This window comes from Balaenoptera borealis, assembly GCF_965194805.1.
Source record: "Balaenoptera borealis genome assembly, chromosome: 3".
Taxonomy (NCBI): Eukaryota; Metazoa; Chordata; class Mammalia; order Artiodactyla; family Balaenopteridae; genus Balaenoptera; species Balaenoptera borealis.
The window spans coordinates 43,173,549-43,312,316 of record NC_138866.1 but is presented as its reverse complement, the minus strand read 5'-3'; the positions used below and the strand labels follow the sequence as shown (position 1 = coordinate 43,312,316).

Here is a 138,768-nt window from a genome sequence, read left to right as displayed (position 1 = left end):
TAATTTAAAGCTGCCTCGGGATTTCTAGGGCTTGGACTGCTCACCAAATCCCAGCTCTGAAAACATTCCACTTTGAAGTCCCAGACAATCTATCTATATCTCCTCCATCTACAAAATGGAAAAATTCCACCAGAGATTAATTCTTGCCTGCATAGCACTTTAAAGATTAAAATGCACTTCATAAAAAAAGCAAAGCATTAACCATAGGGCAGGATAGGAAAATTACCAAGGGAAGAGGTAATGGCAAGTGAATCAACCAGAAGGTAAGCCTTTGCTAAGAATGAGCTACACAATTGATATAAACTTAAACTTCCTGTCTTGATCCCTGCAGTATCTGTAGTTTGCCTGATTGAAACTTAACTAAAATCAAATTCAAACTTCCAGGCCAGGCTGTTGTGCTTATATAAAGGGCAAACCCATTTTTTAAATTAGAAAAATGCAGGGTAACTTAATTCTTAATTCTTAGGTGAACATTGGAGCACTTTTTCTCTTTCTCTCCATCTCTCTCTCTCTCTCTCTCTCTCTCTCATGTGTTGATCTTTACATTCAAACATGTCATGGCTGATGGTGTTTTAAGTAATGCATTAGTACAGCTAAATATCTATCTGTGAAAAAGGCCCTTTTCTCTAGTGCCAAAAGTGCTTAGGGGCGGGAATTCCCTGGCAGTCCAGTGGTTAGGACTCCGTGCTTCCACTGCAGTGGGCACGGGTTCAATCCCTGGTGGGGAACTAAGATCCCACAGGCTGTGCGTGTGGCCAAAAAAAAAAAAAAAAAAAAAAAAGTGCTTAGGGGCCATCAAATATTTCGAAAACAGCAAGCACCATCAGGTACCAATACAGACTCTCGTCCCTTACTATCACCCAGAAGATCCCAAAGTTCCCAAAATGTATCTTATTTGGTCAAATACATTCTAAATCAGGTACATGTTTTCCAGAAAACTGCAAAATCAGCTAGGAGAATATTTTTTACTTGATATTGTAAATTTTGTCTTTCCCGACTAACTATATTTCACATTTCCACAAAAGGTGCAAGCCTAACTTCTTTCAAGAAACCTTTGCTGCTACAACATACATTGGAATAACTACTCTCCAAGTTTGTGAAATAAAAAAATAACAAAAAATTTTAAAGAACAGTAAAAGGGGGCTTCCCTGGTGGCGCAGTGGTTGAGAATCTGCCTGCCAAGGCAGGGGACACGGGTTCGAGCCCTGGTCTGGGAAGATCCCACATGCTGCAGAGCAACTAAGCCCGTGAGCCACAATTACTGAGCCTGCGCGTCTGGAGCCTGTGCTCCGCAACAAGAGAGGCCGCGATAGTGAGAGGCCCGCGCGCCGCGATGAAGAGTGGCCCCCGCTTGCCACAACTGGAGGAAGCCCTCGCACAGAAATGAAGACCCAACACAGCCATAAATAAATAAATTAAAAAAAAAAAAAAAGAACAGTAAAAGGTCAATTTGAATATGACAAAAGTAATGATTGGCTGCCGTTGCCTGCCTAGCCCTGTTCTCAAAGATGCTGGAGGGCGGGAAGACAGGCTGCTTGGAAGGAAAAGAGGAACTCTGCAGGTAACCCCATCAGGAAGCAGGGAAGCCAAGGTGGTCACCACGTCCCCAGTTTCCCTGGATTGAGCTAATGAAACGGATGCCAACTTTCTGGGAGATTCCTGGAATTGCTGCCTCTTTCCTGGAAGTCCCATCAACCACAGGGCTCAGAATCATTCCAGGTATATTTAAGCTGGAGTGGACAACTGCCACCAGGTGGCACCAAACTGCGGCCAGGACCAGGGCGGATTTAGATGGCAAAGACCCCTGTTAACTCCCAGATGGCTAGTTGGGCAACCTCACTCTGGTCATTTCATTAATCTTGCAATATGACACCAGGTTTTAAGCAAATGAATTTGTTGGAACATGCTTCTCTCATCATGAAGAGAGTTTTACTCTACTTATTATTGTACTCAATTTTATTATCCAGTTATCTTTGAGTTTGTGTATTTGAACCCCCAGCCAAATTGCAAGCTCACTGAGAAAAGGAATCATGTTTTCTATCACTCTTATATACGCCACAAGTTCTAGTGTGGTACAGATGAGGGTTAGATATTGAACAACTGCCAGTTTTACTGCATTGCTGAAGCTTTAGTATAGTATGAACTGTCTCAATATAGATTTCTTACTTGTCTACCATAGATACTCTTCCTGCAAATACATCCCTACACACATAGGAGGCCCTGGCACTTGACTCTATCATTGGCCAGACTTTCAGGATACAAGCAGCTCATTCCTTTATCAGAGAAGTAAACAAAGGAATGAAGTATCTTTATTCAAAATATCTTTGGATTCCAGTGTTCAGTTATAAACACAACTTTCTACTTTTTCTGGTTTTGCACATAGCTACTTTTCAAATGGCTATTTATTTTTTCCTATTTTTGCTTAGTGATCAAGGAAAATAGAAAACACACAAACACAGACACACATAGTGTCCTTCTCGGAAGGAGTCACCAGCACAAAAGTCTGGAATGTGCTTGGCTTTGCACCCATCACAGCAAGGCATTAGAAATATTGGATTTAGTGTTGTGTATCCACAGATATAAAATTAGGCCGACAGTTGTCTGGATCTGGGCCTCACTCCATACTGCTAACTTGTAGAGCACTGGTAGCCAAAAGGGTTTGGAACGGTTGTCTCTCTACAGATGCTGCCATTCATTTCTGTGGGAACAGGACCACTTACATCTAATTACAGTTTCTGCTTAAATTAACAGGACAGATATGACAGCAAAAACTTCTTCAGACTAACTGGTAGGGAGACCTTTAGCTGACACAGCTTATGAAGTATTTGGCTTGCAGCAAAGTAATGTCAATTTTAAAAAGTAATTTAGAATTCATATGATTCCATCCAACAATTTGCAGCAGCCCGAGAAAAATATGGGGGGTGGGCAGCTGAGGAAGCAGGCAGGAGCTCCCACCATTTCAGAAAGAAAAATAGATTATCTTACAGAGTCAACAATTTTAGACAGATTAGGTTATTTTACACAGCACCATTATCAGCTAATAAGCGGTGAAGCTGATGTTGAAACCTGACAGTTGAACTTCAGAGCCCTTGTTTTTAACCTTGACTGCCTCCAAGGATATCTAAAGCCCTAACTCATGTTGAAAATGCCACTAACAATGAAAGGGGATTCTGTGTCTAATACTGGTTTGATGACAGTTTTACTGGTCTTCTTTCTGACTAGTCAACTTTATGCTGTGGGATCCAAGATGAATTGACCCTTCAGAACTCCACAAATCCCTAGAATGGGTCACTAAGTAGCCTACAGAGTTCATTCACTGTTAAAATTGGCCTCCAGCCAACAAAAGGTGCCAGGCTGCCCTTGAGAAGGGACATCCCAGCAGATGCCCAGGGTTCATAGAATTTGCCTCCAAAGTGCCTTCTTGCCTGTTTTACACCATCTCTTTCAGTGCTCTAAACCTATCCTATCTACCTAACCTGCCAATTCCAACTTTTGTCTTTGCAACCTGGGCTCTGATTATCATCTCTCTTTACCTTGATCAAACAACCTGGCAAACAGCGACTTTGGCACAGGGCAGCCCGAAGCCATACACTGCCCCGTGGACGGCTCTCACCTGGAACAGACCAACCCTGCAATTACTAACAGACATATGGTGGATTGGGATGCTTGTTTCACTTGGAGTCTAGAGAATGACAAGGAGGGACCCAGTCTTGTTCTTTGTGAAAGTAGCTACTAAAAATAGAGTTTGAAAAAGGTGTTGTAGGGTTTCACAGCATGCTAGATATAAGTATAGATATATCAGATACGTAGATGCAATATATGGATATATATGCAAACATGCACATATATATTTCCATGAGAAATATACCTCATTTAAAAGTTGTATTTTAAAATGAAGCAATTAAATTAAGTTCTCTTAATTGCTCAGCCTAATTCCTGATGTGAGGACAGGAAGTCCCTCATTTAAAGGTATAATTCTGGAGCCTAAATCATAGGAGTCAGAATCATAAAGCTTCTTGTCTACAACTAACTGATCTTTTTATTTTTTATCTGATATAATCTTCTACAGTTCAGAATAACAAATTTATTCCAAGAAGCCTCTAGATCAGAGGTCAGCAAACCACAGCCCATGGGCCAAATTCTGGCCCATTGCCTGTCTTTGTAAATAAAGTTTTATTGGAACACAGCCACACTTATTTGTTTACATACTGTCTACAGCTACTTTCACTCTACAATGGCTGAGTTAAGTACTTGTGACAGAAATTACACGACCCGCTAAGGGAAAAACTCTGTTTCCCTTTTCTACTCATAACACTTCTGACACCACTTCCCCACACCAACCAGTTCTCCAACTCTCCAAACACCAACTGGGTGTACCACAATTCAGTTCTATCACTAACTACCCAGAGTTAGTGCAGACCCCCGGGTTAAGGGCTCAGTCTCAGGAGACTTCCATCACTTCAGATGCCAATCACAAGTCTCAGGTTGTTACCTATGCTTCTGACCGACAGGTTGTAAATTGGGGGTTCCTGCAAACCCTTCCTCAGGTTCAACAACTTGCTATAATGGCTCATAGAACTCAGAGAAACACTTAGATCTACTAGTTTATTATATAATAAAGGATACAGATGAACACCTAGATAAAGAGGTACATAGGGTGAGGTCTGAAAGGTCTCAGGCGCAGGAGCTTCTGTCCTCATGAAGTTGAGGTGTACCACCCTCCCGGCTTGTGGGTGTGTTCACCAACACGGAAACTCTCCAAACCCTGTAGTTTAGAGATTTTTATGGAGTTTTCATCATTTAGGTGTGATAGAGTATTAACTCCATTTCCAGCCCCAGAGGATGGAGGGTGGGGCTGAAAGTTCCAAGCTTCTAATCATGGCTTGGTCTTTCTGGTGATCAGCCCCTATCCTGAAGCTATCTAGAGGCCCCCAGCCACCGGCCATCTCATTAGCATACAAAAAGACACTCATACCACTCCAGGGATTCCAAGGATCTTAGAAGCTCTTGTATCAGGAACTTGAGTCAAAGACCAAATATTAGAACAAAGGATGCTCCTAGCACCCCTATCATTCAGGAAGTTACAAAGGTTGTAGGAGCTCTCTGCCAGGAACTGGTACAAAGACCAAATATATTTCTTATCACACCACGCCCGCAAGACCTGAGATATATGCTTTATGACCCTTCTGACCCTTTACAGAAAGAGTTTGATGACCCCCTGGCCTAGATGAATAACACAGGACAGCTTATATGAATAGCTCTGCAACAACAAAAACGTAGCCTCTTGATAGGTCCACTCTAAGACTAACAATAACACCACATCTGATATCTGAATTCAGGACAGACGGTTCCAAAGAGCTAATTTTTTAATTCATACACTTCACACTCAAATCATTAAAAACTCAACCTTGAACTTAAATACCAAGACATTTTTGCCAGTTACTTTCTCCAGGGGGTACTCAAGTTATAAAATAAAATCATCATTCTTTATTCACACAATCTCAGACTAGAATGAGTACATATTTGCCTGGTTGACTTAAACAATGAAGAATAACTGAAAAAAGCACAACTCATAGGGTTAATATAAGATCTCCATTTCTTTGGAGGTAAAGAAAAAAGAGTTGGGGAAACAGTGACAAAGTTTTATTTCTCGTTAGAGGGAAAAAAATACTGCTCCCATCTAATTTAAATAATTATTCAAATAGCATTTGACTGTGTAATAATGAGATAGGTCTGGAAGTTAGTGGTTTCTAACCTTCTAAAATCTCTTCTAAACACAAAAAATAATTGTAAAACACGCACAATGAACCAAATAAACACACTTTTACCTGTGAACTTAAGGAGGACGTAAAGGGAGCTTCCCAGGCTCACACTGTACCAGAGGTGAAGAAGCAGAGCATGGGAAGTTAATAAAGTATGTGCTGGATTCATGACTATATATAAAACCATCTCCAAAACCTTTGGCACATGTATTAAAACTGTTCTCTTTTGAGGAAAAAAAAACCAAAAAACAGTTGTCCTTTTTGAGTCTGGTTCTCATTTTGTTCATTTTAGTCACTTTTCAAAAGGTGTTTGTTTTATTGATGCTAGACTATTGTTTGGATTACTCTTTTGGTTGAGGGGTAGGAGAACAAAGTTTGCAGCATCTCAGGTATATAACTGCCACACTAACACTCATTGCTTCAAGGGTTTGGGCTGGACATCACAAGAACTGATTTGAGTCTCATCCCCATTTCTGTCAAAGCTGTGTGATTTTAGACCTGCCTACTCTGTGCCTCAGGCTCCTCATCTGAAAAACGTAGATCATGAAAGAAGTCCCAACCTATCAGAATGCAAAACTGCAGGAATAAAATGAGGTAGAAGATAAAGAATAACTCTTAAAACATTAAAGATTTAATAAAGATTAAATTTTTCTCCCAGGGGTATGCTACCTGTATATTCAACTCAAGTCATCAAACATAAATTGAACATCTTCTTACCTCAAGTGTGCTGACAATCTTAATACAGAAAGCCCCAATTAGTTTGGATGTATCAAGATTTGCAATTGACCCCTGTTTTCTCCCAGTCCTCATTCTCAAACGGGGCTGGTTAAAGTTCTAACCTTTTGTGGGGAGAGGCTGAGGCTTCAGGGGAAAACACTGGGAAGCTGGGAAGCAGAGAGTGGGACCTCATAACCGTATATCCTCCCAGCCCAATCTCCCACCATTGGGTCAATGCAAGGAAAGGTAATTATCTGGAAAATTTTTGGAATTGTTATCATAGTCTTGTTAGTCCCAGAGAGCTACAAGACCCAGAATTATCCCCATTGATATATAAGCCAGAGCGAAATATTGCCACAGGTGGTGCCAACCAAAGTTGGGAAAGGGATGGATTTGGATGGTTCATTTTTACCCAGAACCCAGCAGCTAGTTGAACAAGCTTGCCCTGGCCATTTCCTTGGAACACTGTGACTCACAACTCAGCCAGTTTATTTTTTCAGTCATCATTTGTCACCTTATGATGAGTAATGATGACAAAAATTAGCTTAATAAAATGGGAGTGAAAGTCAAAGATCACTGGCTCTCCCCTGAAGTATTTGGTGGTGAGAAAATGAAAGAATCTAGCATATTGGCTTTAATGGTAAAGCTTTGGTGAAGGGCTCATTGTTACACATTAGAATCTTGAATTTGTGACCACATGAAGAGGGGATCTTATTTAATATGGACCTATCTCAGTGAATCCTAGAGTTGAATAACAGAAACCACCATTAAATTTGTAGGTCCTGAATGGGCCTTTTCAATTAGAACCTTCTGAGAAACAAACTTTTAGGGCTCAAGACCAAAAACAAGATAAGGAAAATATTTTTCCCATGTCTCCCTAATGTTACTACTCAAATATTAAAACCATAGTGGTGATCATATGCAAAACAAGAAAATATACGATACTGGATAGTGGTAAAAAATTTACTCAGATCTCCAGCACATTTTGAAAGCAGAAACTGACACAAAACCCTACTTAGAGAGTGAGTATGACCAACAGTCCCTCAGATAGCCACTCCGGTAGGTAAAGAAAAAACGATAGAAATGGAAATTTCAGCCTTCAGCGCACTGGTACTATCCCCCTTCAGGCCACCAATATGTGTTATGATCAAAGGAAAGGCAATTTAAATTTGTTGGGCAGAATTTTTTTCCCCAGCCTATGGGCAAGGATGTTTTATTTCCTTGACCCTCTCTAGTCCTAAAACTATTTATGGTCAGATATCACCAAACGTGTGAAGAGCCACAGAACAAAATTACATTTCTTTTAACCAAGGGTAGGGGAAATAAGCTAATTTCATGCTATTTCTTGAGGTCAGATAACAAAATGCACATTTACCCAGGAAGAGAAATCATACACTTTTCTTCCTAAAATTGTTCGGCCTGAAAGTAAAGGCAGCTGAATCCAGGAAGTTGATGAAGCAAAGCGCTGAGAGAGCAGTTAGCTGGATGGAGAACCCAATGTCAGCCAGTCAGGCTGCTTTCAGAGCACAGGGCCATTGATAATGGCTCTTTCACTGGGTGACTACAATAAGGTACCTAAGAGAAGTGCCTGAAGATGGTCATTTCTACTTCCAATGAAGTAGAACCCAGGAGAGAACACAGGTGGTCACAGCTTCCTAGGTAGCTGCCTTCTACATCAGTGGTTCTCAAACTTTAGTGAATCAGAATCACCTGGAGGGCTTCTTATAACACAGATTGCTGGATCTCACCCCCAGAGTTTCTAATTCAGAAGATCTGGGGTGGAGCTGATGATTTATCTGCATTTTTAACAAGTTCCCCTGGTGATGCTGCTGCTGGTGGTCTGGGGATCACACATTGAGAACCACTGTCCTAGATCAAAACAAGGATAGCCTAGAACAGGAAAGGATAAACAAGCCCCAATATTTCCTATTGAATTGTATTTGCATAGCAGATTCCATCATACGACACTGATGAACAGCCACAAGTCCTATCAATAAAGTTCTTAGAGAGTGTCTTGGATTGATGTTATAGGAGATTCTCACAACCCCAAGGAATTACAGACCACAAAGGGGCCCTCTAAGGGCTTAGAGATTGGTGGACCCAAAGCTAAAATGATAATCTTGAGAGGAAACTCTGGTCTTGTACCTTCAAAGCCACGTGGCTCACTCTGATTATCACAAACTGAAGAGCCCTACCCAAGGTCAAATCCACCAACCCAACAGTCCATACAAATCTCTCTGATGTCAGATTCTGGGGCAGAGCACCCAATGAGTGATGTGCCCAGAGGCTGATGATGATGACTCTTGAGCCGTGGCTTCAGGAAGGCCAGAGGATAATCTCAGCACATTTGTTCTGAAATGATCCATAGACCAAGAGCAGATGTCTGAAAAATATCCCCGGGCTTCCCTGGTGGCGCAGTGGTTGACAGTCTGCCTGCCAATGCAGGGGACGCGGGTTCGAGCCCTGGTCTGGGAAGATCCCACATGCCGCGGAGCGACTAGGCCCGTGAGCCACAACTACTGAGCCTGCGCGTCTGGAGCCTGTGCTCCGCAGCAAGAGAGGCCGCGATAGTGAGAGGCCCGCGCACCGCGATGAAGAGTGGCCCCCCACTTGCCACAACTAGAGAAAGCCCTTGCACAGAAACGAAGACCCAGCACAGCCAAAGATAAATAAATAAATAAATTAATTAATTAAAAAAAAAATCCCCCAATAATCCATCCCCTTTCATCCTATCCTGAAGAGCTTTAACAGGCCTTCCCTGTGAGAGGGCCATGGAAGGGGAAAAAATCCTTTACACAGCATGTTATATAGTTTATAAAGCAATTTTCACATATATTGTCACTCAATGCTCATAATTCTGCCAGTGTATTAGCATCGTCCCCATTTTACAGATGAGGAAAAGGAAATCAACAAGATTTGCCCAAGGTCAAAGACTTGAGATTCAAACCCAGGATGCACAAGTTCAGTGCATGATGCCACACTGCCTCTCAGAGGCTGTGGATTAGAGGTAACGTAGCAGCCCTGGAAAATGTTCTAAACAAAAGTCAGGAGGACAACCAACAAAACTAATTAAAATTCTTCATGCCAAGTAAAGTGACAAGTGAACGGGTCAAGGGGCAAGCTATTTGGCTAGCAAATGATGGAGAAGCAAACTAAAGCAAGATAAAATTGGATTGGTGTTTTATAAAAGGATATTTACACAGTGATTTTACAATAACAAAATATGACTTATTTCTCTGAGGGCACACTTCAAGGTTCTTATATAAACTGTCTTGAGGGATCCTTAAGCAAACACCTCACTTACCACTACTCCCATAGATATTTTAATACTCAATTTTGTGCTAGTTTTTATTTTAGGATTTTCCAGGTAGAATCAGTACTACAGGAATTAAAAGTGCTTTGTTAGATGTGGTCAATTTCCGAAACCCAGTGATGTTGAGAATGCTTGTTAAGAGAGTTTTAAAATATGTATTCATGAAGATGCATTTTTCTTATAAACTCACTCTCCTCCTCGCTTCTTATCTCTATGTCCTGGGTCAGAGCCAGCCCTAGGCAAAATTGACAAATAGAAGTTTATTTTCAGCACCACCTCCTCATTCCTAATCTCCATTCTCCCCATCTTCCTGTAAAAACCCCAGGTACTTCTTCCTACTTCCCTTTGCCCAAGGATTCAGTTTTCTTTCCTTCCCAATCAAAATCTGCCCTCCAGAAAGGATATGATCAAATTTTTCACACTCTAGACCAGTGATTGCCAACTTTGGCTGCACATTAAAATTACCTTTCATTTTTAAAAAACATATACTAATGCCTAGGCCCTACCCTAGACCAACTGAATCAGAATCTCTGACAATGAAGCCCTGGCTTCAGTATTTAAAAAACAAAACTAAAAAACCCTCCAAGTGATTCTAACATGTAGCAAGGGTTGAGAATCACTGTATAGACATTAATGGGGAGGCTTATTGCACTTTCTGGAGATAGTTGTATTTTATACCAAATAACAAAGCCTAAACGGTGAGATTTTCAGGCAGGCCACAAGACTGATGCAGAATAGAGGGAGAATTGGAAAGAGAGAAGAGCCCTGTGTTGAAATTGCCCCCAGCCTCCTATGGTTCTCATCTCCACTAGTGAGTTTCATGGAACTGGACATTGGAGGGTCCTTCGAACATGTGTATTTGGCTTAGGATTGTTCTATCTCATGGTCTACTTCTCAGAGACACTGCCCTTTGACTGGTGTTCATGCCTGCACTTAGACCCTTCAGTTATCTCTATTTTGTCTCCAAGCTGTCAGATTATTTTTCTTCTTAGACCCAAGTCAAATACCTGCCCATGATTTCCAGCACTCAGCTAAGGGAGTAAGAGGCCCCATTTTATTCAACATGGTAAATGCTGTGGGATGGTTCCTGGGTCTTCCTGTAAAGAGACAGACTTAAAATGAAAGAGACGTCTCTTTCTGCGCAAGTCTCATGGGGTGGCAATTTGGTAGGATCATCAAGAAAGCTGGGTCTGGTTCTCAGCTTGGTGGGCTCTGCACCACAGTTTTATCATTGTACCTGAGAGTGATCAGGCCTTCATGAGGTGGCTCATACACAAATCGTAACGCCAACATATTCATTTTTATTGAGATCTTTGATTGCCAGATGGACTACTCCTGTTGGCTAGCTTATACCTTAGCTTAGGAAATTTAATTAAAGTCAAGAACTTTCTTACTGAGAATAAAGATAGAGCAAAGGTACATAACAAAAAAGTGCCTCCATAATATGTTTCCTGAGACCCTACCTAGAAACTCTAGAAAACCAGAGATTCCTATGTTTTAGCCATACTCACTGCCTCTCCTTCTCCTTTCCTTTGAAACAGAGACCTGCTTTCTGTGCATTAGATTTGAGGAGTGGCAGAAGGATCAATCCAAGAGAATACCCTTGTTGAGGAGATATTGCAAAGAGTCAATTACCTGACATCTGATGTAGTTTCCTCAACTAGACCAGTGGTTCTCAAACACTTCTGCACATTAGAATCACCTGCTAGCTTTAAAAACTCCTGAGACCTAGGTCAAACCTAGATCAGTGCCCCTAGGGGTGGGAGCCCATGGCATCAATATATTAGCTCTAAAAATACCACAGAAATGTGTTGCCAGTGAACTCAGGTTATTTTTTAAAACTGCCCCGGGGTGAGTGCAAAGAAAAGTCAACTTTGTGAACCACTGAACTGTATCTGTTAATCCAATTAGCACATCCACGTCAGAGTCCCTTCCTCCTCAGACCTGGCTGGAAATAAATCCTTATTCCCTTTTTGTCTGCCATCCTGCTTAGGAGGGTTCAGGGTAAGGAACGTTTATATTTATATGTCAAAGTCTTTACATACTTTGTTTCATCAGTTCTGGACATGGGCTGCACATCCCAATCCACAGTGCTGAGCTTCCTAAAAATACATATGTCAACTACAACTCTCCTTGGGTCTCCTTAATCAGAAACTCTGAGATTGGGTGCTAGGAATCTGAAGACTTTAAAAACTCTTCAAATGCGTTGATTCAAAACTAACTAGGGTTGAGAATCGCTGAGCCATGGAGATCAACCTGGAACTTGTGACATCTTTTGGCACTTTTCATAATAATATCCCTCTTTATACAGAGTCAGATTATGGAGTGGACCAACCAGACCAATGTCTGTGGTACCAATATATTAGAAGTGCTAAAAATACCACAAAATGTGTTGCCAGTGAACTGGGGTCTCTATACATGCCTCCTAACATAAAGGGCAAAATGTAACATGGTCCCATTTCTACTGAAATACATAAGCTTTTAGAGGAAATTGAAAGGGGGAAAAGGAAGCATTCTTGCCAGTGTTGACCCCTCCCCACTAAACAAATCTTGAACAAGTATATTCGACATCCACGGTGCTCACATAAATCAATCCAGCCTTAATTTCAAGTCAGATTTTCACTGATGCTATTTGGGTGGTTTGCTTCCACATAGAACATATGACAAAATAAAGTCAATGGCACTGCCATTTCTTGAGCACTTACTACACACCTGATGCTAAGTCTCACTTCAACTTCTTACTTGCTTCTCAGCAAAACTTCTCACTTGTAAGGAGAGTACCCGTTCATTTATTCATTGATTCATTCGACAAGTATTGACTACCTGCTGCAGAAAAAGGTAATATTTGATATTGGTAAGTACACAGGCTTTGGAATGAGACAGCATGAATTTGAGTCCCGTCCCCATGAGATATTGGCTGTATGCCTTTGGATAAGTGATTTATTCCTTCTAAGCCTCAGAGTTTCTTCCTCTGTAGAATAAGGATAATAATATCACCATAAAAGAGTAGTTCATTAAAGGACTGAACACAAAATCTGATAACTATTCAGTAAGAGCCATAGCATCAGAAACTATTATCACTACTATGCACGCTAACTGTGCTGCTAGGCTGGGTGCTAGACACCTTTATCTTATGAGTCAATTCACCCATCCATTTGTTTATTCATCTATTTAGTAAGTCAATGCATCAACAAATCATTTTTTAATGCTGTGCTAGGCTGTGGGAGCTCACAGGTAAGGAGGAGACAGATAGTAAATAAATGGTGGAAACCGGAGGTGATGAGAGCTGCAGTGGAGGTTTGTGTGTGTGTGAAGGGCCCTCTCAGTGTGGAGGGAGGTGCCAGGGACCTTGCCAGGGGCAGGAGACAAAGGTTTCATGGCACAGGAGACATCAGAGCAGCATCTCCAAGGAAGAGTGCAGCCAGTAATGTGAGGGTGTGAGGGAGCGGAGGGAATAGCATGCCGGGGAGAGGGAAAACCACGTGACAGGATAGGTTGCTGGGATGATGGCCATCGCTGACTGGAGAGGAAGGTCCTTGACTTTTCCCCAGATTTGGCATTCTGAGGGGTTGGGATTTAACTTTTGAGCCTGTAGACTTAGGTCTACCTATTATACTTCTCAGAAAATCCTCATTAAGATTTGATGAGTTAACCTATGCAATTCTTATGAATAAATTGAGCAAAGGCAAGTAGTGTTTTCATTTTCGCAATCACTCAATCATTTACTGGCAAGAAACTGAAGGTCCAAAGGCAAAAAGGAAATTTGGGTTTAATAACTGTTTGCAATGGATACTCTAATATGATTTTCATACTATTTTTCTATTACTTGGATTTATTTTATTAGCCTTTAAATATCAAACACATGATTCTGCAGCAAAAATAGGCTTTTGAAATGTTAACAGAAAGAAGTATTATCAACATTCACTTATTAGGTTAGAATATATATATTCTAAACACAAAGGTTCCCATCACTGGGGTTTCTATAGGAAGAAAGCACTGCTAGCGCAGCTACAAAACACAGACCAAACCTGTAGCCCTTTGTGTCACTTATCCCAGATCCAGAAGCTGCAAGGGACCCTTTCTGAACACTTCTGCACGCTCCCAGCAGCCAGAATGTCTCCTGGGAGGTATATTTTATACTTAAATCTGGATTAAACCAAGATAGGGGGAAAAAACTGACTTTACAAGACAGTGATTGTCTCTGAAAATTGGAGTTGAGGGTAATATTTATTTTCTTTTTGTACTTTTCTGTATTTTCCAATTTTCTGTAATGAACGTGTTTTACTTCTTAAAAATTTCTCCCAAATTACATAATTAAAAACATCATAGTGAGAACACAGGTCAAACACTAAATCACTTGGGCTTCACATATAGCTCTCTCTCTCTTCCCTTAAGCCCATTTTGCTTTGTTTAATTCAATTGTGACGGAGACATTAACATTAGTGATTCCCTCAATAAAAACCACATTTATTGTTACTGTTGTCAAATTCATCTGTTAAATTTCATTTCTGTTCATTTCCTTTTCTTAGCTGTATCATGTTTTGGAATTTATAACTTAATTATATTTTAGTAATGTGTGTTTTTAAATCAATTTATTGTCATAAATGATAAAACAATAGGAATACAATGGCTGAACACAGATCTTTTGCTCACGAAAGCTTCCCTAGAAACCTTGTAATAGGCGCAGTAGACTTGGAGGTAATTCACTAAAATTTCTCCCAAGAACTTAAAACAAACCACACAAAGCCAGTAATGACAACATTTTAATCATCTGGAAATACCAATGGCTAATATTATACTTTAAGAATCAAATCAGGATTATAATATAATCTTATACACTGCTTCTTTTCTCAAGAAATTAAATTATAGGGAAAAAACGTCATCTCCTGGTCATAGCCTTACACAGCAAGAAACATTTTAATTGTAAATGTCTCTTTTAGAGCCTTTAAATTTCAAAAAGATGATGAAGAGGATGGATCCTGTGTACTTACTAATCTGTAAATAGAGTACCAGGCCAGGAATCAATTCTGAAATGCAGCATCAATTGCATAGGCTTCCACTTAGTTTTAGTTGAATAAAAGCCCTACTAGATACGCAAATAACATCAAACTTGCCAGATTAAAGAGAGGCCCCTCATACTCTAAATCATGATTGTCAATCATCACCCAGGATTAAGGGATATATTTTAAAAACCTAAAAGCAAGCGCTTCCTTTTAACTTCTGCCTACTGCGCATTTTGGATTATCGCCCAGAAATAGTATTACTTGAAACAAGACTGCCTCCCTCCTACCATCTATGAGAAGTGCATTGTTACCATCTGCTGTTGTCTATTTGGAATAAAACTCAGCGAGGCATGCAGCTTAATGTTCAGAGCCCTTCAGCAGACTCTGCTTGTGTTTAGAACGCAGCTTCACATTTAAATGGAGCTGATTTTCGGTTTAGTCAGTGTTTTCTCCACATTGCTAGCCTCCCCACCATAAAGAAGCAAATTAGTCTAAGGACTAAGACGACCACAACATATTCACATTGTAAAGCGGAAACTTCCTTTAAACCCTGCAGTGGCCAGTGAAGCCTTACTTGTAAACTCTCCAGGTTTATTCAGGTGAATAAGTTTTCCCATTTTGTATTTTCTCATTAGCATTATGCTCTCCAGACATATTACTTTCATTATTAGAAAATATTTTCTTTTAAAAGGCATGTGTTTTTAGAAAATAATACCCCAAAGATGTGATCATCAAAGGGCCTTGAATATAAATATAATAGGGAACTTTTAAAAAGAGTTATAATAGGTCTAACAAACAACAGATTTTGTGAATTTGTATGAAAGAGATGTGCAAATAATATCTCTAAAGTATACACAAGAAACTAATAACAGGTTTCTTTAGTTAGGGGTAGCAGGGAGACAGTCTGAAGTGGGAAAGACATTTACTTGTCTATACTATTTTGTGCTTTTTATTTTTAACATAGAAATGTATTAAATATTTTTATAAATAACCAATAATGCGGTTATTTAAATTGTGAAAAAGAAAAAATATATACTGGTTCTTTAAATTTAAAACAAAACCACATTCCAGGACTAACCTTATCAAGAAACAACCTTTTAATAAGATTATTAAAACAAAGTGTTAATTTATGAAAAGTTCAACATTCTATTAAATTGCTAACAAAACACTGAATTACAACCCAACAGGTTGCTTCATTGAATTCATTCATCTACTCCTGGCAAAGACATTCCAAATTTGAACTTAATTAATATTCCTTCTTCTGGTTTCCATAGTTTCTTTTTAAACATGAGTACCAGTAGAAACTGGCAGTAACTTCACCCATGTTCTCAATAATAACCCCCTCTGGCTGTCAATATGTATGAAAAGGAAATTTTTTTCCATACCGAGAAGAGCCGGCATTTTCATGTCTATTGTTTAAAAATATGCTGGTAACATTTCTTTCTCTCTTTTTTATCTTGTGTATGCAGTTTGACATACTTAACTCTTTCCCTGCCTGTGGTTCTCACAATGCTCAGCTGAAAAATGAATGTTCAAGAGTAGTGTTGCCATACTGGATCCTAATAAGAGCCTCCCATTCTGCCTTCTAGGAATCTCAAAAGAGCAGTGGTCGATGAAACTGGGGCCTGACAATTAACTGTTCTGGCAGAAACCAATATCATGGCTTATTGGTTTCTAAATGTAGCTGGGTGCAAAAGACTCTTGTTTCTGTTCTAACACCTAAATGAAGATCTCTCTTGGCCACTGTAAATGGCCTTTATCCTAAGGCCAGGTATTTTCCTACAGCCCAAAGCAAACAGAAGCTGTCTCAGACATAGTCTGGTACCTCTTCTCTCTGCCTCATTTCCTCTTGGGCCCATGCTTGTCCTTGCTGGGCTGATTGCCCTCTATGAGTCACAATGTCTCCAGCAGTATGCTGCTGGGTTCTGGCTGCATACCAAAACATCTCTGTGTCCACTTAATTTTAGTCTAGAATGTTCACCTCTTTCTGCCATGGTGTTGTTGCTACTTTTAAGATTTTCCTCTTATTTTTCATCTAGCTGCTCCATCTCTGTGCATTTGCACATCCTACACTGCTGGTGAAAATATTTCTGCTGACTAAATGGGTCCGTTGAGGCTTATAATAACATTTACAGTCTTCTTGGTCTGGGATGAGCTTCATTTTCCTTGGTTTGCACAGATCAGGCCTGGCCACACATCACATCAGCCCCCGTGGTCCCTGCTTGTGCTGCTCTTTGCATTTAGTCCTCAGTGGCCGGGGTGTCAAAGGTACATATGTAGACCCCACCCAAGAGGCCATGGGGTCACTGACCTCTCTGGCTACTTCTCTTTGGTCTTGCTGACAGCCATGGTTATCCCAACAAGTAACCACACAGAGCAGTCTGTTCTCATGGCCAGTACAGGCTTTGTCTTATCCACTACTACTCTAACTTTGAGACTCACTGATCCCTGTATTTCCCCCCAAAAAGGATTATTTATCCAATTTCAATGGGTCTGAAGGAGAACTTGCAAGCAAAGGATGGCCAGAAATACAACATGCCAAGAAACAAAAAGACTATTTTGTTCCTAGTTGTGTGTTTCTCCGGAACTTTCTCCCTTCTCCTATGACTTTAAGTCAAAAGACAAAATGCTGATTTTTAATATGAAAAAAATGTGCCTTGCATCAAAACTGCTGTCCCCCCAGAAAAGGCCTAGGAATAAATTAAAATAGAATTTAAATAAAAAAGAAATGTGCTGGCCCTAAATAGAAAATATCTATATAATATCACCAGAGGACATAAAAACAGATAGAAAAGCATACCGTCTTCTTAAATGGAAAGAACTTAATAACCTAAAAATGCCAAATTAATACACCAATGTAATGCAGTTTTCAATTAGAATCTCAACACACATGGCAGACATGCAAATTGTGCATACCTCCTCTGCTTATACACATACTCCATTGTCCCATCAGACTTCACTTAAAAAACATAAGTTCAGGGGCTTTCCTGGTGACGCAGTGGTTAGGAATCTGCCTGCCAATGCAGGGGACACGGGTTTGAGCCCTGGACAGGCAAGATCCCACATGCTGTGAAGAAACTAAGCCCATGCACCACAACTACTGAGCCTGCACTCTAGAGCCTGTGAGCCACAACTACTGAGCCCGTGTGCCACAACTACTGAAGCCCATGCGCCTAGAGCCCGTGCTCTGAAACAAAGAGAAGCCACCACAACGAGAAGCCTGCATACCTCAACAAAGAGTAGCCCCCTCTCACCGCACTAGAGAAAGCCCAAGCACAGCAAGGAAGATCCAATGTAGCCAAAAGTAAATAAATTTATTTAAAAAAACCCAACACATAAGTTCAAGGACAAAATTATTAAGAATTTCAAGATGATGTCAGCAGAGCATTAAACCAAGTGCAATCCCTTCTGAGTATGGGCCTTGTGTAACTGCACAGACTGCACACATATAAAGCTGATCCTACCATATTGAAAAGAGAAGCTCTTCCCTGCCAACTCTTTTTCTTTATAACCTGATCTGTTTTTTTTCCCCCCAAAGCACTTATCGCTTTCTAATGTACTGCAGAATTTACTTATTAATTGTATTGATTCACTTCTGCTGCTAAAAGGTAAGCTCAACAACGTCTGGGACTTTGTTCACTGATGTATCCCATGTGCCTAGACCAATGCCTAGCACATAGGTGTTCAGTAAATATTGAATTGAGTGAATGATAAACCCTTGAGTGCTGATAGGGCCTTTATCCTAGGCTAATAAGACTCTGTGAGGTACAGTTGGGCAGTGATTCATTACTGAAAACATGCCACGTTGACTTCTGAACTTTGGGCACCCTTCCATAAGAGCAAAGGAGACACTGAGGCCTCTCCACTCACACACTTGTATTGCTGCTCTTTTGCAGGTTTGTAAATTGGGTCAGAGTAATCTTAAAATGAGTTCAAGTCGTTTTTATTGCCCATCTTTGAACGTGGATCAGGCTTTGGGTCTGGCCTAGCCCAACACTTAGGCAACATTATTACTAACTGGCCTATGAATTCTCACCCACTGGCTCTAAATAACAAAGGAAAGGCTTACTCCCTAAACTCTTCATGTTGGTTCAGGTATTTTCATCCTCTGCTCATGCTATGAAGGGTCACATCAATGTTCAACTTGCTGCATATTTAAATGTGAAAGGTATGGATTTCTTTAAGAGTAAGAACAAGTTTGAGAAGCTACCCAAATCAAAATTCATAACATGTCTACTAACAGAGTTGAACACTGAGCAGGATTACTGCGATTTTCCACTTTTTAAATGTACTGGTTTGTTTTGTGAAATGATCTGGCTTTGGGGAGTTGCTGGATAGTTTGGGTTCCTGGTAGTAGATAAATCCATTATATTCTGAGATGTACCCTTTGTTTGGGGAAAATTATTCAGGATAGTCTCTTGTTACATGAAAGTAATAGTTCATCAGTTAATCTTGGAGAAACATGTGAAGTCGTCAGAAGTCCAAAGTCAGATGTTATCATCTGAGCAGCTTATTTTCCAAGAAATGTAACATGGTGGTGGTTAGGAGTACAGGTACCAATTGCTGACTGCCCATGTTCAATCCTGGTTCTAACTTCCCCTACCTGGGTGAACTTGCTTTAGGTTTCTCCACGCCTCCACTCTTTTAACCATAAAATAATGACAATATTAGTATCTACCTCATAGAGTTTTTGTGTAGATTGACTATATAGTCATTAAAATAACATCTGACATAAACGTTCCATTGAGTGTTAGCTATCATCATGAGGAGTTCTGTTTAGCAACCAGATGTGGTGTTGGCTGTGCTGGGCTCTTGAAGCACTGGAGAAATGCTTTCCTATATGTATATTTAGATAGGACTCTAAGTGTTCCTCTGTGGTGTTATTAAAATGAACTTGGGCTTTGAGAAATCCACTCTACTGTGACTTACCATCTAGTCCCTCTCTCAATCATTTTAAAGCAGAAAAATGAATGGGCCTTGGAAACAGGAGTGTGGGCATGGGACAGACAGAGCCTCTTTGAGTCTGGATTTGGCACATGAAAGTTCTTGGAGAGTTTTGTTGATGGGCGTTAAATTAGCCTCAACATCTGGGAGCCTGATAGAAAGTCCATGGGGTCCCTGATATTGAATTCAGGGCACATGAAACTGAGAAAAATCACTGCCAATGGCAGAGTAAATCACTTTTGCTGCTGTTCTTTGGTTATCCCCCAAGCATGCAGTAAAGCTTTATTATCCTCTACAACCTTAGGTTTGGGGGAATTCAAGGTGTTGGATTGGAATTCTTAGAATTTTAGTATTTTTAAAAAAACTGACCTTTTGTAGACCAAGCCAATAAAGCAGGGGTACACTACGTACATATTTCTGGTTATACTGCATTGTATATTTCTGTAATGTCTGGAGTATTTAGAGTATGTATATATTACTTTAGAATGAGAAAAGAGAAAAAATATATATACACACATGGGTTTTAATCCACCTACACAGGAATTACTCTAGTAGGTCTTATCCTCTGCGGTCATATGATATAAATTATTCAACAAACAGCACAAGCCAGGAGGCATATTATATCCAGAAAGTTCTAGAAAATGTGCCTCTAGATTTTACATTATTTTTAATAGCATCATTAATGGCTATGAATGCAAAACCAAAGTAGTTCTGTTTCAATTACTTTAACCTCTTAACTAGAATATAACTTAAATTCAGAAAAGTGCACAAACTGTAAATGTACTTTTCTATGAATTATTACAAAGTGAACACACTCATGTAACTGTCCCCTGATCAAGAAATAAAAAAATACCCCAGGACCTAAGCTCTTGAGCTACCTCCTCAGACACTACCTTTCCTTCCCTTCAAAGGAAAGAGTGGAATTGCTGGGTATGCATATGCAGTAGAAAATAGCAAATAGTTATCCAAGTAGCAATATATCTGTTCCTACCAGAAATGTATACAAATCCCACGTGCTTCACATTTGCCAATACATGGAATTGTCAAGGCTTCTTAATTTTTGCCATTCTGTGGAATGTGTAATAGTATCTCATTGTGGTTTTAATTTGCAATTCCCTGATAACCAATGAGGTTGAGCATCTTTATATCTATTGGGTGCTGGATATCCTCTTTTGTGTACTGTGATTCAAATCTTTTGCCAATTTTTCTATTGAAATGTCCTTTTCTTAATGATTTATAGAAGTTATTCATACGTTTTGGACACTAATCTTTTGTCAATTATGCATATTGTAAATATTTTCCCTACTCTCTTTGGTCTTTTCAACTTAACTCCCACCAACAAATTTCTTCAAGAATCTTCATGCTTTTAAATCCAGTTCCCCAATCTCTAGCCTCCAGAGATTCAGAGGCTCTTTCTGTCCTGACCTTCTCACTCCTGATTGCAAAGTCTACTCATTTTCTGCCTTAGCATGACTGGGAGTTCCTAATTTATATGTAATTCAAGTTAGAGTTAATTCTTTCTGTCACTTGCAAAGATAGTTTTTCCTATTCTATTACAAATATATTTGCCTGTTATTTTTCAGAAGCTTTATTGTTTTATCTTTCACACTTCGGTGCATAAACCACCAAGAATTTGTGTATGGTATTAAGCAGGGAGGAGGGATCGAGATTCATAAATATACTACTCCTCAGCACCAATTTTATCATAAATCAAGTATTCATGTATGTGTCAGTCTATTTCTGGACCCTTTATTCTGCTCTATTGGTCTATTTTTCTATTCTTTTGTCAATATCACAGTCTTAATTACTGTAACTTTTTAATAAGTGTTGGTATCTAGTGGTGAAAGTTCTCCAAATTTTTCTTCCCTAAGAATATCTTGGCTATTGTTGGATCTTTGCATTTTCATATGAATTTCAGTCAGTCTGTCAATTTCCACAACAAATGAGCTGGGATTTTGATTAGGATTTTATTAAGTCTATAGATCACTTTGTGGAGAACTGATTTATAATGTTGAGTTCTGATCAATAAACATGGCCTTTCACTCCCTTTAATTTCTCTCTATGTTTTTGTAACAGATAACATTTCAAAATTATCTTCAAATTGTTTATTGGCATAAAGAATAATTTCTATAGTTAATCTGTAGTATATAGATTTTGTAACCTTGTTAAATTCACTTATGATAACTTATCTGTACTCTTTGACTTTCTATGTACATAATCACAATATCGGCCAATAATGAGTTTTATTTCTTCCCTTCTGCCTTATACATATATATATATATAATTATTTTTTTGCATTACTGTATTGGCTAGGATCTCCATTATGATGTTAAACAGAAGTGGTGACAGCAAGCATTTACTGATCTCAGGAAGATAGCTTTCAAAACTATGTTACCATTACTAATCAAGGAAGTCATCTAAGCCTGCTTTCTTCACAGGAAAGTCTTTAATTACAGAATAACTATTTTTAATAGATATAGAATTGTTAATATTTTCTATTTTATCTTGTATCAGTGCTAAGTTTTTAAATTTTTTTGAAGGATAACATTAATCTATTTTTTAAAGTTTATTAGCAAAGAGTTGGTATTATTTTTTTTTAAGTTTTTTTGGCTGCGTTGGGTCTCCGTTGCTGCACGCGGGATCTTTGTTGCAGTACGTGGGCTTCTTTCTAGCTGCAGCGTGACGGTTTTCTCTCTCTAGTTGTGGCGTGTGGGCTCCAGGGCGTGTGGGCTCTCTAGTTGTGGCACGCAAGCTCAGTAGTTGTGGCACATAGGCTTAGTTGCCCCGCGGCATGTGGGATCTTAGTTCCCAGACCAGGGATCGAACCCGCATCCCCTGCATTGGAAGGCGGATTCTTTACCACAGGACCACCGGGGAAGTCCCGCTTTAGTTTTCTTTTTAATGTCTGCAGAATATGTACAGAAGATTCCCTCTTATTTCCTGAGATAATATTCGTGCTCTTTTTTTACTTGATCAGTCTTGCAGAGGTTTATGTTTCATTAGTCTTTACAATAAAGCCAATTTTTGTTTTTATTTATCCTCTGTTTTATATTTTATTTTCTGTTATTTTCCTTCCTTCTTTCCTATGTGTTTAATTTGATGCTTTATTCTAACTTTTTCAAATAGATTTAAATAGTTGTTTTCTGCTTTTTTTCTTTTAAATACATTCACATTTAAGGCTTTAAATGTTTCTCTATGAACTGCTTTGGCTGCATCTCACAAGTTTTGATAAGTTGTATTTTTACCAGTCAGTTCAAATATTTTCTAATTTCCAGTGTAATTTTTTTTGACTCCTGAGTTATTTAGAAATTGTTTATTTTCCAAGTGTATGAAAATTTAGTAAACTTTTATTTCTAACTTTATTCCACTACAGTCACAAAACATACTCTGAATAATTTCAAATTTTTGAAAATTGTTAGGACATTATAGACCTAGCACATAGTCCATTTTGTAAATTTCCATGTGTACTTGAAATGAATATGTATTCTGTGGTTATGTATGACTATCATTTGCTTTTTTATAATCTCCTTTATAGAAAAATCAAAATATTACAATCTTTTAAAAACACATTTCTCTGTACTGATGAAAGTTAAATGTGTATTAAAATTAAAATATTTACTAAATATAATCACAAAATTTTAATGAAATTTGTATCCACTATTTTCTTAGTTAACAAAAATATTCAATATTCTGTAAATGATCTCTTTTGATCAAAGCCATTAGTAATCACAATGAAAATAATTTTATTTCATTGTGTTAAAAAATTGCTAAAGCAGAGTAAAAGGCATCTGATAAAAGGATGACAATGTGTGAGTTTTGGGTTTTTTAAAAATCAGATTCAGAAATAAATTACCTCTAAAGGATTTTGCTAATCCTTTGGTTAACTATTAGCCTGCTTAAGACAACTCAGTTATGTCAAACTTCCAAAAGATCCAAAAATATGCCTTCAAAACATGTCTGAAATCCATCAAATACAATTAATTTGTGGTATATCCATAATTTGTAATTATACTTTCCACATACTATTGCCAAGGAGCCATTTGTTAACCTTAATGAGGTAAACATGCTTTCTTTGGGATTACAGTTAAATATGATGGCTGAGAACTGTGTTATAGATCTGCAGTGTCTTCCCATAAGAAGATACTTGACATCCTCAAGGTTAAAGGTTAAAATTCTGGTTCAGAATCTGGAAGCATTCCCAGCATATAAACAGTCCAACTATAGGAAGTCATACTTCCCAGCTTAAATTTTCTAGAGGACTGGTGTCATTCCATTTGAGTCTACCCATTATATCCATACATTAAAATGCTAGAAAGCTTTCTTTTTTGCTTTAAGTAAAAAACAAAAACTCAACAACTATACATTATCAAAGCATTATTCAAATTTCAAAATCATTCCTGTTTCAAAGCCATAGAGAAAGAAGGGATGTTTTTCTTCTCCCACCATTTCTAGTATTTCTGAAAAAATGATGATTAAAAAGTTTAAAAAATTTTACATGACCTTAACCAAGTTCTCTTGGTGAGAAAATAGATGTTCTTCCAGCACTCATTGACATTCCCCCTAAACCTACTTTTGCTAATGTATATAATGTAAGTAAGTAATGTTGGTATTCAACAAGATATGTAAGCTAAGAATCTTGGAATCATTTTTGATCCCCTCTCTTCCTTGCCCTCCACATCCAATAATCAACAATAGATAAGTCCCATTGGTTTAATCTTCCAAGTGTTTCCTGAGTCCATCACTTCCTCTTCATTCCTGTGCTACTCCCCCAGTTCAGGCCCTCAGCATCCAGATTAATGCAGTAGCCTAGCTTCTGCTCTCTTCTGCCCTCTCACCCACGGCACACATTCCTATCAGCCGCCTTTTTAAAGAGTTGTTCATGTCATTCACCTACTTAATCATTAATGGTTGGTTCTCTATTATTTTTATGATAAAGCCTAAACAATTAGCATAGCATTTAAAACTCTTAATAAACTAACCCTGACCCAAATATTCCAGGCTTTACTTGCCTTTCTGACAGACCACATACCCTAAGCTCTACTCACATTCAGTGAATACACCAGTGATTCATGCACCACACCTTTGCAAGTGTGAGTCACATCTACCTGGAATGCCCCTCTACCTGTTCCATTTCCTGAAATGCTCCTTGACTTTTAAAAGTCTAGTGTGAAATCTTCTTGGAGGTAACAGAACAAAGTGGTTAAAGCACTGGCTCTGGAAGCCTGTGGTTATAGTTTGAATTCTGACTCTACTATTTCTTATATATTTAACCTCTGTCAAGTTATCTAACTTCTCTGTGCCTCAGTTCCCTCATTTGTAAAATGGGGATAAAAACAGTACCTACCTCCCACTGTATTAAGCACAATAACAAATGTATTATTAGCAAGGTGTCTGACACATAATAGGTGTTTAATAAAAGGTAATTTTAATAGTTTTAATTACCCACCCTCCCCAGCAGCCCACAAATTTAGTAACAGCTCCCTGTGGACTCTCACAGTACTTGGTTCCATGCTACTGTTATAGCACTTATTATACAATACTATCATTGGTTGCATACATTAACTTTCTCACTAGGCTACACTCTTGAGGGCAGGATCTTATTACTTAATCTTAATATCCCTAACTTCTAATACAGTACCGGACAAAGGACAACATTTCAATAAATGTTGGTCAGATGAAAAATGAGCCAATGAGGTGATCCCACATAGGACTGGAAATACTTCAAAAAGCTGACAGAAGTGGTGAGGATGAAAACCACAAATGTTTTTTCTCCCCACTTTACAACACTCGCACAAGGTCACATAATTAGCAAGTGACAAAGCCAAGATGCACATCTGCCTTTTGTCTGATTCAAGAGCCTTAGCTCTTAACCAAAGTGGTGTACGGTCACTGCAAGCTGGCAGCACTGGAGGAGGATCTAGCTCTCAGATACTCTCAGTTGGGCTCAGACATGACTTCTTAAGCTAATCTATTTCTGACATCACTATACACTCTCAACAGAATGCCTGCATTTGGAATTACAGAATTTTAGCCTTAGCAGTGATCATACAGCACTAACAAGGAAACTGAGGATTAAGTACTTTGCCCATATATAGACTCCTATTTCAAACGAAGTTTATTTTAAGATGTATTAAATCCAGTCTAGATACAGACTCCTTTCTCATATAAAGTTGATCTTACTTAAATATATTTTTATTTGCTGGCCTACAAAACAATTTTATGATCATTTTTCCTTTGAATTTTATTAGTAATAAAATACCAATATCCTATTGGTATTTAGTCCTTAATGGTCAGATTTCCTTTCTCAGAATCAGTTTCTCTGATGTACTTTATCATTAATTAACAACTACTCATAGTAGCAAGGACACGTATTATAGAAAAACATATGATATGATTTCAAATTTAATTCCTTAAAATATAAGCCTCGTGTTTTTGGCATAAACACTTTACCCTTCTCGATTCAGCTTTATTAATTTGATCACTACAATAAAAGAAAATACACCAAAAAAAAATAGTTGTTTCTGAATGATGAAATTATGAGTAATTTTTATTTAGAATTTTTAAATCTTTACATGTTTTCTGTAATGACTGTTTTCATTCCCCCAACCTGTCCTAAAGCCAAAGCCTCAGAGGCTGAGTGGAGTGAGGAAGTCCCCCTCCTGCATGGGGGAAGAGAGAAATACAATATGGGGTACTGGAGCTCAAGTGAGGTGAAAAGGGTGCCACACAGTAAAGTGTATGTGCATGTAAATTTAAAACATATACATATATATACACACATAAAGCCCTAGAGCACCATCCACTGAGAAGGAGTGTGGCACCGATATCTCAATTATAAGCACATCTCATGCACAAATTGTTGTTTCTAAATACCAATTTCCACTAAAAGGCAGAGAAACAGCTGATTCCAAAGATGGGGCAGGTAAGTACAAGGTAAGTTTGGACAAACCTGTGTGCCCAAATGTAAGAAAGTACTTAAAAAATGATGGCAACTTGTCAAAGGACACAGGAGCCAACTTGAAAGGGCTCCCATTGACCAAATGTGGGATGATTTGAGATTCAAAATAAATAACAGATTATAATCCATTGACTAGAAAACCGTGAATTCATACTGATATTAATAACCTGAAATTTTGATTAGGAGCAGGATATATAAATAGCTTCAAACTACCTCCTCACAAAATACTTACAAAGGGAGGAAGTAACTTTACAGTGAAGAACCCTGATAGATAGTACCTTAAGCAAGTGATCAAAATGAGTATCATCAGAAACAGTGCACTGAAATTGTGCACTACCTCATAGGATGCAATGAGAACACAGAATTGCTTTTATAATACCCCTGCCAAAAAAGCACAACTGGAATCTATTCACAAGGAAACAGATAAATCCAAATTTAGGGACATTTTATGTAATAACTGGCTTATAATCTACAAACGTGCCAAGGGCAGTAAAAGTCAAGGAAAGACTGAGGAACCACTCCAGAGTGAAAGAAACTAGAGACACTACAATCTAAGATAACACATGATTTTGAAGTGGATCCTTATAAAACATTATTGGGACAACTGGTGAAACCTGAATGGGGTCTTAGGATTAGATGGGAGTAATATATCAATGTTAATTTCCTGATTTTGATGGTTGTATTGTGGCTATATAGGAGAATTTATTCTCTTTGGAAATACAAAAGTATTGCAGGGTGATGGGCATCACGACAGCAACTTACTCTCAAAGTGGAAAAATTTTATTTGTACAATATTTACAACCTTTCTGTAAGTTAGAGATTGTTTCGAAAATTTTTCTTTAAAAAGCAGAAAGCAAAAAAATGAATCAATAGATTCTTATTATTCTTAAAGAGCTGATAAAAGAATTCAATGATTAAAAAAACAATTTTAATGACGAAGTCTGTCCAGTTCCTGGGTCCACTGTGCACATATATGTTCTTCAAAACTGTTTTAGTTTTGTGTCATTAATTCACCCAGAAATTCTTCTCACACATGACTTTCAGAATCTTAAACACACACACATACTCACACACTCTTCCTGTTAGTTAGGACAGCGACATGTTCATAGGTGCTGTTCAGTAGAGAGAAGCTATGTGAGTTCTATTTTTATCAAACAAAAATGTTTGTAAGTATTACTATAACTTCTCCCCCTTGTGGCAAAAATTGAAAATACATTCTACTGAAGAATCCTAATATAGAGGCACTTAGTATTATTCCTTATAAAGTATTTTCACATAATTTTATGTGAATCCTCTAGCACACAGCATTTGCAAACAATATACTTAAGACGTAGTTTCACAGTTTTCTTTAGTTCAGCATTGTCCAGATTCTATTTGGATAATATTCTCTATAGCAAAAAGCTGCAGGTTTGATAGACAGCCACAACAAAATGCCAGAGTTCAAAGAAACCAAATTTACCCACAGTATAAAGATTAAAATGACAGGCAGGTAAAAAGGGATGGCCCCATTCCAAGGCACCTGCCTATTTAAGATTACAGGGGCATCAAGAAGGCTTCCTACCTCTCAAAGTTTAATCTAAAAAATCTGAAAGTCCACCACTGGAGATTAATTCCTTGGAGTTGGTTCCATCCAATCTTCAAACTTAGTTTATTAATATGAAGATACTCTGGAAGAAAGACATTTTCCTTCATTTAAGATTGCCAATGGTGAAAACAAAAGGAAGTCACTCATCTGAGTATAAATGAAACTTAATTTAACTCATTCCAGATTCTTATCCCTATTCTTAACCCTCCATACTTCTTCCTATTAAGTGACCAGTCACTGATAATTCTATGTTTTATTGACTTTCCAGTGATTATAAAGTAATTTAAGTGGTTTTTGAAAGTAAACTTAATTCCAGTTTCAGATTTTTAAATTAAAAGTGGCTCAGTTGGATACTGTCTCTTCAACACAGTAATATAAATATTAGTATCTCGGCTAAAATGAATTATTGACAATTTTAATACATGTTGCACAGTACATATTAATATAGGAAAATACATGTTAGCAGCAGCATAATGTTGACCATGTTCTAATCCATTCCACCTGCTCAAATATTAGTGAAAATAATTATATATTTGTAATGCATCACTGCTGTCTAGCGCAAATCTATGCCTTCTGAATAGATGACTTTCCTCTGAGCTTGTCTGCTGTTTGAAGTATGATTGTTATATATTCATATTTAAATTAGCTTTGTATGGTGAGGCAGACTGCAACCTTCTAAACCACTTAGAAAATGAGCAAGTATGGTTAATTACTTGTCTCTCCCCCACAAAAGTGTTATTAATCACAAGAACTGAAGTTTAGTGTTACCTCCCAGATAACTATGTTAAAGTATACAGGGCCTAGTTTAAAAATATCAATCTTGTTAAGCCCAGGGTTATCAACCCAGCTGCTTCAAAACACCAATTAAAATTCTTACTCTCTAATGTGTCAGGTTTCTCTCCTATATACACTTGAGGGTTGTTTCTCCCCTAAATTTGGAAAGAGAAAGATTGATCAGTGGTAAGAATAAAAGTTAAGAGTTAAGGCAATTTTAAAAATATTAAATATGCAATATTTGATTACATAAAAATGACTGCCTATTGCTAATACACTGAGTACATTTTTCTCCATGTTTTCACTCCAGCATTAGCCATTTAAAAACTACCAATGCACTAAATAAACAACAGAATTGGCAAACTTGTGACACTAAAATAGTCTGTTTTTGAAGGTAGAAATACTGCTTTCTTCATATCTTTCAAGGTAGAGTTGTCATTCACTCCCATGTTACAAAATATTGTACAAAATACCTGAAGTCTTTCTGTTGCAAAAATTATTACTCAAACAGTATTATGATTATGCAAAATAACTCACTGAAGAACTTTTTGATGGAAAGATTTCTAGTAGGTACACATTTAATATTCAATTAAAATTTCATGACCACTTATAAAATTTTAAAAACCAAATTTTATAAAAGTATGACCACACACCGGAGACACTACGAAAAAGTCTAACAGTAAATTAGATATTAGCCCTGTATCTCAACTTCATAATCTAAACAGTACAACGAGAACCAAATATTGGATGAAAAGAAAATTAGACTCAGCAAAACTAAGGAGCCTATCAAACAATATTTTATGTTGCATAAGGAGAATAGTGTATAGAAGATAAAGTGTGAGAAACATTCAGGTTTCTATCTGAGTCTTTTACTTAGCTGTAGAACTTGAGCAGATCTACTTAAAACTTTCTGTGCACGGGGTCTGTCAAATGGAGATAACAGTACCCTACTCCTAGGGCTCCTTTGAAACCAAATGAGATAATATATGTAAAGGGCTTAGCACAGTGCATGGAACTAAAGTCAATAAATATAGCTACACTTTATTATGCATCAAAAATTTTTAAATGCTATTTTTACTTTATGTAGAATTATTTACAGTAACAATATGGACTGGTCTTTTCCTCCAAAGTACACGACGTATTTCAGGACAGACTTCTTCAAGCAGAGAGAAGTACTACAGGGACTGAATATAGTTAAACTAATTGGATGAAAGCTCAGAATGCTTCATATGTCAAATTCTCCACTAGAAATCACTATGCTTCTAGAAAATATGTCATACTTCTGAGTCAATGGGCAATAAATGGTAATACATAGAATATTTTTGTATTAAAAAAAAAAAGTTAAACTCCCAGATCAATTCCTCATAAGAAGTATTCAGCTACTTTGGTTAGCTGTCATTTTTAATATCATAACTTATAGAAGCTAGACTTCCTTCTTAAACCTGTGTTCTGTATTTCACTTTCTGTGTTATGAAAACATAATACACTTAAGCTTTTTATCAAGTGTTTCTGCATTTCCTAAAAATGCAGTGTTTAAGAGTCTATTATCGATTTCAAAACATTATCTAAACATTGCATGTTAGCTCATGTGAAACTACGGAAAATTATAAAGATTCTCCTTATTCAAATGTTGACTAAAGTTACTGATATACAAAGTTCCATTGTCGCTACCTAAAATTTTACCATGTGCGTATGAAAAACATTTTACTTATTGACCATCTCTTTTGAGCCATATATTTTGAGCAGAATTTTGTAGTGCCCATTAATATGAAAAATACTTTCAAAATGAAATACAATGAATGCAAAGAATGCATACTGCTTTATACAACAAATTATTTTTTCTTAGAGAAAGATGATCTGTTTCTAATTTTGATTATCTAATCAAGTATTTTTCTGCTTAAAAAGGAAGATCTATGCTATGAAAAATAAGAAATCTTAAAAATTTAAATAAAAAATAATTTATAAAATTCAGTATGAGTGTCCTCAAAATGTAAAAATGGAGTGAAATAAAAAAAAAAACAATTGCAGGGAATTTGTTTATTGAGCATTAATGTTAACACTTCTAAATTAAGTAGTCACTTATGAGTTTTCTTTGTTACTGTCCTGTCAATGGACATAATGGAAAATATTGCACAGAATTCAAACATGGAAATAATAATTAACAAAATATCTAAGCAACAAATATATGTTTTACATTTAAAAAATTAATCCAAACAAAATAATTTGAAGCACTTTTCTGATTTGGAAGTCTTAAAGTGTTCTCTCATGTTTTATTTGATATTTTTTTCCCGTTTTTATTTTTTTACAAATTGACACTGTGTACAAAGAGTTCAAGTGGCCAGTAAAACTACTGCTTTAAAATTGTTGGCTTTAAGTAACAGAGGTATAATTTGAATTCACATCAGAGCTTTCTAAAACGGCAATAGTACAAGCATATGACTTTCTCTAGTATCCAAAACCTGTTCTGGCTTTCCTTTGGCTAAGAAATAGAAAACTAGACAGCCTTCTAAAGCTGCCACAATTTCCTAAAATGCTTTGATAAAAGTTGGCATACTTCATTTCTCTTGCTTACCCTGATAACACTGGGCTAAACAGAAAATGAAGAAAATTCAGTCAATAGTAACTTAAACAGTAGCTAGCTCGCTCTGGACCTGGAAGTTTTGGTAAAGTTGATGAACATTCAGAAACATATTCTTAAAATTAGTTTTCCAAAATTAGGCCAAAAAGCCTACATTAAAAGAAAAAGAAAAGTCAAGAATGAGTTGAACATTAAAGTTTACCTGTTCCTGAAGACTATGAAAAACACAATGAAAGCTGAAACACTACATATAGCTAAGAATGCATTCTCACAGAGCAAGTTTATAGCTTTTAGAGTAAAGATCTTTCTAAATTTCTGCTTGATGTTTAAAATTTTATAAGTGATTTATTATGCCACCATATTAAGCCAATTCAATTAACTACATTCAGTAGGAATCGCTTCAGAAATGCCTTGAAAAAGGTAATGACAGAAACTATAGATTTAAAAAGCAACTAGTCCTTGCAAAGTTTATCTCGAGACTTAGAATATAATGCTATCAATTCCCAATTCCTCTTAAAATAGAAGACTACCTGCATGTTTAGCCATTCCATCTTATTCCAGTTTTGCATAAAGGTAGAAATCTTAAAGGACTGTATTGTTGCTAAACACTGTCAATACTTCTCATATGTACCATTTAGACTATACCTCATTTTTTTACTTCCCTTATAATATTAAAATAATGAATAAATATGGTCCTTTAGTTAAGATCCTCCACCTTATCTTAAGCAAAATATAAAATAATTTTATTAATTTCTTGCTAGCATTGGCTTAAAAATCTGTTTACCAAATAAGAAATTGTAAACTTTTAAGTTTTTTTTTTTTACCCAGAAAGCAGATGTATTCTGATCCACTGCTAATACCTACATAAAACATTTCATCATTTTAGTTTTGTTTATAACATTTTTCTTGGAATAGTATTATTGTTGTACCTCAGAAAAATCCAATCAACCAACTACAAAAATTATGCCCAATTGTTAATTAACCTTCTGAAAGAAGCAAAAAGTTCTCTAGAAAAACCTAAAATAAACTGATTCACAATTACCAGTGCTGAAAATTGATAAATAATAATGTAGTTTTGCTGGATTTTACCCATCTTTAGTGCAAAATAGGATGGTGAAATTTCCCAATGGACTATGTTAAAGAACATGAACCAGAACACTGGTAACATCTCATTTGCCTTCTGACACCAACATTTTCCAGGATGAAAACAATGACATATAGCTTTACAGAGTTTGAAATTTATAAGTTCAAAAACGGAATTAAAATTCAACTTAAGGGAAAAGAGCAAAATATGCTTAGTAGTGTCCAAATTTCAAAAAAATCTCAAGGGTAAGTATGGCTGCTGTTTTTCTAAACAGTCATCATTTTTCAATAAAATGTTGGCTGTATCATAAGAAACCGCCTGTGCTTTCTATCAACCAAGGCCTGCTGAAGTACAACACACTGCCCTTGTAAATTCAACCTCAGCTGAAATGTCGAGCAAGGCGGGCAGATCTATAGTCAGCACGAAGTTGTACGAAGGAGTGAAGAATGTTCTTGTCCAGATTAGCAAGTTGTTCTCCTGAGCAGACTTGCTTTAAATTATCTGGGTTTACTACCAGAAGATTGCAAAGTGCATGCAGAGTATCAAAAAGCTGTAATACCAGAGGAATCTGAATTGAGATAAGAGAAGGAAAAAAATAACATTGAAACAAAATAATGTTTAGTTTTACAATCAGTTTGTAAATTCTTCTCACTTACGTACTGTTATTCAGGACTTAACTAATGTTGGAGAGTTCAACGTTAGAATTTTTTAAAGTTCCTTAGGTGTTAAAACTCAAATATTTCACACATTATAAAACTCACTATAATCTTTTTGAAAAGATTCATATTATGCCAATTTTCTTAAATAGTAATAATCATTTATACTTTTGTAAACTAGAATTAGTTATCATTGATTTACCAGGTTTCTTAAATAATTTAAACATTACGGGAAACTGATTTCAGAGAGATGTACATGAAGAAAGAACATATTTTCCTGATATCTGATATATGCAGCATTAGTCATGCGCGTTATTTAATAAGGTCATTCGGACTATGGAATTGAAATACGGCCTTGTCTAAAATAAAGCTCAAAGCAAAAATATGTTAATATTGAGAATATGACTGCAACAATACTTTTTCAGTTAGGAAATGTTATATCTGTCTCACTACAATGTCAACAAAAGTTATAAACTTTTCACTAATGATTATAAGTCAGTACACATTTTTTATGATCTGACTTATGTTCTTGAACCTATTTACAAGTTTGATATTTGTGAATACATACCTTGAAGTCTTTGGCACACTTCCTATATTCAGCAACATCACAAATTGCTAACATGCCACCCATACAACTATAGGAATATTGTTGAAGATGCTCATAAATAAGTCGATGAAAACGTACTCCAAGTTCCATCAAAACTGTATCCACATTCTTCCCATCCATGGAATTTTTAATCTTCTCTACTTGTTTTCTTACATAAGCACAGACTTTAACACAGGCCTGTAAAAATTTTTTCTATACTTATTACATAGAAATGTGTATCAGCTTAGCTAAGGAGAAAATACATATAGTTTCTTATTAATCTCTAAGTATAAAAGAAAAAAACTTGGAGCATAATAACATACATCAATGAAATGTTAACAAAAGTACAAACAAAGCAGATATTCTTACTAGCATACTGAATCATTTTACTCACATTAGTATACTGAATCAAAACATTGTTTTCATCTTCTGGCTTAAAATCTGTTTTCTTTTGTTCTGCAGCCAAGATATGCTTCATTTGTCCAATCATACAATTTAATGTCCTAGAGAATTGAGAACACCATGTATTTGATCCATTTAATTTACTTTATATTTACTTTTATTTATATTATTTATAACAAATTAAATTTAAATTATTTAATTTCATGTCACCATGAGACTATTTTACTATGGGTATACTTTAGATTTTAAAAAAGTAAATTCTAGGTCTTGACATCAAAGACCTCTTAGTTTTATTAGCTTCCTGCTCAAAACACAGGGCAAAGATTCATTTGCCCATTACTCTATTTAAGGAAATCTTAAAGATCTTAGAAGACTGTCACTAATTTGTTTCCTTAACAACTATATTTGGAGAATGCTTAGGAAGGCAGTAAGATAGAGGGGCTTATGAGGAATGGCCAAAGTTTAGAAGAACAGGTGAGAAGAACCCGAGTTTCGCAGTCTAAGGACAAGCAGGAGGCTGAACAAGTGGTACTGAAGACCCAGTTGAGAAATGAGAGTATGTGTTTGTAATGGCACGAATAATGTTTGAGTTACGTGGTATTCTCCAACAGCAATCAGCCATACGGTTATGGGAATAAAAGAGTCTGCATTAATCCAGATTTTAGGATCTGTAAGATAATTATGGTTAAAGGAAATAAATTTTAGGGTAATTACGAGGGAGTAACTAAAGAGATGGACCAAGCAATCTAAGCACAACAATGAATAAAATAAAGCTGGGAAAGGATAATAGATTGGCAAAAGACAAAGATATTAAGGGCTAGAGTTCCTGTAACTAACTTATATTCAAATATGTTTTCTTGAATAGAAGAGAAAGGAGTAGAATTACAGTAAATAAAAATATGCCCAAACCTAGTAGCATGGGCTTTAGAATTTGAGTCCCAAATATCCAGCATTAGATCTTGAGCAAACTACCTCATTTCTTTAAGCTTTCATTTCCTCACCTGTAAAATGGGAATAGTATTTCCTACTTAAATAAACGAAATTATACAGGTAAAGATCCTTGTACTGTGCCCGGCACATAGCAAATTCTTGATAAATATTGAGTTGGCCAAAAAGTTCGTTCGGGTTTTTCATGTTACAAAAACCCGAACGAACTTTCTGGCCAAACCAAATAGTAGCTATTGTCATCATCAATAAATAAATGCCCACCATCATCTCAAAAGACAGAGATCCACTGCTCCATATTATGAACAGGTAATTAACTACAATACACATTACAAAAATTTTTTGAATGTAGAGTCTGCATTCACTTAATGGAAGTTACTTTTAGAAAATCAGTATATTTATTTAAAGCATTTCAGATATTAGCGTGACAGTTCTAACTGAAAATAAAATCCTCTATGTTACATACCATTTTTAAGGAGTTTGGAGAGAGAGAGAGGGAGAGCGAGAGGGTGAGTGCACACACGCATGTGTGTGTGTGTGTAGGAGGGGGCATTTACAAAAAAAGATTTTAAATAGAATCTGCTTTAAAAGTAAGTCTAAACATACTGACTTCCATAAATAATAAACCTGGAAGCCAATAAAAACAACATTCTAATAAAGATGAAAGCAATACGTAAAAATAAAATCAAATGTTATAGCAGGATGGTGGAATTAAAATAGACTTTTTTCTTCTCTGAAAATCATTTTCATGTTGTTACAATGGTGTTTTTACAATTTAAAAAAAATGCAAGAGATAGCACAGGGAGATCAGCTCGGTGCTTTGTGACCACCTAGAGGGGTGGGATAGGGAGGGTGGGAGCAAGATGCAAGAGGGAGAGGATATGGGGATATAAGTATACATAGAACTGATTTACTTTGTTATACAGTAGAAACTAACACAACACTGTAAAGCAATTATACTCCAATAAAGATGTTAAAAAAATTTAAAAATAAAAAAACACAACAAAAAAAATGCAAGAGAAATAGTAAAACTAACAACTTGCCTGTCAATGCCAGTATCTAATTTCATCTCCATCTGTTCAATTATTTCTTTTTTCTTCTGAAGGCATTCAGATAACTTAGGAGAAGAGCTATTGAACGTTTAAAGGGGGAAAAAGATCACATTAGTAGCCTTACAATTCTAACAGTTTTTCATAGGCATATGTGTATTGCTATATACCTACACACACACACACATTATTTTAATTTGCTCACCAATCCAAGAAGCATATAAATAGTAAAGTAATTATTTAGTATTCACTATGCCCAATTCATTACAATACTCACGCTAGGAAAAATTAACCAGTTAAAAGAGAAGGAAGAGGAGGATTTAGATTTATTACTTTCATCTGTGAGGAGACATCCCTTTAGAATATAAACATGTGATTTAGAAATTCTGAAATTATTTGGTTTCCTTTTTAATTAAATTTCTGGTATATCAGTAAGAAAAATCACAAAGTCTTGAGAATACAGCAAATTATAATAATTAAAATTTGGAGACTAACACCCAATTCAATTGTATTTAGCTTTCCTATATTAAAAAAAACGAAAAACAAAACCAACTTGGTAGCCATATTTACCTTCTGAATATTACCTAAATGTCAAAAAACACCCAAAATATTAAAGAATATGCAACCCTAATAATTACGTGAATTCTTTGTTATGTGACATTAGAGCTCTTTAAAAAGTAAATTTCCTTTCAAAATGTGATTCAGGGATCACAAGTAATCTTTATCTTTGAGATCGTTTCTAGACTAATTATTTCTTGGCATATCAACGTTTATACAAAATGTCTAGAATTGTATCTTCTATATGAATATTCTTCCTCTTTAATTATAGTACTACACATACAATTTTAAAAAGCATGTTCACATATACACTACCTTATTTAATCCTCACATGCTTTAAAAGTTCACATAAATTGATAGGAAGATATAAACTAAACCTTATTTAATGCCTCATCAAAACCTGTCCTATTGATCTCACAAAATTGTTATTGTACATCTTTTTATTATAATAAGTGGGAACAAGCTAGAAGTTGTCTTTCATATCAGATTTAGGTTTCTGACACATTCAGTAAACTAAAATTAATACCACAGAAGGAAAACAGGAAGGCAAGGAAGAGGAAAAGGGCTTTTACTTATTTCACACCCTCCTGTTCCTGTTTGATGTTTTAACGAACATCTATTACTTTTAAATTTTAACAAGAAGTAGAGTATTATAATATTCATTGAAACACCAATGAAAATCAGACAATTTGACTAACCTTATTAGTGGCATAAGGTGATCATTAAACTGCTTGTCAAAAAGATGAAAAACAGTATTGGCCTGGTGCACAACATCCAAAAAATAGAGATTTGCATTCCTAGAATCCGAAGAAGGAATTCCTAAAGTTGGAAGGCATGTATATGTTAGAATCATATTAAAGAAATTCATGTAAGCAACAGAAAAAAGAATGTGGTTTTATATATACAACATGCATAAAAGTAACTGCTGTTTCATTAAATCAGCAATAATTTTTGTGGACAGAAGAGTAAAATTAAACTTGTTAATAATTTGATAAAATTCATCCAACGTTTTTACGTCCAAATTTTCACTATCTACTCAAGTCTTCATTATTTGCGGAGATAAATAAAAAATAAATAAATCAATAAATGAATCGTCTTGGACTATACCTTCTCCTTCCCTTTCCTGCCCTCCTATGCCCAATGATTCACATGAGCCATGAATACACTTCTACCATTTTTCTTATAACCAGGCCTCATTACCTTTGATAACAGTTAAAATAATTTTCTTATTAGTATCCTGGTTCAAATCTCCTTATCTTTGATGCTATATATTGTTGCCATAATAATGTATTTAACATATTTCACTCACCATGTTCTCTACTATTTCCTCAAAAATAATTCAAAGTCTCCTCACTGTCAACATAATAAATTCCAGATTTTCAGCACTGTATTCAAGCCACTTCACACTCTGACCCCAAAACAGACAGCTGATCTCTCCAGATTTCAGTTTCCTCTTTTGTTAAGAGAGTAATAGTTAAACTCTAAAAGTCCCTACTAACCACAGACATTTATGTTTCTAGCTAAAGTTCAAAGACATAAGGGGCTAGGAAAAATACTCACAGAAAATGAGAAAACAGAAGTTTAATACCTAGAGTTCTTTACAGGAGGAGGATTTTTTTTCAAAGTTTTAAAAATGGAAAACAAAGGTGTTTTATTTTCCCATAAACGACAAAATCACCAATTGATAAGAAAATTAAAGGCTCCAACACAAATTTACAAGAGAAAAAAATAAAGTCAATACACATGTAGAAAATACTAATCCTTGCTATTAATGAAAGACATGAAAAGGCAATAGTGATGTGTGTTTTTAACCACTAAATTATTAAAGTGTTTAAAGAATATTCAGTGGTGTGCAGAAAAGCTGGTATAATCATACATGCCAATAGCAGTATAGATTAGTGGGAAAAAACCACTTAGGAAAATAGTTTATACGTATAAAAAAAAAGACTCTGACAAGTACAGGTTTCTGGTAACTGACTGTACTGCTGAACTGAATGATTAAGCATTTTCAGAACTCTGATGAAAAACTGATGAACTCATAAAAGTGCTAACAAAAGATCAAGATGAAAAAAAACAATTCATTACATGGGACTGAGTGAACTGATGAGGATGAGTATAATTTTTGTGACTTTCTGTCTGAATTTAAAAAAAAAAAAATCCCACAAGGACTCAGAGGCAAAGAATATACAAATCAATTTTCACTGCAAAGTAAAGGACCTGTTACAGTGGAGGATTACTGGGCTGAATGTCAATATTATGACATAGTATGAGTGTGTTTCATGTTTGGTAATTGCAATCATTGTTGCTTTTGTTGTGGTCATCCATGTACAATGCTTGTTGTCAGTCTATTTATCTCTTGTAAAAATAAAATACAGTGTGTGTGTGTGTGAAAAAAAAAAAAAATTTTTTTAATTTGCAATATGCTTTGATCTGGTAATTTCACTTCCAGAATTTTATCCAAAGAAAATAATTCAAAATAAGGAAAACACTTTAAGCTCTACAATGTTCATTGTAGCATTATTTATACTACTAAATTGCTGAAAAGATCCAAGATGTCTAATAATAGGGAGTGGTTAACTTTATAATATATATGCATGACAGAATTTTATAAAATCATTAGAAATAATAGCAGTATGTACTAACTAAATAGCTGCATGGAAAATGTTTATGAGTATAAGGGACATTCTCATCCTACCAGGAAATTTTCTAAGCCCTTCCAAATTATGAATACTGCTATTAAAATGAAGAAGCTAGGCTTCCATACTAGCTAAAGAACAACTCTTTCATACCATATAGAATCAAATTCATGTTACTTTTTTATTATCTTCTTTAATCTTCACATCTTTGAGGTGGATATTATTATCCCAATAAAAATTACCACATTAGCTTATTTGTAAATGGCAAATGTTAAATACTTGATGTCAAGTTTCTGCTGTATGGGGTGGAGGTGGGGGGGGGAAGCAGGCTACAAATGCTTATCTACGTCCTGCAGGTTAAAAAAAAAAAAAAAAGGGTAAGAATAAACCACAAGGTTACTGAATTATGGGTAATTTTGCTTCAACCTTAGAAAATTTATGGAATGATGTTATATACAGTCAAACATTTTTGAGCATGTGCTATGTGCTTTCTAGGTGCTAGCCTATAATGGCAATTAGGACAGATAAGATTCCTAAGACAGGTAAGATTCCCGTGAAGTTCACTATTCAAGAGAACTTACATGCTGTTCTACTTAAAATACTCTTTCTCCAAATACTCAATTTACTCCTTCACTTCATTCAGCTCTCTGGTTCATGTCTCCTCAGAGAGGCCTTTTCTGACCAGCCTTTCTAAAAAAACCCTCTGCCCCTGAATTCCCTATCCTACCTCCCATTACTATTCTCTATTCCTTACTCAATTTTATTTTTATTCATTGCACTTACTAGTCATTTGTCTATCTTTTCCACAAGAATGTAAGCTGCATGAGTACAAGGGTAAGGACTTAAGCATGTGTCCAATGAATGAATTCTGGTGAGTGAGGCAGATATTAACAAATGAAAATTTCATTGTAACAAGTGCTATGAAAAAAGTTAATTCAATGATGAAATAATGCATAACTAGGCTGGGAAAGGGGTGTCACTTTTTAGCTAAGTCGATCAGCAAAGGCCTAAGAAGGTAGCACTTTAGCTAAGATCAGACGGGTGAAAAGCCAGACATGAGAAGAGTGAAGGAAAAGGATTGGGGGGTAGGGAGATACCAAGTGCAAAGAACCTGAGTGAGGAAAATGAATGAAGGCCAAAGGGGCTGGGGTAGTAAGGGGAAATGCAACATGAGATGAAGATGAATATATAAGAGGAGGCCAGATCAAAAGCTATACTTTCATGAAGAGTTTCTTGTTGTTTTTCCCCTAAGAGTAACAGGAAACCACTAAAGGGTCTTAACCAAGAAATTTTAAGACCCTTGAATTTATAACATAACTGTTACATGGAGTCAGTTATTTGGAAAGGTAAGAATGTACACAAAGAGACCAGTTAGGAATGGATAGAGATGATGATCTTTAAATCAGGGTGGCATCAGCGGAAATGGAGAAAAGGAGACGAATTTGAGTTATGTTTGGCAGTATACAGACAGGATTTGCTGATAGACTGGCTATCAGGTTTGATGAAAAGGAGAATTATGATAACTCCGGGGTTTGGGCCTTGAGCAAACAGTAAATAGTAATGCCTTTTAAAGACATGAAAAGAAGGGGAAAGGAAGAAGTTTAGGTGGAAGATAAAGAGTTTCATTTGGCATATATTAAATTTGAGATGCACACAGAACAGGTGAGAGAGGTCAAGGAGGCAACTGAATTAATGGGACTGTAATTTAGGGAAGAAGTCATTATTATCGTATTAATACCAGTAAACCCAGAAGACCAAAAATAAAAGAAAAAATTTTATATGAATCTACTCCTCTCCAGGCTTATTTTGAAAAGGCTTACTTTCCTTTCTAAATCTTACTTTACTCAACTGTCTCAACCAGAATTGCTGTCACTTCCATTTCTGCTCCTTTGGCATTTCATAGCTTACAGCACTGTGTTACATTCTTCCATACACTGTAGTGACTTATGTAGCCCTGGTCAATGTAAGCAATATGAGAACTGTGTCTTTCTATAGCTTCTAGTATCTGACAAATCCTTGTTACAGAAGCTCAAAAAGCATTTCATTGCACTGAACTGCTTTTGACAGATAGAGTTGAATATATATAAAACAACATTATGCATAAAGTTTAACCGAATAGGATCAAAGGAATTTAACACGAAGTATAACACAAATAAATATACTTACCAGCAAGTCCTGTTTCCAAGGCATAATCAATATGTTCAATACATAAAAATTCCACAAGAATGGTAAAAATTCTAAAGGCATTCCTTGGTAAATCAGAAGGATCAGAGAGCTTTAAAAACAAAAACCAAATATATCACTCCTCAAGTTTACCTTTTAAAAAAGGCAATACTTTTTTTTTTTTTTAGCAATCAACTTTGTATAAGACATAGTCAGTATTCAGGTATCAAAATGATAACTTAAAACTCTTCCTGCCCACCCAAAATGCCTTTCTCATGTACATACAGTTACAATGCTCCGTGTTTGTCTACAACTCTCCTGGCTTAGACTAGATCAATGTTTTTCTGACCTGGATTGTAACCTATTAGTGGATTGTGACAAGAAAGAAAGAGAGAAAAGAAGAGAGAACCAATAGAAAATAATGTCTAAAGTACACATTAAAACCAAATATGTTTTAATGAAATAAACACTTACAAACATAACATACACACACACATAAATACATATAAAAAATGTACACTCAACTGCCATGTAAAGTGCCTTTCTTATTGTGAGTCACAGTAAAAGAATTCTGAGAGCCACCAAATGAACAAATGCTATTCTAGTAAAACTCAGAACAAAAAGGATTCTTTATTTTATTGGAGGGTAGGGATGGGAAGTCAATAACAGACACACTATAAAATACGACAGGCTCAAATCCCACCTTCATCACTTCTTGGTTGAGTGAACCCTTGAGATGTTATTTAACCCCACCAAGCCTCAATTTCTTCATCTGTAAGGTAGGAATAATATTAATAGTACTTATATCCTAGCCTTGAGGTGAAAATAAAGTATGAAAATGCATGTAAGGTATTTTTAGCTCAGTGTTTGGCATATAATAAGTTCACAATAATAAATTTTCATTTTGATGTTGAGGTTGCTGCTGCTGATTAACTACTTAGTAAAGGAATTATTAGTAATTATGCTGAGAAAATTAAATCCCTCTTTAAAAGTTAGAAAATTACCTCTCAACTTCTTATAACTGCTTCCTATATTATTTATCAATTGATTGTTGCCTATTTGTAGTCTCCATCTGTGATCCACTCTCAGAGTAATGGGCACTGAAGTGCATAACCCACTTTAAATTCCCTAAATCTCTACTGATTATAAATACTAATTTGGTATTACTCAATTCCCTTCCTGGTCTTCTTAATACAACCCTAACCTTTACCCTTCTCATCAGTCTCTCTACCACAACCCTCACCTCCCTTCTTTGCTCACTGATGCTTAACAAATGCCCTTAGCAAGTCACAAAGAATAAATTTAATTTTTCACATTCCTCCTCTCTACATCTGTACATTCATGCATAACTCATTGAAGAGGTAGACTGAAAATGTGTAAGGATATGGAAGACATAAACAACACTGTTAATCAACTGGACCTAACTGACATTCATAGAATACTCTATCCAACAACATCAGGATATACATTTTCTTTAAGTATTCATAAAACACTTACCAAGATGGATCATATTCTGGGCTAAAAAACAAGTCTCGATAAATTTAAAATGGATTCATATCACACAAAGTATGTCCTCTAACCACAACGAAATCAAATTTAAATCAATAACAGAAAGACATCTAAAAAATCCCCTAATATCTGGAAATGAAATAACATACTTCTAAGCCACTCTTGGGCCAAAAGAAATCAAAAGGGAAATTTAAAAGTATTTGAACTGAATGAAAATAAATACAACAAATTAAAATTTGTGGTATGCAGCTAAAGCAGTACCTTAAAGGGAAATTTATAAGACTAAATGTCTATATTAGAAAATAAGAAAGGTCTCTAATCAATGTCTCACCTCCACCTTAAAAAACTAGAAAAAGAAGGGCAAATGAAACCCAAGTAAGCAGAAGGAAAAGAAGTAATAAAGAGTGGAAATCAATGAAATACAAAACAGAAAACAGAAAAATCAATGATACCAAAAGCTGATTCTCTGGGGAAACCAATAAAACTGATAAACCTCCAGCCAGAATGATCACACACAAAAAAATACCAATCATCAAAAATGAATAGGAGACGTCACTATAGATACTACAAACGTTAAAAAGATAATAAGCTACTATATATAAACAACAAGGTCCTACTGTAAAGCAGAGGGAACTATATTCAATATCTTATAATAACCTATATTGAAAAAGAATATATATATTATATATATTATGTATATATAACTGAATCACTTTGCTATACACCAGAAACTAACACAACATTGTAAACAAATTATACTTCAATTAAAAATCACACACACGGACACACACACAAAATCAATTGACCATAAAAAAAAGGATAATAAGGCAACACCATGAACATCTTAATCCCAATAAATTCAACAATTTGTGTGAAATATACAAATCTTAAAAGACACAAACCACCAAAGCTCACTTAAAAAGAAACAAGTAACTAAAATAGCTCCATATCTACTAGAGAAGTTAATTTGTAGTTTAAAACCCTCACAAAGTTAAAAACTGCAGGCCCAAATGACTTCACTGGTGAGTTCTACCAAATATTTAAGGAAAATATAACACCAATTTTCATAAACTCTTCCAGAATATTGAAGAGGAAGGAACACTTTCCAACTTATTCTATGAGGCAAACATTACCCTGATACCAAAACTACACAAAGACGTTACGAGAAAAAAAATATGTATACGTCAATATCCCTCTTGAAGGCAAACACAAAAATTCTTAACAAAAGTTTAGCAAACCTAATCCAACCATACATAAATAGGATAATACATTATGACCAATGGGGTTTATCAAAGGAATGCAAGGTTAACATTTGGAAATCAATCAATGTAATCCACCACATTAACAGAACAACAACAAAAAAAGCATTTGACAAAGTCTAACATCTAATCCTTATAAAAACACCCAGAAAACTAGGAATAAAAGAATTTCATCAATCTGATAAACAGCACCTATGAAAAACAAATGGGACCTAATTAAACTTAAAAGATTTTGCACAGCAAAGGAAACCATAAACAAAACTAAAAGACAACCTACAGAATGGGAGAAAATATTTACAAATGATTCGACTGCCAAGGGATTAATTTCCAAAATATACAAACAGCTCATAAAGCTCAATATCAAAAAAACAAACAACCTAATCAAAACATGGGCAGATGACCTAAATAGACATTTCTCCAAAGAAGACATACAGATGGCCAAGAGGCACATGAAAAGATCCTCGACATCGCTAATTATTAGAGAAAGGCAAATCAAAACTACAATGAGGTATCACCTCACACCAGTCAGAATGGCCATCATCAGTCTATACATAATGCTGGAGAGGGTGTGGAGAAAAGGAAACCCTCCTACACTGTCGGTGGGAATGTAAATTGGTAAATGTAAATTGCAGCCACTATGGAGAACAGTATGGAGGTTCCTTAAAAAAACTAAAAATAGAATTACCATATGATCCAGCAATCCCACTACTGGGCATATATCCAGATAAAACTATAATTCAAAAAGTTACATGCACCCCTATGTACATAGCAGCACTATTTACAATAGCAAGACATGGAAACAACCTAAATGTCCATTGACAGATAAATGGATAAAGATGTGGTGTGTGTGTGTGTGTGTGTGTGTGTATAAATTTATATATACAGGGGCTTCCCTGGTGGCACAGTGGTTGAGAATCTGCCTGCTAATTCAGGGGACACGGGTTTGAGCCCTGGGCTGGGAAGATCCCACGTGCCGCGGAACAACTAGGCCTGTGAGCCACAACTACTGAGCCTGTGCGTCTGGAGCCTGTGCTCCACAACAAAAGAGGCCACGACAGTGAGAGGCCTGCGCACCACGATGAAGAGTGGCCCCTGCTTGCCGCAACTAGAGAAAGCCCTTGCACAGAAACGAAGACCCAACATAGCCAAAAATAAATAATTAATTAATTAATTAAAAAAATTATATATACATATATATATAATGGAATATTACTTAGCCATAAAAAAGAAGGAAATAATGCCATTTGCAACATGTATGGACCTAGAGACTATCATAGTAAGTGAAGTAAGCCAGACAAAGACAAATCTCATATGATATACCTTATATATGGAATCTAAAAGAAAAAGAAACGACACAAATGAACTTATTTCCAAAACAGAAAGAGACTCACAGACACAGAAAACAAACTTATGGTTACGCAAAGGGGAAAGCGGGATGCGAGAGGGATAAATCAGGAGGCTGGGATTAACATATACACACTACTATGTATAAAACAGATAACCAACAAGGACCTGCTGTATAGCACAGGGAACTATACTCAATATTATGTGATAACCTATAAGGTTACATATTTATATGTATACATATGTATGTATACATATTGCTTTGCTGTACACCTGAAAGTTACATGATATTGTAAATCAACTATATGTCAATAGGGGCTTCCGTGGTGGTGCAGTGGTCAAGAATCCACCTGCCAGTGCAAGGGACATGGGTTCAAGCCCTGGTCTGGGAAGATCCCACATGCCACGGAGCAACCAAGCCCATGCGCCACAACTACTGAGCCTGAGCTCTAGAGCCCTCGAGCCACAACTACTGAAGCCCGCGCACCTAGAGCTCATGCTCCACAACAAGAGAAGCCACCACAATGAGAAGCCTGTGCACCTCAACGAAGAGTAGCCCCTGCTTGCCACAACTAGAGAAAGCTCATGCACAGCAACGAAGACCCAACACAGCCATAAATAAATAAATAAATAAATAAATAAATAAATAAATAAAACCTATACGTCAATAAAAAAAATTTAAAAAAAAGAAAAACCTACAGTTAGCATCATATTAATGATAAAGACAAGAATAATGCAGGGTATAGGGAGAGTGGGAGGGAAATGCAAGAGGGAGGGGATATGCAGATATATGTATATGTATAGCTGATTCACTTTATTATACAGCTGAAACTAACACAACAGTGTAAAGCAATTATACTCCAATAAAGATGTTTAAAAAAAATTTTAAAAACAAACAAACAAACAAAAAGAATAATGCAAGGTGTATGCTCTCGCCATTTATAGTCAGCATTGTATTGGAGGTTCTCACCAGGGCAATAAGGCAAGAGACAAAACAACAGGCATCTATATTGAAAGGAATAAGTAAAACTGACTTTATTGGCAGAAAACATGATATTCTATACAGAAAATCCTGAGGAATCTACAAAAAATGCTATTAGAATAAGTGAGTTTAGTCAGGTTGCAGGTACAAAATCAACATATAAAAATCAACTGTATTTGAGAACTCAATATTGCTAAGATGTCAATTCTCCACAAACAGAACTATATAGATTCAAAGCAATCCCAGTCAAAATCCCAAACTATTTTTTTCCCCAGAAACTGACAAATTATTAGACTTACATGAAAACGCTTTCTATGGTAATGTTAGAGGACTCACACTACCTGATTAAAGATTTACAGTTACAGTGATCAAAACAGTGTAATATTAAACTTCCAGAAGAAAACATAGGCAGTACGCTCTTTTCCAGAAGAAAACATAGGCAGTACGTAGGTCTTAGCAATATTTTTTTGGATCCGTCTCCTCAGGAAAGGGAAACAAAAGCAAAAATAAACAAACGGGACACAATCCAACTTAAAAGCTTTTGCACAACGAAGGAAACCATCAACAAAACAAAAAGGCAACATACTGAATGGGAAAAGATATTTGCAAATGATATGCAAGATAATGGGTTAATATCCAAGATATATAAAAAACTCATACAACTCAATATCAAAAACAAAAAACCTGATTAAAAAATGGGCAGAGAATCTGAACAGACATTTTTCCAAAGGAGACAAACAGATGGCCAACAGGCAGATGAAAAGATGCTCAACATCACTGATCATCAGAGAAATGCAAATCAAAACCACAATGAGATACCACATCACACCTCATACAGAAAGGCTATCAAGTCTACAAACAACAAATGTTGGCAAGGATGTGGAGAAAAAGAACCCTGTACAATGTTAGTAGGAATGTAAACATTCCTAGTGGCACAGCCACTATGAAAAACAGTATGGAGGTTCCTCAAAAAACTGAAAATAGAACTACCATATGACCCAGCAATTCCATACCTGGGTATATATCCGAAAAAAAACAAAAACACTAATTCCAAAAGATACATGCACCCCAATATTCAGAGCAGCATTATTTACAATTGCCAAGATATAGAAGCAACCTAAGTGTCCATCAGCAGATGAAGGGATAAAGAAGATGTGGTATATATATACAATGGAATACTACTCAGCCATAAAAACAAAAAGAAATTTTGCCATTTGCAGCAACATGGATGGACTTGGAGGGCATTATGCTAAGTGAAATAAGTCATACAGAAAAAGACAAATACTGTATGATATCACTTATATGTGGAATCTAAAAAAATGCAACAAACTAGTGAATACAACAAAAAATAAGCAGACTCACAGATGCAGAGAACAAACTAGTGGTTACAGAGCAGGGGGGCAGGGGGCAATGTAAGGGTTGGGGAGTGGCAGGTAGAAACCACTGGGTGTAAGATAGGCTCGAGGTATTGTACAATGTGGGGAATATAGCCAGTATTTTGTAATAACTGTAAATGGAAAGTAACCTTTCAAAATTGTTGAAAAATTTTTTTAAAAATTTTTTTTAAAAAGAAAGAAAACTTAAAGGAAACAAAAGAAAGAAAATATAAGAGGAAATCTTTGTGACCTTAGGTTAGGCAAAGATTCCTTAAATATGATACCAAAAATACCTTCAATAACAGAAAAGTGTTAAATTGGATATCATCAAAATTAATAACTTCTATTCTTTGAAATACTCTTTAGATATGAAAAAGACAAGCCACAGACTGAAAGAAAACATTTGTAAATCATATATCGAATAAATGAATTTTAACCAGATATACAACTGTCAAAAAATAAGAAAACAGACAACCCAATTTTAAAAAACGCACGCAAAATACACCAAATAATATACATGAATGGCAAATAAATGCAAGAAAAGATGCTCATCTTCAGTCATTAGGAAAATGCAAACTAAAACCATAATAAGGTATCATTACATACCTTATTAGACTCTAAAATAAAGACTGATCATACCAAATGTTGGAAATCATGTGGAACAAATGCAACTCTCTCATATACTGCTGGTAAGAATGTCACATGAAACAACTTTGAAAAACAGTTTGGCAGTTTCGTAAAAAGAATTACCATATCACATCATATAGCTACTCAGGAGAAATGAAAGCATATGTCTGCATAAAGACATATGCATGAATATTCATAGCAACTTCATTTGTAATAGTCAAACAATGGAGCCAATCTAAACTGCCATCAATAGGTAAATGGATAAACAAATTGTGGCGTATTCATTAAATAAAATACTACTCAGCAATAAAAGAACATACTAATTAATACACACAACAACATGAATGAATTTCAAAACATTTATGCTGAGTTAAAGAATCCAGAAACATGTATACAGTATAATACACTATACTCCCATTTATTAAAAATTCTAGAAAATTAATCAACTTCTTGAAAATTCCTATTTAGCTTTCAAGACTCAGTTCTGAAGCATCCCCTTCTTTTTGAAAACTAATCTACAGTGAAGCAGATCAGCAGTTGCCCAAGGACAGAAATGGAGGCGAAAGGGAGATTTTAAAAGGGCAGAAGGAAACTTTTGGAGGTGATGGATCTGTTCATTATCTTGACTGCGTTATAGTTTCACAAATGTACACATAATTTACCAAAGTTATCAAATTGTACAGTTCAAATACATGCAGTTTATTGAAGGTCAATTATATCTCAAAGTTACTAAGTTTTTTAAAAAGAAAGGAAAAAAACACCAATCTGCTCATTACACTGCCCTTTTTAATATCCTTTAAAGTTTCCATCATCACTTAACATGGTCAAGTCCAAATTTCTAAGTATGGTATACAAAGAGTTTTTGTCTACATTTTCAACCTCCTGACTTATTACTCTCCCCACATCCTTTTTTAGTTCAAGCATTTCATACTCCCTGATTGATATTTGTATATGTCTTTGTGCACGTAATTTTCTCTATTCCTGAAACAGCTTGCCAGAATCATCCTCTTGAAGATATCCTATTTAGCTTTCAAGATCCAGACCTCAAATGTCTCCTCCTTTTTGAAATCTTTCCTGATACTCTTTCTCAATTCCTTAACCAGGCAAAGCTGGTTGTTTCCTCTTTGGTCCCAGCAGTGTTTACCTACCTTGCACTAATTCTTTTTATGTCTACCTCTTTTCTCCACACTAATCAAAAGTAATGTAAATGTCTTGTATTTATAACCTCAATGCCTAACATGGCAGATGGTACAAAGTAAACACAAAATAATGTTTGTTGGATCAGACTGCAATGAATTAAACTGATTTTCAATCTCATGACTCTCCAGACAGAAGGTCATGATTTAGACCTAGTTGCTGTGATTCAAATAAATATGTTGACAGCTTCATGTTTGATGATCCGATGCTTTAGAAACATTTTAATATATTTCCAGTATTCAGAAAAGTACAGATATTACTGTACCAAATATACCCATCACCTACCCAGATGTGTCATATCTTAACATTTCTCCAAATGTACTTCAGATTTTCTTCCTTTTGGGGGGCAGGAGTTGTCCAACATTATACATATAGATAACGTCCCTTGGGTATTCCTCCCAAGGCAACCACTACTCTGAAGTTGTTTATCACACCCATGCTTGTGTATGCTCCTTAATAATATAAAGTATTGTTTTACTTTTTAAAATTTTATGTTGTGGTATACTGAATATATCTTTTCCCCATTTTGCTCTTTTCACTGAACATTGCATTTTTGAGATTTATTCATGCTGATGATACATGTAACTCAAGTTTAGTCATTTAAATTGGTATATAGTTTTCTAGTATATGAACAATGTCAGTTTATCAATTCTCTTTATGGCACACTTTGTTTGTTTCTAATTTTTCACCATGACAAACAACATAGCTTATGATGTTAGACATGTCATGTGCACCTACAAATTTCTCTTAAGGAAATAACAAACTACTCTCCAAAGTATACCAATTTTTACTTCCATTGGCAGTGTATGAGAACTTCTATTGCTCCACACCCTTACCAATACTTAGTATCAACAGACTTCTTAATTTTTGCCAACCTATTGAGAATGACATAGTATTTTCCGTTTTAAGTTTCATTTCCCCACTAGTGAGACTGAATATCTTATTGATAATTTATATTTTCTGTATTTATGTGTAGCCTTTGACTTGTTTTCTATTGATTTATATGTATAATTTATATTGATTTACTATCTATCAATATAAGTATACAGATGATATACATCAATACAAATAAAAAATTAAGACTGCTTCAACTCTCAACTTCGTACTTAAGAAGTATATACCTCAGTTTCTTCCTCTGTAAAACAGGAATAATAACCACACAGAAATGTTACAATGATTAAATGAGTTAATAACATACCTAAAGTGCTTGGAATAGTGCCTGGAACATAGTATGTGGTATACAATTATTAACCACTACTATTTGTTTTATAAATCTTCTGTTAGTAATATTGGTTACAAATACCTTCTCAGAGGCTGTGACTTATCTGTTACTTTGTTAAAGTATGTTTGTGGAAGAAATTCTAAATTTTAATGGAGTCAACTTTTCCTTTCCTTTGATATCTGTGTTCTTAAACATCCTTCTCTCCCTAATACTCTATTTCTTTATAAGATAGGTCTAACTTTCCCTTTCATATCTTGCTTTAATATCTCACTAAAGAAAATTTGATATGCTCAACTTTAAAATTATGTTAAAATATACTTCTAAATAATTTAAAAATAATTCTGTTCCCCAAGCAAAAATCCTATTTTTTATTACAATAAACAATTGTTCCTAACCAGAGAAAAATTAAAATACACAACTATATACAAATAAAATAAATCTACAATTACTCTTACCCTATGACATCTTTCAAAGGCTTGCTTGGTTTCTTGTAAAAGATTAACCACCACTTCTTGGGATAGGAAAGTCTCTCCATGAGTATCGATACTTGGCCCCAGTGGTAAGTTGGTACGCTGTCTAATTCTCTCTTTCAAATCTTGAATACTAGTGCATAATACCAACAAATGAAAAAAGAACACTACTATACATAGATTTCAATTTCAAATACTCTCAAACTTAGTATACATGAACTAAGAAAAAGAAAGAAGAAGAAACAAGGACCAACAGCCAGGAGACCTAAAACTTCTAATTTCAGTAAGTAGTTCTGTAAAGTGAAGCAAGCATTAATCTCTAAACAGAAGACGTTCGTCTGAAAAATGAGTAGATTTGGAGTTATTATCTCTAAAGTCTCTTTCAACTCTACAATTCTGACTCAGTAGCCCAAAACTCCTTGTCTGGTTTCCTTAGGAAGTGGGCTTTTCCAAATAAGTTAATATTCCAGGTAACTAAATGGTCCTGCTTAAAACAAACTTTAAAATTTTAAAGATTTTTAAACACATTAACCATTTAAACATATTGTACATTTCATTATTATTAAACATAATTTAGCTTTTCTCAATGACTGAGGGTCATTAAGAACATTTATTACATGAGAGTATCTTTAGAAAATTACATTTTTTTTGGTCCTAGAATATACAGCTCCAGACTGTGAACTAATTTTTCAAAAAATTCTTATGATTGTTTTTTAGTTTTTCTCTTTTACTTGCTACTGCCTTTCAGATGTCACTTCTTATTGCTAATTATAATCTCTCCATGATCATTATTTAATATATGACAAACTGGGAAACAAGAAAATGATTTGGGTGTGCATTATGTGAACTGTCAACTCTGATTATATGGCTCCACAGAGGTCATTCTGATTCATCCTAAAATCAACTCAATTCCAGATAGTTGAGATCTAGATAACTGAGTTGCCACCAATTCTTACAGCAAATAAATTAATTTTATTCTAGTAGGTAAGTACATTCACGTTTTAATGTATTACTTAAATAATTTTATGCCCAAGTCATGAAAAAGCTCAGGGTACAAAACTGTGAACTATCTGCATTTTTCTTTTTAACCACACCTGCAATAGCAGCAATAAAACAATGTGCTTCCTAGTTAATAACCTGGAATAATTTACTCAGTCTAAAAAAAGGAAGGAAGGAAGGCAGGCAGGAAGGGAGCGAGGGAGGGAGGAACTCTTTATGGTACTAGTATTCTGCTTTACATTTTAATAATGTTATGTAGGAACATTTCAACATGTGGCTCGAGAGAAAGGATTTGATGAATGGTGTAAACAAACTGTATTAAAAAAATTCTTCACAGAAAATTCTAATGACTATCAATATTTCACAAGTTTGTCCAAATATAATAGCTTTTAGTATCTTTAGTTTTAACTATAACATTTAACAAAAACACTTACCCTCCTGTGCCAATGGATCTCTTTTGATGGTTTTTTGAATCATAATAGCGCTGTAGGATCATAGCACTTCTGCTTTTCAAATATCCAGTCTCCACTTCAATATAGTTCTCCAAATAGGAAATGAAAATGGACTTGATAAGCTTAGACAAGAAAGTCTGTTTATCAGTACCTAAGTTAAACTCCATCAACTTGCTGGAAAGATTTGTGGTTCTTTTCATGCAAAAGGGAGAGAAAAGATTAATGTATATTTTAGGTATAGTAACAATATTTAAGAAATACATATTTTTATAACGTGACTTTTTAATAACTTATGTTACACCACCATTTCTTAAACCCTGGGAAGTTACTTAGGATGCAGACAGCAACTGTATAGGGTTATATATATTAAGTAGAATGAATATTACAGACAACATCGTGGTTTTGAAAACTACCATAAACTCCTAGAGATGACTCAGGAGAGGAAACTGAGGCAACCAACCAGACTAGAAATGGCAACAGTGGCAGAATGGCTTCAAGTATGCCATTCATGACATGGTACACAAGTCAAAATACTGAGAAGTCTATGCACTGTTCATTCTCTTCAGTCTTTGTCCCTGGACTTTCCTCTAATTTTCTGTTTCTCACTGTTCAAGATAGGCTCACAATAGTGCGGTTGTTGAGATGGACTTCCTGATTATAGTTACTTTTGAAAACCCTCTTCTCAAAGTGATGACAATAAAGGAAAGCAATAGAGTTGGAAAAAAACTCCACATGAAGCTTCTACAAAGTATAACACTGCCATTTACAAAAGCACAAGACAAATTTTCACATCAGACTTAAGTCTGAAATTGTCATATAAGAGTTTGTCACTCTGGGGGCTTCCCTGGTGGCGCAGTGGTTAAGAATCCGCCTGCCAACGCAGGGGACACGCGTTTGAGCCCTGGTCCGGAAAGATCCCACATGCCGCAAAGCAACTAAGCCCATGCACCACAACTACTGAGCCTGCGCTCTAGAGCCCATGCTCCACAAGAGAAGCCACTGCAACGAGAAGCCCGGGCACCACAACAAAGAATAGCCCCCGTTCGCCGCAACTAGAGAAAGCCTGCACGCAGCAACAAAGACCCAACAAAGCCAAAAATAAATAAAAATAAAATAAATTTAAAAAAGAGTTTGTCACTCCCTTTCTCAACTTTTAAAGTTTTAACTGCAGATAAATGTAATTATACTAGTTCTTAAAGAAAAAAGTTAAAGAATAATGCACTAGCTTACAATTAAAATCGGAAACAAAATTCTCAAGTCTTAAACAAGGTTTTTATATTTCATTAAAGTACATTAATATAAAGCATAATATCCGATTCCTTAAGTTAACATGTTAAGAATGCTGCTCTTGTACAATACTAGTCTATACAGTCAAGTATTTAATGCTAAAAGGTATATTGTTATCTGACAAACTGTTATTCAAAAATACCTGAATACTTCCCCATTTTCTATTTGAAAAAAAGAAAATGTGAGATATTACCATTTTCTAATAATTAAAAATATACCTTGTATATAAATCGTAGAGACTTTTGAGATACTGCTCTGCATCGGACTTCCTACATTCTTCTAACTGGTCTTTCACAAAGCTCTAAAAAAAAAGTCAACATTCTGTCAATTAAGTAAATATTAAATTATATAGCCAATTTTTTTTTCTCTAGAATTACTCCACATTCTTGAACTGTTCTGAAATAAAATCCAGTGGAAAAGGCAATGCATAGAAAAGAGACCAATATAAAAAAAAAATAGGTTTTTAATTTTTACTGCTTCTCATATTTACTCATACATCTTATCAGTGTTGGGAATAAGCATTAAGAATCTCAAATACCTTGTCTTTTGAAATCTGCCTATCCTGCCTCATGAAGTACATTGGGAGAAAAAATTAAAAATCCCAAAAAACAAAACCTGAAGCTATATCAATATGGTCAATTCCTTAAAGCAGCTTTTCCAAAACTGTAGTCAAAGTAACACTAGTGCCCTTTGAGACATTACTATAAAATTGGGAAATGCTGTACATTACATCTCCACTTCTAGAGAATCACAATACATATTAGTATCTTTAAAGGCTATTAAAAGTCCTGAATTGTGTTTTAAAGACAACACTTATTTAATGTTGCTCAATCCATTGGTAAACATAGTTTAGGAAATGTTGCCTTAAAGTATAGAGGTATGGAAGCCAAGGTTGTAAATGAAATTCCTGTGTGTTTTCTTTTAATCTTAGTACCATATTATAAAAAATTCTACAGATTGAGCTTGTAATTCTTGTTCAATTTCAAAAATGCCATCTATTGGTCGAGGTAAGAAACCAATAAAAATTAAAACTGAGGCTAACCTACCACAACCTGATACACATGTAATTTCAAACAAATGCTCTGATGACACTGAGTGATGAGCACCTTTTTTCTTGGTGAAGAATAAAACATTTTTTTTTTTAAAAGCATGACACTGTCACTCCTTTCTCCTACACTTAATAAGTGGATTACTATGCCTAAGGATATTACACAAATAAACTAAATTTTAAAAACTTTTAAAACACAGAGGAAAAAAATCACATATTGCCTTAAGTACTTAATCATCGTTTAAAATTACCTGTAGTTTGATTTCAAATACATTTTGAATAAGTTTAGCCAGTACTGTTTCTGGATTACTAAAGATATCTCCAACTTGTTTGTTCACCCGTTGACAGAGTATTGCTGCATCTTCAAATATATCATTTCTCAAGTAAGCACCCTAAACAGCAGAGGAAATTTCATTGAATATATAATTTTAAAATGCTTTTTTAAAACACAAATTAGCATAAAATAAAATAAAATCCAATAAAGTGTACTGTTATGTTACCTCCTGGCACTGCTTTATATAAACATCAACACAATGGGAATAACCCTAGGAAGAAGAAAGAAATACACATCACTGTTGTGGTTCAATTATAACAATAATAACAACAATGTCAATAAAAGAGGTATTATATGTAATAAAGCTATGTCTATGCCTCAATAAATGGCCAACGGTAATAGCTACTCTCTGGTTCCTATATTCCAAACTTAAGGTCAAGCTTTCTGGCTTTTGAATTATTTCATCAAGTGTTTGACTGGAAAAAAAAAATACATTAAACACTCTGAAGGCAGACAATATGATTTTCTATATCAAACTATATAAAAATTCAGTGAAAAAATATTAATATTATTGAATATAAGATCCTTATTTAAATAATATTAACTACCTAAAATTTAATATCATTTCTGGAGAAAGATACAAATGTACATTCAAATTATTCCAAATAATGAAAATTATCACTGACTCATACAACCAGGGAAAAACAGAGACTATAATACATAGAATTCATATAATCTCCGCACCCTTTAAGACTAATCTGCATTTTAAATTTTTACTATTTACCTTAAAATGGAGTAAAACAGCTGCTACTTCCCTCATTCTGGTGATTTCACCTCTTCTTTGAGCACCAGTAAACTCCTGAATCAGTTGGCATTCTAAATCATGGTATTTACCTAAAAATAGAATGTCATTCAGCTACAATGAGACAAAGTATCCAAGTTATTTAGGAGTATATGGTTTCTTTATAAATATAATGACTAGGAATCTAGCTTTCTTTTAAAAGAATTGCAAAAACTATATGAGATTATAGGTAGTGGATCAAAACCTTATAATATACTGTGGTATATAAACCTATATTTTCAAGACCAAAAAATCTTCCCAAATGGTAAAACAGGTGAGCTCCTACAGTGTGACTGCCATTTACCACTGCTATATAAAAAAGCAGCTGGCTGGCAAAATCGTTCTCAATGGTGAAAAACTGAAACCATTTCCTCTAAGATCAGGAACAAGACAAGGCTGTCCACTCTCACCACTATTATTCAACATAGTTTTGGAAGTTTTAGCCACAGCAATCAGAGAAGAAAAAGAAATAAAAGGAATACAAATCAGAAAAGAAGAAGTAAAGCTGTCACTGTTTGCAGATGACATGATACTATACAGAGAATCCTAAAGATGTTACCAGAAAACTACTAGAGCTAATCAATGAATGTGGTAAAGTAGCAGGATACAAAATTAATGCACAGAAATCTCTTGCATTCCTATACACTAATGATGAAAAATCTGAAAGAGAAATTAAGGAAACATCCCCATTTACCAATGCAACAAAAAGAATAAAATACCTAGGAATAAACCTACCTAGGGAGACAAAAGACCTGTATGCAGAAAACTATAAGACACCGATGAAAGAAATTAAAGCTGATACAAACAGCTGGAGAGATATACCATGTTCTAGGACTGGAAGAATCAACATTGTGAAAATGACTCTACTACCCAAAGCAATCTACAGATTCAATGCAATCCCTATCAAACTACCAATGGCCTTTTTCACAGAACTAGAACAAAAAATTTCACAATTTGTATGGAAACACAAAAGACCCCGAATAGCCAAAGCAATCTTGAGAAAGAAAAACGGAGCTGGAGGAATCAGGCTCCCAGGCTTCAGACTATGCTACAAAGCTATAGTAATCAAGGCAGTATGGTACTGGCACAAAAACAGAAATATAGATCAATGGAACAGGATAGAAAGCCCAGAGATAAACCCACACACATATGGTCACCTTATTTTTGATAAAGGAGACAAGAATATACAGTGGAGAAAAGACAGTCTCTTCAATAAGTGGTGATGGGGAAACTGGACAGTTACATGTAAAAGAATGAAATTAGAACACTCCCTAACATCATACACAAAAATAAATTCAAAATGTATTAAAGACCTAAATGTAAGGCCAGACACTATCAAACTCTTAGAGGAAAACATAGGCAGAACACTCTATGACGTAACTCACAGCAAGATCCTTTTTGACCCACCTCCTAGAGAAATGGAAATAAAAACACAAATAAAGAAATGGGACCTAATGAACCTTAAAAGCTTTTGCACAGCCAAGGAAACCATAAGCAAGACAAAAAGACAACCCTCAGAATGGGAGAAAATATTTGCAAATGAAGCAACTGACAAAGGATTAATCTCCTAAATTTACAAGCAGCTCATGCAGCTCAATATCAAGAAAACAAACAACCCAATCCAAAAATGGGCAGAAGACCTAAATCGACATTTCTCCAAAGAAGATATACAGATTGCCAACAAACACATGAAAGGGTGCTCAACATCACTAATCATTAGAGAAATACAAATCAAAACTACAATGAGATATCACCTCACACCAGTCAGAATGGCCATCATCAAAAAATCTACAAACAATAAATGCTAGAGAGGGTGTGGAGTAAAGGGAACCCTCTTGCACTGTTAGTGGGAATGTAAATTGATACAGCCACTATGGAGAACAGTATGGAGGTGCCTTAAAAAACTAAAAATAGAACTACCATACGACCCAGCAATCCCACTACTGGGCATATACCCTGAGAAAACCATAATTCAAAAAGAGTCATGAACCACAATGTTCACTGCAGCTCTATTTACAATAGCCAGGACATGGAAGCAACCTAAGTGTCCATTGACAGGTGAATGGATAAAGAAGATGTGGCACATATATACAATGGAATATTACTCAGCCATAAAAAGAAAAGAAATTGAGTTATTTGTAGTGAGGTGGATGGACCTAGAGTCGGTCATACCGAGTGAAGTAAGTCTGAAAGAGAAAAACAAATACTGTAAGCTAACACATATCTATGGAATCTAAAAAAAAACAAAATGGTTCTGATGAACCTAGGGGCAGGACAGGAATAAAGACACACGCATAGAGAATGGACTTGAGGACATGGGGAGGGGCAAGGGTAAGCTGGGATGAAGTGAGAGAGTAACACTGACATATATACAGTACCAAATGTAAAATAGATAGCTAGTGGGAAGCAGCTGCATAGCACAGGGAGATCAGCTCAGTGCTCTGTTACCACCTAGAGGGGTGGGATAGGGAGGGTGGGAAGGAGACGCAAGAGGGAGGAGTTATGGGGATATGTGTATATGTATAGCTGATTCACTTTGTTATAAAGCAGAAACTTAACACACCATTGTAAAGCAATTATACTCCAATAAAGATGTTAAAAAAAGAAAGCAGCTGCCTGGAAAAAACCTTCTGGATGTCATTTGTGATAGCAAGAGACAGGAAAAATCTTAAACCTGAATTTATGGAAAGGGTGAGCAGAGTTATAAAACTCTTTACTAGTGTTCAGATGCCTTTACTACAAACAATGGCAGATTCAATACCAAGGTACACCTTGAGACAACATGTGGTATTTGATTCACTACATTCTTGAGGCTATTACGGTACACTTTTGGGAAAACAGGTGGTCTCTGAACTTCAATGACTTCCCAAAACAGTGACTTAGACTACCACGGGAGCCTGCAAATATAGCAGCCTTTCAAGAAATCCAGAATGATCTGCTTAAAATACAATCCAAAGATCAAGAATCAAGCTATCATGTAAGGAGTTAAATAGGTACTGAAATGGTCATTATGAGCTAGCTTTAAAAAAAGAGAACCTACATTAGAACTGTATGTATGAATACAAAAACAATCCCCAAGATACACTGTTAAATTAAAAACACAAGGTATGGAAGCTATTTGTATAGCATGCCACCAATTATTTTAAAATAAATGTGGACAGCAGAACTAAATTCTATACATTATATACACGATTTATGTCTTATGCTTGTATATCCATAGAATATTCTGGAAGAATACCCAAGAAATTGATCACACTTGTTTCAAGGAAGAGGAATCAAACTCAGGGATGGGGTGGGAGGATGACATTGTTCCCACTCTCTTCTTTTACTATTTTCTTTCTTTTATACAAGTAGTTTGATTACCTATCCAAAACAGTTAAATAAATAGAACCCCACTTACTTGCAATTTTGGATTTAACTTCGGAAAATCTGAAAGATAAAAACCAATGATGAGGTTCATTATTTGTGACAAATGTACCATAGTAATGTAAGATGTTAATATAAGGGGAAACTGGTTTTGGGGGTACATAGGAATCCTCTATACTAAATGTCGTCAGAAAAAAAGGAAGGAAGCGGGGGAGGGAGGGAGGGGAGGGAAAGACAAAGCCAGAGGGGAAAGAGTACTGATAGTAGGAAGCATGCCATGTAACAAAACTGAATTTGGGCAATCCAGATGGGGTATCTGGTTCTCACTGAGGAAATTCACATTGATTAACCAATTCCCCCACCCCTTTTTTTTTGATGTGGACCATTTTTTTTTAAAGTCTTTATTGAACTTGCTATAATATTGCTTCTGTTTTATGTTTTGTTTTTTTGGCCCAGAGGCATGTGGGATCTTAGCTCCCCGACCAGGGATCAAACCTGCACCCCCTGCATTAGAAGGCCAAGTCTTAACCACTGGACTACCAGGGAAGTCCCATCAATCCCCTTTTAAAGGGAGGAATTCTGTATGAGGCATTAACAACCCAGAAGACTCCAACAACTGGGTTATTGTCCCTACTCATATTCACCGGCATTTTAAATTCACTTGATATTTGTCTATTTTCCCCTCAGTTGGGATTTCCTCATATGACGTTCCACTATTGTTACTTAAAGAAAAACAACTATAAAATAAGCATATACAAATGAGTTATTTTAAAACTAGAAAAATAAAATAGAAGCCATAAAAAGGACCCAGTAATGTGCCTAGCATTCAACCTCTGCAAATTCAAAAACTAAAATATCACACACTACCATACACTAGAATTTTTTTCAAATCATAAGTATCAAGGGGGAATGCACAACATGGAAAATTAATGTTGAGAGATCTTATGTAATTAGTTTGAAGAGACAGGAGAGTGGGTGGCAAAAGAATGCCAAAGACAGATGAAGAAGGTAATAATTTAAAGATCTATACAAAATTGATATCAAAGTCACAGTGGATCACAGAGTATGTTAGGCCATATTGATCTTTGTGAAAAAATTAAACTTGATTAGGCTATATATTCAATTCTAAGGCTTGATACGCTAAAACAAAACTGTAAGAGAAGCATGTAATTGAGAAGCAGGAGAAGATGAGTATATGCCTGTGTGTTTGTAGGGGTGGGAGACAGATGAAGCCAACAGTTATGATGCACTTATTGTGAGCCACACATTTTACCCATTTAAGTAAATGTTTTAACTCTGAAATAAAGTTAAAGAGAGGTTTTTTGTGGGCGACATTAAAAATCATTGCTCATAATGCTGGACAAGTATGAGATTATTAATAATAGCTAAATGATAGATGCTTATTACTGCTAATCCTTTATGATGATACAAAGTTCAGAGTAAAATAAGATATATTTGGGGGTAGGGAATTCACTTTCACTCTATGTTTGGGACATAATGGACAAGCTTTAAGTATAGCAATACATTTACATTCTACCTGTACCTCAGGATTTTCAAGTATTACCAAAAGAATAAAATACGTATATTATCTGTTAAAAGGGAAGACATTTTTTCCAGATATTTAAATGGGAGAACCACTGTTAACAAGATTTTATTATAGAGTCTGACATTCCATGAACTAAAGGAAATCATGAAAGAATTTCCTTCTCAGTGAAGTTTCTTTTAGGATGAAACCATTAATACCTAACTTAGCAATGGCCCTAGGGTCTTGCATCTAAAACAGGATTTCTTAACCTGAAGTCCCTAGGAAGGAGCCTACAGATAGGCTAAAGGGTCTAAAACTCCATGAAATTGTATACAACAGTCTGTGTATCTGAATTTTTTAAGGAAATTTCATAGCTTTCACCAGCTTTTCAAAGGTGTCTAAGACCCCTAAAGGCTTAAGAATTCTCATGTAGACAGAAGAAGAAGGAACTCAAGAGCCCCATGTTTAAACTTTCTCTGTCCCCTTCTAGTCTGTTTATCAAAGTCCAGAAAAAAAGAAAATTCAAAATCTTACTCCAATTTCAAAATTCTCCATCAATTTTTTTCAAAAGAAAAACATAAGATTGAAATTATTTCAAGATATATCATTAAATTTAGTTGTTAAGATACCACATTTTTTTCAATCAGCTATTACATACTGTACCTGTACAAAGGCTGTCCTCAATAAGTTTTTGTTGAATTAATGAGCAAAATCATACAAGAAAAAGTACAATTTTATTCTATACACTATACCATATACTCAAATTAGCTCTTGAGAAATAAACTTGCCTATCAAAAGGTAACTCCTGGGCAATTAGGTGCAACTTCTGAATGATGTCTGCTGCCTCCTTTATCTATTAAAAAACAAAAGCAATAATTTAAAAAAAACCTTTATACATATCAAAAAATAATTTTATATTTAAAAATAGTAATATTCTTCTATGTATGCCCACAGACACTCACCCAAACAATTTTCTTTAAAAAACACAACAAATAAAATCTTATGAGCAACAGGAATACATCTGGGGTATCACCAATAATGAGTCAACAAAACATAAACATTTGTCATTATTGTACTGAAATCTTGTGATTTTATAATGCCACAATCCCTTCCCAATGAAACCTGCAGTTCAAGTTTACTCAGAAAAAATTCAAATCACTGATTGCTGAAAGCAAGTTTAAGTATCTTCTGAGTTTGTGAAACGATAAACAAGATTTATGAAAATAATTCAGATCATACTGCTGTATATATCCCATTTTAAGTGAAGAAAAAAACAACAAAATGCCTGTCATTTAATGAACATATCAAGTTATAAAACTTGTTATAAAAGCAAAGATTAAGTTTAATATGAAGTTTCTAGAATGGAAAATGGTACAGAAATGTTTGTACTTACTCAAGTTGTGGAACTAAAGGATTTAGGCAAGGGGTCCAAAATTCTTAAAATGCAGACATTTGTGCTTATTCACACTAATGTATAGGGGAGTTATATAATGTTTACTTTTTAAAACAAATTTCAAATAAGTATTGAGTTTTATTTTGGCACACCTTTAATTAAATGATTTTATGATCATTCACTTTCTCTTACACGAAAAAAAAAAAAGAGAGAGAGACTCATACAAACGTGAAGGAAGAGCTGAGAACATTAACACAGATCTTTCTGAGTACTCATGTGAAGTCTGGCAAGCAACTGTGGAAAACAAAAGCAGGACCAAATGATATTGTTGTTTTGCCCAACAATAGTGAATATAGATAGCATTTCTGCTTCAGTTATCTCTTCTCTCCTAGTCAGCATGTCACTGTCATTTTCAGTTACCAGATGCTCACTCTATTCTACTGAACATGGGCACAGATACCACTGCATTATCTCTTTTCACCATGCCATTTAGTTGTACTAGCAATGTCCACCCTTTTCTCCTCACCGATACTCCCTTCAGAAAGGACCTACATACATGTTTTATGTTCCTATCAGGAGTTTGTTCTTGTTGTCTTAAGAGATGCAAGTCCCCATTACGTAGTGTTTGAAAACTTCACTTAATATAGTAAGAAGTATAGCAGAGTAAATAACACTTGATTTTATGGAATTCCCACAGGTAATTATTTTATAAAAATTGTTTCAAGCGCAAGTAGCTCTTAAGGTCATCCATCAGTTGAAAAATACTATAAAAGTACAGAAGCTTTCAAAACCACAATCTAATAACTTGCTTACATATACTACTGATGTTAGGGTAAGGTGAGAGACCACCACTACTGATGTTAGGGTAAAGTGAGAGACCACCACAGGTTAAAGATAATCAGGGCCATCAGGCATTATCTACATGAAGAACATTAAGTTGTGATGCTAAGAGAAACAACTAACATACTTTGTAATGACAGAGGTAAGAGGGAATATATACTATGGCCATAAAATGGGTTTTTTTTCCCAGAGAAGAAAATTAGAAGATTCTGAGAAGCAAAGATTAAAAAAAAGCAAAAATGACTATGGAGCAACAAGAAAAAGGAAAAAGATGTGTTGTTATCTTTTCGCATTCTAGTTCCTTCCACAATCACACACCTCCCTAACTACATGGGTGATTTTCCTTTTCTTTCCATTGGGAAGGTGGCTGGCACACAGTGCAGAAATTGAGATAGTTAGAAGTTTATCTAATAATTAGCAATCTAATACCATATATGATGTTCCTAAGTGTAGTTAACTGTGATAGTACCAGGTCAGAAGTAATGATTCAACAGTAACCCAAAACTTATGGGAGATATGAGAGAAAAACAAGACAATTGGGAAAAGAGGACTAGAGTATAAGAAAAAAGGAACAAGATGAAAGAAAATGGGATATGGTAGGGAGTGAAGCAAAGGAGAGAAAATAAGAGGAAGTAGCATAAGCACTGTTAGCTCTACTTGCTCTTCAAAAATTACAGACAGCTAGTGACCAAGTGAATGAAGTAGCAAGAATATGAAGATTTTTTCTTCTTCTTTCAATCAAAATCTTAAAAACTAAGAGACAATAGTAATACCATGAACTACACAATTACTTGAGGATAATTAAAATGTTTAAAGAAAAGTGTAAAAAACATAATTTCATTATGCAAAACATTACAAGCAATACAAATCAGGGTAAAAATATGTGTAATCAGTCAATTTTAAAATATTTATTTTTCTCTAGATTCTAAATGGCTGCCTTGAGCTGCATCAAATAAACAGACCAACTCACACTGGGTAAAATATCTGCATTTTGTTTATAACATAAATATACTCTACAATCCAACAGGTATAATCCAAGGTAACCCAAGGTATAAGACTTGAATTATATACAATTTTATATATATACAAAAAAACATTTTTATATGTATAAATATGTACTTTTATAATACATTAGAAATATGTTTATATTTAGGAAACATAAAATAAAAGCATTCCATAAACTATCCTGAAAAACAGTTCAGTGTTCAAGCCGTGTTTGTGTGTGTGTGTGTGTGTGTGTGTGTGTGTGTATATTATTATATATAAAAATCATGTGAATATATAAAAACTAGATATTGCCAGTATTTTACAAGTGTTTAAGTATGATAATGTTCTTGATGTTAATCTTATCAGTTCTACTTTATATTACAAATATAATTCCTGAAACTCATTATTTAAAATACTGCCTTTTCTTTAGAGGAGTTATCTCTACATATGTAACCATTCCTTTCAAAGATCTCTAAAAATTATAAATTCTATACCCCTATATAGTTCCTACTCACAAAAAAATGTGTTGCTTAATTCAAAGTGAACTTCAGTCCTACTTAGTTTTTAAAATTCCACTATCTGAGATGTCCCATGGAGTACACTCAGAAAAATTCTGGAAGACTGTATTCAACATATTAGTGGACAACGTCACTATGTGCATATACCATCCATAAGAATGTCTATTTTTTCATGCATTTTGATTTTTTCCCCCGAGGGGAAGAAAGTGAGCTAAATAACCTCTTCCAAGATTGTACAGCAGCCAACACCATGCAACCTTAGACCAGGATTAAGTGACTAGTGCTACGAAAAAGATTAACATGAACAATTAATTCAGATTTTTCTATTCTCTTTGATCTAAACTATGCTTTAATTCTTTGTAAAAGATCTTTATTCAAGTAACAAAAACTAGAAGCTCTGAATTCCTTGCATAGAAAGATACTTCAGCTTGTCAATGATTTAGGTCAGACCACCCCTCACCCAATGGAATGTGACTATCAAATTCTGTTAATATTAAAAGTCAATTATGAAAAAGAAATATTTATTAAAATAGTTACCCCAACATTTCTAAACCATACAAATTTCATAAACAAAAATGCCAGGCAATCCAACTAAAAAGTTGAATATATATATACTTGATCAGCAATCTGTAGACAAGTGTACATTTCAGAATAAAGACTTTTAATAAGTCAGCTACTCAGTGACTTGAAGTCTGACTCTGGAAAGTAATAACTGTAGTTCATAATTAGGGCATTGTTATTAATGCTATAATTTGCTTTTATCCTTCTGACAGTGCTCACCTTTTCAGAATTTGTAAAAACGTCAGATTTCAATTCTCCATCTAGAAACTCATTAAAGTATTTCATCAATTTCTGAGCCTCTACTGCCCGTTGTCTGGGTGTGTTTACCCCCTCCAACTGGTCTCCAAGGTGACAGACCTTGGTTGCTACATAGCTGATGTGCTCATCTAGTTCTTGGAAATGTTGGAAGGCAACCTAGAAAAAATGTGAACAAGCATAAAATACAATCAGAGAACCCAGATTAACTACTAATACTATCATTATTACCAAGGGGAATCTGCATTAGAAGTATTTGGAATCTATCACCTGAACTACTTAAAAACACATTCTCTATCTTATGTAAATTACTGACTTTATTATTTTCTAACAGTTATACATGCTTAAGTGAAGGAATCTAAACATATGAAATCTGAGCAGCAATCAGCTTGCTAACCCCTGACACTAAAGGACAAACAGCCCCTGGGAGGCAGCGATGCTAAACATGCTCTTCTAGCTACATTTACAAAGGGCAATCAAGTTCCACATCAGGTCCAGGCTGTGAAAGAGGTTCAGAGGTTCCAGATTAAGTTTAGGGCCTAAGAATGGCTAAGAAGCTTGGCCTACTTACCCCAGAGTCAGTCTAGAGATCTAGTTTTACTCCCAAATGGACTGAGGAAGAGTTCTGCACATGCTTTTCCCAGTTACACCAGCATTCTCATTAGGGTATATACCTCATGACTTTTGTGAAGCTTCCCAGACCAGGTTTCCTCTAGGAAAAAACTCCATCCAGGCAATAGTTGGTCTGGTATTATTCTTTTGCTTTATGATTAAATGAGAATGCAAATAAATACCTAAATGTCCAAGCTAATCACGACCCCCTAAAAATAAAGGTCTACTGAATTATCATTCTTAAAAGTTTGCACTGTTAAAGAGGAAGCAAGGACCACACTGTAATGGATACCACCCCATCCTAAGAGAGTACTGTGATCCCAAACCAACACTCAGTAGGCAAGCAAGTGCACCCAGAGTGCCTGATAACAATTCATTAACATTTTATCCCATGAGATGGGAGCAGTATAAAGAAACCTCAACAATTACTATTGCACTAGATTTTTTTAAAAAACTGAAAACTGAAAGGAAATAAAGATATTAAAGCCTGTATAAACTATTCATTATTTAACTAAATGTTTACCTGATTGCTTTTCTGGAGCTCTTGTACCTTCTTGGCAAATTCCTTAGCTTCTTTCTGACACTGTTGCTCTAGTTTCTCTACTTTCCTTTGAATCCTTTCATCCATTATCTGGAGTTCTTGAATATGATTTACAAATTCTTCTAATAATCTAACAAAGGAAAATTAGAATATGTATCAATCCATCTATAACTGATCACTAGGAAGTGACCAGTTCACTTATAATTGTAAATAAAGTATTAGTGAGCATTCCTTGAGGTAAGGATGAACATGTTAATTTTCTCTTCAGCATCCTGTCAGGGATTATCTCTGACATAAATGAAAACCTCATAGGGAACCTCCATTAACCCCCAGAATTGAAACCAATTTTATAGAAATAGTTAAAAAGGTAAATCATACTATATAAAAATAATACTGTGCATTCCAGGGTATGGTGAATTTTTGTTCCCCCAATTTACACCGATACTTAAAACAACATATTCAACATGTTTTATTTTAGAGGTATAGCCAGCCATTTCTAATTTATTACTAAGTGGAGAAAATATTAAATTCTCATATGCAATAAAACCCCTTCCCCCATATCACTTAAGGTCTTTCTCTAAAATAAAAGAAACATAAAAGAAAAAAATAAATCTCAAACTTCTAATGCTTCTTCCTTTTATTGGCCAGTTGTTAACTCCCTTTACATGAATGTTGAAAGGAATTCCAACAGTCACCTCTATTCCAGACACAAATTTGGACTAGATTGCATCTATGAAAAAGAAATTTTTACTTCACCTTTTAGGATCAAAAGCTTCAGGTCCCCCTCTAGAGCCTCCTCCTGGGGTTCTCCATACAAGACGTTCAATATACTCATCTGCCACAAAAGGCTCCTAGTTTACAAAATAAATGTTCTTTTAAAAAGTTTCACAGACCATGACTTAATACTACTTACAAAAATGAAGCAGTTTATACCATGTGAGAACTTAAAATTAAATTACTAAACACATCTCTATTATTAAAATGTACAGGGTTTTTCAATTTAAAAAAATCTTCAATAAACAAATTACTTAATGAAAATCAGTATATTAAAATATTAAAGAGTATTATGAGCAGGAACATACCAAAGGAAAAATGAGCAAGGGACACAAACAATTTATAGAAGAAATACAAATGGCCAAGAAACATGAAATATATACAGCTTCACTAGTAATCAAATAAGGAAGGTCTAGTTATCACTTTTTTTTTCTTCTTTTTGCCTCACAAACTGACAAAGTTTTTCTTTTTCCTTAATTATAATATGGATACAGGAGAAGATAAGCTGAAATTCACTCTCATTATTGTTAGAAATGTTAAAAGGTACAGTATTTTTGGAGGACAGCAGGTAACATTTTGGTAACATCAAAGTACTACAAATGCTCATACCCTTTAACCCAGTAATTCTACTTATAAAATTCTAAGGGAAAAAGCAGATATGAACACAAAATTTTTGTATTATATATAACACTGAAAAATTATTACACAAATATTCAACAAAATCATTATTGAAAAATTAGAGTAAACTTACAGGATAAAACAATTATGTTCCTATTAAAATCATGTTGTAAAACAATTTAATGAAATCAGAAAAAAATGCTCATGTATAATATCTGATATTAAAAAAGCAGGACAGGACTTCCCTGGTGGCACCGTGGTTAAGAATCCGCCTGCCAATGCAGGGGACACAGGTTTGAGCCCTGGTCTGGGAAGATCCCACATGCCGCAGAACAACTAAGCCCGTGCGCCACAACTACTGAGCCTGTGCTCTAGAGCCCGCACGCCTAGAGCCCGTGATCCGCAACAAGAGAAGCCACCACAATGAGAAGCCTGCGCACCACAACGAAGAGTAGTCTCCGCTCGCCACAACTAGAGAAAGCCCACACGCACCAACAAAGACCCAACGCAGCCAAAAATTAAAAATAAATAAATAAATAAATATTTTAAAAATGAAAAAAATGAAAAAGCAGGGTAAAATTTTCTAAACTTTCCCAGAAAAAAAAGAATTATAAAAAAAGAATATCAGGGCTTCCCTGGTGGCACAGTGGTTGAGAATCTGCCTGCCAATGCGGGGGACACGGGTTCGAGCCCTGGCCTGGGAAGATCCCACATGCCGCGGAGCGACTAGGCCCGTAAGCCACAATTGCTGAGCCTGCGCATCTGGAGCCTGTGCTCCGCAACAAGAGAGGTCGCGATAGTGAGAGGCCTGCGCACCGCGATGAAGAGTGGCCCCCACTTGCCGCAACTAGAGAAAGCCCTCGCACAGAAACGAAGACCCAACACAGCCATAAATAAAATAAAGTTAAAAAAACAAAAAAACAAAAAAAACAAAAAAACAAACACTTTAAAAAAAAAAAAAAAGAATATCAGAGTAGAAGGCCCAATCAAGAAAATAAACATTCAAATGTTCACCATCGGCTGAGAATGCATTTTTTAGACTAATACACACTAATTTACATATTTTCCATATTACCCTCTTTCGTACAAATAGATATCATATATTGCCTCCCACTTAGCATGTAACTTAAACTGATAGCATTTACTGGCGATTCCAGTTTGAATTCTTATCCTCACCATCTACACCTTAGGCACAAGGAGCTATTCGTAGTTTCCCAAAGTTACTATTAAGTTTTATACAGCAGTGAAAACAGAGTGATTTAAATCTCAGCTCTGCTCAACACTGCTAGTCATCAGGGAAATGAAAATCAAAACCACAATGAGCTATCATCTCACACATGTCAGAATGGCTATCATCAAAAAGAACACAAATAACAAATGTTGGCCAGGATGCGGAGAAAAGGGAACCCTCCTACACTGTTGGTGGGAATGTAAATTGGTGCAGCCACTGTGGAAAACAGTATGGAGGTCTCTCAAAAAACTAAAAATAGAACTACCATATGTGGAGCAATTCCACAACTGAAAAAAAACAAAAACACTAATTTGTAACGATACATGCACCCCAGACTTCCCTGGTGGCGCAGTGGTTAAGAATCCACCTGCCAATGCAGGGGACACGGGTTCAAGCCCTGGTTCAGGAAGATCCCACATGCTGCAGAGCAACTAAGCCCATGTGCCACAACTACTGAAACCTGCGCACCTAGAGCCTGTACTCTGCAACAAGAGAAGCCACCGCAATGAGACGTCCGCACACCGCAACAAACATTAGCCCCCGCTTGCCACAGCTAGAGAAAACCCGCATATAGCAATGAAGACCCAACGCAGCCATAAATAAATAAATAGATAGATAAACACGTAAATTAAAAAAAAAAAGATACATGTACCCCAATGTTCACAGCAGCATTATTTATAATTGCCAAGATATGGAAGCAACCTAAACGTCCATCAACCGATGAATGGATAAAGAAGGTGTAGTATATAAATACAATGGAACACTACTCAGCCATAAAAAAGAATGAAATTTTGCCATTTGCAGCAACATGGATGGACTTGGAGGGCATTATGCTAAGTGAAATAAGTCAGACAGAGAAAGACACATACTGTATGAAATCACTTATATGTGGAATCTAAAAAATACAAGCTAATGACTATTACAAAAAAGAAGCAGACTCAGAGATATAGAGAACAAACTAGTGGTTACCAGTGGGGTGGAAGGGGGGCAATATAAGGGTGGGGGAGTGGGAGGCAGAAACTACTGGGTGTAAGATAGGCTACAAGGATGTATTGTACAATGCAGGAAATATATCCAATATTTTGTAATAACTAAAAAAATTAAAAATTCAGATTTATCCAGGTGCTGACATGTTTGAAGATTAAATCCTAAGGATGAGTTAGCTATGCTGCAAAGTAAAAATTCTGGCCCTATAATATACAATTAACTCATTTAGCGAACATATCATTTATATAATCATACCTGTAGTCTACCTCACTTCTCTTGAGACAAAGAGCTGACATGTCTAACAATTCTTAATTTACATATATAAATTGAGAAGCAATGACTCAAAGAAATTTATGTTTAGAGCTACTTAGAACTTTAGATAGTCTGATAAGCACATGAAATACTTCTAAATTATGATAAGATGGTGATGACAGCTGAGTTTTTAAAGTGTCTACTATGTACCAGATATGTGCCTAGCATTTTACAAACTTAATCTCATTTAATATGTACTTAACAAGTCCATGAGGTAGGTTCTATTAATGTTGATTCATTTTATACCTGGGAAATTATGTGATACAAAAAGGCTATTTAATCCAAGATCACATATGCTTATCTGATTTCAAAAGTTCAAGCCTTCACTTCTGGTAAAATAAAGAGTTTTTTTCTTTAAAAGGGGTTAAATTTATTTAGGAAGTAGCAGCTCTTCAAAAGTCCACAGTACTAAGGGTAAGCTGGGACAAAGTGAGAGAGTGGCATCGACATATATACACTACCAAACGTAAAATAGCTAGGGGGAAGCAGCCGCATAGCACAGGGAGATTAGCTTGGTGCTTTGTGACCACCTAGAGTGGTGGGATAGGGAGGGTGGGAGGGAGGGAAACGTAAGAGGGAAGAGATATGGGGATATATGTATATGTATAGCTGATTTACTCTGTTATAAAGCAGAAACTAACACACCATTGTAAAGCAATTATACTCCAATAAAGATGTTAAAAAAAAAAGTCCACAGTACTTTCATTAAATTATATAGTAATCGTGCTCCTTTTCCCTGTCATTTTTTACGCATAGATACTTGTGTAAATACAGTACTTAATAATCTTAGTTCTCATGTGTGGTTTTTTGTTGTTGTTTTTTTTTTGGCCACACCATGGGGCACGCGGGATCTTAGTTCCCAACCAGGGATCGAACCCATGCCCCCTGAGGTGAAGCACAGAGTCTTAACCACTGGACCACCAGGGAAGTCCCAGTTCTCATGTGTTATTAACTTCATTTATTAGTTATTGAGAGTAGTTTCAGTTTTCAATTCAACATGTTACACTGTTCATTAATCTCAACAAACCAGTTTTATTAAATTATATGTCAAAAAACTTACAAATCAACAAGTATTATTGACAGTGAAAAAAAAGCAAGCATTTTTTCATATGAAACATTTTCAATTTTCTCAAAATACAGTATTCCCTCATTCAACAAATATTAATTGAGAGCCTACTACATGCTACTCACTATTCTAAATATTCTTAAGGGCAGGAGAAAAATCTCTGCTCCACTGGATTTCAGGGAGGAGAGTAACAGACAAATGAGCAGATACATGAAAATGTAGTAAGAACTATGAAGAAAGCTAAACAGGATACAGACGGATGGATAAGAGTGGAATTATTTTTAGTAGAAGTGATCAGGCAATGCCTCTCTAAGAAAGTAAATTTTGGGCTTCCCTGGTGGCACAGTGGTTAAGAATCCGCCTGCCAGTACAAGGGACATGGGTTCGAGCCCTGGTCCGGGAAGACCCCACATGCCGCGGAGCAACTAAGCCCGTGTGCCACAACTATTGAGCCTGTGCTCTAGAGCCCGTGAGCCACAACTACTGAAGCCTGTGTGCCACAACTACTGAAGCGCACGCGCCTAGAGCCCGTGCTCCACAAGAGAAGCCACTGCAATGAGAAGCCCACACACCATAACAAAGAGTAGCCCCCGCTCGCCGCAACTAGAGAAAGCTCGCATGTAGCACCGAAGACCCAAAGCAGCCACAAATAAATAAATAAATAAATATTTTTTTAAAAAAGTAAATTCTGAACAAAGAACTAAATGCAGCTAAGGAATAAGTCATCTGGGGAAGGAATGCTCCAAATACAGGGAACAAACTTAGTATGCAAGTAATGACAAGAGGCCAGTGTGACTAGAGCACAGTGAGTGAAGTGGAGAATAGTTGTAGATGAGACCAAGAGAGGTAGTGAGAATCCACAGCTTGTACTAAGGTCTTGAAGGATGTACTATAACATATTCCCCATTATCGCCTGAAGAAAAGGCCAGGTTCCCAGGAGGAAGGACTCTGCAATATGCTGGCAAATATATGCAGTAATGAATCTACTATTCCTTCCCCCAAAAGCAGTTACAACAATTTACTTGAGTAACTATATACTAGGGAAAGGGAATACTCAAACTTTTTGAGGTCTGTTGTATACAGGGTCCTAGCTCACATTCTTGATTGACTCAAAGCACCATGGACTCAAGAGACATATGGGAGGAGGACATATGGGAGCCAAGTAATAAACACATTCCTAGCCAAAGTCAAGCTCACCATCGGTCTAATGGGCCATTAGCCCAACTAGTGGCCATTTCCCCAGTTTGCAAACCTTTAATAGGAACAGACACACCTGATGGCCAATGCAACTTCCACACTGAGTCCTTGGTTTATAGAGTAGGAACTATTATGGTGGGGAAGTCCAAGTAAAAGTCTCTGAAATTACCCCTCCCTACTCAATGTAGTAACCAAGTGGAATGGCAAAAATTAGTGCCACTCTTAAAGCTCTAAAGCAAGAATCAGCAAATTTTTTCATAAAGGACTAGATAGTATTTTAGGCTTGAGAGCCAGAGTCTTTGTTAAAACCATTCAACTCTGCCTATGTAATACAAATGTAACCATAGGCAACACATAAACAAATGGTCTAGCTATATATCAATAAAACTTTAAAAACAGGCAGGTATCCCATGGGCTGTAAATTTGCCAACCCCCATCTAAAGGATGCAGGGGTAATGTTACCCATCATTTTCTCATTTAATTCATCAGTCTGGGTTTTGCAGAAACCACACAAATCCTGGAGGACGACTACCTCAATAATCAACCAAAAAGTAGCCCCAGTTACATCTGCCGTGCCACATGCGGTTGCAACCTCCGAGCCTCATGCTATATGGTCAATGATTTAGCTGATACATTCTTTTCTATCCCTACTAGCAAAGAGGATCAGACAGTTCATGGTCACATAGAACTGACAACAGTGTACATTTACAGTTTTGCTTCAAGGCTATGTGAACTCTCCTACCCTCTATTATAACATGATCTGTACTGTATGGACATTCTGCAGAACATCTTACTGATTCCTCATATGAACTGACATCATGCTAATTGGGCCAAATGAGCAAGAACTGGCTCGCACACTGGAGAAGCTTGGTAAGACACACGTGCTCCAGAGACTGAGACATATACTCTATAAAGATCCACGGGCACAGTGTATCAATAAAATGTTTAAGGTAGACAGGGGAGGCTGGGACATCGCATCCAAAGTAAAGGACAAACTATGGTACCTTGCACCTCCACCACAAGGAAGGACACATAACACCTGGTAGGCCTTTTCAGCTTCTGGAGCCAACATATTCCACACCCACTCTGGCACATATTTCAGGTAACACAAAAACAGAAAAGGGATCTGTGGAAGAGGGGGCCATACAACCTAGCAGACCCAATAGTATTAAAGAAATCGGCATTTACTAAAGTATTAAAGTAATCAGTGCCAAGAAACAATGTCATGTGAAGTTATAGCAAGCTCCAGTGGGATAATCACAACACAGATCCCTGGATTGTGAAGCAAGATCATGCCATTTGCAGCAGAATTACACATCTTTTGAGGAACAACTCCTAGTATGCTTCTGGACCCTGGCAGAGAAGGTACACCTGACCACAGGACACGAAGTGACCGTGCATCCAGAATTATAACATGAGGTGTGTTCTAACAGACTCCCCAAGTGGACCTAGGAACTATCCATCATAAGACGGAAGCAGTAAATCCAGGATCAAACATGAACAGAACCACAAAGCAAACTGCATAAGCAGGTAGCCCAAACTCCCATGTCTTCCACTACTATTGCACTAGCATCCTTCCCTCAGTTCACATGTATGGCCTTATGGGAATCTCTTACAACCAGATGACAGAGAAGGAAATAGCATGAGCTTGGTTTATGAAGAGTTGGCTAAGCATGTGGGTGCCAAATGAAAATGGACAGCAGCTGCAATTACAACCTCCCTCAACCGTGGCCTTGAAACTCAGTGGCAAGAAAAAAAAAAAATCCTCCCAAAAGGCAAAGCTTTGGGAAATACACCTGGTCATCCTCTTGGATGGACAGAAAACTGACCTGCAATTAGAATATATATGGACTCACAGACAACTGCAAAGGGCCTGGCTATCAGAGGAAAAAGACTGGAAGAAAGAGAACAGGAAAGTCTGGGGTACAGGCATGTGAATGGATACATGAGACTGGGCATGAAGTATGAAGATCTTAGTACCACATGTTAATATCCACAAGAAGACTTCAACCAAGTAGACAAGATGACTCTGCCAGCTGACACCAGCCAGCCTCTGCCCAGCATTAGCATATTGCGCACATGAACAGAGAGAACACAGTACAGAGATATGGCCCCAACAGCACGAGGTCTTACTTAGCAAGGCTGATCCATCTAGTGTCAAAGCCAAAGATCTAGCTTAAGCGTGACAGAGACCAACTCTGAGCCCCTAAAACAGCCTCATCCTTCAAGTAGGCTAATCAGCCATGTGGTAGCAAGTTGACTACACTGGGCTCTTTCCACGCTGGAAGAGTAATTCATTCTAACAGGAATAGAAACATTCCAAATTGAGTTTGCCTATCCTCAGAGGAAGTGTTTGTTCTCCTGGCACAGGATCTCATATATCAGACCATGGGACCCATTTAACAGCAAAGGGGGTGACCATGGGATCAACTGGTCATATCATAAACCATACCACCCAGAAGCTGCCAGTCTGATAGAGCACTGAAAGAGCCTGTTGAAGGTATAACTGAACTACCAGTTCAGAGACAATACTCTATAAAGATGGAGCGCTACCCGCCAAGATGCAGTATACATTCTGAATTTAAAACCTTTACATGATGCTGTGTCCCCAACAGGAAAAACACATGAGCCTGGGAACAAGGAGTAAAATCAGAAGTGGCCCTGCTCATCATGACTCCCAATTTGTTCTTGCTATTCCTGCAATTCTAAGGTCTACAGGGTTAGAGGTCTTAATCTCCAAAGGGGGAATACTTTTGTATGGGAACATAATAAGAGTCCCAATAAACTATAACTGCAAGTGCTGCCTGGGCATTTGGCTGCTTTTATCCAGGGAATAAAAAACAAGAAGAGGAGTGACCATCTTTGGCAGGGCAACTGACATCATCAGAGGGAGGCAGGGTGGCTACTATACAGAGGGGGCAGGGAACAATATGTTTGACACACAGATCTCCTTGTAAGGATCTTGTGATACTCCCTTGACCAATTCTGAAAGTACATGGACAAGCGTGCAACCCGGCCTAAGAAGAGTATGGTAACCAGTTAAGCCACCAAAAGCAGCAGACATACTAGCTGAAGGTGAGGGGGAGTTAGAACGGAGAGTAAAAAATGGAAAGTGATTATCAGTTGCAACCTGAGACCACATGCAACAGCAGGGGCCATAGTTCATCCCACTAACCACCTTCTAATTTTCCTCCAGGATAAGAACCGCAACTGGAGTCTAGAGGAGCTACCCCCCAAATGTATGTGAAGACACGGAGTCTAGTGGCACAGGGGTGGTCTGCGGTGGACACGTGTCATCCAGATCTCCCTTCAAGAAGGGTCTTGCTCTAGCTGCTAGCAGTGCTGTCAGCACAGAACCTTCACCTGGCAGTATTTTCAGGGATCCTCTCAGCTGCAGAGAGCCACTTCACTCAATGTCACACTTTTCTCAATGTGGTCTATATCCAATGACTAAATAAGACGGGGATATAAAGGCCTGACCACTTTGGTAAAAAGCAGGACAACTCTGATAGGTAATTTTAGTTCCAGATCTTCCCATAGGGATCATCACCACTGTCACTGGGCCAGCATTGTACCGCTACTTCTCCTAAGGCCCAATCTTGCTTCTTTACCCTATCCTTTCACATGTATTTATCCCAAGGGTACTTTCTAATAAATATTCTGCACACTAAACTCTGTCTCAAAGTCTGCTTCTCTGAGAAAACCTGCAACACTGTACTAGTCTAGTCAAGAGATGCTAATGACTCAGATGAAAAGTGGCAGTAGAGGGGGTACTGTGATGTGGCCCAGTTCATGACATTTTTAAAGACTGTACTCATACAAAGTGCTGATGAATTGGATGTGGGGAGAAATTTTAAAAGGGAATCATGATTACTCATAGAGGTCTGCAGCCTGAACAACTGTATGAATGGTAAGTGGTGCCATTTAGTGAGACTGGGGAAAGAGATGGAAAAGGGAGTAGGGATGTAAGAGTTCTATTCTGCATATGATATGTTGAAGATGCCAATTAGATATACAAGTGAATATGCAGAGCACAGAGTCAGAAAAATAAGTTTGTATTACAGGGAAGAAACTGGCGCTAGACATAATCTTAGAGTTATTTAAAACCTCAGAACAGGATGAGCTCATCTAGGAAGAAGAAGGGCATGGCAACATGTGGAGATAGAAGGAGGAAAGGGATCCAACAAAAGACAAAGTAAGGGGGACCAGTAAAGGAGGAGGAATACTTAGGAGACAACAGCATCCTGGAAGCAAAGTTCAGGTTTCATCTTCAGAAGCAATCAAATTATCAACAAGAGTTAAAATAAATCAGCTACTCATTCCAATGGAATGGAAGTTCCAAAAAAGCAAAAAACAAAACAAAACCTTTGTTGCTTATAAAACCAAATAAATCCCAATAATTTACTTTCTAATACTTAGCATTGCTGCAAAGGCATTTACAATGAGAAAAAGATAGTCAAATTAGCAAATTCTCCAAGACCTCCAAATGACCAAGTCCTCCTAAGAGGATTCTCAAAGATACCTGTAAACAATTACCCCAAAAATCTTTTAGAATTTCGTGAACCTGACAAAGGTATATCTTAATCTCTATTTTTCTGTAGTAATTAAAAGCAAACGTCCAAAACAAAAACAAAAATCTACGTATGTACTACAAAGATACTATCATATTAAATTCAACTTTACATAATTGATTACTGTGTTGATCTCTTAAACTGATTTCCTATTCTTTACAAATGCTACCAATTGTAATAAAAACCTGGGGTTTGTGGTCATTTCTATTAAAAATTAAGACCTCAAGCCCTTGGACAGGAACATAAATCCCTAATTTAACATTGTTTCCTTGAGAAAATCCAATCAAACGTTTATATTTTCTTACAGTAGCTTTCCGAAAAATAGATCCAATAAAATATGTTACAGCCACCCACAAACTCAAAGAACCTATAATATTTTTGCTTGCTTGGATTAAAAAATAAGGCTCAGAGGATTTCAGAGAGAAGTATTTGTGTCCTATTAAACCAACTAACAGGTGGGTTCAAGTACTTCCTATATAAGGGGCTTTTCTTAAATTCATTGTGCAGACCACTGCCAAACTAATCTTTAAAACACTATTCCCTTTTAGTCAGAAACTTCCCTATGCAATTCCTAAACTATTAAGTTTACACTCTTAAGTCTGCCCTTTAAGTTCTTATATTGCACTACCTAACCAAATTTCTTTGCACCCCAAAATGAACAGGTACACTACCAGCAGCCTCCTCTAGTCTTATTTTCAAACCCATGCTACTTCTGCTTCCTTACCCGTGACCAGGTAACTCAACCCACAAGGATACTTATGGGGAAAGGGTTCTTTCCCTAGATGATCTCCACTGATTTTTTCACTCTTAACCCCTATGAGGCTTAAAAATTCAAATGCCAACACAAAACAATATATTACTGCCATTTTGTCATTTATTGTTTTATAGTAACATTTGTAAGTTTTTCTCTTCTCCACACTTAAATTGAAAGCAAAGGCAGGATTTGTCATACACTTCTCTAGCTTTCCAGCTGTGGTCAACAGAACAATGTTGAGCACACCATAGATGCACAATAAATCAAACCACTTGTTATCGGGGCCATGGCCAAATCCCCTGCACAGGATCTTGAAAATCAAGACTTGCTTCATAGATCCAAAACCAAAAAGGCAGGACCACCACCTTCCACTCCAGAAATAAAAAATAGGCATTCTATGGTGTTATAAATCCAAGATTCTACCAGAAACCAAATATGAACTTTATGCAATTCTGGCACTGGAACTAAATGAATTTTATCACATTTGGCTCTCCTTTTTAACCACATTTGATTTGATTTTCATGAGACAACGTGTTTCATGGTGGATTTAAATGAATTACATTTACTGAATATTGATTCTTTTGAAAAGCACTACAAACGTTTCATTTCGTTTCAGACTGGCAAAATGGGATTCATCCTACCCATGGAAAGGTAGAAAGAAAGCACACACAAGACAACTAAGGGACTAAGTGATAAGCGTACTAGGAGCATCTTCTGTTCCAGTGGTCTTCAACCGTGGTTCCTGACACAGACCTCCTAAAACTCTTGTAATTTCCTGAGTGACAAAGGTGATAGGAGTGGTTTACACACAACTCCTAAATCCCTTGGAATCTCCTGGGTAATAGGAGCATCTTTTGTCCTACTGAAGCAACTCTTGGTGGGCTCCTGTATGGGGACTGGTCACCAGAAAGATAAGCATGATTAGAAGCCTGGAACTTTCAGCCTCACCCCTTATACTCTGGGAAGGGGAGAAGGGCTAGAGATGAGTTAATGATTATCCCTACATGATGAGACATCCATAAAAATCCCTGAAGTGTGGGGTTCAGAGAGCTTCCAGGTTGCTGAACACATCAAGGTGCTGGAAGGGTGGCAGCACCCAAGAGAATGGAAGTGCTGCACTCCTTCCCCACATCTTGTCTTATGTACCTCTTCCATCTGGTTGTTCCTGAGTTTTATCTTTTTATAATAAACCAGTAATCTAGTTAGTAAACTGTTTTCCTGAGTTTTGTGAGCCATTCTAGCAAATTACTGAATCTCTAAGAGGGGGTCATGAGACCCTCCAATTTATAGCTGTCAGTCAGAAACACAGGTGACAACCTGAACTGCAACTGGTATCTGAAGCGGGGGCATTTCTGTGGGACTGAGCCCTTAACTTGTGGGATCTGATGCTAACTCCAGGTAGACAGTATCAGAATTACAGTGAATTGTAGGACACCCAGTCAGTGTCTATTGGAAAACTGAATTGAATTCTTGTGGAAGAAAATCCCCACACATCTGGTGTCAGAAGGGAAGTAATATTGAGAGTAGTGGTAGAAAGAGTTCTTTTTTTTTTTTCTTTGACTCCCCCAACTAGATTTTTAACTCAAACCATCTTTTAACTCCAGTACCTGGAAGGATTTCTGGCCTAGGGTAGGTAAGGTAAGGTAAGCTAAATGTTTACTGAATAAATACATTTTCTCATATACATGATACTGTAATTGGTGGCGAGGTTCCACAAACACTTGTTTAATAGCTAATATGTCTAAAACAAGTAGCATTTCAGCACCCTGAAGGTAAAGGAGTGGTCCTTACTTGTATATATCATGTTCATTAAACATATTTAACTAGTTAATTGAACAACAGAATAAGTCTTTTTCAATAAGTCTGTTTAAATAGCTTTTGTTACTTAGTTTGTAAATCTAAGAGACATAAATATGTTTTTACACAAACGTGTTCTTAGCTATTCAAATTCTAAGCTGGAAGTCAAATAGCCATTGTCACCACAGTCAAATTACATGACCTCAAACACTACTATCAAGGCATCTACGTTTACAAGAAAGAAAAAAAAAAAATCAAATTCCTAATCCTGGCATTTAGGACCTCTACAATTAAACCCCAATTACCTTACATGGCACTCCTCTTCTTCATGCATGCTATCTTTCAGCTAAAATGAACTCTTCCCTTGTCTCTGGGGTCTACAGTTACCTCCCTTTATATCTTGACTTTTATCGTCTTGTCTGCTTTATATATATATATAGTTATATATCTATCTTCTCTCCCCTTATTTAACAGTAAGGGTGAGTTCTATATACAATTCAACATTTTCCAAAGTATGTTCCATAGAATTCACAAAATTAACAGTAGAAAGTAAAACAGTCTCATGGTTAAAAAAGTTTGGGAAATGAACTTCTTAGAATACTTAACATACTAAGGTATACTGTAAATCTCTAATGAAACAAAGCATGCCCATACCCTTGGGCTCTGAACCATTTGGGTTTTTTGCAGCACATCTCATAGGATTAATATGTATACAGCACACCCTTTGAGACATGCAGCCTCATTAACTTAGTAGGTACTCAACAAATATTTGTTGAATGAATGGGTAACGGACCCTACGTAACAAAGAACTTTCCCATAAAGGTAGCTTGCCCAAGCAGAAGAATAGCCATTGTCTCCAGAAGAATGACAGGAGAGAAAAATAGCAAGTGAGAAGGGAGTACAATGTTCTCAGTAGTGCAGTGAAAAGAGAGGAATACTTACGACAACAAAGAAAAAATTTACTATCCCCGCCACTTTTTATATGCAGAGGACATAATCCAAACCACATAGGAATTCCTGTTTAGAATGTCCAACCTGAGGTGATCATTTAGAAACACTGCAGACAGAACTTTTAAACCATTTCTGTCAACTGAGGAAATATCCTGTAGTTTGATTTTGTTGTATGAAGGTGTTTATGTTAAAAAGGAAGTCTCACAGGACCAATAAGAAGATTTTAAAAGAAATAGGATTAACACTTACGAAATTTCATGGATTCAAAACATAATTTTGTATTGAGTTAACTTCTTTTTCAATGTGAAAAAATTAAAACACAATTCAGTTTATTGGTGCATTAAAGCCAGGATGCAAAAACTAAATATCCTTGACTACATCCTGACCTCTGTTTTCCACAGTTCTCCAGCTGTGACTAAGAAAGGGAAGCAAGAGAAAAAGCACTCCCTGACTTGTCCTACAACCTAGGTCCTAAGGCAAAAGCAACAGGAAATGGCGGTGACAAACGAAGTTTGGTTTTTGTTTTCTTTTTTTCCTTCTCCCTCTAAAGCAAAGAGACCAACTTTTCACTTAGGGATGAAAACTTATTCAAGAGTAGAATCCACTGTAGGGATGAAAAGATAAATACACTTCTTAATCATGACTACTAACCTTTAATTGTAATTAAGGTAATATGCTTTTTTAAAAAATTTATTTATTTATTTATTTATTTATTTTTGGCTGCCTTGGGTCTTTGTTGTTGCGCACGGGCTTTCTCTAGCTGCGGTGCGTGGGGGCTACTCTTTGTTGCAGTGCACGGGCTTCTCATTGCGGTGGCTTCTCTTGTTGCGGAGCACAGGCTCTAGGCACGCAGGCTTCAGTAGTTGCGGCACGCAGGCTCAGTAGTTGTGGTGCATGGGCTTAGTTGCTCCGCTGCATGTGAGATCTTCCCGGACCAGGGCTCGAACCCGTGTCTCCTGCATTGGCAGGCAGATTCTCAACCACTGCACTACCAGGGAAGTCCCTAAGGTAATATGCTTTTAATTTTGATGAAACAACAAACTACATATGGTCAGGAAAGAGAAAGTCACATGCGTTAAGATCCATAAGCATGTTCAAGGTCGTTCTATGAACACTGTAGACACAGGACTAGTCTGTCTCTATCATCACTGGTAAGTGAATATTACCTGCTATCATAACTGGAGTCACTGAGTTAACTTAAACCCTAATTTAGTTTAACTACTTTACTAAATGGCAAGACCCTAGAAAGCTAAATATACTACAGATATTTCTCTACCTCCTCTCCTTCCCCCATGGTGGGGGCAGGGGGAAGAAATCAAATATATTTTCAAGGAAGTATACGTGGACTCATGGGATCAAACATTTAAAGAAAAAAAAGACAACTGGGAATGTCAAGCAGGATTCATAAGCCCAAAGGTTAATGCCTTCTGAACTGTATGACAAAATAACAGTTTTCTATTAATAGCTGGCTGGTTTCATATTTCATTATATTAAAGACTTAAAGTTCATAAATTGTTTTCTACCTTTATAAAAATGTGAAAATAAAACAAGGAACTACAGAACTATTTAGTATCTTGCTCAGGAACACACAGTAAAAGCTTGTAGCAAAAAGAATGTCTCCCTGCTCCTGTGTCAATCAATAAACAGATGGCACAATTTTGGAGTTAGAGTACTTAATGTAATAATATATCCCTACACTTAAATCTGAGGAAATGTAATTAATATTTCCCAATTCTTTCTTATAATTATATTCCTTCACTCATAAATTACTATTTTATTACAACTTATTACAAAAATGGCATATACTATTCCTCAATAAATGCATTATCTATCCAAAAGCTGACAGAAACCCAAAACATAGTTAGCTAAGAAATGAAAAGTTCCCAGTTGTTATAGAAACTGTGGCATTCAAATTTTAAGCCAAAAAAACAAACAAAAAACCCCACAAAACCTGCTGAATCTCACGCAGAAAAAAGGATCCAATTTTCACTTATGGAGAAATTATCTATTGTCAACTGCAGTCTTCTTAATTATTTCTTACACTTTTTATTATTCAATATGAAACACAAGCACACATCAAAAAGGTTCTTCCTTCCCCTTCCTTCACATCTCAGTTTTCATTTCTGTCACAAAAGAAGATCCCCTACACGTTGTTAGGTGGTCTAATTAGAATTTTCCTATTCTATTATCTCAAGCATCACAGCTTCTCACACTGGATTTCCCTAAACTGAATTTTAAGTTTTAGAGACTGAAAACGGTCCAAGAAACACATTAGAATCTCACTGTCTCACGCGTTAAGGACTCTTTTTTTTTTTTTTTACATCTTTATTGGAGTATAATTGCTTTACAATGGTGTGTTCGTTTCTGCTGTATAACAAAGTGAATCAGCTATACGTATACATATATCCCCATATCCCCTTCCTCTTGCGTCTCCCTCCCACCCTCCCTATCCCACCCCTCTAGGTGGTCACAAAGCACCGAGTTGAGGGGGGGTTATAATACACTTCAATTCCTCAAGACCCGAACACAAATGTTAATTTTAGTTTTGACTTCCTTCAGTCGGAAGGGTTTAGTAGGCCTTTATCGTCGTAAAAAATACTACAGCCTTTTCAAATGGAAGAGTAAATGCTAGGCAAGTGAGCGCCGCTTCTAACACTGGCTAACGGAGTCATTACTCAACCACGAGAAGCGCCTAGTCGTCCCAATCTCAAGGGGTGGCCCTAGAATATCACGCGGGGATCCAGGCGACAAGACGGGGCTCGCCAGACCTGGGTCAGGCTCCTCTTTCCGCGCCCCAAGTCAGCCCTTCCCACTCTCATCCCGAGTTCATCTTCCAACGCCCAAACCCTGAGGCTCCCTTCCAGCCGTGCGGACAAAACCAACGCTCCTCCGTTGGGAGTCCGGGCTTGCTCCCCTGCCCACCTCCCCACCCCGGTCCCCAAGCCACCCCTCCCCCTTTCACGCTCCGCCCGCGCCGACACGGGAGCCACCACCCCACCCCTTGCCACCTTCCTTCCCCAGGGCTGCTCCCGAAGCCGCGAACGCCCGCTCCTCTGCCCGCCCACCTCGCTGCTTGCACCCCGGGCCTGCCACTCCCTGAAGAGCTGCGGGGACCCACCTCGAAGAGCTCGGCCGTCGTGGCCATCCCGGCCGGCTGAGAGGCTCGCCTCGCACTGGATGCCGTCTCTCCTTCACATGCTGCGCCTCAGCGGCGCCGCGCACAGGTCTCCGCTCGGCTCGCCAGCTCCGGCTCCCGGCTGCCGCGGGCCGCCCCGCTGCCCACAGAGCCCAGGCGGGGCGGGAAAGCGGCCATGAAGCAAAGCCGAAGACGCCTGTCAGCTGCCTCCCGGCGCCGCCCGCGCCGCTCCCATTGTCACCGCCTCGTACGCCGGAAGTGGAGCTGCGCGCGCCCGGGTGGCTGTTGGGAGGGGCCGGCGAGGGGGAGAGTAGCAGGCGAACCGCGAAGAGGCTCCCTGCGCGGGCTAGTGAGGAACCGTGATCCTTGCGGGCTACCGTCCCGGAAGTGGACTCGAGAGGAAGAAAGTAGCAGGGTTGGTGGGGATAAATAGATTTCCGGAGGTTTTAAGTGCGGATTAACAGAAGTTTTTGTGGCGTGTGTTGTCCAGCGTGGACTCAGAGGTTTTAGTGACTTCACCTGAAGGAGTTAGCTTCTCTGCTGAGCCCGACCTGTCTGTGGTGGAGCAGAAGGTGGCTCTAGATGCGTGAGCCTCGGGGCTTCTGGTAAAAGAAAACGCCTGAGAAAGCCGGTCTGCGCTCTTCTTCGGTGGCCGCCTTAGAGAAGAGCTGATGCCTTAGTGGCTTATCATGGCCCAGCGGGCAGTGTGGCTCATAAGCCACGAACCGGGAGCTCCACTTTGTGGCACCGTCAGATTCTCCAGGTAAACGCAAATCTAAATCCTCAGGCGTGATGGATCGGACAGATGGATGGTGTAGCGTAGTTTTGTGATGCTGTGTATCCCTGGTCCGACACCTGGGCAAGTTACTTAACATTTGTTTCATCTGTTAAGTGGAGATTGTAATAATACTACCTCATAGTGTTGTGAGAATTAAATGAGTTGATGCCTGGCACATTTTAAGTATTATGTATTTTCTCATATTAATGTTACTGTATCGTAACTCCACCTACGTAAGATTGATGTGGAGATGACGAAAGGAAAGGAAACTTCCTGAGCAGTAAACATGTTTCACATTTTTCTACTTTAATAAAAATCATTCAAGGACATTTTAACTCATTTTTATGGTAAGTCTTTGCTGAGCAGTATCAGGCTGTTACTTTCATCTTGTAATTATTTTTCATTCCCAGAAATTCTCAGATAGTTTACTTTAAAGCTCCTAATTGTTGAAGAAAATTGAAAAAGTACAAAAAATTAAATTGAATTCACTTTTTAAAAATGGTGTGAGCTGATCTGTTTCCACTTTTAGAATTTGCCACGTTTTATCAAACTAGCTCTGTGAAGGGAATATACAGTAACTCACTGTAAAATATGGGTGGCAATTGAGTAATCTGTTTCACCTTTTGTTCTCAGTGGTGGACAGTTCTTTCTTGCAAACATTCATTCTTCCCTGAGAAAAGCTCTATAGTGAAGTAGCTAGCTCTGAAGCCAGATTGAGGCTGACAAAGATGAGTGTAATTTTAAGTGAAAAGTGGTAGGCAACGTGGATATGAAAAATTCCCTCTTTCCTACCTTAACAATTTTTGTTACTGAAGGCATCGAGCCTTGGAGTTTACCATTTTCTCTGGGATACCTGGCTTACATTTGTTGTTCTTGTTGTTGTACCTCAGTAGGTTAATAATAATCTTCAATATGGTTCATCAGCCTTATTGGTCCATCCATCCTAGGTACTCCTGCTTTACTTATATATTCCCTTTGGTATCTTTATCCTTTTGTTTGTGTGTTTGTGTATGTATTTTTCAAATTATATGATTAAGTGTGCTATAGATGTCATTCCCTTCTCTTACGTTTGTCAGATTTCTCAGCACTATTTTTCAGAAACATCCAGGTTACTTTGTGTTCATCTAGGGCAGCACTGTCCAATAGAATTTTCTTCAGTGATGGAAATGGGAGATGTTCTAAATCTATGCTGTCTAATATTGCAGCTACTGGCCACATGTAGTTGTTGAGTTTTTGAAATGTGGTTATTGTAACTGAGGAACTCAGTTTTTAATTTTGTTTCATTTTAAGTTTAAATAGCCATGTATGGCTAGCAGCTACTGTACTGGATAGTGCAGATCTAGGCCATTGCATCTGCTTGCTCTGTAGTACTCCATGGTTTACATCTGCCACATTTTACATCTCCCCTTCCCCTGGTGATGATCTCCCAGATTGCCCCCAACTCAGCTATCAAAACGGTGCTGCAGTAGATAACCTCAGACAGTTACATGGGGGCATATCTATACTGATTTTGGCTAAATATTACCAAGTAATTAGCTCCTCAGAATACTTTGACCAGTCTACACTCTCAGCAGTATCTCTATTCTTTCCTAACACTTACTCCACTTTTTGCCAGTATTGGTGTAAAGAATATCTTATTTTCGCTTGCATTTCTCTGTGTAGCAAGGGCCTTTAGGTTTCCTCTTCTGTGAATTGCCTGTATATATCCTTTGTCTGTTTTTTTCTTCAAGAGTTGCTGGTTTTTTCCTGTTAACTTGCAAGAGTTCATTGCATAATCTTGATATTAGTCCTATGTCATTTTTAGGTATTATAGATATTTTATCTTAACTTATTGTCATTGTCAATTTCATTGACAATTGGTAATTTCATTACCCTTGGTTAAACAGAAATCCCTAGTTTTGTTGCAGTCAAAGTAGTTAGCCCTTTGAGGGAACTTGTTGAAGTCTTTCCCTACCCTTATTTCCCAAAGATATCTTCCTACATTATTTCCTCTTGACTTTATCATTTTCTCTATTATATTTAGGCCTTTAATCCATCTGTAGTCCATCTTTGGATGTGGCGTTAAGTAGGAATCTCATTTTGTTTTTCTCTATGCTGTGGCCCAGTTTTCCTAACATCATCTTCCAAACAGTGTGTATTTTCTTCACTGATTTCTGGGGCTGTTGATAGTAGTTTATTATGTCTCCCATATAAACATTGGTCTGTCTCAGTTCTATAACTTTGTTCTTTGCCAATACCATAGTGTATTTATATCTGTGGCTTTGTAGTTTATTTTAATATCTCATAGAGGTAAAATTTTTGTACTGTGTACAATAATAAGTTTCTTGAAGAAGTTGTGCTTGTTTTCAGAGTTCTTTCCCACTGTGCTCAGAATATTTCAAAAGAAAAATTCTTTTTGCTTGGGTGGACTTTTCAACATCTCTATGAAGGCAGCAAGTTGGGTTCAGATAATTCATCTGTCACTTATTTATCCTATATCATTGAATGAATTAGTTAGGTTTTTTTTTTTTTCTGTTTTCTGACCTCCTGGGGCCAGAGTTAGAGCTAAACAGATATGCACTGCCCTGTTATCCACATATTTGCCAAAGGATAATGGCCATCACTTAAGATTTAAGAATGCAGATGATCTTTCCTCTATCTAGCTACTTTTTCCCCACAACAGAACTTGATTTAGATTCTGGTTTAGAGATTTGCTGTCTGGATAGATAGTAACAGTACCAGCTTAAGTCTAGCTTAGGTTGGTATTGTTCCCTATAGTTGCGGGGCCATTTAAAGTTCAAGTCCTGTTTTAGAAAAGGCCTAGAATAACTCTGAAATGACAGGTTGAGTCATCTGACAAGGTATTTATTGAACATATATTGAGACATTCTATAAGGTCCCAGATAAACTTATTTTTACAATTTCAATCATGAAATGCTTACACTTAAGAGAACTTTAATTATCCTCTAGAGGATAATAGTCTGGACTAGAGTTCAGTCCAGAGTTTTTAACTATCCTTATCCAAAGACTGAGAGAAAGAAGTGGCATTCACCTGCTAGGCCATTACTGGAGGGCTAGCTAATTCTTCCCTTTCCTCAATCAAGAAAATGCATCAGAATGTAAATGAGTGAGGTTCACTAATACATGGATAACTTTGAATACATTCTTATTTTTCTTTTTAAAAATTATTAATAAACACCAATATTTTATTAGTAGTATTAGTGAATTAGTAGAAAAACATTATTTGGCTAGGTCTGTTCTTGATTCTTGATGAGAATTGCTTATATGTTCTTTAGCCACTCCTTTATTTTACAAATAAGAAAACAGACTTAGAGAAGTTAGGCAATTTACACAGAAGTTAATAGCAAATAAATGACTTTGTTGTGGACTTCGGAGTGTTGAGATAAGGAATCGGGAAAGTACTTTTTTTTTTTTAAATTAAGAAGATGTGATTTAACATTTTTGTAAATTTGTTTCCCCCCCAAAAAGAATGAATTAGTAACTTAGTGTTCAGGATAGAGCATGCAAACCATGAAAGATTATTCATTTCATTCTTTTTGTTACCTCATAGTATCTTCCAGGGCCATAGAGATAAACCACTATTACTAAAATGCTCTTACATGTTTTTGTAGGGGTTGGCAAGAAGACTCAGGGTACCAAGTGTACTCAGGGTACTAGTGAATCCACAATGTGGAGGATTAAATTGAACCACTTTTTTCCATCCTACTCTACTAAGATGGAATCAGAAAAAAAGTCCTGTGGTGGGGTGGGAGAAATTTATGAAGAGGGTCAAAAGATACACTCTTTCAGTTATAAAATAAATAAGTCATAGGGATGTAATGTACAGCATGGTGACTATAGTTGAATTATACTGTATTGCATATTTGGAAGTTGCTAAGACCGGAAGTCTTTTTTTAAATTTATTTAATTTATTTATTTTTGGCTGTGTTGGGTCTTCGTTGCTGCGCGCACTTCATTGCGGCTACTCTTCATTGCGGTGCGCGGGCTTCCTGTTGTGGTGGCTTCTCTTGTTGTGGAGCACGGGCTCTAGGAGCGCGGGCTTCAGTAGTTGTGGCTTGTGGGCTCAGTAGTTCTGGCTCGCGGGCTCTAGAGCGCAGGCTCAGTAGTTGTGGCGCATGGGCTTAGTTGCTCCGCGGCATGTGAGATCTTCCCAGACCGGGGCTCAAATCTGTGTCCCCTGTATTGGCAGGCAGGTTCTTAACCACTGTGCCACCAAGGAAGCCCCGACAGGAAGTCTTAAAAGTTTTCATCACACACACAAAAAAATTTTGTAACTATGTAAGGTGACAGATGTTAACTAGACTTACTGTAGTGATCATTTTGCAATGTATACAAATATCAAATCATTATGTTACATACCTGAAACTATGGGTTGGCCAAAAAGTTCCTTCGGTTTTTAAGTAAAAATAAAAGACACATTTTTCATTTTCACCAAGGACTTTATTGAACAAGGTATTCACTGTTTTGTTCCACTACCTTCTGCCATTTTTCAGGCAGCTTCATAATTCCATCTTCCCAAAACTTTTTATCTTTTTGAGCAAAGAACTGTTCCAGGTGCCTTTTACAGTCTTCCAGGGAATTTAAATTTTTTCCATTAAGAGAATTTTGTAAAGACCAAAATAAATGGAAATCCTGGAAATGTCTGGTGAATACAGCGGATGAATCGGAACTTCCCAGCCAAGCTGTATCAGTTTTTGCCTAGTCATCAAAGAAACACGCGGTCTTGCGTTATCCTGATGGAAGATTATGCGTTTTCTGTTGGCTAATTCTGGACGCTTTTTGTCGAGTGCTGCTTTCAGTTGGCCTAATTGGGAGCAGTACTTGTTGGAATTAATTGTTTGGTTTTCCGGAAGGAGCTCATAATAGAGGACTCCCTTCCAATCCCACTATACACAACATCACCTTCTTTGCATGAAGACCGGCCTTTGGTGTGGTTGGTGGTGGTTCATTTCACTTGCCCCACGATCTCTTCCGTTCCACATTATTGTACAGTATCCACTATTCATCACCCATCACAATTTGTTTTAAATACAGAACGTTTTCGATATGTTTCAGTAGAGAATCGCACGCGGAAATACGGTCAAGAAGATTTTTTTTGCTTAACTTACGTGGAACCCAAACACCAAAGCGATTAACATTATCAAGCTGGTACAGATGACTTTCAACACTTGATTTGGATATTGTGAGTATGTCTGCTGTCTCCAGTGTGCTATAACGTTGATTGTTCTCAGTTAATGTCTCGATTTGATTGCTATCCACTTCAACTGGTCTGCCCAATGGTGGAGCATCGTCCAGCAGGAAATCTCTAGCATGAAACTTCGCAAACCACTTTTGACACGTTCTGTCAGTCACAGCACCTTCTCCATACACTGCACAAATCTTTTTTTTTGCGTTTTAATTGTGTTTTTACCTTTCTTGAAATAATAAAGCATAGTATGCTGAAAATGTTGCTTTTTCTTTCTTTTTCAATATTAAAATGGCAACACAGAAATTCACCAATTTTGATTTTTTTTTTAAATGAACACTGATATGACAGCTGTCACAATACAGTCTAACAAAATTGTTTCCAATGAAGTTAAAGACAACTAAGCACTACTAGAGCCACCTTACGGAAAAAAATGAATGAACTTTTTGACCAACCTAATGATATAATGTTATGTCTAAATTATACCTCAATTAGAAAGTGGGGAGGGAGGGAGAGGGAGGAAGGGGAAAGGAAAGACAAGACAAGAAAATCTTTGCAGCCTTACCTGTAACAACAAAAGAAGTGATGTTTCTACCAATGGGGGTCCAGATAGATTGCAGGTCCTTAACTCAATGGAATACTGTGCAGCTGTAGCTTTATGTGACCTAACTTGGAAAGTGAAAAAAGTAAGTTTCACTGCAAAATGTATCATTCTGTTTTTTAAAAATGACAGTGTGTTTATGTTTATGCTTTAAAAGCGTTGAAAACCCTCTAGAAGGATGAAACACTAAACCCTTGGCAGGGGTTACTCCTGGAGGTAGGATTGAGTGGGGAGAAAGATGTTCCCTGTGATTAAAAAACAAAGGAAAGGAGGAAATAAAAAGTAAAATTTTTTTAAAAAGATAAGAAAGAAAAATAAGTCCTTATAGATGCCTAAAATGTATACAGGTATACACGCCTTGCTTAAGTGCGAATCTGAGCAGCCAAAGACTAGGATTTTGAATTAGAACCAGGTACTCTACCCATTTAAAAAATTAACTAAATTGAATTTTTTAAAATAATAGATAATGATACTTTATCATTTGAGCTATATCAAGTACACAACAGGTAGTTGTTTTAGTAAGAATTTAACATGTAATATAATATTTTTTTGGTTGTGGTTTTTGTGTGTTGGTGTGTGTATTTGTTATTGTGTGTTTTGTTGTTATTAGTGTTTGCCTTATGTTTTGTGTTTGTTTTTAGGTTTTGAACTTCAGTTTTATTTTACTTGCAGGAATTAATTATGTTTTTGTTTCCATTAATACAGACGGTATCCAACTGTTGAAAAAAGAGCCAGAGTCTTCAATGGAGCAAGTTATGTGCCTGTTCCTGAAGATGGTCCCTTCCTTAAAGCACTGCTTTTCGAACTGAGATTATTGGATGATGATAAGGACTTTTCGGAGAGTCGTGATAGCTGTTCACACATCAATAAAACATCCATTTATGCACTCCCAGTAGGAGGTGAAGAACTCTGGCCAGTTGTTGCTTTCTTGAAGAATGGCATGATATACGCTTGTGTTCCACTGGTTGAACAAACTTTATCCCCTCGTCCACCATTAATTAGCATTAGTGGAATTTCACAAGGCTTTGAACTTCTTTTTGGGGTACAGGGTTTTCTTTACTCAGGTCAAAAAAATGACAGTGAGCTAAATACAAAATTGAGCCAGTTGCCCGACTTGCTTCTACAGGCTTGTCCCTTTGGCACTTTGTTAGATGCCAACTTACAAAATTCATTGGATAGTATTAATTTTGCTTCTGTTACTCATCCACAAAAACAGCCAACCTGGAAAGCTGGAACATACAAAGGAAAACCACAGGTTTCTATTTCTATCACTGAAAAGGTAAAATCCATGCAATATGATAAACAGGATATAGCAGATACATGGCAAGTCATTGGAGTTGTCACTTGCAAGGTGAGATTTTCCCTGGTACTTGTTTTATCATACCACTTAACATTTATGGAGAAAAGTAAAATTTGCCGACTTTATTTTACATCATAATGTGACATTCTTGATTCTTATAAACAGCAGTCATTAAATGTTATGTTCACGTGAAATTTTATAATGTTATCTTTTTGCATTTCTTACTAATTATACTGGATATATGCGTTTGACCCTTGAACAATACGGATTTGAACTGCGTGGGTCTACTTATACGTGGCTTTTTTTCACTAAATACGTACTGCATTCAGTACTATAGTATCTGCAGTTGGCTGAATCTACAGTTGGTTAAATCCACAGATGCAGAACCTTGGACACAGAGTGCTGACTGTAAAGTTATACATGGATTTTGACTGAACAGAGGGTCAGTGCCCCTAACCCTCGCATTGTTCAAGGGTCAACTGCATTGCTGTGTAATGAATTGACCTGTTACCACAACCAATAAACATTTATTATACTCGTAGTTTCTGTAGGTCAGGACTTCAAGAGCAACTTAGCTGGGAACTTCTAGTGTGGAAGTCTGTCACAGTCAAGATTTCAGCTGGGGCTATAGTCACCTGAAGGTATGACTGGAGCTGGAAGTTCTGCTTGCAAGGTGACTCAGTCACATGGCTGGCAAGTTGGTGCTGATTATTGGTAGGAGACCTCAGTTCCTTTCCACGTGGACTTCTCAACAGGCTGCTTAAGAACGTTCTCACAACTTGGTGACTGCCTTCCCTTTGATCAAATGATCATACAGACAGACGGCCACAATGAGGCACAAGTGAAAGCTATTTTTATTACCTAGGCTGAAAGGTCACATAGTATCACTTCTACCACTTTCTGTTCATCAGAAGCAGGTCACTTTGTCTGGTCCACGTTCAAGGGGAGTGGGATTAGGCTCCATCTTTTGAAAAGAGTAGTGTCAAAGAATTTGTGAAAATATTTTAAAGTCACCATAGCTATTTTCCATTTTTCCTAGAGGGGGTGAAATTGACAAATCTCTGACTTAATATCTGAAGCCATTTTCAAGGGCTCATGTTTTATTTAAACAAGTCACTAGGTTAATATAGGGTTCTGTGGTTTAAGGTTAGGTAATAGGAAAAGGCAATGAAAATAACAATACAGTTAGCAGTGATCAGTGCCACATTCAATAATGATCAAAAATAGAGCCCCTCCAAGAGAATGTCTACAAGTGCATATTAATATTCTCAGGTGTCTTTGTTTTTCTGTTATCTTCCTTTATTCTCTGCACTTATTGATATAAACTTTTTATATATCATATTAAAGTTGAGTAGTTAAGTGCAAATCCAATATATAAAAGTAGATTTCAAGAACAGAGAATTAGAAGAGTCCTGGCAGACAAATTGGGTCTTTTTTTTCCTTTTTAACCTTAACGTGACCTAAAAATTTATGTGCCTGTTTTAAACTCACTTCTATTTTGATCAAAAATACATTCCAGTTATTAATTTTAATAGAAATAATTATCATAAATGTTTCCAAAATTAAGGTGTTCACGGATTATGTCATTCATACCTCTTAAAGCTGTTGAATCTACGTTTCTTGTAAGTTCTGTAAAATATAAGTAGGAAAATTCACCGTCTCTGTTTTTCATTCTGTAGTAATGAACAGGGAATATGTTATATATAATTTAATACTAATTAATATTATGCTATTTAAATAGCTCATTGATAGGCTGACCCTAGTTTATTGCTTCTGGGAATTTTAGATTGGCTCCTATTCTTGATCTAATACAAATGATCATGATGGGAAACTTTCATCTTTAAAAAACTTTTTTCTAAAAATAAAAATAGTGAGGGTGTACTGAAACTCATGAACTAAATGTTTCTTTAGGGTTGTATGTAAATAGTATAACTGTTAGCCAAACCATTTTTTAAGTATTTAAAGGAGTTTTATTGTGAAGCCTATTGTAAATGGAAATACTTATCTTCATTTTATCTCAATCCTAGTAGGAAACCTGGTGAACCAAAAGCCAGTGGACTGAAGTTCTAGTCCTCATTCCACCACTAATTTCTGTCTCTTTGGAAGAGTTACACAATTTTTTCAATCTTTTCTCATTTTTAAAATTAGATAAGTACCTAGGTCCCTTCTGTTTTTATAATTCCTAATTAAAAGTCCAGATATACATATGCCAGATTGGTTTAAAGGGTAGTATACAGATTTCTTCTAGAATGGATGTCCTCATCCCGTAGTGAATGGCTAGTGCTCTGGTATTTCAGCTGCCTAGATAGCAGATAATTTGTTGGTTATTTCCATAATGGTTGCTGTTTCCCTGATTCCTTTAATTATGTTAGAGTGTTAGAGAATAATTTAATAAGTATAAACAGAATATTTAAAAATTTTGATACTATTTGCTACTAATATTTGTTCATATATTATCTCCATAAATATCTGCCAAAAAATAAAACTTTTTTCTTTAATTCTTGCTATCCACATACAGAGAGTGAAGTAGCAGACGATTTAAAGTTGAAAATACTAAAATGTTCTTAAGTTTCATAGTAGTTATTTGGCATTTTTATTATCAAATGGGATTGATGTTATTCTAACTATCACTGAAAGACTTTTATAAGTCACTAATTATACATGGTACTGTTCATAATGCCTGCCTGGTCTCTAAATGCTTGCATTATACAGCAGATATATTCATGAATTCACACATATGTCAAATGGTAGATAAAAAAATGAAACGTTTCCTATTAAAATTGCGAACCAAAGGTACGGTTCGTAATTATAAAAAGATATCCATTCAGCAAACATTATTGGAGTATCTCTGGCTGCGTTGGGTCTCTGTTGCTGCACATGGGCTTTCTCTTGTTGCAGAGGGCGGGGCCTACTCTTCGTTGCGGTGCGCGGGCTTCTCGTTGCGGTGCGCGGGCTTCTCATCGCAGTGGCTTCTCTTGTTGTGGAGCACGGGCCCTAGGCGTGCGGGCTTCAGTAGTTGTGGCATGTGGGCTTCAGTAGTTGTGTCTCACGAGCTCTAGAGCGCAGGCTCAGTAGTTGTGGCGCATGGGCTTAGTTGCTCCGCGGCATGTGGGTCCTTCCCGGACCAGGGCTCGAACTCGTGTCCCCTGCATTGGCAGGCGGATTCTTAACCACTGCGCCACCAGGGAAGTCCTTGGAGTATCTCTTATACTTAGCAATATGCTGGGCACTAGAGATACAAAGAAAAATATAATAATTCTTGCTTTCAAAAACTTAAAGCTTAAAGAAGGAAACAAACAGGGGCACAGACGTTTGCTCTCACCTCTAGAGAGTGGGCAGTTAATGCATAATGCAGACTATGTATATGATAGTGGAACTAGCTGCTTGCATTTGGAGCTAAGCATTATACCTACTGAGTTCCACCAACTCTTAAAATATTGTACAAGTATAGCCAAACAAAACTTGTCAGTAAGCCTTATATGCCTCAATTGGACAGTTGTAATTGGGTGCTTTAATAGAGGTAAATGTCAAGTTTGAGTTATAAAGGAAGAGCCTGACTGCCCACCGCCCCCCCAGCACACACACAAGTAAGGTGTATCAGTCTGGCTGGGTCAGAAAAAGAGCCACTACAGATTTATGGGAGTAAAGGTGTTTAGTATAGGAATGAGGGCTTACTCACGTATAGGAGGAGCTGGGAGAATAAGTCTCTGATCCTCTGACAGTCCCCAATGTGTCTCCAGCATTACTTGCAGGGTAGAAAACGATTAAAGAGGTAGATGGGAACCAAACAGCAAAAGGCTTTAAAAGTAATACAAAACTGAGGGGGAACTATTGAGAGGTTTTGACATGGATACGATATAATTAGAATTATGTTTTATTAAGATAGCTCTGGCATTGATGAAGGATGGATTGATTAGAGGAAAGCGAGTCTAGATACACTTAGAGGGCTATGACAGAAATTGTAAGGGCCTGTACCAGTGTAACAGGAATGAAGAAAAGTAGCTTTTTAAGGGTTTTAAATGTAAGCAGAGGGCTCTAGGAAGGCTCTCCTGGTCTCTGGCTTGGGTGTCTGAGAGCATGATAGAATCATTAACCAGAACACAGAAAGCAATGAGAATAATACCTTGAGAGAAAAGTGAATTAAGTTGTGGAAAGTGACTCAGATAAATTAAGAAAGGCCTCATTCAGAAGATGTATGCTTCAAGGATCTTGGTAATATCTGTTTGTTTGTGTTGCAGTGTGATTTAGAAGGAAGTATGCCAAATGTTACCATCAGCTTGAGTCTCCCCACCAATGGATCTCCACTTCAGGATATTCTGGTTCATCCTTGTGTGACATCTCTCGACTCTGCCGTTCTGACTTCTAGTAGCATTGATGCAGCGGATGATTCTGCATTTAGTGGGCCTTACAAATTTCCACTCACTCCACCTTTAGAGTCATTCAACTTATGCTACTACACTTCTCAGGTAAACAACCTTGGAGAAGTCGGGACTTTGCTAATCTTATATTTATGAATTCTGTTGTAAGCAAATCATCCATACTTTTGGTCCAAACAAGAACTTTTCATGAGTTATTTACCAGAAGATTCAGATTATTTCCCTTCAATCAGTTATTGATGACCCATTAAGCTACTGCTGATCTGGGAGGGTTGGGGAGTCAAGATACAAGCAGGGCAGCAGAAACGGTGGGCGGGTGTCAGTGATCAGTATGCCTAGTGCATGTTCTATGTTGCAGGTCATAGAGAACCTGGAGGAAGGGAATCTGAACAAGCAGGAGTAGGAAAAAGAATGTATCACACACCTCTGTAAGGCACCTTTCTCATCTCTGGAAATAGAAAGAGATGCAAGAATCCCTGACCTTAGAAGGAATGTAGCTTCATCATCTATTATCGAAATAACTTGGAGTAACCCATTAGTCATTTAAGTCATATCTGTATGTAATGACTATATTACTGCAAGGCTTTTTTCTCCATCACCACTGATATTTTAGACCCATTAACCTGAGAATTATATAAAAATGTGTTTATGTTTGTTTCCAGGTCCCTGTGCCACCAATTTTGGGTTTTTATCAGGTAAAAGAGGAAGAAGTACAACTAAAAATAACAGTTAATTTAAAACTTCATGAAAGTGTGAAAAATAGTTTTGAATTCTGTGAAGCTCATATACCTTTTTACAACAGGTAGGAATAAAATAACATAATGCCATGATCTCTGCCTTCTTTAGTACATTCCCACTGCCCTATAATAAATTGTCTTGGTTTTTACCTTATTTTTAAGATCTAAAAATTTTATGTTATTCAAACGTATGCTGATTCTGAACCAAAACATTGTCATAAAAATAATCTCTTTATTTTTAAATATCATCATTTTTCTGGTTAAACTACTTGCTAGTAAATTATAAACTTCAGCCAGTGTAGCTTCTTCAGGGTTTATTTTACTACTGGCTTTATTTCTAGCAATTTCTCTGTACTCAATGTACAGATCAAGCCCAACTAGAAAACCTGGTGAATTAATATCATAAGATTACTTCCTTATCAGTTCTACTTTTAAGTTTGTCCTACAGAATAGTTCTTTTCAAAGGATACATAAATATATAGTAAAATCACAGTTTTAATGTTACGTCAATCTATGTGCCTGTATTAATACATTCTGCATGACTTTGTAGTTATCTTTAGAATTAATAATGAAATGTATAGCATCACCAAAAAAATGTTTATTGTGTTTCTGTGTTTTCTGAGATATAATATTCATTATTTATTCTACTGTATTCTGCAAACTTGAATACAGATCTGCTTTTATGTTGTCCTTGTATTAAGTAACAGTAGCAAGATTTGACTTACATCTCTTAAAACTGTTATATCTATGATTATTTTTTTCTTTCCATTTTGTCCATTTCTTTTTTAAAGAGGTCCAGTCACACATGTGGAATACAAAGTTACTTTTGGCCAGCTTGAAGTATTTCGAGAGAAAAGCTTATTGATCTGGATTATTGGTAAACTAGGTTTTGTTTATTTTTTTTTCATTCATTTGCTGTAGAATCTATTTAATTTATAATAGTTGATTGATGTATTTCTGTTTTTAGGACAGAAGTTCCCAAAATCAATGGAAATTAGTCTTTCTGGAACTGTAACTTTTGGAGCCAAGAGCCATGAAAAGCAGCCATTTGACCAGATTTGCATTGGAGGTACAGCATATTTAAAGGTAAATATATTTATATGGCTCACTACATTAGAAACCTTTCCTTTTGTTCCAAATTGCATATATCTAATTGATTTTTACTGTTTCCTAACTTTTTTTTTGGGGGGTTCTGTTCTTTTTGTCTAAGTCCTCTGTTAGATTTTAGTAAGATTCTTTTTGTTTAGTAATCACTTTCTATTTCACTTAAGACTTTAAAATTTTTAAGGTGAAAGAATTATGTAAAACCTAAATACCTCAACTTAACCTAGTTCTACCCAGCTCTTAGATATCACATTTGAGATTTGTATACAAAGAATGTAAGATGTAGTCTTTGCCCTCTAGGGATTTTTCAATGATGCGTGTCAGTAACTGATCAGGACTAACTGCTTTTGGTCTTTCAAAAAAAAGACTGAGCACTTCCAACCAAAGTGGTCAAGGAAAGCTTTGTAGTAGAGATGGAGTTCAGGCAAAACTCTGAGGCTCAGGTAAGCATCGATATGAAGCCTTGAAGATTGACTCTCGTTTGTATGGGTGAAGAAATGACTTAATCACAGGAATGAAGGATAACAAGGCATGTTTAGGAACCAGTGCTAGAAACAGTAGTCACACAAAAGTCTGAATAAGTGATTTAGGTCTGGATTGTAGAGGATTTGAATCTGGCTTTCATTGCTTTGTTAGAAAATGTTATACTTTTTTTGAGTACGGGAGTGGTCCTTCAGAAAGCGATACTTTATGAGGATCAATCTGAAATGGATGTGAGGAAGGTGAGTGAAGAAAAAAACTAGAGACAAAGAAACTATTTTTTAGCTATATTAGTATTCCAGATGAAAGGTAATAAGTTAATAATGCTGAACTAGTGTAGTGTCACAGAAAGAGAAAGGAAGGGAGGAAAAGGAATAGAGCTGTGATAAAGGTATAGCCTTTAATCTCACTAATTAAGTAGAAAGATAAGAAATAGTTTTTTTTTTTTTTTTTAAATATCTTGATTTTTCTTTCTTTTCTTTTTATTTATTTATTTATTTATTTATTTATTTATTTATTTATTTATTTATTTATTTATGGCTGTGTTGGGTCTTCGTTTCTGTGTGAGAGCTTTCTCTAGTTGCGGCAAGTGGGGGCCACTCTTCATCGCGGTGCGCGGGCCTCTCACCATCGTGGCGCGCGGGCCTCTCACCATCGTGGCCTCTCCCGTTGCGGAGCACAGGCTCCAGACGCGCAGGCTCAGCAATTGTGGCTCACGGGCTTAGTCGCTCCGCGGCATGTGGGATCCTCCCAGACCAGGGCTCGAACCCGTGTCCCCTGCATTGGCAGGCAGATTCTCAACCACTGCGCCACCAGGGAAGCCCAAGAAATAGTTTTAAGTCAAAGATGATGTCATTAAAAAATTGTGACTTAAACCAGACTTGAAGCTCCAGGAGGGCAAAGACTGTGTGAATCTCATTCATTCACTGTTTTATTCCCAACATCTAGTTCAGTACCTAGCACATAAATATTTGATGAATGGATGAACATACTTAGAAGAAAGTTCTGTATCTTAGAAGAAATGTGGAGAAAGTTGGGAGGGAGTGGGCTTCATATCACGTATGTTGCTGGTAATAGCAACTTACCCCAGTATAGGTGTCCAGTAGGTGGCTAAAAACCTAAAGCTTGATTCTCAAGAGAAAGCTCAACTGTTCTTAGGATCTAGGAGTTATCCATGGAGAAGAAATAGTTGAGGCAGTAGAAATGAATAAGGTCAGAAAAAGATAAGAGAAAATAGGAGGAAGGTTCAAAAGGATCAATGAGGGAAAGCGAAAATGTGATCAGAAAGGTAGCAGGAAAACCTAAATAGAGTAGTATCAAAGAAATCAAAGAGAGATTGAAATCTGTATGTAAAAGCAACTAGGGGAAATGGTAGTGTAGTCAGAAGTACACTAGTGATATTCATTTCTTCTGTATTGGCTTCAACTATGTCCATGAGCTTTGTTTCAATGATTATTATAGAAATTCCCTCTTCCAGATGTTTTTCAGAAAAAAATGTGAGATGTTACTATACTGTATGTTTTTCAAAAGTAGGGATTATGACTCTTCTATTCATTTTCATTACCTAACCAGTTATAGTCACATCAAAAACGTGTAGTACGTATTTGTGTTCAATGAATACATTTATTTTTATAATATCTAGTTGTGTGGAAATCAACCTTGTCATAACTTCCAGCATCCAGAATTAATACCAAACAAGCAAGCAAAAGCCCTTTACTATTAGATAATTTGAGTTGCAATAGGGAAAAAATTGCTCAGAAGATCTGAAAATTACATCTATGCCTATGATCAGTTAGTTTGGCAATCAAAAGGAGAAAGATAGGAAAAGAGAGAAATTTGCAGGGAAGGGAGAAGGAAGAAAAGTATAGAAAAGCTATCAGGATATTGCCAAATCAAAAGCTTTTAGCAGCAAAGATGAGAATCACAGCAAAAGGAGACAGGAGTTCTGTAAGAATAGACCTTTCATGGTTCATGTGAATATCACTGTGGCTCAGAGACAGCCGAGCACTATGCCTTCAGAGAAGGTACTAATGGCCCTCTCTATTATAGCCCAATATATTAATTGGCATTTATACTGATATCACCACATTATCCGTTAAATCCAGGAACTTACATTCATTCATTACATTCATTCATTACATTTTAGAAAGGTTAGTTATGTAAAAGTTAAATTTTAGTTTTCTGAAAAATTAAGTAGAGCGTTTCATTCCCTCCAAACACCAGATAAACTGGTGTTTCTGTTCTAGTAATTACTTTATTGTGTTCTGCTAAAAGGTGTATAAAAGAATTAACGGTCTGAAATCTATCACAACCACATAGCCTTAGAGATAGGAGAGAACATACAGAACACCAAACACCGTAGGGGAAGGAGCACCAGCTTTTGTAGTCAGTCAGGTCTGAGTTCAAATGCCAGCTCTACTGCTTACCTACTGGGATGCTAAGTGTTTCCATCTCTGAACCTCAGTTCCCTCATTTGTAAAATAGGGATACCTTGCAGTGCAGATAAGAGTTTATATTAGTGAAGGGCCTGGTACGTGTTAAGCACTTCATAATGGCAGCCTTACAAAGAAATGGCCCTAATGCAAAAGGGAAAGGTGAGTGTATATGTGTGAATATGTGCACTCTCACGCACACACACACAGTATTATTTGTGATTTTTATTTTGTGAACTCTGAAATAAATTCCTAAACTTGTGTCAAGGGAAAAAAATGTGAGCATCATTTTTACCAAATAATCACCTTAATTTGGTACATTTCTCTTCTTGTTCTAGCTTCATTTTAGGATCTTAGATTACACACTCACTGGGTGTTATGCGGATCAGCATTCAGTTCAAGTTTTTGCATCAGGAAAACCAAAAATAAGTACATGTAAGTTGTACAGATTCAAACTAACTTAAGGTAATTAAAGTGGTGTTATGTTATTATTAACTAAGATAAAATTAAAATGTGACAGAAAAAGATCAGAGAATAATACCGATTTATAAGAATTCTGGCCTAATCCATCCTGTGTAACAGTTTATGTACATTGCCCTCTGCCTTCTCCTATTTGTAAAGTGGTCTGGATGAGCAAGGATTGACATAGAGGTGGTCTCTAGTCTACAGTTGGATTTGCTTTGCTCTGCTTATAATTTACTCTTTTACTCTTGGGCAAGTTAGTGAACTTCTTATTTAGTTTCCTCATATATAAAACGGAATTAGTAGTAGTATTTACCTCAGGGTTGTTAGGAGGTTTAAATAAAATCGTATCAACCATGCACTTAGCATAATGCTTAGCATGTGGGATGGATTCAATAAATGTTAAGTATGATTATTACTTAAAATTTTAAATATTTTTAGCAAATGTTGTAGTCAATGAGCATTATTTAGTATCCTGTTTTACCAAAAGGAGGGCAAGAGAAATATGTGTGTGTGTGTGTGTGTGTACACATGCATACACACATAGTACAAATGGAAATATATGGAGGGGAAACAGCAATTTGTAGATGAATTCAAAATTGTTAATTCAGATCAAATATAGATATGTGGCATAGAATAAAAAAGTAGCTAGAATGAGGTAGAGTTAGCTAAACATAAGCAGCAACATTTTTGCCTCATATATTAAGGGGAATAAAGCTATTTAGGTAAGTATTTCTTAAACTAAGGGTTAGGGTCCCTAGGAAGGATAAGACAAGACTTCGTACTTTAAAGTTTCTAAAGAATTACAGAACTCAGAACTACTGAATTCTAAGCAATTACCTGTGAATGGCAATAATAAATTCTATGTAGTATAACCAGAATAAGCCATATTCTTTACCTCCATACATCCCTGTGCTTTCTCCTACATCATTTTTTGGTTGCTTTTTAGAGAAATTGATGTATATGGAAGAGTCTTCATAATGCTTTTTTTTTTTTTTTTTTTAATGAAGGCACAATACAGTTGTTAGTTTGGACAAACCAGCAGTTTTGTCTAAATGCAAACAGACGAGTATTTTAGGTTGTCTATGGGAAATATGTTGTCTCTTTAGATAATGTTTAAAATATTGTATCTTATTAATATTAACTAAACATATTGTAGTAATTTTCAGAGATTATAATACAGAATGGGATGTTTCAGTAATTCACCTGCTTCTTAATATATGAATGAAAGAGGTCACTTTAAATGTATAATTATGACCAATATTTTATTTCCTTCTTCTATTAGTTTCAGAGCATAACTATCACTTCATGCAACTATGTAAAAACCTTTATTTTGCCATCATCTTGACAATAAAATCTATATTCATAATATACAACTTAGTTCTGAAAATAGTTTAATAATGCTAATAATATTAATTAAATAATAATAGCTGATGTTTATTGCTTACTATGTGCCAGGCACAGTTCTGAGTATGTAAGGTGTGCTAACTCATTAATCCTTACAGCACCCTACGTAAGTGTTGTTATCTCCATTTTACAGATGAGAATGCTGACGGAACACACAGAATAAGGTCACATAGCTAGTAAATGGCAGAACTGGACTCAAATCCAGGCAGTCTGTCTTTGACCCTGACCTCTTAACCAATATGCTGTGTTGCCTCTCAATGTTACTAGGTTCTCAAACTGAACAAACAACAAAAAAAAGGCAATGAGGTAATACATCCTACCTCTATCCTTTTCATTATGAGGAAGGTAGAAAAGGCAGAATTGGATAAATAGAGATGTATGGAATAAGAACTTACACGTGTCTAGCTCCAAATGAGCATTATCATCTCAGTTTTACATATCAGAAAACTTTAAAGAGGTTTTCATTTGTCCAAAGCTCTTAAAACAGAAACCTTAAATTTGATCAGAACTATAAGAAACCACTGAAGCAACCTTTTTAAAACGTTACTAGGAAGTTGGGTGTGTATTTCCATCTCTGAAACTTTGAATGCATAAAGAATAGCAAGATCAGAATCAGAACTGTGGTGAAGAGGTTACAGAAGGGAAACAATAAAACTATTTTTAATGTTTTTGTAGCTGAAGTAATGGTCTGTAAGAAAAAGAATTTAGGGAAGATGTGAGAAAAAAATTAGCAGATTTGGCATGAGGGATTTTGGCATATATAAGCTAAAAGATGAATTATTCATGTCTTTAATGAAGCCATATTTTTAAAGTGGTGAAAGTTATAATAATGCCTTGATAAAAATTGAATTGAAATGGATATCTCAAAGTATTGCCTTCCTTGAAATAATTGTGTTCCACAATTTTAAATATCATGACTTTGCTTTCTCATTGAATTTTTAAGATAATATAATCTTATCATTTTTTTTTTTAGACCGGAAACTAATTTCTTCTGACTATTACATCTGGAATTCTAAAGCTCCTGCTCCAGTAACATATGGATCATTATTACTGTAATTGTCTCATGTTTAAATGGGATTTATACAATAGTAACATAAATTAAATCACAGTCTTTTATTTTTAATATGTATGCATATAACCTATGAGTGAAAATCATTGATTTAATTACAAAATGCTCTTGTTCAATGTTTTTAGTCTGATCTACTTTGAAAGAACATTTTAAAGACTAATGTATCCAATTTCATTACCCTTTGATTTTGCTCAAGTATGTTTTCAGAGCATAAAATGTAGTGATTCACTTTCAGCTTATTCTAGACTAGTCTTGGGTTATCCTGCCATACATGTTTCTTCCTGCCCCTGTGGCAGACATGGCTAATCAGTCACAGCCCTCTTTCTCTACTGAGCCTTCCTGGATATGGGCTCAGGCTCCTCAGTGCAGAGCTGCAGGCAGCTACTCCCAATGGATTGTAGATGGCATGCAAGATAAAAAACTATTTGCTCTTCCAAACCTAAGTGCTAAGTGCTAGTACAATGTGTTGTTACAGAATACCAGAGACCACATGAGAAACAACTTTGTAAATCTCTTGAGAAAACAGCTGATGAAAATGAAAGAAAATTGTTAAAATAGTAACCTGTTTTTAATCAGAACTATCCTCTGGACTAATAAAGAATCTGCATAATTCTATTTTGTTTATCTCTGTTCTGGAGTTACTTTTCAGGCAAGTTTATTAATCTGCCACAATAACATTTTGTTTAGTAAGCATATTAAGAGGGGTGGGATGCCTTCAGAAGATGAGCACCGTGTTTTGTGATTACTAAATATCTGCAGCCAAATTTTTAAAGATAAATTTAGATATAATATTGGTCTTTTACTGTTTTTTTATAATTCATTAATGAATGAATTCAGGTAAAAATTCAAAAGCTATTTTATGCGTAGAGAGTATCACTTAAATCTTATTTCAGTTCCATGTAGCACATTTTCTTTAAATTTGTCACCCTTGCTTCCTTATTGGCATGCTCTGGGTTTCTTCAGGAACCATCCAGTCATACTCTTTATTCTCTACCTGTCTTTACAATTATTTGTCACATTCTGTTTTCAAAGTAGTTCATTGTCAAGTTGGACTTTAAATGACCATTCAAGAAAAGATGAAATCTCAAGAACCTCAAAACTTATTCCATGTCAAGTTTCTTTTTACAGAACAGAATTAGAAGAGTTATAAAAAAAAATACGCATTACAGATTAATATTCAATTAAATTATATCTTGGTTTCTTTTTTTTATGAGTCTCTTAAGGAAAAGCTTAGAAAAAGCTGCTAACTTCTTGAAAGAGAGCTATCATAGTTTGAAAGGAGATTGCATAGAAATTTAGGATTTGAAATGTAATTTTTTTAAATTAAGGTCAATCCTACTCATTGTAAACTCATTTTCTGCAAGGCATTATCATGGCATAATGTTCTATGTTCAAAATTATCCCAAGTAATGAAGAAAATAGAGTAACTTCCAGACCAGGACTTTAGCTTGTTATTCTAGGTTAATCATAGATAATCAGTAGTAAAAACTTTCCTTTTGAAAGAAGAAAAAAATCATTCCCTTTAAGTTTTTTGATCTCTCTTAAACTCAAGGAAAGCTTAACATTTCACTTATATTAATGGAGCCATTTGTACATCTTGATTGTATAAGTGTTTAACAAAGTACACTAAAATAGGGAAGAGGCATTTATCTAGTGAGTAGGCTGAGATTCAGTATAATAATCCCCTAGGCAAAACTTTATAAGCATTCAGAAAAACCAATGAATCTTTGATCTGACATTTCTAGAAACCTGAGGAAAATCTAAGAAGTACTGGAAAAGTGTAGGGACAATGGGGAACCTGATGCCATCTGTTGCCATTCCATTCTAACATAGCACTACAGAACTAAAACTAACTCATGTTTTCATCCTGTTGATATCAGCTGGGCACACTATGATGCTTTGATTTTGTCTAGAAACCTGTCACTTCAGGATAATTTCTGAAGACAAAGTCTGTTTCCCGTTTGGTAGGTGACCTGTTTAATGTTTTCTCTGTGTCTGGGAACTCCTTAGTGTAATTAGCGACCTTTGAACTCCACAACTAATCCTGAGCTATTTTGTATTCCTTACTCATCTTTAAGGCTGGACCTTTCTTTTCTTCAGAGTCTGCTGCCACAATTAAAGAAGAAACAGCTGCATTTCAAAGGGATTCCGATTCCAGAAGCTTAATCGTGATTGACATGTTCTTATTCTAAGCTATAAGACACTCTAAGAGTCCTTTCTTGGGTTAAAACTTCAATCATTTTCTAAAATATTATCTCGCTATGGATTTTATTCATTTTCTTTGATAACTATTCTTTGCATTTTTTAACTTGAAAGATGCTGTGTGTTTGCACTGAATATGAGCACCTTCTTCCATTTAAAGATTTGGATGGTGTCAGACCGCTAGATGCAAAGTTGCTAAATTCCCTTTAGTGCCAAAATATGATTATGAAATCTGATGTCTATCATATGGGTAATTATTCTTCAGTAGACCCAAAATGTACAAAAAGTGTTACATTTCTGAAAATGTACTCTAACTTTTTAAAGTCAGCAGTACCCTTATAGCATAAGATAATCCCCTTACAGTGGTGGGCATTTTTTACCTTTTACTTTTTAAATAATTGATTCAAATGTCAGGTTTGAAGTAAATAACCTTATCAGGAATTCGTAAATTATTTTTTTTTAATTTTTAATCATTAGTCTTACAAAATTAATTTTTTCACACCAACTCAATATTTTCAGTGAGTTAAAATTGTGGTTTTATATATACATTGTATGGTTTAAGATATTTCAAAGCACAATTTAATACATAGAACAGCTACTAGTATTTTTCCTCTAGTTTTTATTATAGTATTTCAGAATCCGTTATAGATATTCGTGGACTCCTGCACCACCCCTGGGAGGAAGGTAGGTCGAGTTATCATCCAGAGTCTCTGCAGGGACCGCTGCCACAGCAGAACGGTTGTTTCTAAGACAAAGGTCAGAAAAGGGATGTTAATAAACAGTTCTCAGGTTTAAGGGACTTTTTTAGGATTACATCTTAAATTCCAACAAATCAGATTTAGGAGTTACTGAAAGTGAAATTGATCCATCCCTCATCCAAACTTTGCAATACTTTCCTGTTCTGACATCATTTAGATAGTTAGCTGTATTATCAGATTAGAAACCATTGTACCAGGCTGCTGAAAGGAAAAGGAGGCAAAAAGCTAAACATGGGATGAATTCTGAACCTTTTAACCTGGCTGAAGTACGTTGGTCCCTGTTATGCAAATACCTTCAATCCTCTGCTAAGTTCAGTGGAAATAATTTTCTTGAATGACAGGTTTATTCAGCGAGGATTCAGTTGGTGATTAATCCCCCTTTGATCTAGGGTATTTCACTTAACTACCAGTTACCTCGTTCTGACAAAGTGCAACTGAGATTAGGGAGATCACTAGAACACTACCAGGGTGTGCGTTTATTCTCTATAACCTTTTAAAGCAAGGGCCAAGAATGCAATTTATTTTCAGTATTTGAAGATGTAAAAGTCCTGTCTGCTAAGTTAGAAAGTCAATTGAATACCAAATGAAGTTTATTTCTTATGTAATAGAACAAACATTTCTTTTTACTTTGCCTAACAATGATTTTAGAAAACATAGGCTTTGAAGAAACAAAGACCACAGTTTAAGTATATCTTCTAGTTTTGTTTCATATACTAGAGTGTATATTTATTGGCCCTGAGATAACCCAAAAATCAAAGCTACAACTTACGCTGAGAAAATGCTTCTATTTTATTAAACTGCACAGTTTCTCCCCATCCACCTCCATTAAAAAATGTCATGGTATGTGGTAAAGAAATCCAATTGGGGAAAACATGTCGCAGTACACAATTATTCATCTTAAGACTTCTGATTTCGAAGATTTATTTAACTTTGTCCTTTCTTGAGGAAAAAGAGCTTGTTTTGTTCCCATGGTGAATCAAGATTTTTTTCATAGAAGTACCATTACAAAAATACTTCAAACTAATTATTTTAAGTTATCAAAATAACCATTTTCGACAGTACTGTTTACTATTTTACTATTTTTTTCTGCCTTTTTCTCATTTAACTGGGTACCCTTCCTCCATAACTTTAAACTTTGAAACATTCTATGAAATTTTGCACAATATTTGAAGAATAAAATTGTAAGATGTGTTTCTTGACTAGTTTTATTATTATAGACAGCATTTTTTAATGCTTTGTAATTGTTCATTATTCTAGTATCAGTTTGCAAGTTATGTATTAGGATAATTTTCTTATACCTTTTTTTTGGCTCAAACTTTTTGTGATCCAATTTCTAAATTGAAACAGTGACTCAAATAAATGCATATCTAACTTATGTTTGTGCCCAATGAACATCTCTAGTTTGAATTTATTAACCAAAATGTTTCTAAATATCTTTTGATAGCAAGTTACTTAACCATGGTAAAATTGAGGATCAGAAAAAATATAAGATGGAAGGCAGGATCCCCTGGCCATGTTGCTAAGAAACTAGTATTTTTAATAATTAACTTACTCTACGCAGTAAATTTTTAGTAATAAAATGTTGCAATATATTTTGAAATATGCTATCAGAGAAAATATATTTATGTAAGACATAGATGTATGTGTGTGCGTATTTATATAATGTTTTGTGTTAGTGTGTCCAACTTGGTGGGTTTCCCTATGAAATATTTCATTATCATGTCAGAGGAAGAAGAATATTTAAAGTTAAATATTCAAATGTCTTCCCTGCAAACACAATGTTAGTAGTAATGAAGAGGTGCATAAAATGAATATTGCCAAAGAGCTCTTGAGATTACTCTTATAAAATGTTTAAAACTCTTATGAGTTGAAAGCTTTTCAACTAGCTTCTAGTTTTTTTTTCAACAACTGTTTTATGGATATGATAACATTATTGTCTATATATAGCCTGGAGCAATGCAATGCCTTATCTGTATTACTAATTTACTGCCTTGTAAGCAGGTTACTTTGAGGTCCAGGTTGACTTTTCTCAGGCCTTGGCCAATCTGTGTAATTGATGGTAGTGTGGTGTTAATATATGATGCGCAGCATTTACATATTGACGGATGCCCTGGGGTGGAAACCACCTGCTGCTGAATTGTTTTTCCAGTAGGATGTGAAAATTTTTATATCTTAATACTCCATTAAACATTTAAAATCAAACTATGTTTCCTCTAAATGTCTTCTCTTTAAATGATAGTTTATGTGAAAAAAAAGGTTATTTAGTTAACACTACTAATAAATAAAAATGAAAAATTATTGTTATCCCTCTTAAATTTTTTACTTTTTCTTTCAAGGGACTTGAGTGCCCTCTGCAGGTTATATAAAGAGATAACTAATGACTATATTTTTAAACCCTGTGATTTTTCCCTTTTAGAAGCAAAGCCTGGTAAGTGTGATCCATTTTATTTATATTGTTAACTTTGTTAATTTGCCAGTGATTGAAGTAAGAGTTTCTTTTCTTTCCCAGTTTTATAGTTTTGTTTAATGTGACGAATGTAATACCACTGAATTTTCCAAATCACTTAGCTGGCACTCTTTAAATGTTAGAACTATAGTAATACACATTCCCTCACAGAAAGCAGATTGGGAAAACATTCAGCTATTTTGAAATTTATTGAAAATGTGGAGAATAACTTGATTATTTCCCATTACATTTTTAGAATATTATACATTGAAATAAAATAAGCCTTTTCCAGTATGCATCATGTAAATTTTAAAAATTACATGAGTTTTATTTCTTAATCTTGTTGATGAGTGATGATTGTGTTCAAGCTCAAAACACGAGGCTACTTAGAATTTCTTTAAACAAAGTTAAGATTGAACAGATAATGCTTTGGTATTATTGTTGCATAGGTCCACTAACCAGAAAGAGTATTTCCATTTGAAGAACGAAAGGCAAAGGTTTCGTATCCAAGTCACTCATTTCAAAGAACCCATACTTTCTCAATGAGTATAACAGATTTGTTTCTAAAGGATATAGGAATTCATTTTGCATATGAAACGATAGAACTGGAGCACCAGTGGCACTTCTGATTCACTTAAAGCTGCCAGGGAAACTAAATATGATGAGAACAAGAGGAATGACTGGATCAAGTTAATAGAAATAGTTCTTCTGCAAGCCACATAATGATCCTGATCATCAACCTTGAAAAGTAAATTAGAACAAGCAAATTGCTGTTGAAAAATTCTTTCAGCGCTCTGCTGTTGCTACTCAGCTAGTCACGGCTCAACCAGAGACAAGGAAAAAATGCACTCAGTTTTGCATTAACAAAGGAAACATTATTAAAGTGAATGTTTACATTCTGTTTATTGAAGTGTTCAAAGAATATTTGTTGCATCTTCAAGCAACCTGCTGTTCTCCCAACTATTACAGTGCATGAGTGATAATAAAAATGAGTCATTTGTACATTTTAGAAAAATAAATACCATTTAACTTGTGTTTCTGAGCTATCTTACTTCAAAATATTGAAGTATTAATACTTTCTCTTCTAAAGATTTTTGTCACTAGTAAAGTATCCTATTAAAAAAAAAAACCTCATTCACTTGACTACACCTTTGAATTATTTTCAAATGCTTTATGTAACTTTCCTCCCAGAATCTACAATGCATAAGAAATAATCAACTGAAAATAATTTTTTAAATGAAAACAATTGTGAAATTACTTGAGTGTGTAATTGAATATATAATATGTGCATTGGAAAAATAGCTTGATAATTATGAGAGCTTTTTTGAGCTACATTTATCTTGAGCTACTTCATAAGAAAAAGTTGAGAATTAAACAAGACAGCAATTGAAAGCAGGCATACCAATCTGACATTTAAAAATTTTATAAGTATTATATGTACTGCTAAAATTGGGGGAAAGTCAATAATTAAAAATTCAGAATTTTAGCTTTCATCTGTGGAAAATGAACAATCTAAATCACTTTTATATTTTAGGAGTGTAGTGTTTAATAGGGATTTAAATACCATATTTTACTTGGTCCCTTGCAGGTGTTATTGAATACAATTCAGTATTCTGTAATCTCTTATGGATTGAGTAATTTTTGAAGAACTGTTTTCTTAGATTCACCAAGATGACCAGTTGTCAGTCTTCTGTATTTCAGCCTAAAAATCTTTCTATCACACTTAGCAAAGATTATTAGCCTATGCTACAAGCTCTTGAGAACCTCTTTGCTAGATATTTTATTATTTACCATTTCTATAGTATTTACAGAGCATCATATAAAGTATAGAAATAATTGATAAAGATTTAATTTGAGTTAACCTGGATATTTTATATTTAAAATGAATATCTTATTTAACATTTTTCTAAGGAACTTCAGTCTTTGTTCATAATCTTAAAAAAAATTTTTTTGAATCTAAAATAAAGCAAATGCCAAGCTTCTAACTCTGCTTTTGCTAAGGAAATCACCAGGAGAAGTGGTTAATAATGCTTACAGCTTGTTAACTGGTAGCAGCAAGAAGACTTTTTAACTAATGTGAATATAAGTGGCTTCAGGCCCATAATTTAAGTATTTCCCTGATACTAAAATAGTAAGTCATTTAATGTTAAAGGTCTAAACAAAGTTGAACGTAACGTATGATTTGGATTTAAAAACTGCTGAGTAATCCCGTTGAAATTGAGACCTTAGTTTAGTCGATAAAAACTCATAATTAAACTTTTACTGTGCTCCTATTATATACCATTCCAGAACTAGACAAAAAATAGTACCTGATTTTGAATGGTACATTATAACTCCTGCAATGTGTTCACACTGTAATATGGAAGACTACTTCTATACATTGTTTGTACAGAAATTGTCCAAAGAGGTGTGATGGTTGAAGTTCATCAGGCAGACAAAGGAAAGAAGGGCATCCCAGGGACAATGTCATATCCCTGGAGGTCTATCTCTCCAAAAAGAGAATCGCAGAAACCCAGAAACATCTAATATAGTAAGTATATACATGCAAGGGAATATTTTTTGCTTCCGGATGTTTGATATTTGGCTATTTAGATAAATAAAAACTTCTAAAGAAAGGAATTACTATATTTAATTTCCACCTTAATATACAGACATACTAACGCATTCCTAAAGACTCAAATATACACTCACACACTCTGTCTCCCCTCTCTGCCTCCCTTCCTTGCTAATTTTGAATGCATGTTCACATGTGCTCGTATGAGACTTACCTCTGCATTATCAATGAAGAAAATGTAATGATGTATAAATAGGATTATACAGAAAATATATAAGTGAAGAGCTGTTTTATAATTTGTTGATATGCTAATATACGTTATACTCAGTTGATAAACTAATTTTTTTTTAGTACACCCAGATATTTATTTATAATATAACTTCTGTATTTTTGTCATTACCCACTGCAAGTGGGTAATGCAAGAAGTCATGAAGCAGAGTTAATGCCAATCTAAAATGCCATGGTCTAAAAAGTCATAGCTTTTTAGCATTTTTATTTTTTATTTTTTTAATAGATCTTTATTGGAGTATACTTGCTTCACAATATTGTGTTAGTTTCTGTTGTACAATAAAGTGAATCAGCCAGGTGCATACAATTATCCCCATATCCCCTCCCTCTTGAACCTCCCTCCCACCCTCCCTATCCCACCCCTCTAGGTCCTTGGCAAAGCACCGAGCTGATCTCCCTGTGCTATGCTGCTGCTTCCCACTAGCTATCTGTTTTACATTTGGTAGTGTATATATGTCGATGCTACTCTCACTTTGTCCCAGCTTCCCCCTCCCGCCGTGTCCTCAAGTCCATCTATGTCTACATCTTTATTCCTGCCCTGCCACTAAGTTCATCAGTACCGTTGTTTTTTTTTTTTTTTTCAGATTCCATGTATATGTGTTAGCATACGGAGTTTGTTCTTCTCCTTCTGACTTACTTCACCCTGTATGACAGACTCTAGGTCCATCCACCTCACTACAAATAACTCAATTTTATTTCTTTTTATGGCTGAGTAATATTCCATTCTATTTATGTGCCACATCTTCTTTATCCACTCATCTGTCAACGGACAGATAAATTAAAAAACTAAATTTTTTAGTTCATATCCAGTAGAACTGTGGAACACATTCTTAGCCTTGTTTCATTTGAGTATATATATATATACATATATACACGAGTGTGCATATGTGTGTAAGTAAAACAAAAATGCAAGCTCTAGAGCACTGCTCTTACATATTAGTTTGCAAACTTTACGCCACTTTCCTCACCAATATTTTGAACTCCTTGAGGACAATGACATTCATCTTTGCATCTTTGTATTCCCAGTGCCACTAGAAACAAAAGCTTAGTCTTGATTCACTAACACAGTGAAATGTTAAATATGAAATAAAGCAGATTGTCCTCCCACCTGAGACAAATCAGTGATGTCAAGTGATTATGGTTTTGCATGTGTGTATAAAAAGTCCATTGTGCAAACAGTAGTTCCATCCACATTCAGCACAGGTGATTTCTGCCCTGTGATTGCCATCTCTAACACTATTTGGAGGGTTTGTCACCGTCTGTGCACTGCTCTTCAGACACAGTGTGCAGTGTTTTGGATCAACCTGTTAGACGAGCAACAGCGGAGGCCTGCAGTTGCTGCCCATCATAGGACACATTCTTTGCAGTTATGCTTCCGTAAACCCTAAAGCATTTGGCACTCTCATCTTAGAATTCCCTTCTGGAACTCTACAATGGCTTTGTGAGCTCCCCACTATTCACCAGAGTCAATCCTGGTTTTGTTCAATATAATATGACCTGGTATGCTATGACTCCCCTCACCTCATAAAGTCACAGCTTTCGGTGAGTCCCATATACTGATGAAGTAGAGTTGCCAGTATCCAAGAATTCCAAGTGATTATTTGAAAATTTCCATTTATCATAAAGGCAGAATGATGTAGAGGAAATATATAATCTTTGAAGTCATACAGGCCTGATTTCAAATCCCAGCTCTGCCATTTACAAGCTGGGTGGTCTTGGATAAATTAATGTCTGTGGTCTTCACTTTCCTCCAAGCTTCATAGGGTATTGTGAGCATTGAATGATACAGAGTTCTAAGTACATAGGTATTTGACTAGTGTTCATTCCCTTCTACATCAAAGATTAAAAATGGCCTTTTCATGCAACTAGTTATTAGACAGTTATGCCTTCAGACTATCAAAATTATATGAATTGTCCATTTGGCCTTGGTTTTGAATGTTCAGCTGTATATTGTATTGCAGGAATGCCTACTCCATTGCTTGAATGGGTCTTTGGGAGTTAATAAAATGGCCGTAGAAGTGAGTGGGTTTAAGTGTTTATATAAAGTTTGCTAAAGTTTAACAATTCATCATTATTCATGGAAAGACATTTATGCAAAACTCACATAAGGTGACCGAACAGTCATATTCTGCCAAAAGTGGGATTGAACGAAAATAAAATTCATCCACAGGAACATTGAACAAATGCAGTAATAACCCACAAACTATTAACAGAGCTCAATTAACTTCTGGAAGGCTTTTCTTTATAATGTCCAAGATACAGCCTGTACCATTCATAACTAATTGCTATGTGTGGAAGTCATTTCTTCATAAGATGAACAACTGATTAAACCTGGTAAGGAAATAAATACATTCAGAATATTCTGACACACATTATTTATTATGTAATATACAGTACTAGACTCTAAGGGAAAAAATGTAAATATTAAACAAAGTGCTTGCTTTCCCAGAATTTACAATCTGAAAGAAAGAAATGCTTTAAGTACCAACTCTTATCTCTTGAATTTTCTTGAAATTTTTTTCCTAAAAATAATAGAAAAAAATGATTTAATTGACAACATAATTTTTTTTAATGTCAGATTGCTTGATTTATTGATTTAATAAAACATTTGAATCATCAAATTTAGCTTCCTAGAAATCTGAAGTTTTGGATCAGGGCACTTAAATCTTAGTAATGCTAAAAAGAGTTGAAAATAATTTGTTCTCTTTTAACAGAATAGGAACATTTTGTTTTCTTTTATTCTACCAGCCCTTTTGCCCAAATTAGCTCTATTGAATAAAGAAAGTACTCTGAGCTGCAGCTACAGATTTCTAATAGCAGTGGACATATTCCTTCATCTTCTCTAGGCCTGAGTCCCTACCACAATGCAAAGACTGTCTGATACCTGAAAGTGGAAAAGTGAATGGCATGATAAAACCATCGAGGCCTGGATGTGACCCTCAGGAAACTCGTGCTGAGGACCACTCCCCACACCCAAGGAGGGAGGAGCTTCCTAACTTCCCAGTCCTGCACTGGAGGCTTCCCTTGGGATGCCCAGTTGATGGTGCCTGAGAGCTTCTTAGAGGCCACATAAACTCACATCTATTAATAGTTATTTCTCTTTATGTTTCTATTTCTAGCAAGCATGCTGGTTGTACATTTTTAATAGTAATATAAAGTTTCCTCCTTAAATCTATTGATAAATTTTAAATGAATACATATAAAGCAAAATATAGAGTAAATAATAGTTCAGGTAGTATTTGGCAACAGAAAAGTTGAAGCTCAAATGGGTACACAAAAGTTACCTTGAGCCTTTTTGAAAATGAAAGATTGACGCTCAGGGAATCTGAAATCAGGATGAGTCTTCATTGTGCTACTTAACATAGTTTTCCAGTAAAGCCCTTGGAGGGGTTAGTAAGCAGTGTGGTCAGTGGAGAATATAGTGTGACTTTCAGGTTAGGCAGACACAGTTCAAATGCCATCTCTGTTTAAGGAAACCTTGGACCCAGCATCCTCATTTATAAAATAGGAATCTTACTTCATAAGACTGGTGTACGAATGAAATGACACAGCACATACAAAGTGAATGGTACACAAGTGATGGCACACATTCCCCTTGACTCGCCCTCAAATAATGATAGCAGCTGTTTCTATTTTCTTAACGACTTATGAACTGGAAGTAGGTCACTATTATTTACATCCCAAGTATTTTTTTTTTTTTTTTTTTGTAATGTGCTAGCAAAATAGGGAAAAGCAAAATATTAAATCCCCACATTTACTGCAGGACAGACAAATTTAAAGTTGTGTTAATGGCAAAGTTAGATTTAGATTTCCTTCTAGTTAAGCTAACCAGCCCCACTGCTTCTCCTTAAACACACACACACACACACCACAGGGGTGGGGGCAGGGTGGGGAGAGAGAAGAGAAAGAGAATGAACTCATTCACACACATATATATTCTTATTCTTGTAACAGATCATTTTCCTCTCTGGTCACGAGGAAGCTGAGAGCTGAAATTTTGACCTTTATTAAAGATGTGCAGAGTTTTTCATATATATTTTGTGTCATCTTTGTATTGAATCATTTTACTATTCTAACTTTACTTACCTTTGCCTCAATTTCTCTATCTTTTTATCCTACTGTATCCTATGGTACTATCCTATCCTATTATATTGAACTTTATTAATATTATACTATTATATCCTTTATTTTTAATTTCCTCAAATCATTTTTGGAATGAGGTTGAGAATAATTACATATGCAAAAGGGTGTCATTGATCCACCACTGATAATGTTCTAGGCAAAATTTAAGAGACAAAGATCGGAGAAAATTTAATATGATTCTGAAACTGATTATGTCAGTTTCCTGGTGACTTCTAACTTGAAGTATTTCACTCTTGTTCAAACACAGCTAACTTAAGTTATGCCACCATCATTGCTTTACATCAAAAGCCATTAGAATCCATTTGCCTCTCTTTTAAAAATGGGACTCACATCATCAACAACTCCACCAGTTTCAGGTATTCAAATACATGTTGTCTTTCAGATTAATCTCTAGAGCTGATTCTAGTGAAGCTATCATAGCAAGTAAGATATTTCGGGGACTACTCTTTGCAAAAGCCTTCAAAGCTAATTTAGAAGCTGCAGAAGGAAAATGAATCTTATGATTGCCTCATTGTATTAAATAAAAAACCATTTTATCTAGCTTAATCAACCATCTTATAGTCATGGGGCTTAAATTTAAGAAATCAAATATTTGGAAGAATATGCCACATGGTTTAAAGGCTATTCACAAAGAAAAAGGAATTCCCAGAAAGATTTGGCACAAAGACAGAATCATGGAATAAGTGTGTAGTTAACCAAAGACTGCTTTGAAGCTCAGTTGCAAATTCTGGTGTGTTTGTTTTTAAATGAATCTCAATAATAAGCACACCCCATATAGCATAACCCTACATGTTTCTAGCAAGCCAAAATATTTTCAATATCAGGATTTATTTGGGTTCTGTTTGTATAAAGCATAAAGATAAATTTTTAAAATAATAATATGGGGGTCTTTTATAGCAAAGGTCTATTTTGACAGGAAAATTATAGCAATTGTACCTGTAGTGTATAGGACTGGGACTGCTTAAAACGAAGGGGAAATAAAAGAGTATTTGTGCATGTGTTTTCATATTCTAATGTGGGTACTCTCTCAAGAGAAACTAAAAATTGTGTTTTATAGGTCATTCTCATTTTTATGACAATCTTGTGATTACTTGTATTTAATGTTAAATATTTCCTGACATTTTTACTTCAGTTATTTTTAGCTATTCACCCACAAATGCAGTAAGGCTGACATAATTACCCCCTTTAATTCACAAAAGATGTGTATTTACCTATTTGTTATAAGGCTTTTCAAGCTAGCATGCTGTTACTGTGACAAGACTACTTTGAACAAACAGTAGGTAAAATCATATCATATGTTGCACAGCAACCCCAAGAGCTGAATGTTAATTTAACCAGTAAAGACAAAGTAATTACAGTAATAAGAATCCTTATCTTTTGATGGAGTTAAAAATGGAACTCAAATTGTTATGTAACCCATTGGCTTAGTAATCACTAGAAAAAACAACCAATGTGCAAAGTATTATTTGCAAAGTTACAACTAGCTACTAGAGATGCTGGTAGAAGATCTCAGTGTAGTGTCAGTGTGGATATTGGTGGCATACCTGGAGTATTTGACATATGGAGTGGATTATTTTTTAACACCTATCATCTCCATATGACAAAATTATTTTCAGCATACGAAAGGAACAAGAATTATGGCCAGAAAAGGGGTGCAGATAGTAAAAATTGTCTTTTATTGAATATATATGTACATATGTGTGTATCTCATATATGTATATATATGCCATATACATAATAATCATGCCAGTAAAAAATACAAAATAAAATATCACAGAACAAATTAAAATGTACTTACTTTTAAATTACATTGATGTATTTTTAAAGGGGGATGAATTTATACCTACTTAACAGTTTGTTACAGTAACACAAAATAACATTGCAGTAACTGATAAGTGAATTTTAATAAAACCAAAACATATGCAAAAGGTACAATTTAGACAACTAAAACATACCACTGATGTAACATTCTATTTTCTTGTTATATTTTAGTTTAAAACAAATGATTAATGATGAAAGTATTATTCTAATTGAGTAAAAGATTAGATGTTTGAAACAAAATTTACACTTCCCAAACAGAAACATTATACCTCAGAGTTAGTATGCTGTTTCACTATTATAATAAAAACTGCCCAGAAAGACCGAATTGAAGCAACCCAAGTTCTATTTCTTCATCTTTCCAATCACTGTGCTAAATTGTTAATTATTTCAAAAAAAAAAAAAAAAAAAAGCCGCTTAAACGCAGGACTATGTAGTGCCCCAAAGTTGAGAGAGAGAAACTGCTTTCAAAGCAAGCTTTAACAATCTTCAATTGTTATTACTCTGGAAAGGAATGGGTGTAGCCGGGTCCACGTGTGGGGCAAACAGTATAATTGGGAATTCTCCAAATCAATCTACGTGCAGGATACAGTGTTTATTAAAGGATAAGTTATCCAAATGTGCTCATTTTATATATTTCAACTCAACAATAACCACAGCAATTGTTTAGAATTTAGACTAAAAGAGGGTTTGGGGGAGGATTATTTCATCACTAACATTATTTGGAATTGTTGGCACATGGCAATAAAAAGCAGACCAACTTTTGGTCAGTTTTGTTATTGTGTTTAGCTTCTCTACAGACAGTGCATCCCCTTCTTGCGTACATGGGAAGAGGACCACCCTGTCCTCGACACATCACTGCCTACTCTCCTCTTTACCCACAAAACATGCTTTGTTTTGTGCCACGTACACCAACTGCAGAAAACATCCAGAGATGTATGGTACCCACTGAAGTATTAGGAACCTGTGTGTTCCACCATTCAGAAGATTTGCTTTTCAAATAGGACTGCAGAGTGAGTAAAGCTTGGCACAAAGGCCAATGGTGCAATTTCTGACCTTGGGGGTGTTCTGTATTTGGAGTTACAGGGCCTCCATCCTACCTCTCAAATTACACCACGTCAACCATTCCCTACTCATCCTATTCACGTGGTCCACCCTGATAAATCATTACCTCCAGATTCCAAACGGGGGAATTAGGGCTTGCGAGTTTAAGGGGGGATCTTCTATTCTGATGAGGACAGGTTTTCAAATCCCTTTGTAAAGTCACATGACTTTTCTCTCCTAAAACTAAAACAAAAGCCCCCAGATCCAGGCAGTGCTGGTAGCTATGCAATCATGACTACATCATTTACTGTCTGTTTCCTCATCTGAAAAATGCGGGAGCAAGGCAAGATGACTGGGTGATCTCTCAGTCTCTGTCACCTGCTATGCTTCTATTATGCATATAAGACAAATTTTATGTAAACCAAATATTATCGTTTGTAGCCACTTAATTTGGGGAAAATAATTTGGATGACACAAATCATTAGCAATAGGAAAGAGTGATGGTGATGAAAATGATGGTAGGGCTCATAGTTAGGAAGGCAAATTATGGAGTTATAAAAATCTTTCCCTTATAGAATTTTCTTGGTTGGGTCACATACACACACACATATACAAAGACTTTGGTAAATTCTACCTGCAGTTTTTTCTTTAATTCAACAACTATTTATTGAGCATCTACTATGTTCAGGCATTATATTTGGCACTGGGAATTCAGCAATGAATAAAACAAACCCCTGCCCTCATGGAGCTTATACTATATTAAGGAGAGATGGGAAATAAAGACATAAATAAGTGTTGAGAGTTTAGACTACCCTATAACACATATTCCTGCCTTGGCATTCATTTTATGTGGCCACACTGCCTGCAGGGGCCTTGAACTGACACCATACCCGCAGAGTCACAAGTTCCTGATATGACTCCCCCAATTGTGATAAGCACTCTCCCCCATCTCCCAGGGCCTTCTCCTTGTGCACCCCTTAGATTACACCAAAACTGTACTCTTTTTGGTTTGAATTAACCAATTTAGCCTTCACCTGGGAATCCCAAAGCATTCCACCCGAGGACACTATTAAGGCATGTGCCCTGGGTCCTGCCACACCCCCTCCACCTGCACCCTGACTCAACCTCTCCTCATGGCCCCTCTCGGTGTGTCATGTACTTCCTCCAGGACCTATGAGTAATAAGTTTCTCTATTTCACTTTCCCTGGCGGTTTTCACTGAACACCTCGTGGCTCACCATCCAACACCCCAGGGCTCTACTTAACAAATGTTAACAAAGTCACAACAATAAGTAAAATATGGAGTATGTCAGTAGTGACAAATTCTCTGGAGTTAAAAAAGGAGTGGGGGGAGGAAGAAGGATGCAGAGGTCCAGAGGGTGGTGTAATTTCTACAACATAATGCACAGTGGCCGCAAAACTTGAGGGTGGAGGTGGCAGGGGGCAAGAGTGAGCCTTCTGGTAATCAGGGAAAGAGCAGCAAGTGCTGTGAAAAGTAGCTACCACACGATTCAGGAAAGGGAGTTAACCACGCTTGTCACAAGGACTGGTGAGGGTGTAATTGGGAAGTACTGTACTTCTCCAACTCAGTATCTTGTTACGAATTAATGATTTTAAAACAACTGGTTATTTCACCAAACACCTAAAGCCTAATTGTAGTCGCAAACTATCTCCTGAAACAAGGGCAAAATCCACAGACATTAAGGATAATCACGCTTGAAAGACTGTCTCCTAGGCAATACTGTTTCTCAGTAAGACATAGTCTGCTATTCAACTTGCCATTTTTCTTTTCAGCTTTCTCTCAGTCACTATTATTGGAAGTCAGAGGTTGGAAATTTGTAATCCAGGAAACCCCTCTGAGGGTGTTTTGAGGGTTTAAACTGAGAAGTTGCCCAATTCCTGGAGGTGTCAAATCCAGGGAAGGGTGGGGAGAGAGGACTCTGGGTTGAACCAGTCCTGACGCAGAGTTACTGAGGCTGACCAGGACGCGGGGTATAAAACAGAAAAAGGCATACTCTGGTCAAAGCTAGCTCCAAGGAAGAGGAGTTAGCCTTCATCTAAGATCGGTTTTGTCCTGCTGAGAGAGGCCTCCTTGCAACATGGATGGGGGCTGTTGGACATTCTTCAGCAGCGACCCTGTGGGGCAATAAGAAGCAATAGCAGTAGTGGACCGGTGTGATCGAGGTCAGTATTCTGCTTCGTTGGGTGGAGCAGTTTTATTCCCCTCTTGTGGTCTTCTTCTTAGCAGAGGTAACAAGGAAGCTACATTACTCACATTGAACAAATCCATATTTTCTCTAATTAGGTTGGTGTAAACATTTCTTGGCTTTAAGCTCTCTTAACCTTCCCTTTTACAAACCACGCCATTCAGCTGATGTGTGTTCTCCCGCAAGCCTGCCAACAATACTTTGTAGTCATCTCTGAAATAAACTTTCATCCTGACTCCCTCTGTTTCCACAAGCAAATGACTCACTCAAATTTCATAGGCAAGAGGTGAGAAAAATGTAAATGTGATTCTTTAAATGTCTCCTTTGGCTTCAGGGAACGCACTTTGTAGGGGCTAATTGTCAGAAAGTTTAATTGTTACCCTGCATCTCGAGCTTCCCTCGTGTAGCGCCATAGGTGCTAATAGTGAAAAAATTTGTGCCTCTGCTGTGCTCTCTTCATTAAGTTAATGGAACATTTTCCTCTCATTTTCTCCCTAGGGTGGCTGTAGGAGTACAACCTTATAATTGTTGCTCTTACTGTAATTGGAGGTAGTAGGAGTATATATAATCATACTGTCTTTCCTATGTGGTGGTCATTTATTTATGACCTATTGATGATAGGTCCCAGCCAGCAGCAGAAGACTGTGAGTATTACATTAGTATTTCCTCATAGGAGAGTGACTACTAAACAAAGACTATTATTAACCAGAAAGAACACATACTAGGGATGGCCCATCATACCAAATACTGCAAATACTTGCATACCAAATACTTGCATCATTACTGCAAAGATTGGCCCCTCTGGGTATCATGGGTGTTTTTTCACTAAAATTAGTGGAGACTTCATCTTACCTTTCTTTAGATATGTGAACTAAGCTTCATGAGTCTTTTGGGGAGGCTCTCAAAGGCCATTGCATACCTTCTTCAAAGTGATGGGGAGTCTTGTTTGGCCACTGAAGTCTTTGGAGTATAATGGGTGTAGAGAAAAACTCAAAATTTAGCATCCACCACCCTGATTCAGGGCCACTGGGCTGCACTGAGTACAGTTTGGGGCCAGCAGGACCCTCCCCAAAAGAGGGAGGCTGAGATGCCCTGGGAACCTGTTAACCCAAATACAAATGAGGAGATCTGCTGAGGCACCAATATCTGTATTGTTACATCTTGACCTCTTACAACATACTTTGATGAATAACCCTTTTACTAGCTTTTACAAGATGTAACATTCTTCAGGACATTGAGTATTCTCTGAAAATTCTCCACAATTTGTGTGCTGCATTTGGTCTTCGTTAAAGAGTAACTGAAGAGAACTTGCATGTTTACCATTTACTGTTTAAAATAGTTCCATTCAAGGACTGCCCTTTACTTTTGGACAGAAAGTATCTTCTAAGGTCAGTACACAGAGCTCACAAATGTATAAAATTAGGTTGGCATCCATGAGAACATAGCACTGCGTATTCTGCCCCCACAAAGATACTGAACATCTAAGAATTTAATGCTGGACAGGATGCACGAATATCTGAATTGCTAAAACTTACAAACTGCAAAGAGGTATTGGTCAAGCATCTGCTATGTGGCCAGCACAATGCTAAGAATAGTCACAGACATTGTTTCATTTTATTCTCCTGTGGCAGGCAGAATAATGACCTCCACGGCTGTCTGTGTTCTAATCCCTGAATCCTGTAAGTATGTTATCCTATATGGCAAAAAGGACCTTACAGATGCGACTGAGCTAAGGATCATGAGATGGGAAGATTACCCTGGATTATCTGGGTGGGCCAGTGTAATCACAAGGATCATTGTAAGAGGGAGGCAGGAGGGTCAGCATTGGAAAAGAAGATATGACCACAGAAGCAGAAGTTGGAGTGATGTGGCCATGAGCTAAGGAATGTGGGTAGCCTCTAGAACCTAGAAAAGGCCAAAAAAAAAAAATGGATTATCCCTCTAGAGACTCCAGAAAGAATACAACCCTGCTGACCCATTTTGGGCTCTGACTGCCAGAACTATAGATAATAAGTTTGTGTTGTTTTAAGCCACTAAGTTTGTAGTAATTTGTTATAGCAGCAATAGGGCACAAATACAACTCCCAACAGCTTTGCAAAACAAATTTATCTCCATTTTGCAGATGAGGAAACTGATGTTTAAAGGGATTCGAGAGGCTTAGTTCACCCTGCTTCCTCTCACAATGCATAGTGTGTAGATATTTTTGAGGGTAGCAGCTTTCTCTCTTGAAGCAGGTGGGTTCTCGCAAGGTTCTGAAAAAGCTGCAAGATGCATGAGCTGGGTAACTCACTAACTGAATATCCACCCTTTTGTCTTCAATCATCATGTTAGATGATTTCTTAATGAGCTTAGCTGAGTTTTTTACTTTCTAAAAATTTGGCAGCGTTATGAAGATTAATTCAGCATTTCTGAAATCAGAGCTTCTTGAATTACTCTTTCTTTTGGCAAACATCTTCCTTTGTCTCATCATTTAAGTTTAGACTCTAAAACTATTTATATCAGGAGTGAATAAACAGTGTGTGAGGGGAAGGGGCTTGATGTGTTTTCCAGTTTGTTATAATCAGCTTTAATCAGGTAGGGTCTTAGAGAAGGAGGTCAACTTCACAGCCCACATAAATGGAGAGCAAACTTTTATATGGTTAACGGTCATTTTCCAGGTCCCTAGCATCTTGTGGGTCCCTGAGTTCTGCAGTAAGTCTAGATATAAATGCCTGAGCCACAGGGATTTGGATTTGTTCTGGTTTTAAGTACATTTGGCTTTATAGTAGATATGTGTTCACTGCCCATCATGCCAGCCTTAGGGGAATATTCCTCCCCTTTCTATGTAGTACAAGTGAGGGCATCCTCACCGTTCCCATATGAACTAGGCCTGGCCAATCAGAGTATTCTACCTCCTGACCACAATGATTGGTTCAGAGGTCAAGAAGGATATGTGACCCAAGATGGTCTAGACTTAACTGTCAGAGAAGGAAAGATGTTTTCTCTTCCTCTTTGGCAAGGTCTCAGGATAATATAAGCCTATGACTCATGCATCTTGTGGCCATTTTTCCTGAACTTTGAGGGTCAGCCATCTGCTGCAAGAGAGAATACAGCCAACACCCAGGAGCTGAGAGTTGAGAGTTAGAGAACAAAAACAAGAAAGTTCTGATTTATCCAGCCATCCCTTACTCTGCCCCCGGACTCTTCCAGTACATAAAACAACAAAACACATTTTTCAAACTTAAGTTAGTTGAATATGGATTTGTGATTAAAATAGAATATATATATATATATTTTTTAAGATTTATTTATTGATTGATTGATTGCTATGTTGGGTCTTCGTTTCTGTGCTAGGGCTTTCTCTAGTTGCGGCAAGCAGGGGCCACTCTTCATCACGGTGCGCGGGCCTCTCACTATCGTGGCCTCTCTTGTTGTGGGGAGCACAGGCTCCAGACGCGCAGGCTCAGTAATTGTGGCTCACGGGCCTAGTTGCTCTGCGGCATGTGGGATCTTCCCAGACCAGGGCTCGAACCTGTGTCCCCTGCATTAGCAGGCAGATTCTCAACCACTGCGCCACCAGGGAAGCCCAGAATATATTTTTAAATTTAAATTTTCAGAAAGGTGATAGCATAACTAAAGAAAAGGTATATAACAAAAGCCTCCTCTTCAGATTGTCCCATCTGCCCAGTTCCCACCCCGTAGGTTCACAGTGGTTCTTAAATTTTTACATAACCTATGGATATATTTCATGTTTATACAAGCAACTATAAAAATATATCTCTATTTTCCTCTACTTAACCACAAAAAGTGTTATATTAGACATATTGTTCTCCACCTTGGCTTTTCACCTAACGATGTATCTTATCAATCTTTTCCTATCAATGGTGAGGGAGCTTCTCCACTCCTTTATGGGGCTAGATAATATTACAGGATCCATTTTGATCAGAAGGACCTTGGAAAAGCAGGTTGGTTTTGAGGAGTTGGGTCAACTCGATATGAGGAAACTGTGTAGCTCCTTGGCAAGGATTTCTAGGCCCATTTTTTCACATTTCCTTTTTCATATCTTAACAAGCTTACTATTCCCCAAAGATTAACATCAAACTTTAGGGTTACATTTGCCGTGAAAATTATGAATGACCCTATATAATGTTGAAAAATGAACCCAGGGCAAATAGAAGACTGTGGCTTAGGTTGTAAATTGGAGACCTGCAACTCAATTTGGTTCACAAATATGTTTTCTTTGAAGAGTATTTTAAAAATATTTTTAACTACTTGCTAATGTTTAAAACTTCTTAATTGGGCTATTTCATATTAATATTTTAGTATTTCATTTTTTATATTTCATTTTTTGTTCAATTATGGATTCATGACTATTTATTTTATACTATGGGTCATACATCCAATACTACCTTATTTATTTTGTTGCCCACATTGTTCCAGGTTTGTCTGTTAGTAGTTTTTTCAGGTCGCTTTTTATTTCCCTTTGACATGCTTCATTTTTTTGTTGTCTCTTTTTGTTTTTTGAGCACTTCCTCACTCTCTGGCACTACAGGATGCTCCAGATTCATGCTGAATATTCTCTGCCTCAGTCCTATAATCAGCCATTTTTCCAAGGAGCCTGGTTCCTTTTATTAGAGAATGTCACATACCCCTAGTTTACTGCTGTGATTCTTTTTTTTTTTTTTATGACTCCACCCCCCTGTCAACTTAAGAGCTATTTGAAATATGAGGGAAAGAGAAAGATACGGTGAATTTTCCTCAGGATTAATGTAAACTTTGTTTTAACATCTGACTCCAGCTTCCTACAAGACAAAGGCTGTATTAGTTGCCCCTTATCTTGGAAGAACAGTACTAGAAATTGGAATTTTCAGTCTTCACCTTGTACCCTTAGAAATATTATTTAACTAACATTTTACAATCCATCTGAAGAATGCTAAACAGGTATTCCAAGAATTAGATTAAGTGATATTAAGTATTTTAAGAGCAGGAGCTTCACAAATATATAAGATCGTTAGCATTCTTAGTCTTTGCATTTTTATTAGGAATAGCTAACAGATTTTATAAATCCCATACCCTGAGTTATTCAGTATGTGCATAGCTAGTGTCATTTTTTTTAACTTATCTTAAGGTGGAGAAAAAGATGTTTTTACTCTACACATAAAGTGAATGACCAACACTACAACTAAAAAATTACTTCAGAAAGGGGAAGTTAACTTAGTCTGAAATCTATACTATATAAATGTGAATGCAAAGTTAATTGTATTTTTTTCCAAAAAACTACATTTGTATTTACAGATACAAGGCTCAACTCAACTGTCTGTGTCAAATGACATAATCTGGTTATTAGACTTATGATGGGATTTAAACATTTTAATGAAAGGGAAAAAATAAAATATTCTTTTGTGTAAGTTAAGTTTTGCAATTCAAAGGATTAGTTCATCTGGGTCTCCAGGTTCTTCTTTTCAACATTTGAGTCTTGAAGGTAGTATCTTGGCTTCAAAGCCTTTTGCTTTTGAATCTAACTTTTACTTTGAAACTAACCAAAAAGAAACTAAGTATATCGGAACCATACCTAATCCCGTAGGAGTCAGCATTGCATCAAGTTTATTAAAATTAAAGACTTTTTTTTTCTCCTCCCCAAATAGGCATCTTGTAATAAAAGGCAAATCAGCTGGGTTAGGATAAAACAGGCAATGTTTTTCCTTCACTAGTTCATTTGGAAAAGTCGGTTTGCTAACTGAGAAAAATTAATGAATTTTACTTGTATTAAAATGAAGGTGGTTGCCTCACGGCAACAGTGCGCTCACTTGAGAAAGTCATTACATTTACGTATTGTGTTTTCATGTACATACTTTTGCCAAAATGTATTAGCAAGGAATATAATATTATGGTTCATGGTTCATGTAGTATCTGAAAAGAATAATTGTATAACTAATCAGTGAAAACAAAGTAAATGTTCCTCTTGGGTTTGTATAATAAAAATGGAATTAAAATTATTCAGCCTCAAAAATGCAAATATGGGGCTTCCCTGGTGGCGCAGCGGTTGAGATTCTGCCTGCCAATGCAGGGGACACGGGTTCGAGCCCTGGTCTGGGAAGATCCCACATGCCGCGGAGCAACTGGGCCCGTGAGCCACAACTACTGAGCCTGCGCGTCTGGAGCCTGTGCTCCGCAACAAGAGAGGCCGCGATAGTGAGAGGCCCGCGCACCGCGATGAAGACTGGCCCCCGCCTGCCACAACTAGAGAAAGCCCTCGCACAGAAACGAAGACCCAACACAGCCAAAAGTAAATAAATAAATAAATTTATTTAAAAAATCCCAAAAAACATTTATTAAAAAAAAAATGGAATTAAAATTATTCAGCCTAAAAAATGCAAATATGGGGCTTCCCTGGTGGCGCAGTGGTTGAGATTCTGCCTGCCAATGCAGGGGACACGGGTTCGAGCCCTGGTCTGGGAAGATCCCACATGCCGCGGAGCAACTAGGCCCGTGAGCCACAACTACTGAGCCTGCGCGTCTGGAGCTTGTGCTCCGCAACAAGAGAGGCCGCGATAGTGAAGAGGCCCGTGCACCGCGATGAAGAGTGGCCCCCGCTCGCCGCAACTGGAGAAAGCCCTCGTACAGAAACGAAGACCCAACACAGCCAAAAATAAAAATATAAAAATAAATAAATAAATAAAAGATTATTTAAAAAAACGAGGGGATACCACTATTTACTCATTTAAATAAAAAAAAAGCAAATATAATTCATCTCTACCAGCAGGAAAATAAAATTTTAAAGGCAAGACTTGTATGTTAAGACTAGTGTTTCAATTCTTCTGAAAGTCTTAGTTTGATTCTAGAACCGATCTCATCAAAATTCACTTCATGCATTTTATAAAGTAATCAAATATTTCACTGTTTAAAAAACAATAAAATTATCATTCCTTCTGCTGAACAAGTTCACTGATATTCAGAACACATTCTGGGGAAAATTAATGCTAATCAGTGTAGTGGTAGCAACCAAAATAGCACTTTAATGTATTAAACAGTAATATAAGATTAAATTCACAGTAAACTCAAGAGCAAATAACCAATATCAATTTAAACAGATTAAATCCTGGGAAAGGGCAAAGGTTAGCAATGATCTGAAGCGATAACCAAATTCTATGGAGAACAATAGGCCTTGTATTAGACAACAACAACCCCTACCGGAAACTTGAGGCTGTCTGGGCAGGCATTCTTGGAGGCTGCAAGGGAGGATGGGTAGGGAGAATGGATTTGTGAAGATGCTCAGACCTCCACCTGGCAGGTGGAGCCGCCATGGAATTCATGTGCATCAATCCCAAAATCATTTCTTCTCTAGTACTGCGTACTTACAGTCCTCATGTTCATCACCTAGAATTTTTAAAGAGGAAGAAATTGATTCAGAATGTTTTATTAGTAAATATTCAGAGTGCCCTTTTTTAAAAGAAAGCTAAAATTCTGTGATAAATACCTGACATGAAAAAGCAGTATCTGCTCCGGCAAGGATTTTAATTAGGCTTCCTTGGAATTTCCCCCACAGTGCTCAAAATTGTTCCTGTCCTTAGTGGAGAATGTTTTGGAGGGTGCTTTGATCTGACACCCCAACAAGTATGCATGGTGACTAAATTTATACATCTGTATACATAAACACACATACACACACACACACACACACACACACCCATATATACAAACAGCGTGTTATCTAAGGTTCAAAGTGGAACTGAGAGAAGCCTGGGTAAGATGGAAGGTCTTCACCATCCGCTTGGCCCTTCCTGTTCAGGCTTATGGCTTTTTTTTTTTTTTTTTTCCCCGTTATTCTTTGGGTGAGTAACCATCCTTAACAAACACTTACAAGAAGAAATATGAAAACTTTTAAGAAACGGTAAAAGGCAATAATTTGACAAACAGACTAGTCATCTATAAAGCATCCTCTTTTTAAAATTAATGTAAAATGCCCAACAGTATTTTGAATTCAGCAATTCAAATAAATCAAATATTTAAACTGGCTTATGTTACATAACTAAAGGAAACCTCCGTCAAGCTGACTTGCTAAAACATGTTTAAATGTCACAAGCAAGAAGTATAGTGATCAGAGAAATAAGCTGAAGAAAAATCAGGAGTGATCATTTTAACAGATGGGGGCAGAGTCATAGAATGGAAGAAAGAAGGAAACAGAAGCAAGGACTCAAACTAGGCTTGGCTTGAATAGAGGCCTAAATTACTGTGGGAAACGATCATAGAAACAACTCTCAGCTTTGCTTTACTTTCCGAACACCCATCCCACCACCTCCAGCACCGAATACTTTAGTTTCGTGACTAACTTGTGAATGGTTTTTATAAAAACCTACCAGGGGGCGCATTACACAACCAAGTGGATCCTGTCTCAGAGACCATGTTCATGTTCCCAGTCAGGAGAAGCTGACTTTCCTTCCTTAGAATTTTTGAAGTGCTTGGAGGAGGCCAGGGGCAGCTGAATTGGAAACACTTTGTTTAACCCTCCTGCCTGAAATACAGAGTAACATCATTTCAGAAAGGAGTCAGATATCTCCTGGGAGCTGTCTGCAGGTGGGAGCGTTTATTTCCTGAGGCTAGAAGCACTCAACACATTCCTCAAAGAAACAAGATCAAAAGTATTTGAAATTACAAGTGCTTAAGGGAGGCAGCTTAGTAGTTGGGAAAAAAAAACACTGAGTCAGGACATAGGAGCCCAGGATCCTACCCTAGCTGTGTGCCCTTGAGTGTCATTCAACCTCTCTGTGCCTTAGTTTCCTCATCTGTAAAAACAAAGACATTTGACTATTTTTCCAGCTTTGATGGCAAAAGAAATTTTAATGAGGATATAGGGTTCAGACGAGACACGATCTAGCAGTGTTTCATAAAACCATCATTGTTCAAGAAGAGAGTGGGTCCACAGAATCAAAGAACTAGAGTTAGTGATGCATCGTCTCTGCATTCACTCATTTATCTATTCTTCAATAGGTGCTTATTAAGGATAAATTTATTATGTGTCAGACTCTAAACAGGAAATGGAATACAAATTTGCATAAGACTCAATCTCTTCCCTCAGAGAACGTGCAGCTTAGTGGGGAAGAAAGACAAATTTGTTTTCACAACACAGGGCAGCGAATCCTCTGCTCGCATATGCCACAGTGGTGTAAGAGCATGTCTGGAAGATCTCAACCAGGGAGCCAAGGGTGAAAACTGTCACCAAAGAATGCCTGGAGCAGCAACACCCAAGTTCCCCCTTAAATCGTGAACAGGAGTTAGCCACGAAGAAAGAAGGAAAAAGGGACATTTTTGGCAAAGTGAGCAGCCTTTGAGCTAAATCCCAGAGCAGGGAGAGAATATGGTAGGTTCAGGGAACTGCGAGCTGTTCGGTGTGGCTGGAGAGCAGGGGTGTGGCCAGAGAAGGGGCTGCAGAGGGAGCAGGAGTGAGCTGCTGAAGGACAAAGCTCATTCTAGCCAGGGTGAGAGTAGGGGTGGAAATAGGACAGAATAGACAGGGGTTTTTTAAGACTGGTGGCCAGAAGACTAGTTAAGAGCCTCTAATAAAGATCCGTACTAAGGCCACAGCAGTGGAAAGACAGAGAAGGGAAGAAATTTGCAAATCTTTATAAAGTAGAATTAGCAGGGTTTGGGGGTTGCTTGCGTTTGGGCGTGAAGAAGAGGGAGATGTTGAGGATGACTTCCAGATGTCTGGCTTGGATGGCTGGTGCCACTGACAGCAATGCAGGATGGAGATCAGTTTGGGTGGGGGGAAATGAAGAATTCTGTCGGGGCCCTGGGTTAATGAGGAATTCAGATGGAGATGTTTTTAGGGATTCTAGAGGGTAAAGGAGAGATTAGAGCCAGAGATATCGATTTGGGAGTCACCTGGAGCACTGTTCCAGAATCATATCCTCACAGTTCAGTGCCCAGAGAGGAACTCTCTTCTCCCGTCTTCCACCCACTTCCCCAACCAAGTACTGAAAAGTCCTGTGGAAGAATTCTGCTGGGCTTTGATGATACACCCAACCCGGTGGTCAAGAGAGTAGGTTGCCATGATTGGCAGCCTCAACTAGGACCGTTTACTTGGATGGATGATTTCCCAAAGGATATAAGAGTGCTGTGCAAAGCAGCAAATGTCCCCAACACCCCTCTTTCCATCATTCATTATCTTCTGGTAAGAACTCATTCTCATGACCACATCCTGAAAATTTATAATTCTGGAACTCGTCCACACCAGAAATTCCATTCTCCCATCACAGCCTTTTCTCATCTCACATCTGTCTCCATCAACCCCAGGCTCATACTCACACTTAACCTAATCTTCAAGTTCATCAAGGACTCCAGTCTGCAGTCCCTGCCCATCTCCCCAGTACACCATCCTCCTCCCAGCTTTACTTCCTTCCCTATCCAGTCTGGACCACACAGGTCATCATTTTTGGTCTGATTGTAGGTTCATACAGGATCACAAGAAACTCATAGAAGACACTGACCAGCCTGAGGATGGACCATGACCATCCTGAATTGTCTTTTGGACTCAGACCTGAATATTCACATACTCCGTGATATGTCCTCCCCCGAACCCCTAGTTCAGATGATGCTCAGCTTATTGGCCCACAGCTACCTCTGCATAGCCCCAAACCAAGTTGTTTTAAAGTGTTTTAAAGTGAGGTTGAGTTCTTGGCCAAATCCTCTCCTCTTAGGAAATTCGGAAGCGCCAGTGAAAGTTACCACAATTATAAAATGGCAGCTTCACTGTGCCATTAGAGAAATCCACAGTTCCTGGACTTGATGAGTTACTCCATTTATTTTCTTTTTCATTAAGTAATCAATAAATATCTGTCAAGCAAATATTTCAAGATATATCCATAGCCTTTAAATTTTTTATCCTGTAAGCATTTTAATAAATAGACTAAAACCTTCTTATTCTCTCTGCCAAAGTGCCCAACCAACAGGGACCATTGATGAATATGGTGATAAAGAAAAATAAGGTTACCCAGTTACCTAGAGTTAAATAGTGATATCCACATAAAATGAACAGCCATCTGAAGAAGTAAACCAAGACTTTGTCTATAAGTGTGTGACTTAAACCCCACAATTAGAAATCCCCACAATTCCAATCAAGGTGATCTGGAAATTGTGTTTAGAAAGGGTAAACTTATATAGTGAATTATATGGTACTAAAACTGGAGATAGGCTGTATGAAATGTCCAGGAAAGAGAGTGACCTCTCTGAATAACAAGGCTACATACATCTCATCTGATTCTGTTTGTTAGTAAACTTGTGATTTTCTGTGGGCAGTTGTTGTTTGACTATAAAAGGAGAAAATACTGGTTGTGCAGGTGGAAATTCACCATCTCCCTAGCAGTTATATTTCTCATTGCCAATTAAAATTTTGGTATTAATTTAACCACCTCTACTGTGAGTTTAGTTATGTGAGTTGGCATGTCCAGATGCTGACTGCATAGGTTGTTGCAGATTCTGCAAAGCGTCAGGTTTGAAAGTCATGGAGAAGTAAATGCCGCCTTGTGGGACCCTCCGGCAGAAGGCTTGCTAATCCCTCCAGTCATACACTTGGACAGGATCCCTACAGGGCACCTTCTGTAGTATTCGAAGAGGAACCCCAGTTGATAAGTCAACAAATAATTATTGACCACACTAAACTTAGGTGTGGCTGTTAGTGAAAATGATAATTCCTATTTGTTGAATGTCTACAATATGCCACAAGTAGCTGTAGGTAATTTATGGAGGTACACAAAAAAAGTATGCAAAATTTTTCCCTTGAAACCTTATTTATAACAGTGTGCTATGGACTGAATATCTGTACTCCTCCAAACTTCAAATGTTGAAGGCCTAACCCCCGACATTTGGAAGTGGGGTCTTTGGGCGGTGATTAGGTCAGGAGAATGGGGCTCTCGTGAATGGGAGTAGTGCCCTTATAAGAAGAGGCAAGAGAGCTTGCTCTCTCTTTCTCTCTACTCTGTGCCACGTAAGGATACAATCAGAAGGTGGCTGTCTGCAAACCAAGGAGACACTGCCCGCTCTCACCAGACACTGAATTTGCTGACACTTTGATCTTGGATTCCTAACCTCCAGAACTGTGAGAAATAATAAATATTTGTCGTATAAGCCACGCACCCTACAGTAATTTGTTATAGCAGCCCAAGCTAAGACAGTGAAAAACTAGAATTAACCTAAATATTCAACATACAAAAATAAAGTACAATCCCAATTGGTAAAAACATATAAATGAAAAAACTGAAGAGCTACACATGAAAACATTAACAGCCAGGATCAGGTGCCCTTTTTTCTTTATCATTTGCTCTTTTCGTTTATTTATTTAAATTTTTTTCTGCAGCAAACATGTATTTTATAATTGAGAAGTTTTCATTCACTGTTCATTCACAAAAAGAAACTTTAATATTACTGTGTAAGTCTTCAGAATCTTTTTAGATTTTATTATTTCAAAGGAACGTAGGAGTTCTTATAAAGTTTACATTGAAATTTTAGATGAAATACAGTTAGACTGTCTTTTAGGCTTACTGAAGACTTAATTTGTCTTTCTGCTTGCTCAGAGTTGGTCTCTCATTCAAAACAAAACCAATAGAGCAGCATCAGCCCAATTTTGCTTCATTACCATAGCAACATAATAGTGACAAAAGCACACAGCTCCTTCCCTCCCTCTCACATATGTGCCCTGTTACTGTCTCTCTTCCACCTCTCATTCATTGCCATTTTCTTCCATCCAGTTTTCTTCATCTTTTTTCGTATCTTGGCTTCCTTCCTCACCCCCAAATTTATGTGCGGCAAAGAGTCTATGTGGCTGATCAAAATGCCCTAAATTCTAAATGCCAATTTGTTTGCTCTGTTTTTACTCTTCAGGGATCCTCCTGGTCAACCATGAGTAAGGAATAGTTATAGTTTCCCTGGGAAACTTGTCTAATTCATACTTCTGAACACTAGTAATTTCAATATTCAGACTTAATTCAAATGAGCCCTTAGGTAGAGGAGAGAATGCATATTGGGGGAGCTACTAGCAGTAACTGAGTTTAATTGGACTTTGTTCCACTCCCCTGCTCTCAATTCCCCACACAGAAATACACAATAAATTCACTATTGATTTTGGTAGTTGAGAAGAGATGGGACTATATAACAGGAGCCATCACAGACAAACATTTCAATTGCACTTAAAATATAATCAAGGACATGGACACTGTTATACTCTATGCATAGGGTGTACAGGTGACCTTGCCTACCAACTTTACTCTGGGCTCCCCTTTTCCTACACCCCTTCTTCCTTCCTATGAATTCTGATTTCTCTCAGGTGTCTGCCCTCTTCTGGGAAGCCATGTCCTTCAGGAGGGGCTAGCACCAGCTCCAAGCCTAGATGGTGAGTCTTGATTGATATAAGTTAATTATCATGGCACCATTCTTCTTTTCTTTTCTTTTTTTCTTTTTTATTTTTTTATTTATTTATTTTTGGCTGTGTTGGGTCTTCGTTTCTGTGCGAGGGCTTTCTCTAGTTGCGGCAAGCAGGGGCCACTTTTCAGCGCGGTGCGCGGGCCACTCACTATCGCGGCCTCTCTTGTTGCAGAGCACAGGCTCCAGATGCTCAGGCTCCGTAGTTGTGGCGCACGGGCCTAGTTGCTCCGCGGTATGTGGGATCTTCCCAGACCAGGGCTCGAACCCGTGTCCCCTGCATTGGCAGGCAGACTCTTAACCACTGTGCCACCAGGGAAGCCCCATGGCACCATTCTTTTGTCAGGTTTGGCCTAGGCATGGGCAAGCAATGCTCTTTTGGCCAATAAAACATAAGGTGAAATCTGGGACTTCCCTGGCAGTCCTGTAGTTAAGATTCCAAGTTTCCACTGCCGGGGGGGCGCAGGTTGGATCCCTGGTCAGGGAACTAAGATCCTGCATACGGCGCTGTGTGGTCAAAAGAAAAAAAAAGACATAAGGGGAAGTCTGCTGGTGGCTCTGAGAAAGGTTGCTGAAAGGTACAAGAACGTGGCAGTGAATGCTCCACTCAGTCCATAGGCAAAACGTTTTGTAGACACTAAGTACAATTATTTTTTAATGTAATTGTTTTTGAAGATATCTCTCTGAACAATTCTTAAACTGGGTATGCATAATATAGCAATGTGTATTCATATATCTGAACTACTTATACACTTCAGGCATAGTAAACTGAAAATTATCAAAGTTTAAAAAAATTTATCTTTGGCCTGACACAGTTTGCAAGGTGATAGCTTTTTGTCTAACATAAATGTAATGGAAAGACCAGAAGCTGTTCACAGATGAATAATAATAAAGGAGAATTTCAGGCACAAATAAAAATTGAAAAAGAATGGAATTGTTAAAAACCTTTACCAACGCATTCATGCTGACAGCACCATCATTAAGTGGTTGAAATACTTGTTGTCATCAAGAAATTGTGCATCAATGAGAAGCCAGGTAGGCACATAGAAAGAGCTTAGCTGCACTGCACTAAGAAGACAGTCTAGGGTCCTGTGGGGAGAGGCAGCGTGCTGGGCAGAAGGTCAGGGAGCCCGGGGGAGTCTGCTGTCAGGAGCGCCAGGTTGTCACCTAGAGAAACAGCATCTCCCTTATCACCCCACCGTGCTTTTCTGCCACACATCAAACACCAGATGGACAGCCAGCTGTCAGAAAACACTGTAACGTTGTCTGCTTGCCTCCTAAATGGGAGTATAGTGTGTGGAAGGTACCGTTTTAAAGTCTTGTACTTTCATGTGAGAAGTGCTCGTAAGGCAGCAGGAGCTCGGGGTAGGGGTGACGTGTTGCAAAAATGTCCAGAAACATCAAACGTTACGCTCTCTGCAGAAAGGTAGGCTCCAGCTTTAGCTGCTGATTCTTTGGCTCAAGCTGAGTCAAGCAGTACACAAAGAATAGACAAAAGCCGGCAAACGACTGGCAGTCACCGTGGGGTATGACAAACCAGTGTCGGCTAACTCTGGACATTGTTCCTTCTCCGTGGAAGAGTGGCTGCACCTGCGTCCAGCTGAAGCTTGGCCACGTCTCCTCCTCTGGACATCTGGAAAACTCTCCACAGCAAGAAGACGGGACCCTGGTCACTAAAGGTCCTTGTTTCTGGACAAGAAACATATTTGAATGTTTATTCACATGGAGATTTTATTCCCCAGGCTTCACCGATTTTAAGCTAAGCTTTTTTTTTTTTTTTTTTTTAATGAACTACAAAATGAGGCATGACACAACTGTTTAAAATAATTTCTTCTTCAATAAGCGAACCCAAGTGCAGTCTCCTTTTTCTGGAGGCATATGGAATCAGCCATGTGCCTCTAATATTAGCACTTATATCTCTCACATAACCCTTTGACAACCCAAACAAGTCACCCTTTCAATTACCCATTTACTGTTTACTGTAATGCTAATCCTCACAGACCACACTTTTGAGTGTCTTCTGCCAGCTGTCACGGTATATCAACTTTTTAAAAATATCATTGTTTTCTTCAATAAGAAAGAAAAAGCATTTTCTTTCATCTAGTATTACGGATGTCAAGTATAATAAGATATTTATGGATCTTAAGAGCTAGTCTGCCCATAGGATTCATTTCTCCAATGAACATTTCTTTTTTTCTTTTTATAAATTTATTTATTTACTTATTTTTGGCTGCGTTGGGTCTTCGTTGCTGTGCGCGGGCTTTCTCTAGTTGCGGGGAGCTGGGGCTACTCTTTGGTGTAGTGTGCAGGCTTCTCATTGCGGTGGCTTATCTTGTTGTGGAGCACGGGCTCTAGGCGCGTGGGCTTCAGTAGTTGTGGCTCGTGGGCTCTAGAGCACAGGCTCAGTAGTTGTGGCACACAGACTTATTTGCTCCGCAGCATGTGGGACCTTCCCGGACCAGGGATTGAACCCGTGTCCCCTGCATTGGCAGGTGGATTCTTAACCACTGTGCCACCAGGGAAGTCCTCAATGAACATTTCTTAAATGTGTATAAAACATCCTATTACATAAGAAGGAGTTACCCATTATGCTTTCCGTTTTATGGAAAAGGAAATAAAGGCCAGTTGCATGATTTCTGCAGATCCTTACCATCCTTTCTGCACTGGGGACATGAGAAATCCAAGGAATACCACCCATTAAATGATTTAGTTGCTATTATATTGTCATTTATCAGTGTAGAAACAGTATTGAGAAACCTGCACATTTCAAGCCTTTATAGAATGCAAAATTGTGGAAAGAAAAAACACTTCTTTCATCACTTCTTCTTTTGGATTTTCTCCTGTGTCAATTGTAGGATAAGAGCACTGACCATTGTTCACAGCTCCAATGTGATCCTGGGCATCTCTGAGACAGGCGCTCCCCGGGCGGGAGATGTCTAGGGGTGGGTGAAGCCCTCAGCATGCTGAAAAAGCAGACACATAGAAAACTGTCATGTTAGGCTTTCTTTCCTATTTGTAGTTGTATGGTTGGAAGATCCTCCTTTGGGTCAAGTATCTGTCCATTTCTACACAAGAACATGGCTGTTTTTATGTTCACAAAACACTTTCTTCAGAAGTTGACCTTCAAATATCCTTGAAGGTAGAAAGGCAAACAAATGTGCTATTGTTCGCTTAGATGACACAGGGCACCTCCCAATGTTTGGTCTAATCTGCTAATACCCTGTAGCAGGTGGAAACAGTCAAAAGAATTCCCACAGGAGCCATTTTCTCATTTGAACAAGATGGAAATGGCACTGGATTAAGTTCAAATATCATCTGTGACTATAACATGTAAAGACAGTAAAGAAGTTTATAGTACTGTGGCGACCACCCTTGCAACAATTACTATCTCTTA

The 138,768-nt window shown here is 36.7% G+C and overlaps 2 protein-coding genes across 5 annotated transcripts; one reads left to right on the top strand and one right to left on the bottom strand.

Moving 5' to 3' along the window:
- Positions 1–27,461: 27,461 nt before the first annotated feature.
- EXOC5 (exocyst complex component 5) lies at positions 27,462–84,834 on the bottom strand. Of its 2 annotated transcripts, XR_014242969.1 has the most exons (19): positions 84,575–84,834; positions 67,955–68,049; positions 67,181–67,328; positions 66,010–66,204; positions 62,280–62,344; positions 60,001–60,029; positions 56,544–56,653; positions 55,986–56,030; positions 55,737–55,877; positions 54,656–54,738; positions 53,133–53,342; positions 51,685–51,832; positions 41,717–41,825; positions 37,613–37,733; positions 36,351–36,437; positions 34,355–34,463; positions 33,943–34,158; positions 29,160–33,286; positions 27,462–28,364 (listed from the first exon to the last, which is right to left on the bottom strand). XR_014242969.1 is itself a non-coding variant. In XM_082386537.1 (18 exons), exons 1-18 carry the CDS (start codon positions 84,599–84,601, stop codon positions 33,098–33,100), a joined length of 2,127 nt encoding a protein of 708 aa, XP_082242663.1. In that variant the 5' UTR covers positions 84,602–84,834; the 3' UTR covers positions 27,462–33,097. The 2 variants fall into 2 exon arrangements, 1 of the variants encoding a protein (XP_082242663.1); XM_082386537.1 differs by having other exon boundaries at positions 27,462–33,286.
- Positions 84,835–85,023: 189 nt separating this feature from the next.
- Positions 85,024–109,685, top strand: AP5M1 (adaptor related protein complex 5 subunit mu 1). 3 transcript variants are annotated; one of them, XM_082386603.1, is made up of 8 exons: positions 85,024–85,355; positions 91,862–92,507; positions 96,695–96,922; positions 97,495–97,634; positions 98,361–98,446; positions 98,537–98,655; positions 101,924–102,020; positions 106,602–109,685. In XM_082386603.1, the coding sequence occupies exons 1-8, from the start codon at positions 85,282–85,284 to the stop codon at positions 106,640–106,642; spliced, it is 1,431 nt and encodes a 476-aa protein (XP_082242729.1). In that variant the 5' UTR covers positions 85,024–85,281; the 3' UTR covers positions 106,643–109,685. The 3 variants fall into 3 exon arrangements, with proteins under 3 accessions (XP_082242729.1, XP_082242728.1, XP_082242730.1); XM_082386602.1 differs by having other exon boundaries at positions 104,428–109,685; XM_082386604.1 differs by lacking the exon at positions 106,602–109,685 and adding an exon at positions 104,428–104,515 and having other exon boundaries at positions 101,924–102,050.
- The last annotated feature ends 29,083 nt before the right edge of the window (positions 109,686–138,768 follow it).

Excerpts from the sequence above, each read along its gene's own strand:
- AP5M1 (XM_082386602.1), top strand. The coding sequence starts at position 85,282 with ATGGCCCAGCGGGCAGTGTGGCTCATAAGCCACGAACCGGGAGCTCCA. Across the intron at positions 85,356-91,861 it reads GGCACCGTCAGATTCTCCAG|ACGGTATCCAACTGTTGAAA; the intron begins GTAAACGCAAAT and ends CCATTAATACAG. Across the intron at positions 92,508-96,694 it reads TTGGAGTTGTCACTTGCAAG|TGTGATTTAGAAGGAAGTAT; the intron begins GTGAGATTTTCC and ends TTTGTGTTGCAG.
- EXOC5 (XM_082386537.1), bottom strand. The coding sequence starts at position 84,601 with ATGGCCACGACGGCCGAGCTCTTCGAG. Across the intron at positions 67,329-67,954 it reads GAAGCTTTTGATCCTAAAAG|ATTATTAGAAGAATTTGTAA; the intron begins GTGAAGTAAAAA and ends TTCCTTTGTTAG. Across the intron at positions 36,438-37,612 it reads CACCTTATGCCACTAATAAG|CTCTTCTCCTAAGTTATCTG; the intron begins GTTAGTCAAATT and ends AACGTTCAATAG.